The 144,179-nt window shown below is 43.3% G+C and overlaps 2 protein-coding genes across 3 annotated transcripts; both read left to right on the top strand.

Moving 5' to 3' along the window:
• The first annotated feature begins 32,979 nt into the window (after nucleotides 1-32,979).
• On the top strand, nucleotides 32,980-45,490 carry b3galt6 (UDP-Gal:betaGal beta 1,3-galactosyltransferase polypeptide 6). Its single transcript, XM_048561753.2, has 2 exons — nucleotides 32,980-33,165; nucleotides 40,361-45,490. The coding sequence occupies exon 2, from the start codon at nucleotides 40,395-40,397 to the stop codon at nucleotides 41,385-41,387; it is 993 nt and encodes a 330-aa protein (XP_048417710.1). The 5' UTR covers nucleotides 32,980-33,165; nucleotides 40,361-40,394; the 3' UTR covers nucleotides 41,388-45,490.
• A 6,820-nt stretch (nucleotides 45,491-52,310) lies between these two features.
• sdf4 (stromal cell derived factor 4) lies at nucleotides 52,311-114,128 on the top strand. 2 transcript variants are annotated; one of them, XR_007250483.2, is made up of 7 exons: nucleotides 52,311-52,906; nucleotides 86,220-86,356; nucleotides 93,872-93,985; nucleotides 101,916-102,074; nucleotides 105,464-105,639; nucleotides 110,571-110,901; nucleotides 112,197-114,128. XR_007250483.2 is itself a non-coding variant. In XM_048561345.2 (6 exons), the coding sequence occupies exons 1-6, from the start codon at nucleotides 52,596-52,598 to the stop codon at nucleotides 110,745-110,747; spliced, it is 1,074 nt and encodes a 357-aa protein (XP_048417302.1). In that variant the 5' UTR covers nucleotides 52,311-52,595; the 3' UTR covers nucleotides 110,748-114,128. The 2 variants fall into 2 exon arrangements, 1 of the variants encoding a protein (XP_048417302.1); XM_048561345.2 differs by having other exon boundaries at nucleotides 110,571-114,128.
• Nucleotides 114,129-144,179: the final 30,051 nt, after the last annotated feature.

The following is a 144,179-nucleotide window of genomic DNA, read 5'->3' as shown; positions in this document are numbered from 1 at the left end:
CACCCCATCCCCGCAATAACCGCCAAAAGAGAATCCCCCTCGTCCTCACGTACCACCCCACCAACCTCCGGATACAACGCATCATCCTGTGACACTTCTGCCATCTACAATCCGACCCCACCATCAGACATTTTTCCCTCCCCACCCTTGTCTGCTTTCTGGAGAGACCACTCTCTCCGTGACTCCCTTGTCCGCTCCACACTCCCCTCCAACCCCACCACACCCAGCACCTTCCCCTGCAACCGCAGGAAGCGCTACACTTGCCCTTGCACCTCCTACCTCACCCCTATCCCAGGCCCCAAGAAGACTTTCCACATCATGCAGATGTGGTATACTGCATCCACTGTACCCGTTGTGGCTTCCTCTACATCGGGGAAACCAAGCAGAGGCTTGGGGACCGCTTTGCAGAACACCTCCGCTCGTTTCGCAATAAACAACTGCACCTCCCAGCCACGAACCATTTCAACTCCCCCTCCCATTCCTTAGACGACATGTCCACCCTGGGCCTCCTGCAGTGCCACAATGATGCCACCCGAAGGTTGTAGGAATGGCAACTCATATTCCGCTTGGGAACCCTGCAGCCCAATGGTATCAATGTGCATTTCACAAGCTTTAAAATCTCCCCTCACCCCACTGCATCCCAAAACCAGCCTAGCTTGTCCCCGCCTCCCTAACCTGTTCTTCCTCTCACCTATCCCCTCCTCCCACCTCTAGCCACACCTCCATTTCCTACTTACTAACCTCATCCCACCCCCTTGACCTGTCCTTCCTCCCCGGATTGACCTATACCCTCCCTACCTCCCCAGCTATACTCACCTCTACAGGCTCCATCCCTGCCCCTTTAACTTGTCTGTCTCCTCTCCACCTATCTTCTCCTCTATCCATCTTCGGTCTGCCTCCCCCTCTCCCTCTATTTATTTCAGAACCCTGACCCATCCCCCTTTTCTGATGAAGGGTTTAGGCCCGAAACATCAGCTTTTGTACTCCTAAGATGCTGCTTGGCCTGCTGTGTTCATCCAGCTCCACACTTCGTTATCTCTTACACAACAATTTGTTTTTTTGCATCCGCAGTTCCTGGTTTCATTCCAACATTTCAAGGGCCACTTGCAGCTGTTGAAATTTACCGGATTTTGTGCTCCAGTATTTCCCGGACAGTTAAAACTGCATTCATTCTAGCAGTTGGCTTCTGCCTACAAATTACTAATGTTTTGTCATTGAATTGTCCATCAGAAAGGGTTACTTATCACCAATATCAATCTGTATCTGTATAGAATCATTACCATAATAAAGCATCCCAGAACATTTTGAAGAAATGTAATGTAACAAAATTAGAATCAAGCGACTTAAGGCGTTCTTACAGTAAATGGCTGTAAGATTAGTCAAAGGTTTTAAGCAGGAAAGAGAGCTTGGGAGGCAGAGAGCTTAATGGAGAGAAATTCACAATCAGTCTTGAGCAGCTGAATGGCAGAGTGATTAAAGTCAGGAATTAAAGTCAAGAGATGAGTATTGGAGGAGCAGAACTGTCGTGAAGAGGTTTGGGGCTGGAGGAGATCAGAGGTAGAAGGAGAAAGGGTAAGGCCATTGAGCAATTTAAAAATAAAAACAAGAACTGAAAACTGAGGTGTTGCTTAACTGGGAGCCAGTGTAGCAGGCTGATGCTTAATGGGTGAATAGAAATGTATGCAAGTTAAGACCTTAGCATGGAGGTTTGGAATAACATCAACTTTAGGGAAAGTCAGTTGTGGCAGGCTAACCTGGACTGTGCTGGAATGGTCAAGTCTGGAGGTCACAAAGGCACGAGAGAGGGTTTCTGCACAGACCCACTGAGGCAGGGATGGAGTGAGGCAATGGAGTGGTAGAAACAGGGGACCTTTGTGGCCATATAATTAGAAGCTGATATCAGGGTTTAATGCGACAATAAGGTGGTGAACAGTCTCATTCAGCCTGAGACATTACCAGGAGAGGGATGAGGGATGGAACAAATGATAAGGGAATAGTGTTTGTGACGGGGATTAAAGATGATTCGTTTTGGTCTTCCCATTGCACCTTGTACCGCTTCTTAAACAAACAGCTCCAAACCCGCTTTCAGAAACAGAGATGATCAGTGCTTCTGTCCAGATGTCTCCTCTTTAGTGCTCAGAACCAGGAAATGCCCCATCTATGTCAGCTGCAATCTTACACATTACCTCCTTTTCCCACCATTTGTGAACTACAGGAGAAGAGTCTGATTGATGGTTTGCTGGGAGCTGTTTAATCCAATAGAGCAACTTCCCCCTGAATAAGGAGGCTGGATTGTCCAACTTCTAACCCTTGTGTCATTACTCTTCGAACATGGGGAACTGTCTGTTTTTGCAAGGATTGAGAACATATCATCCAATTAATGAAGCACTATTTTTAGTTGGTCTACACGTGGTTAACATTTGTCTGAAAATGAATGCAAAGGGCAAACTAAATATCCATAACCAAACAAAAGCAAAACACTGCTGTTGCTGGAAATATACGTACAGCCCTTACTGAAATACCACCAGTCAGGACATAGACCCCTTATTGGAGTTTCCACTGACTTCACATTTCCATTAGTTTAGCTCCTGCAGTGTGTCGGTGAATAGAAAGGGATTCCTACCTCAGAAAGGGAAGTACAGTGGTCCGTAAAATACCCACTGCAGTTGAGTCAACAATGAGCTACAATTGTTACTTGTACCACTGAATGCAGACATAGAAACCTAGGAACGTGCATTATGTCTTCATAGTTTAGGCACTATTAACATGCCCTCCACCAACACCACCCTCTCGTTCATAACTTCCAACTCCCCTTCTGTAAATACCAATTTTTGAGCTGGAGAATTGTTGGATTTTAACATTCCAAATGTTATGATTGTCTTTGATCTTTCTACATGTTGAAATGAAATGCCTTGTGATGATTATAATTAAGCAAGTAAAATAATCTAACTGAAATAACTGCAGGACAAAAGCTGGTTTTCTCACGCCTAAACAAAATGTCAGAACTAATACTGCCAATGTCTGGAAATAATTGCACTGATGGGTCATTGACCTGTGTGTTAACATCACGAATTGCACACAAAACACAAAGACCATTTAAAACATACAGCAAGAAAACATTAGGTACAGATGGCATTGTACCTACATTTCCTTTCCAAAAGAAAGCAAATGTTAGCCAGACATTAAGGTGATGTAATAAAGAGGGCAAAAAGTTTAATCAACATTATTTAAGAAGCATTTAATCAACAAATTCCTTTCATTCAATGATTTAGCAAAATAGTCTAACACTGTTTATTTGACTTTACCGACAAAGCAGACATCTTGCCGATGATTTTCACTTATCAGGACAAATGCAAAAATGCCAAATTTCAGTCAATCACAACAATTCAAATTACAGAGGCAAAGGGCTGCGGATTTTTTTGGCAAGTTCACTTTGATCTCTAAGGCATAGCCAAGTCACAGGAAGGAGAGGCTCCACAAGCTCCTGAGTTGTTCAAAAATAGCTGAAGTCTTGGACATATACCTTCTGGCTGCTGAGAATGGGTCTCTTTGTGAGAATAAATTTTGGTTGGCGAAAGTGTAAATAAGGCATATTGTAATCTCTATTGTCTATATTAACTTGTTTGGCTGTATAGATATTAACATAGATAACAAGGTGCAGAACTGGATGAACACATCAGGCCAAGCAGCATCAGAGGAGCAGGAAGGCTGACGTTTCAGGCCTAGACCCTTCTTAACATACTCAGGTTTCAACACCCTTTTCTCCTAGGGTTCTAAATTCTTGTGATCATAGGAAAATTGGCATTCTGGAGTTTGTCCTGATGAGTTCAAGACCAAACATTTTAGTAACATGTCTCTCTTTTCAGCAATAATTGAGTTTTGTACGACCTAGTTTAATGAACTGTTTATTTTGCTTTCTTTTTACATTATGCAAAGCCAGTGCTTTTACAGTTTCAAATTTATACAGATAATGTAGTTTGCAAACCAGACGGCAGGCTAAGAATCTAGATTTGGATTCAATAGTTACTGAAATTTAAGTGTGACGAGTCCTGTAGATTGGAATTGAAGAGGTAATATAAATGTCAGAAAGTGCTGCACTATTTCCTCTGAAAATTCACATTCTGCAGCTGTAGTTTTTTTGAGGCTGACAGTAAAACAACAACTTGCCTTTATATAGAATTATATAGCTATAATGCAATGCTCAATATAACTGGAGTCTACCTTGAACTCAAAATTTTCTTATTGCAAATTTGATCACAGACCCACCCCCCCCTGAACACTGACCCACCCAAAATGTCAAAACAGCTACCCAATTTGTAAATGCAGCCATTTAATTATTTGGTTGATTTTAAGCAACAGCTGTTTTGTTCATCTATTTTGGAGCACAAAGACTGGAAACTGAATGGATGTACATGTGTTATTAGCCTTGGCAGTGGTGTGAACAAGTCTGAGTGCTAGGCACCAGCTATGAAGTAACATAGGGTGGAATTTTCCCAGCCTCTGAATGACATGGGCAATGGCAAGACAGTTGGGAAAATGTAGCGGGAATGAGAAAATTAGAGTCTCAAAATTGTGAAAAACAAGTCTGATTTTCCGCTTAAGGTTTCAAAATGGCTGCATGACAATTTCGCTGGCAAGTAGCAAGAGATCTATTTGCATATATTTATTACCTAACCTTGCTCCAATTATATGAAAGCTTCTGGTTTCCAAGTTGCTGGACAGTACCAATTTCTGATTTGAATGTCTGAGTGGATATCAAGGCAGCTGAAGCCCACTGGTATCCTCTCCAGGACTCCATCTTGACTAACATTTCACAGGGAACACCCTATGGGTAATTAGGACCAGTACCCTCCATCCATGGAGTTTGGCATCCTCACCACATCATTGTGGCACATCTTAAACCAACTTAGGATACAGATCAGCATTTCACTACAGCACCTTGAAGCTCACCAACCACTCGCATTGCAATACTGGTTGCTTTTGATGTGGGGATTGACAACCTTCTCCTGCTTTGGAACAGGACTAATGATTGCTTTCTTCACTTGTTTCCTTTAAGCTCACTCACTTTGCACTTACTTGGATGCTCACAGCATCTCTGAGTTGCCTTGCCTTTTATTGCAGGCAGAAAACCAGATGGCTTGCCAAGTTTGTCAGCAAAGAACAGTCAAGGAAGTGATCATGTTGGTGGATGGCATTGAGCTATGTAATGTCACAGCTATAGTATGTGGCAGCAACAAGTATGGCAAACACACAAGATGGGGTTCAAGAAAATAGCCATGTCTGAAAGTCTAAAGGGAGCAGTCCTTAGTCCAGTCAAGGCTGACTGTAGCCAGTCAGGGAGCTGGAGTGTCCTCCATTAGAAAAGATGATGAGGAGTCTCAAGTGAGTGAGGAGGTAGCCCGAGCAGCAAGAAGTGTTAGTATTTTGGGGGAATGAGGTGGGTGAGAGCCTTTGGGTGAAGACGCAGCATGTAATATCATTGGTGGGTACCTTGGAAGGGTTTGAATGAGTGTGAGATGAAGTCCGCACTCACCCTTGCAGAGTGGAGAGGGTCACTGACTACCTCTGTGTGCTCTTGCAGACTGTGCACACTGGACTGATCCAGGTGGCTACTTCAGCCCAGGCTGGTAGTGTCTGAAACAGTGTGCAACTGGGGCTTAAACATGAAATGCTCCAAAATTGACACTTAGCCAAATTTGGGGTACTTTGATCCCATTTAAGAGATATGTACCCCCACCACCCTGCCAAGATCAAATTATATCAGGTACCCAAAGTATTAAATTTAGCAATCTTTGACCTTTGCTGTCTTTCCAGTTTTCCTACCAGATTCTTCCATTCATATCCCAAGATGTGATAATTTTGTATGAAGCCCTGGTCTGGCCTTACTTGAAGCTTTGAGTCCAGTTCTGAACACCACAGTGGAAGGATGTGAAGATATCAGGGAGAACGCAGAAATGACTAACTAAAATGCTTCCAGTGATAAGGAATAACAGTTGAAAAAGCCAAGTGTATGGGAACATGACTGGAGAGATCTTGAAGTTGAAGAACTATTAAAAGCTCCATAAATATATCTGTTCTAGACTTAGAACTAGTATCACCTCTACCGTTGCTCTGAGGTAAGTCAGTATTATACAGTATAGTATAAGACAATGAATAAGAAACACTGGGGCTATTCTTGTAGAACAGATGGTTAAGTGGATATTTGACAGAGGTATTCATAATTAAGAATAGATCTGGAGGAAGTGTTGAAGAATTTGGAAAACCAGAGGACACTGATTCAAAGTAACTGGTATAAGAAGCTGTGATGACATAAGGGAAAACTATTTTACACAGCAAGAGGTTGGTATAAAATGAACTACCTTAGAATGGGGCAAAAGCAGAGTCAGTCAAAACCTTCAAAAGAGTATTGGGTAATCCATCCAAAGGTAAAAATGTTGCAGGGTTACTAACAGCAAGCAGGCGAATAGGGCTAGGTGAGGTGTTCTAACATTGGTTTGAGGACTCAATGGCTCCCTTCTGGGCTGTGATGATTCGATGAATTTAAGTGTACCTTTCCTTCTGGAGCTGTTCTATTTTTGAATGCATTTTCATAACCTGGCTGAGATTTTTTTGAAATGTCTTTCAGCGATTCCCAACTGAAAATAAAATCTGCCTGTTGGCTAATAAATCCATCAGCTGCTACTTTGTAATATTCCTGTCGTGGTTAGGTTTCAGACAGGCCTCTCAAAATCACCTTCCTCTATCAGTTCTGACAAAGTGTCATCACTCAGAACATTAACCAGTCTTCTGTTTTTTCAGACGTCGAGAGATTTGCAACGTGTTTCCTCATTTTATACACTTAGGGCTTTTTTTTTGGCTTAGTCCATGCTGAGTCGAGTTTTTGGGAACTTTTTGTCGCTGTGAAGCCTAGTGAGATTTCTTAGCCTAAGCTACAATGCCATATCATGTCTCTCACATCTGATTTCCACCCCATCTTACCACAGCTCACCAGGCAGCAGATATTTCAGAACTGATTGGTATTGCTTGTGCTCACGTCATTGTTAAAAGGCTGTTGTGCACCCAGACAAGCACTGCTCTTCTGGATCTGCCCTACAAGATTGTTGACGTACCCCAGGTGTGGCAGACACAGGAAAATTGGCACCCGCTGTGTGGGCAGTGTTCTGGAGGTCTTGCTGAATGGGGCAGTGCCAATGCAGAATTTTGACCTGTCCCAGGAACAGCAGTGGAGCTACAACATCAAACCATGCCAGCGTTTTCCAGTTTGCTATCTGAGTACAGCAGTCTCAGCCAGCTCGAGGAATACCTGGCAGCGTAGGTAGGTAGTCAATGTCCTCCTCCGTTCTGCCATCGTAAGTGCCACTATCTTCTCTTCGAGACCTCGCACTCACTCCATCTCAGTTACTGGATCTACCTCTAAAACTCTTATTACTCTCACTATTGCCTGCAACATCTTCCCCAACCCCTCCCATCCCCCCTCACTCTCACTCACTGAAAACACCACTTACACTGTATGCCCTCTGCACTGCCCACTCACTCACCTGACACTTCTCTCTAGCTGTACCAACTCTAGCAACTGGGCCACACACTTTCATTCCCCCATAATAACTGTCTCTCCCTCATTCCAAGAGGAAAACAGTCCCCCATCGGGCAGAAAAAGTCAAAACAGGTGCTGGGCTCCCCAACACTCAGCTCCTCACCCCTTATGCAGAGTTCATCCTGATTCTGACTGTGCCAGCCTGGACTGGTAGTGGACGCTGCTGCTGACCTACTGTGCCAGGAGCCCTGAGGGAAGGCTAGCCCACTAGACTTGACAGAGGCCTTCTGAAGCTAGTACCCTTACAATGTTTAAAAGGCATCTGGATGAGTACATGAATAGGAAGGTTTAGAGGGAAATGGACCAAATGCTGGCAAATGGGATTAGATTAATTTAGGATATCTTGTTGGCATGGACAATTTGGACAGGAGGGTCTATTTCCGTGCTGTACGGCTCTATGACAACTATTGCAAGCTTCCTGGCTTTGTGTTAATGCTAAATGACATGGCAAGACAGCAGTAATGTGAGCTTGCCATCACTAGGCTGAAGGGAAAAAAATGCTAGCTAAGGCATTGTGAAGCATCCAAAAAGGCCCAGAGTGAGACAGCTCTTTGACAGTGAGTGAAGAGCCTGGAGATGCAGCCTGGCTCGGATCAGGAGCTGGGTGTGTGTCTCTCGGCACACAGTGTACTTGCCCGCAGCATTACTGTGGTAGTTACTGGGGTAGGCTGAGGTGCAGCATTGAAGTGAAGTAGTTTCTTGGAAATGGATTGGAGATGTACCATGTGAGTGCTTGGAAGCTGACACTGATCAGATGCCAGTGTCCATGGGTATGTGTGTGCAGTGCCTGTGGAACATGCCCTGAGATGTCATTCAGAGCAAGCAATATAAGCTGAAGTCACCAGGTGTTCCCTCTGGTTTCCTTGTCAAGATTTGCTGACATTGAGTTTGGTGACTTCGGTGAGGTCAATTTCTGAATATTAAGGAGGGGAGTCATGATGTTAACAAGGCTTTTAATGAGCACCATCGGCATCTCACCACTGCCTAGAGTGAATGTTGCCATAACTATATAAAACAAAAACTGTGGATGTTGGAGATCTGAAACAAATACAGAGATTGCTGGCAAAACTCGGTAGGCCTGACAGCATCCATGGGGAGATAGAAGAGTTAATGTTTCAGGTCCAGTGACTCCTCATCAGAGAATCTTGCCATACGCTTGTGAAAAGCGTAAAAGATAATCTCCACGTTGAGATGGACTTTACCAGACTTGTCACCTGATTCTGCTACACAACTCACCACTGCCCATATCATCACAACCCCTATAGGATTCAGCCCTTAGCACAGAAACCCAACATTTGTTGAAGAATGGGAGAAGTTGATGGGCATTACAAGAATTAGAAAGTAGTCCATGTACCCCCAGAACAGGACGGTGTATGACACATCATTCAGTAGAATGCAGCAAAGTGAAGAAAGGTCGGCAGAGCTGAGAGGTGACGCTCAACTGAGGTTAGAATCAAGATTAGAAAAGGACAAGGCAAAATTCCAGGAATCACACTATCCTCTAGTAGAACTGGGAGCCTGATGGCCCAGAGTTAATGCCCTTTCATAAGCAACAAGAGTACCACCACAATACTGAAGTGGGAACAAAGAAAGCTGAAGAGAAATACTAGAAATCTACAGAAGCCTCTGAAAAGAATTAAGCAAAGGCATCAGCTAAGCTGATGAGCCAGAAGAATGAGCCAGAAAGGAGGATCGATTTAAAAATTAAATGCAACAGAGAGACACTGTTATTACATTACAACAGAAAGCCATGTTTCAAGCAAGAACTGCAATCCTTTAAGAGTTCAAACAGGGTTTAAACTGACAAGCTAAAAATAGTGAATAATAAATTACCACTTCCTACAAGAATTCACTACAGAAGACACTGACAGCACACCAACTATTAAAGAGAAGATCTTCACCGACCTTACTGAGTGATATAATTCACAAGGAGGCTCCAGATAGGTTCAGAGCAAAGATTTCCAGGGACAAATGGTATGTACCTAAGACAGTGATGGGAGATTAGAATAGAGATCTATAAAATGTTGAAAGTAATCAAAAGAGAGTCAACATATTCTCTAGCTGTCCAAATAAATTGGATATCAGCCAAAGAAAGGGAGAAAAAAAATCTAGGAAAACACTGACAACCCGACAAGGCTAAAGAGTGTTGAAAGTTGAATTTTAAACATCAAAATTGATGAAGGCCCAAGAATTAAAGACAGAGTCAGAACAAATTTGGATATTGTTGAGAAATTTAATTGTGGAGCCTAGGCCCAGCTAGAAGAGATCAACAAGGTTGAACAAAGTTCAAAAGGAAAATGAGTCAAACCAAGATGTGGTGTTTAGATGATTCCCTACCCTTGCAGGAGTTATGGAGCACAGTGAAACTTATGACTGATGAGCGGAACGAATAGCTTACTCATTCATCCCTTTCTGATATCTAGACTTAACCACTGCAATGCACACCAGGCTGATGTCACATGTTCTACACTCCAGAAACCTGTGATGAAATCTCTACCTCTCATCTTTTAGCTCTCACCAAGTCTCCTTCCCCTACCACCTTGCACTCACCAACTTACCTTGGCTTTTGGTCAGGCAACATCTTGATTTTAAACTTCTCATCCACATTTTCAAATTCCTCCATTGCCTTTCCCCTCCCAATCTCAGTAATTTCTTCTGAAGTATCCGTATTTTACTAAATATGGTCTCTGGTGCATTCTCAGTTTTATTTGCTGCACATTTGGCAGAGCAGCACCATCAGTTGCCCTGGCGCCAAGTTCGGGAACTCCCTCCCTATATCTCTCTGCCTCCCCATCTCACTTCCCTCCTTAGACACTCCTTCGAACCTACCTCTTCAACCAACCTTCCAGCCATCTGACCCATTGTCTCCACATGCATGGAATACTTTGCCAGTGGTAGTCGTGGAAGCGGAGTCATTAGTGGCATTTCAGCGATTGCTGGACATGCACATGGACAGCAGTGAGTTGAGGGGAATGTGGGTTAGGTTATTTTATTTTTGGATTAGGATTAATCCACGGCACAACATCGTGGGCCAAAGGGCCTGTACTGTGCTGTACTTTTCTATGTTCTATGTTCTATGTGGTTCAGTGTCATATTTTGTTTTATAATGCTCTTATAAAGCACCTGGGATCTACTACTGCCTTACAGGTGTTATATAAATATAAGGTGTTGTTGTGGTCAATGGAAATATATCATATTCTTGGCAGGGAATGCTGTTGAAAGCAAGAGTTTTTTTTACTTTTCACTACTGATTTACTTGTTAATCATTTGGGCAGGAACTGAAAGTGTCACATTCTATGAATCACCTTTTTGAAATGACTGCCCCAATTCTGCTGTTCAGCTCAGCCTCCCTGTTAGCCAGTGTTGTGCCAGTCTGGAGCCAGTAAATTACAAATAGTTACCAATTGCAACTTGCAAATCAGATCTAGTCCTGAATAGTTGCGCCTCCTACTGGCAACTTTAGGGAGTCTCCTGTTAGTTTGCACATAAAATCAACCTCTTAGGATATTCTGAGTTTTGTTAATTTGACTCTATCCCTCTGTCCACTCTCTGTTTTCTCCCTGTTTTATTCACTTGGAAGCCATTACATTTTTAAACTTTACTTGGTGCCTCCTGCCTCATTGTTCCTATCGTTGCCAGACCCCGTGATGTCCCAATGTCCTTCCCTCAGCAACAATAAAGACTTGACTCATTGCTTCTTACGAGGCTTGAGAGATTAATTGGGTGCACAACACTGGTTTCCTCCATACAATGAACCAAGTTCACATGCTTGCACTGATGTACCCCATAATGCACAGTCACAAAAAGAGCCTTGGTACAGTGCAACTGGCACAGTCAATGGGCTGTCGTCATGACAACTGCAGCAGTTAGGAAAATATATACTGAAGAGAAACAAGGGTTTATCAAGAAAGTGACATTAATATTGGCTGGGCAGTCTGTTGAACAGGGAGGCACAACACACTCTCACGTCTGGTCCTGAACTTCCAAATGATGGCCAGAATTCAAGAATGAAGATTCTAGAGGTAGACACAGTTTCAAACTAACTGTTACAAGACCAATGGGCATAAGGTAAAGATTGAAAAACATGATCAATTGAAGTATGTCTGTATCTAGTCCATTACTTAGAGGTAATTAGAACATTGCTATTTCTTTACAAGTATAAAGATAAAAGAAATGGAAATAATATAGACTAAAAATAGTTGTCAAATTCCCAGAAGAGATTACTTGTCTGCAATGACGTGTGTTGGTCCCACGTCAGCTGGGCCTAGTATCTAATGTATATCAGCTGACATCCCCTATCCTTTCTTTTTCAGAATAATCTCATTGTACTGCAGCTTGGGAAAATTGGAGATTATAAATCCTAGCAATTACATTTTCTAATGACCTACTGGTCAATTCTTCTTTCTTGCAGTTGGAAAAATAAACAAAGTCTGAGGATATCTATACTGTTTGTTCTTACTTTTGATCCCTTTCTTTTTATCTGTATTTTTGGGGTGAGGTCAAATTTCCAAACTCTAATTTATCCCCTTACAGTGACCAGCAGCCTATTGTAGCACAGGGCAGTGGCCCAGTGCAGATCGGGACGGCAGCCAGTGGTCAGACCACATGGAAGCTGCTGTGCTGGTCTCCTGCAGACAGCCCATGTAGACAGACTGTGATGTTGGTCTTTTTAATTTTGTTTCTCATTTTTCTGACCTATAGTTAACACGAACCTTTTTCTCTTCCTTTCTCTATTCTGTAACTAAGCATTGAACCTGGGTACTCTGTACCTAAGATAACAAAGTGTGGAGCTGGATGAACATGGCAGGCCAAGCAGCATCTTAGGGGCTCAAAAGCTGATGTTTTGGGACTAGAAATTTCAGCTTTTGTGCTCCTGAGATGCTGCTTGGCCTGCTGTGTTCTTCCAGCTCCACACTTTGTTATCTCGCATTCTCCAGCATCTGCAGTTCCTATTGTCTCTGATACAATTTTACTCAGTACCTAAGATGGCACCATACATTGGGGACGTTGTTACACTGTAATTAATCTGTAACTGCAGATTCTGTGCCTGGCGCTGTAAGTGCAACTTGTAAGCTTTTTGCTGTACTCATTTGAGTACGTGTGATAATAAAGCTTATTCAATCAATTCCCTTATGAATTTGTCCTTATAGACTAGTATCTGTCAGTTAATGCTGTATTGTGACTTCTGAGTGAAAAGATTTTAAACTAAATATTCAATGAATGCTTGAGTTTGGGCAGAGGGTGAAAATTCGGGGCTTAAACGACAAATTCTTCCCTTGTACTAGGACTTGGGCCTTGGTTCCATTGAGCGAGTGATTAGCGTTAAGGAGCCCTAATGCAGCAGCCCTCCGGTAAATGACAGAAGGTGAGCAGTTGAAAGATATTGGGCTGTAATTTTCTTCTGCTTTGTAACAGGAATAAAACAGTAAATCTCTGCTTTTTTTGTACAGCCCTCATTACTCCATGCATTCCCCTGAGGAGGTAATAATGGCTACTGTCAGTGGATAAAAATGAGAGCTAAGAACCAGGACGTAGTAAAGTTAATGATGAAAACAAATCTGGGGGGAATAAGGGAAAGTAGTGTGGGGATTTCTGTGTCCTTTTGAGGTTCTACACCATATTATTCATGGTTCACAATGCTTCCAAGTTTTAAATGTGTTAATATTTGTAGATTGGTGCATTCAAATTCCTCATAGACTAATTATCATGGTGTGTTGTCAACTGCATGATATTGTTACTTCCACAGGCTTCAGGTTTATTTCCAGAAAAAGTCAGTTTTCCTTAATTTTGTAGTTTTCTGTAAGCTTTTAATAAGAATCTGAATTGGCATTACGATGTCTCGTTTAGAGAGCCGAGATTGTATATTCTATATTGGAACAGCTTTAAATTTGAATTTCCCAGGAAAGAGTCCAAGTTCACAGCTGTTGTGCAAGTGGAACTGAGTTTTGTATTGTGAGCTAATGTCTCCTGGGAATTAGATGGAGACTGCTAGGAATCCATTTCATTAACATCGTGAACTGCCAGCGACAGGCAAACAGGCTTCCCTTTCTGAATTGGATTTAAATTCATATCCCAAAGACGAAGGCACATTATTCAGAGACAGTGGTGAAAGGTTTATAGAAAATAAATTTCTTTCTCCAAACAAGATATACTGAAAGATTATGACTGAAAAAATAGGACACGTCTCTCACACTCACCTAGCAAGTGAAGGTCTCACTTATTGTAACACTATGAGACACAAATCAGGGTTAGGTTCTCTGCTATAATCTTGCACAATCATTAAGATGACACAACACAGCACAGAGCAAGGAACATACAAACATGAGAAAATGATGAGACAGAAAAAACCCAGTCAGTTCATACCATCACAATACAACTTTTCATTTCATGACACCCCCTTATCTGCCTTTTTCGGAAAAGGTAAATAAAGCTTGACACTAGACCTAGGCCAATTCAGGGATTAAAGAAAAAAATGCTGGGCTATTTCCATCTGACCTTTGAAGGTGATTAAAAACATCTTCCAGGAAATAAAAATGACTGGCAGACACATTGCCCAATTCTCGTAACTTTCTTTTGCAAATCATCACGTCAGCCACAGTAAGGAAGTCACTTCACTTTTTTTCCCAGCAAACTCACACTCACTACATTGTCAACTTGACTCAATGGTTACTGACCCATTCTGAGAAGGGAGAACTTCCAGACATTTCACAGAGACCTGTGTTATGCACACGTCCCTTGGTCCTTGGAATACCTTCGGCCTGTCAATCGAATCCCCTTGAAATCTACGCTTGTCTGGAGTAAAAGTGCCAGTTCTCTTAGCCTTTCATAGTAAATAAAGCCTTTTAAGCTCAGTCTCATACTGGTGACCGTCTTCTAACTGAATTTTTTTAGGAGGACCTCCATGTATATGAGTAGTGCAATACTGATGACAACTTTCTCAAATGAAGCCTAAATAAGGTCTCGTATTTGGCCAGAACTTTACTCAGTTTTTTTATGTTGATTCTCATAGTGATACAACCCAATACTATTTTTGGACCACTGATCATGAACCTTACGATCTTAAGAAAAGGGTCGGTATTATGGTACCATAACACCCCACTTTTCCTCACTTAACACTTCTTGAATTTGGCAAGCACATATAGCTTAGACATGCCTGACACGAGTCCTGGTGTTACCAAGCACTTAACATCTTATTTATCTATAATAAATGATACCTGCCAGATGCAGGCTCCTTCTTCCATTATATCTCCATCTGCTTGGTACTCTATAATAAATGATACCTGCCAGATGCAGGCTCCTTCTTCCATTCTATCTCCATCTGCTTGGTAGTCTACTTATTTTATCCAAGGCCCTAACTTTCATCGGCAAAGTGCCATTTCCATTTGACTCACGGAGTTAGAAATATTTTGCCAAATTTCTCCCTCACCTTCTCCAGAATAGCACTGCGGTTAATTCTACATGGCTATCCCACTGTGAGTGTATATTAGAAATTCAATAAATTGTAGGCAGCTCACACCCAAGAGTGCAGTATGTGCTCTTAGTGGAGTGGGTGTTGTGGTTTATCACTCAGACAGCAGACTCGAGTAACAAGCGCCTCTATGCCCTACTCTCTGTGTACAGCCTGTGGGCTTATATTTAGCTGTAACCCACCAACCCAATGATGAGTCTGCCCGATAAAAGGCAAGATGTGATCACTGCATTTGTAAAGGGAAATTTAGTCTAGGTGAGGGTCTTGGCCACAGATGAAGAGCCAGTGAAAACCCCACATCACCTCTTTTTGAGAAAGGCAAGAAAATGAAATGCCCAGACAGTAGCAGACCTTCCCTGGCATCCAGGATGCTAAGGGACAGATGTCCCAGCCACTGAGAGAACTGTTGACTAATCAGAGACTGGTAGCTCTCCTTTGACTGATAGCGCTACTGGGGAGACAGTGGTTGCTGCTGGTGAAACGCCAAACCCAAGACCTTGGATCAGGGAATGTCCCAGCTACAACTGAGTGATGGTGGGAGGCAGATCACTGGATTAGGAGACAACGGTGTCACAGGAGAAAGGAAAAAGGCACTCAGCAGTAAGGGCAGGGAGGTTCCTCCCACAGTAACACCCACCCAGCCATCCACCCACAACTTCCTGATTTTATCTCCTTCAGTCAGGCACAATGTGCCTTTTGAAAAGGGATCCTGCTGGAATTTCATGTTCCAGGGACGGTTTGGAATGCTCCCTTACACTGGACATTAAACGACCACTTAAGGTCTTTTATTGCGCCACAGAGGGTACAAGGCTTCCTACCCTGGAGTTATTGAGGGTAGTGGCAGTAGGTTAACAGGGACCTAACCTGCCTCAATCCACCTGATTAAATGCCTCCATCAACAAACTGCCAGAGGGGAAGTCATTAAATTCCATCATTTATAAACCTGCCATAATATTGCTAGATTCTCTAACTGCACTGCTTTCTGCTTTTAACCTAATAATTGTGGCTGGTGAAGTAGACAGTAAGATTCACAGCTGAGAATTACAGAGCATGGATATGCTATTTATAGCATAGAAACCGCTCATTCAGCCCAATAGCTTTCTGATGACATTTATCCTTCATATAGGCTTCCTCCCCACTTGCTTCATCTCACTTTATTGGCATCTCTCCCTATCCCTTTTTTCCTCATCTAATTATCAAGATACTTCACCCAAAATAGAAGTTTAGAATTAGAATTAGGTGACAATAAAACCTAAACTCAGGAACAGGAATACAGGACTACAGTGAAAAGTGTACAAAGTTGCCAACTTAAAATACAAAAAACACAGAATTTTTAAAAAAGGTGAAATAAAGGAAACAGAGCCCAAGAGAAAGAAAAACATCCAGCTCTTAAAGCCCTTATCCAAACGATAGGCCAAAAGTCCAGATTTTAAAGTCTTATCACCCTGGCCTGGAGTTCTGGTCAACCTCCTCCTGCGTCATAGCCCACCAATCACCTTTGTCGCTGCCACTACTGTCACTGATCTTCGGGAGGGGAGCGCCTGAGCATGAGCATCACTGCTGCACATGCTCAGAAAGCCACGCCCACTCTCACCCTGTCAAAGATGCTGAAAAAGGCCCCATTGGCCTCCTTCAGTTCTGAGAATGGGTCACCAGACCTGAAACATTGGCTCTGATTATTTTCTTCACAGATTCTGCCAGACCTGCTGAGCTTTTTGAGCAAATTCTGTTCTTGTTCCCCTTTGGGAGCATATTCCTACCACATACCAGGAGTGACAAAGTTCCTCAAAAATTCTTAACTGGGTTTATTAGTGACTATCTTATATTTACACCCATTGGTTTTCGATTCACCTCTATCGAAACATCTTCTCTAGAGTAGCAATCTCAAATTACTCACTTTAAAAAGGATACTTCCATTAGTGGATGTTGAAAAATGTAGGTCCAGAAATTCAATTCTGGTCAGAAACACTTCAATTTCTGCTCTGTTGTGAGTCAGCTGCTGTCAGTCAGAGGTCTGTATTACAAACTGAGCAATGGATGTGGGAATGAAGAAAATGTGTGATTTTTTTTTGAGCCCAAACAGCTTTTACACTCCACCCTCTTCTTTTCTTTCTCACCTAAAGCTACCATCATAACCATCTATTCCTTTCTTCATCATCTGCTTGTCATGCCTCATCATCATTGCATCCATATTGTACTCACTTCACTCCCTGAGATAGCAACTTCTCCCCATAATTTGGATAGAGCTCCCTCTTCTTTCAGTTGATACCTTAAGCCAAGAGCATACCTGCCTCTATGCTTAAGAGACTCCAAATAAGAGTTCTTCCATGATGATATTCAATCTTGAACTAACAGCACTGAAAGCAGATTAAACTGGACACTAATATCATTTGCTGTCCAGGCGACCTTGACTGCTGGGGGTGGTGTTAATGTGCAGCAGTAAGTGCCCTTTGAAAGATGGGCATCCATGTGCTCCACAGTGTCCTAAAGAGGTGAAAGGAGGTTTTGAAATCCAATTTCTCTCCTTTTTAAAACTTGCAAGAAGAGTGCATCATTCGGGTTCCAACCATAATTAATGTTGGCCATAACAGAAATTGTAATGTTGTGAGGAATGTGACAATGAGAGCTTACCATAGCTCTAATGAACATTCCCATGGGCTTTTAAGCTGGAATGGGGACAGAGAAGTGATTAAAGCACAGGATTCGTCTTGTCGCGTGTCGTTGCCAGCACTGTTTTATTTTCAGCAGCTGCCCTGATTTTACTCAATTTTACTTGGTGCCTAATTCCATTACGTCACCTCTGCTGGACAGAGAAGAGACGACTGTGACTAGCTCTGATTGCAAGAAGTAAATTTGGAGCAGGGCCTAAGTGTCGCACAAATAACTTTAAATGAAGAGAAATGTGGTTTACTCTCATGTTTACCAGAACAGAGGACTGATTATGATAGTGTATATTTCAGCATCATCAGGGTGCAGTGAGACAGCGGGTTGATTTATTAATATGGCAACATGAAGCGCTTTACACACATGAAGAAACAATAACCATAATTTGTTATCATACTGGGTTAGTAATCACTGAATCGTGTCTTCAGCATAAATACCACTTTATTCCAACTGTTATCAGTTCTGCCGGAGAATTACCAGACTTGAAAAGTTAGCCGTGCTTTCTCCCCATGGGTGCTGGCAGACCTGCTGAGTTTCTCCAGTAATTTCTGATTTTGTTACAATAATCCCTGGACTTAGACTAATGATTCAGGGTGTTGGATGGAATCTTCTGCTCATACTCCTGGCATGCTTAATTAGGCAGGATCTCAACATACTGGAACCCACACTGTCTTCCCATGACGAGCATGGTACCTAAAGCCATATGGCCAGATTGACCCCTGCAGGTGGCGGTGGTGGGTGAGGTGGCTACCAGTACCTATTCAAGGGTCAGGAAGAGGCACTTGGCTACTGAGAGCCTGGGCTGTACCCTAGTTGCTCCCCATGACGGCATGTCCTCACGGCCTCCATCACACAAGAAAGCCCCACATAACTTATCTCTGCTCTGGGTCATTTCACTACTGCAGGTCTTCCCATATAAAGTAGTGTGGGTTACTTGTCCATGAGTTCAAATCCCACCACAACCTCTGGGGAATTTTGTAAATAAATCCACATTTAGTGCCAGTAACAGTGACCACGTAACCAATGGATTGTCATACAAATTCATCGGCTTCAACAACATCTTTAAGAAGAGGAATTCTGCTCCCCAGGGAACATCACTCACATTTGGTGCCTAAGGTTGTTAGGAGCTACTGAAAAGATACTTAAACAGCTCAATGACTCAATTGAAGGATTTTTTTAGAAATCTTATCCTTCATTCAGCTTTGCTTTTTTAACTGTTACTATCCCATCTGTCTTTGCGCCACCTACTGTGTAATTCCCATATCAGTGTAACTTTAAAGTTGGAGCAAGATCACAAAGGGTTAAAATCCACCTAGAGCTGTAACATACATTTGAACTCAAATATTGGTTTTTCTAACACTGCAAAAGCTATTTTTACTTTAAAATACGTACAACTAGAAGTATTTATTTTGGTGTATTGAACAGACAATAATTTATGAGCATGATCTGGTTGAATAGGAGGGTAACTACTGGATTCATAATGGGAATACTGCTAATTTTGAAACTTACTATCAACAATAGGAAAGGATTGAATGGCGCAACATTTTTTTGTCATACAATTTCTATGATTTCTACATCTACTTCCATGAGATGAGTGCCCTGTGAGATATTATTAGATCCATAAGAGTGGTTGATTCAATGGCTGGTATTAGCCAGGAGAGCTGAGTTCTGTTGTAATATGTGTTGGAGATTCACATAGCTCAAGTTCATGACCAATTTCCCACACTCTCGAGTCCTCACAGCCACAATGTTAGAAGAGGCGATGTGTGGAAAGTTAGACCTCACAGGAAGTGAGCATGAGTCATCCAGGTTCATTCACATACAACCCACAGTCTAGTCAAGAAAAGCACTGGCAGGACTCACACATCCATTTTCGGTCAATCAGGCAAATGTACAAGCAATAAAGGTGGAAAAGTCAATGGGGCAAAATAAATGGACAACCGCAGAAGACTGCATGCCAAAACACAAAGGGAGGTTTGGTGGAGAAAATATCATTTAAAATCTCCATTCCCTAAAATTTTGGGAAAGCTAACAGTTTTGCAGTGTCATCACTCTTTTGTGGGTAAAAGTGACAACCAATTTTCACATACTAATGTCCCACAAACAGCAAATGAATCAATGTTTTTGGTTAAGGAAAGAATGTTCATTAGAACACCAAAGAATTCTGGACTTTTTTCCAAATAGAGCCATTCACTCTTTTACAGGCAGTCAGGAGCTTTAAGTTAACATTAGTAGCATTGACAACGCATCACTCGTTTGTCAACTATGATGATCAGGGTCAAGTCCACACTAGAGCTCCAACTCACAGCTTTCTAACTCAGAAACATGGCGGCCATTGGCAATCCAAGCCAGACACTTAATTAATTACACTAAATTTTAATTTTTCTTCTTGATGACTGTAACTTGCCTTGAACCTATTCTGAAATATTATCTGCAATCAATTTGGCAGAGGAAATGTGAATCTGATTGTACCTTCAGCGCAGGGAATATCAACAACAGCAGCTGTTGCAGTGAAGGCAATAGGTTCAAAATCAGTGAACAATAAACTTGGGGCCACACTTGTTCGTAAGAATAAATGGGTGGGACATTCAATGAAGTTGATGATTTTGTTTGCTTTGCTTTGAACTAAATTTATAAAGTAGCAAGTTTACCTCATTATTACAGAGTCATTTCTACTATGAACCTTTGTCATACTCTTACAATCTGCAGAGTGAAAATTTGATTTACCTTGTTTTACATTTTTTTGTATACCTCTTTACTCAATTTCACAGCTTGCATGTTTAATCCTGTTTCATGTCTGTATTTAAAGACTTAATTAAGGTAGTCACTGTCTTGAATGCAGGCGGTATGGCTTTTGGAATGTTTCTGAATGAAACGTACTTGTTCAAAGGCACTAGCACCTTTCACAACCACAGAATATCTCAAAGTGCTTCCTATCCAATGAAGTTCTTTTGACATATAGCCAGTGTTGTGAGAAAGGTGGCAGCCAATTTGCATGCAACAAATTCCCACAAATTGCAATGTGATAATGAACAGGTAATCTGACGTTATGTCAGTAACTGAGAAACAAATATTTGTCAGGACGTTGGGAATTAAATCCACCATTCTACTCCAAGGCAGTTCCATGGGATCTCTTACATTCACCTGAAAGACAGCACCTGTAACACTGACATGTATCCACAGTACTGCACAGGAGAAACAGCCATAATTCTTGTGTTCACATCCTGGTGTGGGACTTGAACCCAACAACCTTTAAGATGTGAAGATGAGATTGAGCCTAAGTGTCTCCTGGCCTGGCCTTCTTGCTGTGAAACCCTCCAAGGATGTGGACCATTCTGTATCATCTGGACCTTATGCAAAAATGTACAAATGAAAACCCCTTTGACCTCAGGTTAACATTTATCATCCTCAAGGCCCTGTGGGAAAACGAGAGGCTGGATCTGTCACCGCATATAGCCCTCAAAGTGGCTGCACTGTCGAAGAGGCTGTTACGCATCTCCTTCTGGAATATTAATAAAAAAGCAAAAGAACTGCAGATGCTAGAAATCAGAAACAAAAACATAAATTACTGGAAAACCTCAGTAGGTCTGGCAGCATCTGTGGACAGAACCCAGAGTTAATGTTGCTGATCCAGTAACCCTCTACAGAACTGAAGAAAAGTTTGAAGTTCTGAAAAAGGTTGAGTGGGCCTGAAACATTAACCCTGATTTCTCTCCATAGATGCTGTCAGACTTGCTGAGCTTTTCTACAATTTCTGTTTTTGTTCCTTCTGGAAGGTACCTTTGCAAAACAGATCTGGAGAGGGATGCAGTGGCTTTTGTTGAGGTTTGTCCCAAGCATCTCTGTGACACAGGACTCTGTGCTCTACAGTCTGTTCCCCAGGTTGCACACTGAAACAAACATCAACTGCACCTAGAGGACCATCAACTCGGTGAAAGACACTTTGCCTGAAACTTGTTGGTCTTCCAGAGCCAGGAGTTCATACTGACCCAGTGTTGCAGACTGGCACATTCCAAGGTTCAGGATTATGTGCTGAGGGACGCACTAAAGCTTGGGCAGCTGCTGCTATGGCACAAGATAACAAAGTGTGGAGCTGGATGGACACAGCAGGCCAAGCAGCATCTCAGGAGCACAAAAGCTGATGTTTCGGGCCTAGACCCTTCATCAGAGAGGGGGATGGGGAGAGGGAACTGGAATAAATAGGGAGAGAGGGGGAGGCAGACCGAAGTTGGAGAAAAAAGATAGGTAGAGAGGAGAGTATAGGTGAGGAGGTAGGGAGGGGATAGGTCAGTCCAGGGAAGATGGACAGGTCAAGGAAATGGGATGAGGTGGTAGGTAGGAAATAGAGGTGCGGCTTGAGGTGGGAGGAAGGGATGGGTGAGAGGAAGAACAGGTTAGGGAAGTGAAGGCAGGCTGGGCTGGTTTTGGGATGCAGTAGCGGAAGGGGAAGAACCAGCCCAGTTCTTCCCCTCCCCCCACTGCATCCCAAAACCAGTCCAGCCTGTGTCCGCTTCCCTAACCTGTTCTTCCTCTCACCCATCCTTTCCTCCCAACCACCTCATCCCGCCTCCTTGACCTGTCTGTCTTCCCTGGGCTGACCTATCCCCTCCCTACCTCCTCACCTATACTCTCCTCTCCACCTATCTTCTTTTCTCTCCATCTTCGGTCCGCCTCCCCCTCTCTCCCTATTTATTCCAGTTCCCTCTCCCCATCCCCCTCTCTGATGAAGGGTCTAGGCCCAAAACGTCAGCTTTTGTGCTCCTGAGATGCTGCTTGGCCTGCTGTGTTCATCCAGCTCCACACTTTGTTATCTTGGATTCTCCAGCATCTGCAGTTCCCATTATCGCTGCAATGGCACAGTTGGGAAAGACCACTGTTTAAAGTCTTTTCATCGAAGTATAATGAGAGTTTGTTCAGTTGACAGACCCTCTTGTTGCCTCAATGTTTGTAAATAGGGTCATGCATGAGTAAGAAATGCCTTCGGTTTGTGCAACTCCAGGGAATGTCAAATCCAATGTTTGTTTTTCTTGATACACATAAATGGTTCAGAACTGCTTTAGTATCTGTGAATGTAAATAAAGACTTGTTATGAATAAATTTTAAAAAAGGATGAGACTGAGCCATAGCTCACCAAAGACAGTCAACAGCATGATTTGAGTTATATCAGGTGGGAAAAAGACTTCTCAAGAGTATTATGGGACAGCTCGTAAATGCAGACCTAGCTAGCAATACCAACATCCCCTAAAGAACAATTCTTAAAAATCAGCTTTTGTCTGCCAGTATTGTTACAAACTAGTTTGAATGTGATTTCATGAGATGGTGGAATGTAACATGTAACAAATCAGAATGCCAGTTAAATACTAAACAAAAACCAAAAGAACTGTGGATGCAGTTAATCAGGTAACCAAGGTCACCAGACCCGAAACAATACCTCTAATTTTTTTTCTTCACAGATGCCGCCAGAACTGCTGAGCTTTTCCAGCAACTTCTGTTTTTGTTAGAATGCCAGTTATTTGGATTGAGCTTCAAGGGTTATCCCAGTTGGAACTTTAATTCGCATGTTCAATTCAAGATTTTATGGTTCATTTAAATTTACAGGTGAAATTAAGAGTTGGCATTAACAGTGCTTAAGGAAGCTTTAATGTTTGAGCCTTCCATTTTCAACCTGATGGTGTAAAATCAATAATTTAATTGATGACCATTTAACATTGATCCAATTGTCAAAGTTACTTTCACCTTTTAACATTTACCAATTGGTAAAATACATTGGTGATACATTCATTTTGTTTATTCACTTATGGACGTGGGCATTGCTGGCTGGTCAGCATTTATTGCCCAAATATAGATGCCCTTGAACTGAGTGACTTACTAGGCCACTTCAGAGGGCTGCCGAGAGCCAAACACATCGCTGTGGGTGTGGAGTCCCGTGTAGGCCAGACCAGGTGAAGGACATTAATGAGCCAGATGGGTTGTTCCCGACAATCGGCAATGATTTCATGGTCAGTGATAGATTCCTAATTCCAGACTTTTTAAAATTGAATTCTAATTCTGGGTTTCTGGATTAGTAGTCTAGTCATAATACCACTAGGTCATTGCTTCCCTAAGTGTTTCTTATTTATAAAAGATTTATCAAAAACCTAAACAGTGACCATAGCTGGCAATTTTAAGTGTAGTCATTAGGACAGTAGTATCTATTTAAAGCCTTAATAAGATCACAATTAGACTAGTGTGTGCAATTTGGGGTTTGACTGTAGGTATCAGGTATTAAAGATATTGCAAACCTAGTTCATTAGTATGTTGCATCATATGAGGAAATATAAATAGGAAAAATTTTTTTTTAAGAACAGAGGGCACTGTGTAATGATTCAGTAGAAATGTTTAAAGTTATGAAGGAATTGGGCAGAATCATTAAAAACATGTAGGTTCCAGTGGCTTAGAACTGGTTGAGATTAAGTACAAGTGATTCAGCACAGGGAGCAGGAGGAACTTTTTTTTTTAAAAACACAAAAAGACAAGTTTGCAGAATGGAGTGAGAACTGAACCCTGGGTTCAGGGCGGCACAGTAACTCAGTGCTTAGCTGTGCGGTTCAATTCCGTGTGACTGTCCGTGTGGAGTTTACACATTCTCGCGTCTCTGCACGGATTTCCTCCAGGTGCTATGGTTTCCTCTCACAGTCCAAAGATGTGCAGGTTGGGTGGATTGGCCATGTTAAAATTCCCATTGTATCCTGGGATATGCTGGCCAGGTCAATTAGCCAGGGTTACAGGGATAGGGTAGGGTAGGATAGCAGGTGGGATGCTGTTTGGAGGGCTGGTGTGTAGGGACTGTAGCGATTCTATCATTCTATACATGGTGGTTCAAGGTAACACAGACAAGTGGCTATGGGAATACTGGATTAGCATTACTTCTAGTGTAGAAGAAAACATCGACATGGATTGGTCAGTCCTAATGATCCGTTTCCATGTTGTAACTACTGTATGATTCTTTGTTCTTTACATAACTGCCAATGGTTGCACAACATGTAGATATTTAAACCATGTATTTATTGTCAACAGTTGCATTTAAAGATTATTATGTGCAGATTACCAGCAGCTCATCTTTCAGGAATTTTTCTTTTATGACTAGCTTTTCTATTTCAGTCACGTAGCATTTTGAAATACGTATTACCAAGAGATGTTCAGTTTTGTTCGGACTTCTATTTGGATATGGAATTTGTCAGAAAAGTGAAACGAGAGATTGGACATCAACATTCAGAGGAGAAGTAGGCTGGAATGTAGTAAGATACTAATTGAATGCTAAGCACTGTATCTTAGTGACCTCCTGTGGTAGAGTGGTGGTAGAAACTTCATTTTCTATTGCAAAATACCTTGACGTACAATTGTCATATATATATATATAAACAAGGTAATAATTCAAATCTATAGTTGTTCAAACACTAATCTTAATAGTAAATTCAGATAAAACAGCTGAAACTGATGATTTTGGGTTTTACTGTCTGTTTTGTCAGTACTTAGGTCAAACTCTTTATTTCAGAGTTTGGATGCAGTTTATATCATTTTCCTCTGTGATGTAGTTTTCTATCCTGAACAGAAAGTGTACAATTTACTGATTTTTTTTCCTCTTCATTTTGCATCTTTCTTAAAACTGCTAAGCCAAAAAGAATAAGGATTTAATTATCAAAGGTCTGCAGTCCAGAAATAGGTCATTCAACTCATCAAGCCTGGGTTGGTTTACTACAAGTGCAATCCAGTTAGTCCCTGCTCTCCCCATCTTTGTCCATAAATGTGAAAAAAAAAGTCTGTAGAAAAGTGTGGGTCACTGTCTGAACTCCTTCACATGGTACTTCCAATTCTACATCTTGTGTTATCTTCCTCTACTTTGTGATCTCTCTCACTCTTCCATCTTGGCCCTCTTCACATCTCTCTCGCCCTCATTTCACATCCATGCATTTCTCTGTATTTCCCTACATTATAGCAAATCAATGTAAATGCAAACTGTTCCGACAGAGGCCGGACTCTTGGTGATATCAGATGGCAGCGGAGCCAGGGTCTCGTGGGCTAATGACATTGCTGTTTCTGTTCCTGGAGCAGGGACTCCCTGAGGATTGGAACATATTCGAAAGTCATTGTAGAAGCCCTGAAGCTGTGCTTAAGACCCAATTTGAACAGAAGATGAACTCTTAGTTATGTAATTTCTTTTTATAGCTCAAAATGGCACTGGATTGTGGTGACAAAACAATTTTCACCGCATTTTCAAGACATATGTGACAATAAGATCAAATAGTAATAACAATACTCTCTCTTCCTTTTATTTTGTTGCCCACTCTAGCTCTCAGCTTTCCTGTTCACTTCTGGGTTTTTTGGATCCTTCTTTGTTTCCTGACTTTGCGCCTGCCCTGCAGTTCTCACACTTCCTTCACTCACTTCCTACTCAGTCAATCTTTGCTGCTCCTTGCTATTAAGTTTGGGGGTGGGAGTAAAATTCTGCTTCAGCACGTTTCAGCGTAAACACATACTCTCTTGCACTACACACCTTGGCTGCAGTGTACTTTTCTACTGAATTCTCATATCAGCTATCTGTCTCAGTAGCACCTCCCAAACTGACAACCTCCACTGCTGAATCACATAACGACTGCATTCCTAAGATCACTATGTCCATCCTGTCTATTATCCAGCGCCAATCTCTTGCCTTTCCCTAGTTTGCTGCACACCATTCGCATTCAAAAGAAAAACCCGATGTCCTCTTGATTGAGTCAATTGGACCTGCCGCTACCAAATTTGCAAGCAGCATATTCTACATCCTAATTACTTGCTGTGCGATAAAGATTCTTCTCACTCCACCCACTCTTGCTTCGTTTGTACATCACTTCAAATCTACACTCTCTTGTTCTTGACTTTTTATAAGTGGAAGCAGCTTCACCCCATCTGCTCTGTCCAGCCTGCTGATGATTTTTAAAATCAGATGTCCTCTCAGTATTCTCTCCAGGAAGAGCAGTCCCAACTTCTTTGATCTATCCTCACAGCTAAAGCTCCCCGTACCCACTAGATCACTTCTGTAGTAAATCATTTTGGAAGGACAAGGGTGACAGGCAAATCGAAGCATCAGCACCTGTAAGTTCTCCTCCAGGCCCCACATCATCCTGACATGGGACTATTTCACTGTTCCTTCGGCCTCACTGGATCTGAATCCATGAACCGCCTTGTTAACAGCAAGTTCCTACACTGCATTGACTGCAGTGGTTCAACAAAGCAGGTCACCATTACCTTATCTAGGGAAGTTACCGATTGGCAATAAATGCGGCCCTTCCCGTGCACAGATAAAAATAAATGTTTAATTTAAAGTATGACCAATAGGGCAATAAGAAATGCTTGCTTGCTGGCAGCACTGGTTGTTCAGCCTGCCGTCTAGTGGACAAAGGAGAAAAAGCAGAGAAGAAGGATCAAAAGTTAGAAGATCAACGAGAGGCAACTGAAAGGCGTTCACATCAATTGCTTAAAGCTAGACTGTCTATCTGAAAATTCACACAAACTTCTGTACATCAATTTCTCAATTGTACTTCATTAAAGCTCAGTCCAAAGGTTGTCAGGTTAGGTGGATCGGCCATGCAAAATTGCCCGTAGTGTTCAGGGGTGTGTGGGCTATAGGGGGTCTGGGTGGGATGCTCCAAGGAGCGGTGTGGACTTGTTGGGCCGAAGGGCCTGTTTCCACACTGTAGGGAAACTAATCTAAAAAAAAACAGAAGGAAGAAATCAAACATAACCAAATTTGAAGACGACACTAAACGAGGTGGGAAAGTAAATTGCAATGAAGAAATAAGAAATTTACAAATGAAAATAGATAGGTTAAGTGACTGGACCAAAATTTGGCAGATGAAGTTTAATGTGGAGAGGTGTGACGTTATCCATTTTGGTCGAGGGAACAGAAAGGCAATTTCTTGCCTAAATGGAGAGAAACTTCAAAGTGCTTCGATGCACAGGGATGTGGGTGTCCTTGTACATGAATTGGAGAAAACTAGAATATAGGTGCAGCAGGTAATCGGGAAGGCAAATGGAATTTTGGCATTTATTGCTATAGGAATAGAGTATCAAAGTAGAGAAGTGTTGCTGCAAATGTACAAGACATTAGTGAGACTGCCCCTGGAGTACTGTGTATAATTTTGGTCTGTTTACTTGAGGAGGGCTATAGTTGTATTGGAGGCAGTTCAGAGGATATCAATGAGATTAATTTATTCCAGAGAGATTGAGAAGGGTAAGCCTATACTCTTTGGAGTCTGGAGGAATGAAAATAGATCTAACTGAAATACATAAGATGCTAAAGGAGATTTGACAAAACAGACATGGAAAGCGCATTTCCTCACATGGGGCAGTCTAGAATGAGAGGTTGTGATTTTAGCATAAGGGGTAGTAGATGTTAAACAGATGAAGAAAAATTACTTTTTTCAAAGTGTTGTAAATCTATGGAATTCATTATCCCAGAGTGTGGTGGATGCTGGGACATCGAGTAAATTTAAGGAGGACATAGACAGATTTTTAATTAGTTATAGGTTGAAGGGTTATGCAGAGTGGCAGGAAAGTGGAGTAGAGATCAAGATTAGATCAGCCATGATTATATCAAATAGCAGAGCACATTTGACAGGCCGAATTGCCTCCTCCTGCTCCTGACTCTTATGCTCTAAGCATGAAAAAAGTAGGGAGGAAGTATTTGGATGTAATGGGTGCAGATCGTTTGGCCACTGATGAAATCCTTGAACGTGAGAGAGAAACAATGTGGCAAGGAATTAGACCTGAAGGCTGAGTTTGAGAAATACCACTGAGGATGGGAATTAAATAAAGGCCAAGGTGTTCGCATGTGAAATTTCCCAATCAAAATTTGTAGCTCAGGTTGTATAGTAGGCAAATATAACGCCAATTTATTAGTGTTTACCTTTGACAATATGTGCAATCACTGGAAGCAAGTTCTAGAAATGTGATAGCAGATTGTGCCATCATTATGGTAACAGATATGAAGTATGCGTTGACGCACTATTTTCAACAACACTGGATTTCTTCAGTTTAAAGAATGACAGTACTGTGGTGAAAGCATCCTGATATTTGACCACAATGTACAGGGGGACATTCCCAATTCCAGGTCCTTGGAAGAACCAGCTTGGAAGCAAAAGACAAGTAAAGCCGAATACTGCTGGAAATCAAATATAAATATAAAATGTTGCATAAGGGTTAATGTTACAGACTTCATAAAGCTCCACACAATGTGACAACGTCATACAGCATGGGTGGGGATGACAGGAGATTCTGGATTCTATGGTTCTATGAGTTTTATGTTTAACAGTTCTGGATCTCAAGGTGAACACTTTTCCACTGTATTTTTCCAAATACATGTGACAATAAAGTCAATCGTTCTTGTGTCATCTGTGTCTCATAACAGTCTTTGTAACTACATCTAACTAGCTACGTAACTTGTATGTAATTGCTATCATGCAATAAACTGTATCTTAAGGTAATGGCCTCTTCTTGTTAAGACTCACTAGGGATTGTTCCTCCTCTATTACTGTAAGCAACACAGGCCGCTAAACCCAGCCAATGAAAGTGGAATGGTAGCAGAATCTTCCCAACCACTGATACCATTGACAGTAGTATCACAGAACTCAGAAAAATTAAAGATGTCAAAGGTTTTGAGCAAGAGATGGTCAGGACAAGGACCAAAAGGAGGTCTCTGATCAGATGGAAGATGGGAATGATCAAATAATAAGAGTCAGTCTCTCGGGTCCAAAGGGTGCCATGACAGGGCAGAAAATAAGTGAAAATAAAGGGCAGGTGAACTACTCTCTGAACTCAAAATAACAGAAAAGCCAAAATAATACACAAAGAAAAGGAAACATATAATTACAGTCTGAAATTGTTGAACCTTAATGTTGAGTCCAGAAGACTGTAAAGAGCCTTATTAACGAATGAGATGCTGTACCTTAAGTTTGCTTTAGGTTTCTCTGGAGAAACACTTTTGGACACCAAATGCAGATTTCAGTCCACAAGTAGGACCTCAAGCTTCTGTTGACCTGTCCTTTTACTTCTCCAGACTGCTTTCATACTAATGTCTCTGTCCTCAACCTGTTACATTATTCAATAACAGCAGGGGGAGGGATAGTAAGGCTTCAAAGGCAGTGGGAAGAAGGGAAATATTGATGCTTCTTGTGATGTAATGAGCACAATTCCATGACTAAGGTTGCCAAATGTCAAATATAAAATGGAAAATCATAGGTAGCTATCAGATCTTACAGGAAAATAACACAGGCAATGCAGAAGATTCGACTATGACTTCACCCAATATTGTGGCAGGAAACATTTTGTCAGAGGACGGGAGTACAATTCTTCCAGCAGAAGACAAAGAGAAGGGAAGAAAGTGAAGAGCTCTCTCAAATAACAGACTTGTACATTCAGCTTCACAGCTTCCTTTAACTTTATTCTTGGTCTGCTCTGCTCAGTTAGGCAGTGCACTATGTTCTTGTCAAATACCAGAACCATAGTTAGTCAGTTTGCCTGTGATCAGTTCTCCTCTGGATGGTCTCCTACAGTTTTTTTCATACTTTTAAGGTGAGCTATTTAGAGACGTTATTGCACTATTCTCCACATACATAGAACTTGAATCCTGCTTTGTGTATATGATAGGATTTCCGGATACTGTGTATGTCTCCACGTTATCTTCTCTAGCTCTGCGAACTACTGAAAAATCTGACTGTAGTGGAACGAAACAGCACTACCCCACTGGATAATTTATTTGAATGGGAAAGACATGACTGAAAAGCACTAAAGCTCAAACTGGGATCAAAGGCATTCTGCTAACCAGATTGTTCCTAGGTACTCTTTTACAAGTGCAACACATTATACCCTTATCTTTACAACTACTTAGGAAGGCAACTGGAATGTTGGCCTTTATTGCAGGGGCTGGAATATTAAAATAGGGAAGTTCTTCTACCACTGTAAAGGACACTGATGAGCGTGTACAGCTTTGGTCAACTTATTTGAGGATGAACATACTTCCAATGGAGGCTTTTCAGAGAAGATCAAATAAACTGTTACAGGGAATGAAGGAGTAGTCTTATCTGAAAAAGTTAAGCAAGTTGGGCCTATACACATTGAGGTTTAGAATGAGAGATGATCTTATTGAAACGTGAGATTTTGATGGGGCTTGACAGGGTTGATGCTGAATGAATGCTTCTTTTTATGTGGGATTTGAACATGGGGACACAGTTTCCCTTTTAAGGTGTAGGAAACAAACTTTGTCTCTCAGCAAGTCATTAGCGTTTGAAATATCAGAGAGCTTTCTGGCTATGCTGAGCTGGCACAAAAGAGGAGTTGACAGCTGGGGCAGATCAGCCATGATCTTGGTGAATGGCAGGGCAGGCTGGAGGGACCCCATGGCCAATCCTGCTCCTATTTCTCATGCTCTTATGAGTCATCAGGTAATAATGACAAGCTTTGAACTGTACACACAGTCATACTTCAGATGCTATTTTCTAGCCAGGATATTCTGAAAGATGCTTGTTTGCACTGTACTAATTTTCTCCTTCTGACCTAATTTTACTCTTTAGATATTGCAAATCATTTACAATGTTATCCTTCTACATAAGGGAATGTCATTCAGCATTTACGTAGAATTTGCAATGTAGAAATATACCATTCAGTCCAACAAGTTGATACTGGCATTTAGTCTCTACATGAGCCATTTGCCATTGCGATTTTGCCTTTAAATATATCCTTCTCTTCTTTCCTCTTTCGTTTTCCCATCCTTGACAAAAACAAGTGGACCTCAGCTTATTTTTTAAAAATACAATAAGAACAATTACAGACAAGTACTCACATTAGTCTATTCAGCAAGCTCGAACATAATTGTGATACTTTGTATATCACAGTGCATAGATTTCCACTGCACACAAAACCATGTCTTTACCTGATTGTTGCTAGGAGATCTCATTTCTTCTCTGTCCTATCTCATGGATGAATTTAGTAATCCAGCAGATTATTAAGACCTAAATTCCCTCAGTCTCTACCTTTAGTAAATCCCTCCAAAAGGAGACAGAAGTCCTGAATTTAAAATCCAGTGAAAAAAGCAGCATGGAGACCACTGGGCCCACAGCACCCCCATATAATAACAACAACAGACATTTATACAGCATTTTTAACATTAATCCCTTCGAGTGGAGTGATTATATCGAAGGAAATTGTAAACTAGAAACTCTCAAGAGGCTATGGTAGTACAATGATAGCATCTTTAACTCTGGGTAAGAAGGCCTTGGTTCCAGTTCCTACTCTACAAGTGTGTATAACACACCTGGATAGAGATAATGGGAACTGCAGATGCTGGAGAATCCAAGATAATAAAATGTGAGGCTGGATGAACACAGCAGGCCCAGCAGCATCTCAGGAGCACAAAAGCTGACGTTTCGGGCCTAGACCTTCATCAGAGAGGGGGATGGGGAGAGGGAACTGGAATAAATAGGGAGAGAGGGGGAGGCGGACTGAAGATGGAGAGTAAAAAAGATAGGTGGAGAGAGTATAGGTGGGGAGGTAGGGAGGGGATAGGTCAGTCCAGGGAAGACGGACAGGTCAAGGAGGTGGGATGAGGTTAGTAGGTGGATGGGGGTGCGGCTTGGGGTGGGAGGAAGGGATGGGTGAGAGGAAGAACCGGTTAGGGAGGCAGAGACAGGCTGGGCTGGTTTTGGGATGCAGTGGGTGGAGGGGAAGAGCTGGGCTGGTTGTGTGATGCAGTGGGGGGAGGGGACGAACTGGGCTGGTTTAGGGATGCGGTGGGGGAAGGGGAGATTTTGAAACTCGTTAAGTCCACATTGATACCATTAGGCTGCAGGGTTCCCAGGCGGAATATGAGTTGCTGATCCTGCAACCACACCTGGATAGGTTGTTTAAGAAAATGTGTGGAAAGCCCTCACGAAGGAGATTTTATAAAACCTCATAAAAGAGAATGAGCTGGAGTGATGTAGGGAGGAAATTCCAGAGTTTTTGACATAAACTGAAGTTAGTCGACCAATGATGGAGAAATTTAAAAATGAAATATAGTGCTGTTAAATTGCCGCAGGTACCGCCAACTACTGTTAAATCGCTGTTGTAATCTGAGTGGAAATTCCGTGCACAGGGAGGCGCTGTAGAGCCCATTGTCACCCCCTACGTGTCGCCACAGCAAATGAAGACTACGCATGCTCACCGTGCAAAATACGTCATCACGTCGCTGGTTCCACCCCCTGTTGCCGGTCGGGTCGTTCCCCGCCGGGAATGGCGCGGCTCCTGCGTATTTTCTCCTTTACTCCCCTGGCATCGTGGCCCGGGAAGAGGTCGCAGTAACGGCGCTGCCGGATGGGCCGAGCTCTGAATGGCCGACTGCCTCTGTCGGGCAAACATTGGCCTCATTCCGTCAGCAATTGATACAGCGGTAAGTGGGAGAATCTGCATCATTTCATCGAAGTTGGTCAATTCTGGATAATAGTATTGTACAGCCTTGGATGATAATACTGAGCTGATTACCAATGTCTTCTAATCACGCTGCTGCGCTGTCTTAAATAATAATTCTTAGCTCAATACTGCATTGCTCTAAATAATATTTGACTCCTGAGTCCCACTGAATGCTAATGTCTTTAGACTGCAGTGTCTGAAATAATGCTTCACTCACCTGAACAGTAATACTGCAGTGTCCTGAATAATATTGCACTGCCCTGAATGATGATACTGCTGTCCCCGAAAACCAATGCCTTGAATTATAATACCTAAATAACGTGCCTTGAATAATGTTGATTTAATTGTTCTGAATCATGTGTCATAATATTGCAGCGCAATGAACTGACATTGTTGTGAATAATTCTGAATCTTTATTTTGTTCCAATCTTCTTGCTGCCATTTAAAATTCTCATTATCGGCCACCTGAGTGTCTCACTGACATAAACTCACTTTTCTCCTGCATTGTTCTCTCTGATTTCAATCTCCATCTTGACTGGTGGCTTTTTTTTCTGATTTCACCCTCAGTTTTTTTTCCTTCTGCCTAACGATCATGGAACCACTCAATATTGTCTCTACTTTTAATTTTTCAATCACAAGAAAGGTATCAATAGTGATTTGTGTCCCCTGCCATCCACTTTCTTGATGTTCTTACCAACCTCCCTCCCTCCCTGTTATTTGCCCTGGAAATAATCACACTTTCCCCACCCCCACCAATCAAATTTTCAAACTTCTGGTGCCTTTGGTCCTTTATTTGTGACATTACTGCTTCAGCTGTTAATCTGTTCATCCACTCCCTCATGACCACCATCAATGATCTTATCTAGTACAAACCTTATTCCCTCCCATTTTATCCTCATGGTTGCCATCTTTCCTTCACATGTCCATGAAGGTAATCTTGAATGTAGTTGATACACCATTAGTTTAACTGCTCAACACCAGATTCTTCTCCTCCTTTGCTAAAGCCACTTACTATTCTAAGATCATCCTGGAGAGCAAATGTGACCTGACATCTTTAATCCACTAACAAATATGTCTGTAAATCCTTCCTCTCTACTCTGAAGAGCTGATATAAAATCAGAGTCCTGTAAGTACTCAGGTGTTGTAACATCTGTGGACAGAGAGAGATATAATTAATGTTTCAGATCAAAACCTTTCCTTGAGAGTAGTGCAAATTAATTTTTCAATGTATGGCAATATTATTGAAGATATAGCATACAGAATAACTCAGTATTTTCAGAGCAGTCCAATATCATTATCCAGGATAGTACAGTATTATTATTCATTTGTGAGGTTTCTTTCAAATTACAGCCCCTAGTTTCTATTTATTCTCAAAGCCCTTCAACACGCTGTCACTGCCCAAATTCACAACAAACCATATTTTGTGCAACACTATGTTTGAATCCCTCTAATTAGGTTTTTGTTCTATGAGAGGACTGAAATGGCCCTAATTAGGGAAACAATGTTTTTATCATCTTACTATGATTAGATTAGATTCCCTACAGTGTGGAAACAGGCCCTTAGGCCCAACAAGTACACACCAGCCTTCCAAGCATCCGACCCAGACCAATTCCCCTATAACCCACACACCCCTGAACACTGTGGGCAATTTAGCATGGCCGATCCACCTAACCTGCACATCTTTCAACTGTGGGAGGAAACCGGAACACTGAGGAAACCCACGCAGACATGGGGAGAATGTGCAAACTCCACACAGACAGTCGCCCGAGGCTGGAATCTCACCTGGGTAGCTGGTGCTGTGAGGCTGCAGTGCTAACCACTGAGCCACCGTGCCGCCCCTATGATTATTGAGCACCATTTTTTCTCATCTTTTCACAACTTTTGACATGGTTAGATGCACTATTTTCAAAGCCAATGCTCTGTCTGGTTAAATGAAACTGCCGTTGTTTGGTTCTTGTGTCAAATTTTCCAACTCCAATTAGAGTGTGTCATACAAGATTGCACTGTTAGCTCTCAAATCCTCATAGGTTTATCCTTGAGTGTCTTGCTTTCCTTATTGACGTGCTGCTCCTTTGTGGCAGCATCTCATGTTTTAGAATAGGGTCCCCCATACACTGCTGATATGCAGTTGTCCCTCTGTGTCTGCTCTGCACTGCCTCTGCTGTCAGACTGCTGAGTTGACATCCAAAGTTTGAATAAGCGGTTAAACGCTGGATAGATTGAAGCCATCATTTTAGGCCCCTGTTGTAAACTATATACCCTTGTCATCAATTCCATCATTGTCTCTGACAGTAATCTGTGGTTTAACCCATCTGTTTTTAACCTGGGTGTCCTATTTAACCCTGGACTGAGTAACAGGCACAAATTCCAAAGTGGTATTCTGTGCTCCACTGAATATTGCTGCTAAAGTGGCAAGTGAAAGTGCTGTGATGTAACAAATCCTACTAGCTTGCTGAACCAAATATGACTAAAATTTCATAATAGTGTACTGAATAATATTATTTTGCTGCGCAATGAGTAACAAACCTGTGTTTGTGAATACTTATGAAGCTGTAGTTCTCAGAATAATACTGTGCTTCTTCGATATTGGATCGCATCTTGTTTTGCAGTGTAACTGGGAAATTTAGCATCAGAATCACAGGCATGTCAGTACAGTTGCTTAGCACAGGCCATTCTTTGGACTGCTCTGTCTGTTACTATTGATAGTGAACTGACTGATCGCATTTAGGTGCTTGCTGAAAGCCAATGGGTAATCCTAATGCTGTAATTTATTTTGTGAGCCATTTGTTGTGGAAATTTTAATCTATCTTTATAGCCCTTGTAACCTATGGAAAATGTTACCACATGGAAAATCATAAGATCTGGAATAGAATTGATTAAAAACAATTATCTGGGAGAAAGGCTAAGATCTGCAGTTTTCTTCATAATTTTTAAGATATGAATAAACCCATATTTTTAATTTACCTTATTAAATTGCAGCTTGACTTTTCATAGAATAACTTCTGAGACAAAATGAAGTTAACCTTTGTGAATTTCGTGTAACCAAAGAAAACTTTAGTGTAACCAGAGAAGCCAGTTTACAATGAAGATAATTTCTAAATATTTTGTGTGTGTGGGAGGAGTCATTTTTCTTGAAATCACGACTGTTCTGTAGTGAAGTTTCTGATCACTGCTCTATTGAAGCACCTAAAGAAGAGAGAGAATAGATTATTATGATAGATTTAGATGAGGTAAAATGGGAGGAGGCTGAAGTGGAACGCGAATGCCAGCATGGTCTGGTAGAGTTGAATAACCTGCTTTATGTCATATATTCAAGGTAAATGTATCTTCGTTTCAAGAGGGCTAGAAACACGAGCAGATTTGTACTGCTGAGGCTGTATGACGCTCTGGTCAGACCACACTTTGAATATTTGTGAGCAATTTTGAGCCTCATATCTAAGGAAGAATGTGCTTGCATTTGAGGGGGCCCAGAGGAGGTTTACAGGAATGATCCTGGGATGAAGGACCTGTCATTTGAGGATTCTCGGGGTCTGAGCTTGGTGGAGTTCAGAATGATGAGTGGGTATCTCATTCAAACTTGCAGAATGCAGAGCATTGGGTGTAGGAGTTGGGAGGTCACATTGCATCTATACAGGGCATTGGTTAGGCCACTTTTGGAATATTGCATTAAATCCTGATGTCCTTGCTACAGGAAAGATTTTGTGGAACTTGAAGGGGTTCAGAAAAGATTTACAAGGATATTGTCAGGGTTGGAGGGTTTTAACTATAGGGAGAGTCTGAATAGACTGGGACTTTTTCCCCTGGAGCTTTGGGCCCTGAGGGGTGACCTTCTAGAAGTTCATAAAATCATGAGGGACGTAGAAAGGGAGAGCAGCCTAGGTCTTCTCCCTGTGCTGGGGGAGTGCAGAACTATAGGCTTAAAGTGAGAGGGGAAAGATTTAAAAGGGACGTAAGGAGCAATTTTTTCATGCAGAGGGTGGTGCATATATGGAGTGAGCTATCAGGGGAAGTGGTAGAGGCTGGTACAATTCCAAACTTTAAAAGGCATCTGAAGGGTGCATGAATAGAAAAGGTTTAGAGGGATACAGGCCACATGCTGGCAGATGGTACTAGATCAGTTTAGGATATTTGGTCAGCTTGGACGAGTTGCACCGAAGAATCTATTTCCATGGTGTACAGCTCTATGACTCTTCTAAGTGGTCTGGGTAGATTAGATGTGGAGAAGCTGTTTCCATTAGTTAGAGAGTCTAGGAGCTGAGGGGACAACCTCACTGAAGGGATGACCCTTCAGAACTGGGATGAGGAGGAATTTCTTCAGCTCAAGGCTGGTGAATCTGTAGAACATGTCGCACAAGGCTGTCGAGGCCAAGTCACTGACCGTACTTAAGGCATCGATAGATATGCTCTTTTATTCGTAAAGGTGTTATGTTATGAGGAGAAGGCAGGAGACTGGGGTTGAGAAACATATCAGCAATGTTACAATGGTGGAGCAGGCTCAATGGGCCAATTAGCCTAATTCTGCTCCTTAAAGCTCTAAGTATTCCCCAGTATACATTATCCTGTACAAAAACAGAGTTGTTGGAAAATCTCAGCAAGTCTAGCAGCATCTGTGGAGGAGAAAACAGCTGACGTTTTGCGTTTCTGAGGAAGGGTCACCGGACCCGAAACGTTAGCTCTGTTTTCTCCTCCACAGATCCTGCCAGACTTGCTGAGCTTTTCCACCAACTTTGTGTTTGTTCCTGATTTACAGCATTCACAGTTCTTTTGGGCTTTTATTCATTATCCTTGTTTTATGTAGCCTGTTCACCTGTCTCTTTAGTTAACACACACCATATTAACTGATGCTGCTCACTCAAGTTACAATTATGCTGTTGTTGCTTGTAGCTACTCCTAGGAGATCTGCAGCCATGACATGCTACCCTTCTGTCTCTGTGTCATGTTACTCTTTCACATCCATTTCCAACATAGCTTGTCCGCAACAGGGTCGATCCTGTTTCTGCTGCTTTCCAATTCGGCCTCTAGGAGAGATCTCTGCAGCATTTCAGCTCGGGTCAAATGGTTGAAATACTGACACTTTTTTTTCTGAATTTCACTTGAATCCTTTCTGCTCATGCAATTTTAAAGCACCTCTTCATTTGTCATATGCTTACGCATGTGATTTTTAGCATACACCTTAACGTTCACAATTCCTAAGACCCTGTTTCCTTTCATACTGCTTTCTTTATTATCCCAGTCTCTGAGGTAAACCAGAAAGTGGATTAATGTACCATTTGAGGTTTTAAGTTGTTGGTTGGCTCGCTGAGCTGACTGGTTTTAATGCAAAAGTTTTGTCCCCTTCTAGGTGACATCTTCAGTGCTGTCGTTTGATTCCGTTCTGAATTTATATGGTCTGGCCCGTCATGGGTAGTTCTGTTTTAGTTTTGCTCCTCAGCAGTAAGTTGTTGGGTCTATTTCACCATGTTTGTTTTTGGCACCAGTGGTTGAAAACCAGGCTTCCAGGAATTCTTGTACTTGTCTTTGTTTTGCTTGCCCTAGTATAGTTATGTTGTTCCGGTTAAACTGATTCTTTGTTGGAGTGAATGGAAATGGGAGTGAATTGGTCATGCTGTTTTGCTGAGAGCTGGTGTTAGTGTGTCTTGGCAGCGAGTTTCCTGCTTGTCTTTCCTATGTATTGCTTCTCAGAGTTGCTGCGAATGGGGTCTTTCGTCTGAGAGTGTGGCTGTTGGTTTATGTGCTATCATTATTCCAAGAGGTTGTAGGAGTCTTGTAATCAGTTCCAATATGTTTCTAATTTAGGGTAGGGTGTCCAGTGTGTTGGGGTACACAGTGTTGTCTTGGTGTTGTTTATTTGCCAGGCATTGGTGGGTGAAGCTGTTAGGATACCCATTATTTGCGTTGACATTGTATAGGTGTTCCTCTTCATTTTGTGCATAGTTCCAGGGTGTTGCAATGTGTTCCGAGATAATGGGAACTGCAGATGCTGGAGAATCCAAGATAACAGTGTGGCACTGGATGAACACAGCAGGCCAAGCAGCATCTCAGGAGCACAAAAGCTGACGTTTCGGGCCTAGATCCTTCATCGTGTTATTCATTTAAACAGAGTCTTGACACAGTTCTGTTTGTGGATGCTGGGGTGGTTCCTGTTGTAATTCAGGATTTGGTCTCTGTGTAGTCTTTCTATACACGCTGGTAAGGAACTCACTTGTTCATTTGTTGCATCATTACATCTAGAAACAGGAGTTGATTCTTGTTCTCCTCTTCTCTGGTGAATAAGCAGTTAATAAGGTGGTGTGTTTCTTCTAACTTTGCTTGTTTAATGATCACAAAAGTATCGTCCACGTAGCTGACCCATAGTTTAGGCTGGATCTGGGGGAGCGCTGTGCGTTCAAGTCTTTGCATAACTGCTTCTGCTATCAGACCTAAGATGGGTGAACCCATGTGAGTCCCATTAATTTGTTCATGTACTGGCTGTTGAAGACAAAGTGAATGGTAAAGCATAGGTCTAGTAATTTCAGCATATTGTCTTTGCTGATGGTCTGTGCTTTTGGATTGTCTAGTAATGCAGCCAGTTCCTCCTTTGCTAGTGTCTTGTCAATAGAGGAGAAGAGTGCCGTAATCTCAAAGGAGACAGTCATTCCATCCTTGTCAGATAAACTACAGATCTTCGCTAAAACATTAAATTTTGAGGTTTAAGTTGTTACAAACTTGAGTTTTCTTGTTAACACATTCTTCATCTTCACAAACTTCTGGTTATCTCTAATTTTCTTTGAACATTATCTCAATCTTCTTTTATAAAAGAGGTTAATCAAAGCAAACAGCCGTCACAAAATCAGGAAAGTTAAGTAATTTGTTTCAGAGAATCAAATAGGAGCTGTGTTATTATGTAAGTACCTTGATGTAAAAGTTTGTTGCAAGGAGTCAGACTGGTATGGGTATGGAACAGTCCTGCTTTTTGTTGTAAAGCAAAAACAGTGCTGGAGAAACTCAGCAGGTATGACAGCAACTGTAGAGAGTAAAAAAGTTAATGTTTTGAATCCAGTGATGCTTCGTCAAACCTTGCTGGTTTATCTAGCTTTTCCTGTTTTTATTTCAGGTTTCTAGAATCTGCAGTTTTCTGTTTTTGTTTCTTTGCATCTTGTTGTATTGTTAACTCGTGTCTTCCTCTTGTCTTCCAGCTGAAAGCACTCCAGAGATTCAAGCAATTACACAATGAATCTAGTTCGACTCGTCTGTCGCCACAAAACAGCCCTTGGGGTTGCAACCCTATCCTTGTTTGCACTAATGCTGCTTTACCTGGCGAAATGCACCTCAGAGACTTTGAAATCGCCCGGTTTACCTCGTGGGATTGAGAGACGGAGTGGCAGTCAGAACCACAGCAGAACAAAAGGCCGCTCTGCTTTTCTTGTTTTGTTGATCACCACTGGTCCCAAGTACACAGAGAGGCGAAGCATTATCAGGAGTACGTGGCTGGCTAACAGAGACCCGGAAATCCTCCCTTACTTTGCCATTGGCACCAGCGGGCTTCCGGCAGAAGAAGTTCAAAACTTGGAGCAGGAGAACGCTCGGCACCATGACCTTCTGCTACTCCCAGATTTGAAGGACTCCTATGAAAACCTTACCAATAAAATCCTTCATATGTATGCTTGGATAGACCAAAACATTGACTATAAGTTTGTGCTGAAAGCAGATGATGACACTTTTGCCAGGTTAGACATCATCAAAGAAGAACTGAAAGCAAAAGAGCCAAAGAAACTCTACTGGGGATTTTTTTCTGGACGTGGAAGGGTTAAGTCTGCAGGCAAATGGAAGGAGAGCACTTGGGTTCTATGTGATTATTATTTGCCCTATGCTCTAGGTGGTGGATATGTTCTGTCTGCTGATTTGGTGCACTATATTCGAATTAACATTGATTATTTGAAGGTGTGGCAGAGTGAGGATGTCTCTTTGGGGGCCTGGCTGGCACCTGTAGATGTCAAACGCCTGCATGACCCACGGTTTGATACAGAGTACAAGTCACGTGGGTGCAATAACAAGTATATTGTGACACACAAGCAGAGCATTGAGGATATGCTTGAAAAGCATCAGACTCTCCAAAGAGAAGGAAAACTGTGTAAGGAAGAAATTAAAGCAAGATTATCTTATATTTATGATTGGTATGTCCCACCATCCCAGTGCTGCCAGCGAAAGGATGGCATACCCTGACATTGCAATCTGGCACCAGATAGGAAGAGATGGCGAGATCTACATTGGGAATTGGAAAGCGGTAGTGTAGGTGTTAATGCAGGATGTTTCTCCAAAGCATTGACATGGCACTTATTTCCAGGATTTCTGACTCTGAGCAGGTCTTTACTGAGTAATGAATCTGCAAGTTCGAGATTATAACTTGTACCTTCAGCATTTTTCTCCAAAAAGCACAAGGTTGCTGTGGTTCCTGATCAGAGTACAGGTTAGCTCACTGTAGTGCCATAGGTTCAAGTCCTGTTTGTCTGTCTTTTGAGACATTTAAAGTTGTGGTCACTCTCATCATTGTTTCCCTGTGCAAAGCCAATGTCAAAGAACAAACACCTAGTATTGCAAATCTGAACTCGGTACTCCAAGCTGAGCAGTGTTCACAGGTAGTTGTGTAGATTTTACGGTGCATTGTGTCTAATTGCACAAAAGTCTGAAGATTTGGGATTGTGTAATCCCATTATAGTAAACGTAATTTAATTATATTTGTGTATATGCATATATAGCTGTGTATATGTGTCATGCATAAGTGTGTGTTTAAATTTACTTACTTAGATAAAAGCCTTTTAAAGTGGCTCTGAGCCACATTTTATCACCGCTTGCTCAAGTTGAATTGACTCTAGTTCAAATTCTCTCTCACATGACCAGGCAGCAGGAAGAAACATCTGCTGAGGTAAAGGTTGCAAATCAAAACCTTGAGAATGTCTACAAAGTGTTTCTCTCCCCAACACAATTGTTAATAATAGTTTTAAAATAATTAACTATGTTTTTGTATTCATTGTAATGCAGGATCTTTTGTAACTTGCCCAACTAAATTGCATGGAGGTTGTCCACTCATGCCTGCAGTCTTGATGTTGCTTGATTGACTTTTGGTATTTCCGTGTTTTAGTCTTTAACCAGTTGTAGAGTAATTTCATCTTTAAAGTACAGCACAGCTTTGGGGAAAAATATGGATTTGACAGTTCAGCTTTATATGAAAGTCAGATTACATTGAGCTTGCTCTGTTCTCCAGGAACATGAGAATCTACAGTGAGAGCCCATTAATGTAGAATTTTATTGTTCTAATTTTCACACCTAACATTGAAGTAGTTTGTTTGAATTGCATCATGTTAATAATTCAGGGAGCTTTAAAAATTGTCAATAATGTTGACAAACAGTGTTAGGAAAATACTTTAACCATCCTGTTGTGTCATATTTTTAGCCAGTGTGTTTCATCATCCTGAGCATATGTTTCCTCATAATCACTATTGTAAACGTAAAATATTGAGTAATTTCAAGTGTTCGTGTTTAACATTTTGCCATTCCACAAAAATGTATTTACAAGAAATTAAGAAACTTCCAAATTGAGGAAAGCTATAGATTTGTTAAAGTTCAGGGTGACATCAGGTGAGAAGTACCAATGAATTTTATAACAATGTGATTTTGTGTAGAAGTAAAATTGTTCCTTTTTGAAAATGTCATTGTTATTGCTCAAGGCTAAGATTTTTTAAAAAGAGAATTTTATCTTGGAGAGGCAATCTGAGCTCACCTTTTTTTTTTGTGTGTGTGTTTTTAATTGTTGCCAGAATTTGGTGCGCAAGTCCACTTCACTGTCAATGTGTTGTATTTGTCTGGTCCAAAAGCATTGCTCAAGATATTGCATTCACAGTAGAATTAGGCCCTCTACTGTTGTGGTTAGAGTTAAAGTCGTGTGCAGCAGATAATTACATCACACAACACCTTTTAAATCATGACAAGCAGGGTCTGGTAAGTTATATCATTTAGTGACTAAATATCAGGAAATGTATACCTTGTGTACTGTGAACCTGATCTGCATATTTATTGTTCTGAGCTGAGACTGGGAATGTGGTGTTGAAACAGGTGATGGCATTTTAAGGAGTATTTTTCTAATCCAAAACTGCTGAGTAAATTTCTGTGGAATTTCTCATGACCAACCATGTTGTTTCCTACTCATTGAAACTTGCAATTCAAATGGCCAGTCCAGGAAGAAAGCTTTATACTGGGATCAGAATGGACAAATAACATGGAAACAGATTAATTACTGTGTCTTCAAACCCTTCAAACATTTTGCTTGAACATGGATCTAGGAGTGTGTAGATTAGGAGGATTATTGTTTGTTCCAAATGTGCTACTGCATTTGCCCAGTTTGAAGAGATAATGTAAATCGCTGAATTCTTGTATGTCCTGCCTTGTGTTGAAGATGTTAAACTGTATATGTACTGAATGAGTCATACCTTTACCGAGTGTTGACCCAATTAATGGATTTGTACTTCGTAGTTCTCTAAAGTGTGTTGTGTAATTAACTGTGCTGCTATGTTGACATTTCCTGTTACTGGACAATGCTTTCAAGGAGTAATAACTGGTATTTGTTTGTGTTTAGTGAAACTAGCATATCATTCTGGTAATAAAGCCTAATTCTGGTAATGCTCAACAAGCCAGACACTTAGAATGACATTTAAAATTAGTAATTAAACAGTTTTCCTTCATTCAGTTCTGAGAAGTAACCATCTGTGAAATGTTAGCTCTGCCATGAAAAATGTACCTTCCTTATTCTGGGCATTACTATTCTGTCATGCATCTGGCTGACACTCAATGGGACATTCTATATCAAAACTATCCATCACCTCCACAGATGCATACCTCTACCACCAAGATAACTGAGGATTGCTGACTTCTCTGAGAGAGCCTTGTCATTGTCAAATAATTGTTGGACGGACTGTGCTGTTTCCCCTGCGTGCTCAGCTGTCATCAAATGTAGTTGGGCGTTGTGAACATAAATTTGTAAACTGACTTCTTACTGATCTTTTGTATGAAATTGATCCAATCAATAATACTATTCATTCTCATCTGTCTTTACATCCTGCTTGCCACCAAGCTGCTGAAACATTCACCAGTATTTCAAGCTTTATTTTCCCTTTATGATATTGTTGAAAGCTTTCAAAATAACTTGTTGTAGAGTTACAATATTGCATTTGAATTTAGGTCAATGTAAAAGAATTTTGAAGGCTGATACTCGATACACATATGTGGACCTCAGCATTTTAGAGAAGGAAATACTATGCATTTTTAAATGTCCTTTTGCATTATCAATTCAATGCATTTATTTAAATCACTGAAGCGTCTCTCATAAATTTAATTATTTGACTTTGCAAGGATCTAATACAGCTCCTAAACATGGGAAAATGCAAATTTAAATCTCCATATAGAACAAACTAAATTGGAAATGTGCAGATGTTAAAGATTAATTACCTTGGATTTGAATGTGACATTTCATATTCAGATGTTGCAAATGTAGCTCATGATCTGATTCAAAATATAATTTTGCCTTCCTTTTCTGCAATATCTTTCCAACTAACTATTAGTTCTCTCTCATCCCATTTTTAACTTATTTCCTTCTGGGTACCTCAACCCCAATCCAACCGGTGCTGGTTATTCTCCCCATGGCCCTATCATCCATTACTATTGTTGATGCACCTATAGTTCAGCGTTTGGTCAACACACTTCCCATGAGTAGGCAGAGCCCAGGTAACTTCTCCAATGCAGCAAACTGGAACGTGTACATTATCTGCTGTTTGAAGTCCTTCATTCGTCCTGGTCTAAACTTGCCCTTTTTAAGACAAATGAGAAAAGCAATTTTTCTGAGTTATGAAGCTTTGAAATTCTGTGCCCCAGAGACCAGTGAAGCATGAGTCATTGAACATTTTCAAAAATCTGTCTCTCAGTTTTGGAACCATTGGTGAGTCGAGTGTTATGAGGTATTGGCAAGGAGAATGGCGTTGAGGCCAAAGTCAGATCAGTCATGATCATGTTGAATGGTAGAGCAGGTTTAAACCTAAAATTTAATTCTGCTATTTAAGTTCTTATTGCTAGAGGCCAGATTTTAGTGGGACAATGGTAAAGGACCAATTACCTTTGAAACATATTCCTCAGAGGCTATTTATTTTATTTGAAATGTTATGCAGACTTTAATGATCCAATAAAACAAAATCATAGTGTATTTATTTTAAAGTGGTCTTTTAAAAATGTTAGAATCATGTAAAAGCTGTGACAAGATATTATTTAATTACTGTACAAGTTATGCTCAATAAATTAAAACTAAGTACATAAATCCATTTGTATTAATTGTGTTCCTTTTTTGGATGTGTTTTTAATGGAAAAATAGTAGAAAATCCAAACTCTTTTTCACTTCTGGTCCCCTCCTGAAGAATTGCATATGCTGGGCTAATTTGAGCCTTTAAGGATGAAAGGAGTAGATTTTTGTGATGCTTAAGAATTTGAAGGTATATGTTGTGAATGAGGAAAACGAGATCTAATTAAATGGGGGAAGCAGGCCAAAGACTTGCACGCAATTCTTGTATTCCTAGATGCTGTTTATAGATATTTCAGAGTAAGATATCTTGTAGGTGAGTTTAGATGAAACCTTCCTGAGGGGATTGTAGTTTACAACAATGATTTGTGATTTATGATAGGCCTCAATGGAAATGTGGGGAAATTGTATTGACTTAAACAGTTGTCACCATACTACTACATAGGACATTACCTTCAGGACCACTTTTTCCTTCCTCCTGCAATAGCAACTTCTAAGAGATTACCATCAAATTAAACAATTTCTGCCCAAATTTGTCATGGCAGCTATTTATTCACCACTTGGATTTCAAAAGGTGCATCCTCTTTAAGGCAGCACAGTGGTTAGCACTGCTCCCTGTCAGGGACCAGGTTCGAATCCACTTCTCGGGCAACAGTCTGCTTGGGAGCTTGCGCATTCTCCCTATTTCTGCATGGCTTTCTTCGGGTCTCTTTCTTCCATGGCTCCGGTTTCTTCGCACTGTCCAAAGATGTGCCGGTTAGGGAGATGCAGTTGCCCATGCTGTGGAGGCCAGGTGAGTCATTTGTGGTGAACATGGAGGTATGGGATACAGTGGGGCTGAGTCTGGGTGAGATACTCTTCGGAGAATTGGTGCAGACTTGGGGGTGCTATGATTCTATGAAGTCATGCACTAATTTTTAAATATAAAATGTGATCTGGCCAGATTTCCTATTTACAGCCAATTGCACTCACTCGATATTCCTTCCAACCTACATAGACTAATTAAGAAGACAGCAAGGGGAGGAGTCCTCCCTGAATATAGTAGGTCTACCAAAAGCACAAACAAATTCAACAAAAGCAAGAACTTGAATTACTGAACCAAAAATTCAGATGTTTGAATTGTTTGTATTGCAGCGTACATCATCAGGAATTAACCAAGAAGAGAGGCAGAGGCCAAGTGGATCAGCCAACTGTGGAAGACGCTCTTATCCAGCTTGATGTTGTCTTCCATAAGTGCTGCACACAGTCTTTTTTTAACTTCCAACAAAGCAATAGCACAAACCTGTCCTTCCCATATGTGCCTTTCTTGATTAACCTATCATCTCTAAAGCCCCAAATTAACAAGGCTGCACTCTTAATCTGAATCCTTGCAAGTGTGGGCAGGTCAGTGTGTTGGGTTTTTTTTCAATCACGTTTTGCTGTAAAATTGGTGTGGTTTTCAAGGCACTGCTGGTGACTCAAGCCTGACTAAATCCATCTAAAAATGTCTACATTAGTCTCATTCAATGTTTTCCTTCAATGAAGCTTCAGTTTATGTATATGGAATGAATACAGGCATGTGGGTGGTCAGACCTGCAAGAGTTAGCCTTATGAAGGAAAGTGTTTCTCATTTGTGAAAAGTTACAAATTTTTGTTTTAAACTTAATACTCCAATGAAAATAATTTTCTCAAAATATTCCTAATATGTTGAACCAAGAGACTATTTCCAACTCTTCAAACACTCTTGCTTCCACCTGTAGCAATCAAGATCTGGAGGATAAATTACTTTGGTGGTTCCGTTGACCCTCCACAGTTTTAAGGAGGAAATGCATACTGAAAAGTACAACAAAGGCAAATATGATTGCACTTGTCCATACCCAGGCCTGCTTTTACTGATATATAGTCTTGCTAAGAAGAATACACATTTTGGTATCTGCTTAGAACATAGAACAATACAGTGCAGAACAGGCCCTTTGGCCCTCAATGTTGCGCCGAACTGTGAACTAATCTAAGCCCCTCCCCCTACACTATCCCATCATTATCCATATGCTTATCTAAGGACTGTTTAAATGCCCCTAATGTGGCTGAGTTAACTACCTTGACAGGCAGGGCGTTCCACGCCCTTACCACTCTGAGTAAAGAACCTGCCTCTGACATCTGTCTTAAATCTATCACCCTTCAATTTGTAGCCATGCCCCCTTGTACAAGCTAAAGTCATCATCCTCGGAAAAAGACTCTCACTGTCCGCCCTATCTAATTCTCTGATCATCTTGTAAGGTCTCTATTAAATCCCCTCTTAGCCTCCTTCTCTAAAATGAGAACTGCTTTTTGTCTCACGCCAGAGATGACATGCAAGAATACCAGTTCAAAGGAAAAGCAATATTTATTTTGTATGTACGGAGAATGTTGATCGTTTGGAATGTAGACTCTGGGGCTAGAAGTGTTAACATAATGCATCCATTAATGCTGATTGCTTTATTTAAATTTTGAACCATACAGATTGACTTTAATTTCTCAGGGTAGCACCCCTGAACAATGAGTGAATGGCTGTTACATTTGAGATGAATCTGCAATTGGACAACATTTGTTGGATAATCCTGAATGGTTATCTGTGCAAGGAATTGCACAATCTAAATTGTCAATTGAACTTGCAGTGTGGCAGAGGTGGGTGTACCAGAAGCTGCTTATATTAAAGCACGGGAGGCTGGAGAGTTTGTGATCACTTTTCCCTTTAGCTGTCATACTGGTTTCAACCATGGATTCACTTGTGCAGAATCACCTAAATTTGCCACACTTTGCTGGATTGATTATGGGAAAATACCTACTAGGTAAGGAGTTTGCAAACTATGATGTGGTTGCAATCCTAATTCATTTGGCTTGCCTCCTTGATATTAAAACATCATTTTATTGCATGCAGTTATTAAAATGTATCCCATGGTGACCATGCAGGTGAGAAGCCCAAATAAATTCACTTCTGTTCCCCATCATTTTTATTTGGTTATCAATGACTTATCTTCCACAAATTTTTTCCTGTATTGGTTTGGAGAAATAGAACTTCTCCATCTATCCTGTATAATCAATGAGAGATTGATGCTACGATACCAGTTGATGTTACAAGTAAACAAGTCATATCTCTGACAGAACCCTGGCTTGGTGGATCATGCTGTGATTTGTTTTTGTTTTCATGAAGTGGTCCCTTGCTGAACATAGGCACACAATGCTGCAGATTTTTACTTTAACGATGAAAAGAAGTTTATTAGTCAAAGAAATGAGCATAAAACAGGATAAACTAAACCATCTGTTATAATACCAATTCAAAGATTTTTAAACATACAGTGCAAGTATAATCCAACTAGTAATGGCATTGATACAAATAATGGACATTTCCAAGGTTTGAATTACTGTCTACTTATCTGCATTACGCAGCAAATCATCAACCTGCTTGGGTGTGAAAACAACTTCCATAAAATTCTCTGCTTCCAGGAGATTAATATTGAAAATGACACAATTCTAATTTCAATGTTCAGTTTAATCTGCTCTGCTAGATGGCAGATTGAGGAGCACTGCTCCTGAGATTGCAGGCTTATTTCCAGATTTACTTCTAGATTTCTTCAGTTACTTTAAGTACATGAATAAGAAATCTTTGGAGGTATATGGCGTAGTCCTGCTCCTATTTCTTTATGTGCATATTTAAAAAATGGGAGGGAAGCATGTAGAGTCAGAATTTCTTATTAGATGTTTGATGTCACCTGACACTTCATATCACAGACTCCATCTTAGAACAGGCCACTTGAAGTGTGGCACACCAATGAAAGCATACAGCTTTTTGTTACCAAATAACTTGATGTTTGCCCAGATATGGATGTGCCCATGAATGCAATATCTGTATAGTCTGCTGTAACAAACATCTCAGTGATTGTTTCAATAACACATTAGCCCTATGTAGTCTTGTGTTATGAGGGATAACAAACATTGCCATCTCATGTAAAGAAGGCTGAAGGCAAAAAGCCCATCATTAGGATACCCTGTTGCAAATCACTACAATTCAGGACATTTAAGTGGTGAGGTAATTTAGGTAAAAGACAGGTAGTAAAAGGACAGAACAGTGCAATTAGAGTGCCTCCAATGATCAGGTTTGTGATCTGGAAGAAAAATACATTACAACAGCAAATCTAATGGGTTAGTATTAGTCATTTTGGTGTGTCATAGCTGCCTCAACAGGTTAGGTGGTGTGTCAACCCCTGAAATGATCTAAGTATCTACTGTTTTTACAGATGTTGACTCCAGTGCCTTATTTCTGCTAGTGGGGTCGAGGAGGGGACAATGAACCTCCCTTATGAGTTGGGAAAATTGTTATGCCCTTCAACATGTGCATCCCTTCAATCTCTATTTTTTAAAAAATGACTGAACTAATACAGTTACTTTTTGTTCAATATGACAGTGAAAAGTTTTCATTTGTCACCGTTATCTGGCATCATTTTGAATAAATTAGTAAGGATTAAAGTGCAAGCCCAAACAACATCGGAATCACCTGTCTTGGTGCTGGGCCTACCTCCAATGGCGCTGTGATGCCCATCTGCTGCTGCTTCATCACTGCCAGCATGAGACCCAAGCAGTGACAAGGTTGCTGATCCTCAGGTGCAATGTCTCACCCATAAGCCTGCCTCTGGTGATGTAACCACCACCGATTCTGATGCCAGGTCCTGTGCTCACCCTGGAAAGGTAAGGACTCATTCAGGGTCAACACTGGGCCCAATCAATGTCTGCCTGGTACCTATCAAGGTCTGCTTACCTGGCCTGTTCAGGGTCTGCGGTGGGCTCTCGCTGCTAACGCTGACCGAGCTCAGGACTAGAGGTAAGAAAAGATATACGGCGGGGGGGGGGGGGGAGAAAAAGAGAAGAAAAGAAAGAAAAGTGATCGGAGCAATGAGCTCCTGTTCAGGAGCTCTACTCCTGTGCCATCTTCTTCAATTCTGTCAATAACTCAGAATCTGACTCCCATTAAGAGTGATAGAGGTGTATATCACAAACAGACTCTGGTCCAATTCATCTATGCTGACCAGATCCTAAATAAATCTTGTACCATTTTCCAGTATTTTGCCAATATCGTTCTAAACCTTTCCTATTCATATAGCTATCCAGTTGCCTTTTAAATGTTGTAATTGTACCAGCCTCCTCCACTTCCTCTGGCAGCTCATTTTGTACATGCACCACGCTTTGTGTGAAAATGTTGCACCTTGGGTCCCTTTTGAATCTTTCCCCTCTCACCTTATTCCTATGCCCTGTGGAAAAGACCTTGGCTATTTACCTTATCTATACCCCTCATGATTTTACAAATTTCTATAGTATCACACCTCTGCTTCTGACACTCCAGGGAAAATAGTCCTAACCTATTCAGCTTCTCCATGTTGCTCAAACCATCCAATCCTAGCAATGTCCTTGCAAATCTTTATGAACCCTTTCTAGTTTTGCAACATCCTTGCTATTAGCAGGGAGACCAGAATTGCAAAGAGTATTCCCAAAAAAATGGCCGAGCCAATGTCCTGTATAGCTGCAACATGACCTCACAACTTCTATACGCAATGCACTGACCAAAAAAAAGCAAGCATACCAAACACCACCTTCACTATCCGATCTACCTGTGACTCCACTTTCAAGGAACTATGAAGTTGCACTCTTTGTTCAGCAACACTCCCCAGAACCTTACCATTAAGTGTATAAGTCCAGCCCTGATTTGCCTTTCCAAAATGATTCTTTTTAAACTTGCATCATTTTGGGATTATCCCTTATTTCTAATCTGTATGCATGTGTATTGCTTTACTAGTTGTTGGTAATTAATAAATTTGCTCTTTGACTCAAGAAAGCCTAGTTTAGTTTGCACCTTTTGAAGCATGAGTTCATTTGGGTCTGAGAGAAGGGTATTCACCAGGAAAGGGATCCATTTTTAAAGTGACCTTGTTATAACTAAACAATGGAAAAGTGGATGCAGGTGAATAAAGGGAGCCAGTTCATCTCATCTCACGTCACCCAGACGCTCAACAATTCGGGGCATGCTATCTGGAACCATAACAAATTAAGGAATCCCACGAGCAATGGGAGCATCAGCCACACACCAGTCAGACATGGGAACTATATTGCCGTTCTTACCCTGTGCTGTGTTAAAATTCCGCAAGTCACTAACAGCATTGAGTGTGATCTTAACAACCCTCGGAGTTTCTAAAGAACACTGCTGGCCACCACTTTGTCCAAGAGTGAAGGGATAGGCAATAAAATGTTCCTCTAAAATAATGCAAAAAAAAGGGGGAATCCGGAGATCTGAAACAAAAACAGAAATTGCTGGAAAAAACTCAACCAGTCTGGCAGTATCTGTAGAGAGAAAGCAAAGTTAACATTTTGAGTCTAGTCATTCTACCATACCCTAGCCAGCGACATTCCACATCCCACGAATAAGTGAGTTAAAATACTTGGAGGGTTTTAGCACTAAGGGCGATAAATGAAGCGAACTCTTGTTGGTGCAGTGATAATGGGAACTGCAGATGCTGGAGAATCCAAGATAACAAAGTGTGAAGCTGGATGAACACAGCAGGCCAAGCAGTATCTAGGGAGCACAAAAGCTGACGTTTCGGGCCTAGACCCTTCATCCTCCGTCTAGGCCCGAAACGTCAGCTTTTGCGCTCCCTAGATGCTGCTGGGCCTGCTGTGTTCATCCAGCTTCGCTGATATCTTGTTGGTGCATCCTCCTCCAACCGAAGTGTGGCATAGATGCAAGCGTGTAAAGTCAGTCCTCCAGGCTAGGGGGAGTCGGAGAGGGCATTGTCGATCGGGACCAGTGCTTCCTCCTTCTTGGGCTGGAGCCGGGTTTTTTTTGTGGCTTGCGGATTGCAGGTTCGATGCTCCGCTGCCGTGAGTGAGGTCCATTGTGGTTTCCGGCTGTAGAGAACGCCGTAACAGCCTCTCACGGTAGCCCCTTCTCCACCCCGGTGGGTGACAGGAAGATATCACCTCCCGGCTGTAGGGGAAGGTGAGGAGGGGGATGTGACAGGCACCCGAGGCTGACGCAGTCGGTGGATCAGCGCGGGGAGGGTTTTGGGTTTTCGGGCCCGGTGGCTCGGACCATGGCCTCGGGGAAGTCGGTGCTGTGCGGCGTCGCCAGCCTTTACCTGAGCGGCTTCTGTATCTTTCTGATGGTCGATGTCTACGCTCGGCCGACCAACAACTCAGCCGTCAAGCGGGAGAAGTCGGGCGCCAAGCTGGACGACAACGAGATCCAGCCCCCGAACCACCTGAGCGGGCTTAAACTGGAGAAGGGGGGTGTCCTGAACAAGGATTTCCACCAGGAGGTCTTCCTGGGCAAGGAGATGGATGAGTTTGAGGCGGACTCCGAGCCCGTCAGAAACCGAAAGAAGCTCATTGCCATTTTTGAAAAGTGAGTACTGTCGTCAGCATTTTCTCGGATGGGAGACAGGGCAGGATTTATACACTCAATAGTAAGGTCCTGGGGAGTTGTTAGTCAACAAAGAGACCTTGGAGTGCAGGTTCGTAGTTCCTTGAATGTGAAGTTGCAGGTAGACAGAATAGTGTTCGCAGTTTGGGGCTGGGCCCAGATCTTTTAAAATGACAGTCATTCAGAAAATCTAGTCTCAGTGCTTAATCCTACCCTAGTTGATAATGTTCTAAAACCAGGATAAGTTTTTGTTTAGTAATTGAGTGTGGCTGGTATTTATGCTTGGCACTGATTTCTTGAACCAAGATTAGGAAAGTCACTTGAGAATGTGACACTTATTATTCTTGAATGCACGATTCTAGTATTTGCTTTTTTAAAAAATTCCACCGTGGCTTTTGTTCACGTCTAACACCACACCCTTGGAAATGTGAGCACTTATGATTATGGTATCATCACTCTCAATTTTAAGTGCTCTGTGGTAGTTGCACCTTCAGTTGCCTAGGCCCAAAGTTTTTGTAAACCCTTTCATACACCTGTCTGTCTCTCTGTCTGTCTCTCTGTCTGTCTCTCTGTCTGTCTCTCTGTCTGTCTCTCTGTCTGTCTCTCTGTCTGTCTCTCTGTCTGTCTCTCTGTCTGTCTGTCTCTCTGTCTGTCTCTCTCTGTCCGATGTCCTCAAAACGTTCCTTTTTTGGGTCCTTTAACAAAATCTACTTTTTTGTGCTTTGGTGTAATACTTTTGTTTCAGAACATTCTAAGATGCTTTGCAGAAACATTATATCAGGTTAAAGGTGCTACATAAATATGTTGTTGCTCAATATGCTGAGAATTTCGAGTTAAGTGTCCTCTAGTTTTTTAAACTTGTTCCTAATCTCGATGTGGATCACATTCTGTCTGTACTGTTTACACTGTGTTAATAATTGTACGGTTATCACTACAGCATTTAGTGAGTATATGATGAGCATGAGGTTAGTACATAGAAACAATTTTGTTGTTTTATACATCGTGCAGTTAAGAGTTATACAGTGGCATTCCAAATGGCCTTTGAGTAGATGGTGATGATGTCCCTTTTTGTTGTTGTTGTGCAGTGCCTGTTCGCTTTATTTTGATAACCTTCAATCCTTTGTTTGCACAGCCATGCAAGTTAAACCTAAAGGAGTTGACTTGTGCACAATTTATTTGACTTCTGCATTGCTACACGGTTGTGCATCCCAGAGAGAGCATTGGTGGTGAGCTGTCACTTGAACTGCTACGATGTGTTGATATTCTCCAGTCCTCAAAGGAATTCTTGTATTTTAGTGACAGTAAAGTTCCAAAGCAGAATGATGGGTGACTTGGTGGGAAGCTTTGGAGCTGGTGGTGATTCCATGTATCTGCTGCCCTTGTTCTTGACATGATGCTAGGGACAGATTTGGTAGATACTGTCAAAGGAGCATTGGTAAGAAGTTGTAATTAATGCTGCATCATTATAGAAAATACTCCCTCAAGCCAGAGTGCTGCCGGAGGAATGAATTAAGTTGATGAATGAGGTGATGGGCTACTTCTTATTCTAGGAGTGTTAACCACCTTGATTGTTGTTGCTGCCCTCATTCAGGCAAGTGGGAGGGATTTAACACACTCTTGACTTGTGCCTTGCCGATGGTGGATAGACTCTGGGGAGTTGAGAGGTGAGTTACTCAGCAAATAATTCCCAGATCTGACATGTTCTTGTATCTACAGATTTAATACAATTGGGTGAGTTAGGTTTTAGTCACTGCTGACTCCCAATACATTGGTGGACGGTTCAACGATAGTAATGCCATTGAAGGTCAAGCAGGGCTAGACACATGCTTATCGTTGCTTGGCACTTGTGTGTCATGCATGTTACTCGCCACTTATCTACCACAGCATGAAGGTTATCCGTATCTTCCTGCATCCAGGCCCATTATCTGAGCTGTTCCAACTGGTGCTGAACATTGTGAAACATTGGTTGAAGCAGCTGGAAATGGACTGTACAATTAAATTACTTTTTAACGCTAAGATAGAGAAACAAAGACTTATTTGAAAACTGGACATTGAGCCAAGGAAGAAAATATTTTGAGGCTGTTACAAAATATTTCTTGGTAGAAGTGAACGTGAGTTTAAAAGAGGCAGGAAGATTTTAGAGAGGGCATGGCCACCACAGATGCATGGAACAAATGAAGGTGTGGAGTCTGGAATCACAGGAATAAGTAATTTGGTATAGGGTTGTTTGGCAGGTAAATGGCTTCACTCTTCTCCATAAAGAACTATGAAAGTGAAAATTTAAGGTGTTGAACAAGCAAGATTCGTATCCGTGAAGGAGTGGACCTTTTGTGTAGGATCTGAAACGCAGCAAGTAATTGATTAATTGAAGTTTATGGAGGTTGGAAGGTAGGAGGACACTGTCGCACTGAACATAGAACTAATTGAGCCTGCTTCAGAGTAATACTCTGCTTGACATTTGAGAACATGGGGTGATTGCAATGTTAAACTTAGAGAAACTTGTAATAAACCAACCTATTGGACTTCATTTTTGTGATTTAAGCAGTTTGATTAGTTTGAGTTTTTTTTTATTTTTGAGGCTCTTGCTGTCTGTTATTCTCTCCAGACTGTAAACTGATCAAATTATATAAAAACGAGTGGGTTGTCCATTCCCAATTTCTTTTTGCACAACTTGATATCAATTTTTATTTCCTTGCACTTTCTATGGAGCATCTTGGGATGCATTGTAACTTTAAAAATGCTATCTATTGTTGTTGGAACTGGTGCTACTAAATTTGATTTTTCTGTCAGCTTGGCAGCTGCAAAGAGCCAGCTCCTTGTACATTCAAGTAGACATATTCTGCAAGCCAATGCAAGGAAATAACTTCCTTCCAGACTGCTTCTCTTATCTTGAACACTTGTGCCTTTTTTTAAAATCTATGTTCATTCTGAAGGAATAGTCTTACCCCTGGCAGTGTTGTGGCACGTTGGGAAGCATTCCTGCGTCTGAACCAGAATCACTGACTTCAAATCCCACTCAGACTCGTTGTCGACATTGATTAACAGCCTGATAAACTTTCCAACACTTTCTACCATTCCCCAACAATTACAAACAAACTGTATCCTTTTACTGCCTTTTTATATCAGCGGTCTTAGTGTTTTGAATCTTCATTACAACTTGGCACAAATTAATCAAACTCTTTATCTACAGCTTTCTTCATTGTCTCCTTTCAAAAACACATGCCTTGTAGGAATGGCACTGTGCCAGTCTGGAGTTTGTGGACAAGCATTTCTGCAGGAATTGTCTTTGCTTTAAGTCACTTTTGCTTATTGAGATTAGAGTGCAAATTACACACTGATATGAAAAGATAGGAGCAAGTAAAAGGCTGGGTAGTTTTCTGCAGCATAGATCTGCACCTATAGGAGAAGAGATGGTGAATTTGTGGAAATGTCACTGGACCAGAAATTCAGGGGCCCAGGCTAAATAAGTTAAAATCTGAGTGTGGCAATTAATATATTTGGAAATTCAAAAAAAAAGAGGCAAGTCTCAGTAATGGTAACCATTGTATGTCTTTTTGCAACAATGTCCTTTAGAAAAGGAAATATGCGACCTTTACCTGGTCTAGCCTGCATGCAACTCAAGATCCGTGTCAATATTGTTCACTCGCACTTTCTGAAGTGGCCTAGCAACTAAAGGTGGGTAACAAATGTACCCCATGCAAACCTTGATTGCCAATTCAGAAGCCAATCTAGTCTGTGAAGAGAAAGCATCATAAAATTTCTTGTGTGGAGGTACCAGAAAGCCTCATCCCCAAGAGAACATCAGTGTGCAGGTAGCCTTGTATCAACAGCAAAGAACTAAAAGGAGTTGAAAAGAAGAGGTGGGGGCAGCAACTCATCAAGCCTTATGGTCTGGATTGGTCTTATTGAACTGCTTCCTTTAATAATTTTTCTGTTTCCACACTTATAATCTATGTTTTCTCATCTTTGTTTGTGATGGGGTTAAGTTCGAATTGTAGCTATTCCTATTTCCTAATTACCATTGGTTGAAGACTATTTATTCTGTGTAGAACAGTTATTTTCTTAAGTACAGAAACCTGATTTTGTTTTCTTAAACTTTGAGTTTATGTGGGTTAAATAAGTCTCTTGTGATGTCTTGGAAATAGTGGGGCTCGATTTCCAGTGCATCACTCCAGTGAGTTGTGACAGAGTTGGTGCCCATGTCAATTCAGGAGCACTGAGATGGGGAAGAACCCAAAAAAGGAAGTTATTTCAAAATTGAACAGACCGCAGGAAGGCAGTTTCGAGATCTGAGCCACGTACTAACTTGAAGGCGAAATGTTTAGCAGGGCTTTGGATGAAACAGCAAGAATGTGAGATTTGCTGTTTTGAAGGGTTAGTTCAGGCAGGACATGCCAAATGGTTTCCTTCTGTGCTGTATATTAAATGATTTTGTTTTGTCATAAAAAAAACACTTTAACACTTTCTTTCAATATTCATAAAACATCAGGTTGAAGATAGTGATTGAAAGAAATAGTACAAACTTTCTCTTGCTTAACACTGTCAAAACAGGAGATGACATTTTTAGTTTCTGCTTCTGTTTTAAGGCTGTAACTCATTCCACCTCTGAAGTTTTTTTTATTTTCACATTCTGACTTCTACCCCACACCCTTTCCACATCCTTCACAGCCATAAAATTATTTTAAAATTTGCAAGTCATGTCCTCACTTGCCTTGCCATCATTCAACTGCTCTAAATTCCAGTGGTTCATGTGTTGTAGGGAGTTGACTCAAATCTTCGTTGGATTTTCACATACTTGTCTGCTTTCTGCACCCTTCCGATGTAGTTTCTTGCTGAAGTTAGCCTTTTTTTGGACTCTTGAGTGGCACTTCATTCAGCCATATGCTCCCACCTTCTCCATCCTGTCTGCTTTTGGGAAAAATACCTAAAACACTTATTTCTTTTTGTTTTTTTTCTTTAATTGTCATTCAGTTCCCTCTGCACAGTTTTAAATTTTTATGCTTCACATTTAACATTCATTTCGTTCTTTTGAGAGGTATCCCTGTTTAAGAAATACCCTTCAATTGCAAATTGTTGTCTTTCTTTGATTAAAATACTTTTTTTTCTAAACCTGTTCAGATTTGCTATCTCCCACCTCTGGAATAGGTGGGACTTGAACCTGGGCTTCTAGTGCATGGGTAGGAGCACTGCCACTCTGCCACAAGAGGGCCCGATGAATACTGAAATGGAAGGAATATGCTTATTTTGCTACCCAGGATTGAAGCAGGAACCTTTAGATCTTCAGTTTAATGCTGTCCTATCTGAGCTATTTTGGCTGGAATAACAGGATTGCATCAGCTCCAGATCTCTCTCAACATTTATTGTCTATTGATACTGACAAATTGCAGAGCATGCTGTTTAAGTACTTATTCCTTGTGTTCGTTTGTCTGTTAAATGGTTTTGAAATATTGCAGATGAAAATAGTGATTAATATTGATAATTAAAAGGATAGTTGAAATCTCAGCTTTGTTTAAGTGAGCAGTACCTATTTAGTAGCATAACTGCCTATGGCAGTGTCAGAGAGAGTCGGAGTAATACAATATTGGCCAAACTGGTCCATGTTGACCATAGTGCCCATTCAGCTAGTTCCAATTGCCCACATTTAGTCCATATTTCGCTAAACCCTTTTTATCCATGTACCTATCCAAATGTTTTTTAAATGTTGCTGTTGTACTTACCTCAGCCACTTTCTCCGACAGCCCATTCCATATATGCACCACTGAAGGAGTTGCCCCTTGGGTCCTTCTTAAATACGTCACCTCTCACCTTAAATCTATGCCCACTAGTTTTCAGTTCCCCAGCCTTGGGAAAAGACAATATGCATTCATCCTATCTGTGTCCCTCATGATTTTATACACTCCAATAAGGTCACCCTACATTCTGTGTTTCAAGGAATAAAGTCCTATCCTGGCCAACCTCTCCCTCTAACTCAGGCATACTACTCCTGGCAACGTCCGCGTAAGTGTTTGTGCACTTAACAATGTCTTTCCTATAACGGTGACCAAAACTGTACACAGTACACTGAAGATAAATGTATTCATGCATTAAATCAAAACAAGAGTTAAATTTCATCTACTTAAGCATTTTTAACCAATATTAGTCAATGACTGTAGGTGAGTAGCTCCTTTTCTAAATATTCAGCAATGTTAGGATATAACGTAAAAGAATAGAACATAGAACATAGAACATAGAACAGTACAGCACAGAACAGGCCCTTCAGCCCACAATGTTGTGCCGACCATTGATCCTCATGGATGCACCCTCAAATTTCTGTGACCATATGCATGTCCAGCAGTCTCTTAAATGACCCCAATGACCTTGCTTCCACAACTGCTGCTGGCAACGCATTCCATGCTCTCACAACTCTCTGCGTAAAGAACCTGCCTCTGACATCCCCTCTATACTTTCCACCAACCAGCTTAAAACTATGACCCCTCGTGCTAGCCATTTCTGCCCTGGGAAATAGTCTCTGGCTATCGACTCTATCTATGCCTCTCATTATCTTGTATACCTCAATTAGGTCCCCTCTCCTCCTCCTTTTCTCCAATGAAAAGAGACCGAGCTCAGTCAACCTCTCTTCATAAGATAAGCCCTCCAGTCCAGGCAGCATCCTGGTAAACCTCCTCTGAACCCTCTCCAAAGCATCCACATCTTTCCTATAATAGGGCGCCCAGAACTGGACGCAGTATTCCAAGTGCGGTCTAACCAAAGTTTTATAGAGCTGCAACAAGATCTCACGACTCTTAAACTCAATCCCCCTGTTAATGAAAGCCAAAACACCATATGCTTTCTTAACAACCCTGTCCACTTGGGTGGCCATTTTAAGGGATCTATGTATCTGCACACCAAGATCCCTCTGTTCCTCCACGCTGCCAAGAATCCTATCCTTAATCCTGTACTCAGCTTTCAAATTCGACCTTCCAAAATGCATCACCTCGCATTTATCCAGGTTGAACTCCATCTGCCACCTCTCAGCCCATCTCTGCATCCTGTCAATGTCCCGCTGCAGCCTACAACAGCCCTCTACACTGTCAACGACACCTCCGACCTTTGTGTCGTCTGCAAACTTGCTGACCCATCCTTCAATTCCCTCGTCCAAGTCATTAATAAAAATTACAAACAGTAGAGGCCCAAGGACAGAGCCCTGTGGAACCCCACTCACCACTGACTTCCAGGCAGAATATTTTCCTTCTACTACCACTCGCTGTCTTCTGTTGGCCAGCCAATTCCGTATCCAAGCAGCTAAGTTCCCCTGTATCCCATTCCTCCTGACCTTCTGAATGAGCCTTCCATGGGGAACCTTATCAAATGCCTTACTGAAGTCCATATACACCACATCCACAGCTTGACCCTCATCAACCTTACTAGTCACATCCTCAAAAAACTCGATAAGGTTTGTAAGGCATGACCTACCCCTCACAAAGCCGTGTTGACTGTATTTGATCAAGCCATGCTCTTCCAGATGGTCATAAATCTTATCCCTCAGAATCCTTTCTAACACCTTGCAGACGACAGACGTGAGACTTACCGGTCTATAATTGCCGGGGATTTCCCTATTTCCTTTCTTGAAGAGAGGAATTACATTTGCCTCTCTCCAGTCCTCAGGTACGACTCCAGTGGAGAGCGAGGATGCAAAGATCTTCGCAAGTGGCGAAGCAATTGCATTTCTCGCTTCCCAAAGCAGCCGAGGACAAATCTGATCCGGGCCTGGCGACTTGTCAATCTTAATGTTTGACAAAATTTTCAGTACATCAGCTTCCTCTATCTCTATCCATTCCAGCATGCACACCTGCTCTTCAAAGGTTTCATTCACTACACAGGTCGTTTCTTTCGTAAAGACAGAAGCAAAAAACTCATTTAGGGCTTCCCCTACCTCCTCAGGCTCCACACACAAGTTCCCTATGCTATCCCTGATCGGCCCTACTCTTTCTTTGACCATTCTCTTATTCCTCACGTAAGTGTAAAATGCCTTTGTGTTTTCCCGGATTCCTTCTGCCAAGCCTTTCTCGTGCCCCCTCCTGGCTCTCCTCAGACCATTTTTGAGCTCCTTCCTTGCCTGCATGTAATCCTCTCTAGCTGAACTTGACCCTAGCTTCCTCCACCTTATGTAAGCTACCTTCTTCCTTTTCACTAGAAGCTCCACCGCTCTCGTCATCCAAGGTTCCTTTATCTTACCCCGTCTTGCCTGTCTCAGAGGGACATATTTACTCATCACTCCCAACAACTGTTCCTTAAACAATCTCCACATGTCTATACTTCCCTTACCATGGAACAACTGCTCCCAGTCCATGCTTCCTAACTCGTGTCTAATCGCATCATAGTTTCCTCTTCCCCAATTAAATATCCTCCCATTCTGCCTAATCCTCTCCTTCTCCATAGCTATGTAGAATGAGAGAGTGTTATGGTCACTATCACCAAAATGCTCTCCCACCACAAGATCTGATACCTGCCCTGGCTCGTTTCCGAGCACCAAGTCTAGAATGGCCTCTCCCCTCGTCGGCCTGTCAACGTACTGCGTTAGGAAACCCTCCTGAACACACCTTACAAAAACAGCTCCATTCAAATCTTCTGCTCGAAGGAGGTTCCAATCAATATTAGGAAAGTTAAAGTCACCCATTACAACAACCCTACTGCGTCCACACTTTTCCAAAATCTGTCGACCTATGCTTTCTACAATCTCCCTGCTGCTATTGGGGGGCCTGTAGTAAACCCCTAACGAGGTGACTACTCCCTTGCTGCTCCTAATTTCCACCCATACTGACTCAGTAGGCAGATCTTCCTCGACAATGGAAGCTTCTGCAGCTGTGATACCCTCTCTGATTAGTAGTGCTACACCCCCTCCTCTTTTTCCCCCCTCCCTATTCTTTTTAAATGTTCTAAACCCTGGAATATCCAGCAACCATTCCAGCCCATGAGAAACCCATGTCTCTGTTATGGCCACAACATCATAGCACCAGGTACTGATCCATGCTCTAAGTTCATCACTTTTATTCCTGATACTCCTTGCATTAAAGCAAACACACTTTAACCGATCCCTTGGTTCCTTCCCAGGAAAATCCTTCCCACTAGCTGGTCTACCTCTTGCTACTGCCTCACCTGCATCAACGCTCACCTCTGGTATACAGCTCAGGTTCCCACCCCCCTGCCATACTAGTTTAAACCCTCTCGAACTACTCGAGCAAACCTTCCACCCAGGACATTGGTCCCCTTCCAGTTCAGATGCAACCCGTCCTTCTTGTACAGGTCCCACCTTCCCCAGAAGGCATCCCAATTATCAACATATCTGAAACCCTCCCTCCTACACCAGCTGCGTAGCCACGTGTTCAGCTGCGCCCGCTCCCTGTTCCTCACCTCGCTATCTCGTGGCACCGGTAGTAAACCAGAGAACACTACTCTGTTCGTCCTGCTCTGCAGCTTCCATCCTAACTCCCTGAAATCACTTTTTATATCCTCAAACCTATTTCTGGCTATATCATTTGTGCCAATATGTAACACGATTTCTGGCTGTTCACCCTCCCCTTTCAGAACTTTATACACCCGATCGGATGTTGAGGAATTTTCAGCTGAAGCCATATTTTCTTTTCAAGAGCTGGGTCTTGTGAAAGATAAACAAGGTTATTGAAATTTTTAAATCAGATGTCAATCTAAATGGTTGTAGCAAAAAACGTACACAGTATCTTCATATTTAGCAGCTTCTCTCTGAATTTGGGATAGTTTACGTGTGTAGGTAGAATCCCATACAGTGCAAAAGAGGCCATTTGGTCCCTTTAAATCAGCACCACATGTCCGAAGAGCATCCCACCCAGACCGAGCCCCCATCCCGTTTCTGTAACCCTCATGGGATTTTTAACCATAGCTAACCCACACATCCCTGCATACGGGGTAATTTTTAAGAGTGGCCATTCCACCTAACCTGTGTGTCTTTGGACCATGGGAGGAAAACTGAGCACCCAGAGAAAACCCATGCAGACACTGAATGTGTAAACTGTGCACAGACAGTTGCCCATGGCTGGATTCATACCTGGTTTCCTGGCGCTGTGAAGCACCAGTACTAACCACTGTGCTGCCCTAATGTTTGCAACAGGATTGAACCTGCAACTTGCTGCTTGCATCATGATTAACACTGAAGTTAGATGTTTTATCTGTTCAGCCATGCTACATTTGGGCAACCAAAACAAAGTTGCTGGGAAAGCTCAGCAGATCTGGCAGCATCTGCAGGGGAAAAAAAAAGAGTTAATATTTTGGGTATGGTGACCCTTCCTCAGAACCGGTTTTGTCCCTGACTTGTAGCATCTGCAGTTCTTTTGGTTTTTATTACATACAGGCAAAATACTTTGCACTTGATGGTTTTGTTATGATAATATTGTTGCAAAAGTATTGTTTTAAAAGCACTTTATGAAGTAGAACAGTTTTGTAAAAGGCATAAATCTGGATAAATCTCTGGGAACCGATCAATGGTATTGTGGGATGTTTTGGGACGTCAGGGAGGAAATTGAGAGACCCCTAGCAGAGATACTTATCATCCGAAGCTGGAGGGTGACTAATATTGTGTCTTTATTTAAGAAAGTTCCAAGGCTTTGCTCTGCAGTCTATCGGCCAATGAGTCTGACATCAATGGTGGGTAACTTGGGGATTTTGAGAGACTGGATTAACTTGCGTTTGAAAAGGCAAGGGCTGTTTAGGGATAGTCAGCATGGCTTTGTGCGTGGGAACTTGTGTCTCAAACTTGAGTTTTTTGAAGAGGTAATAGATGAAGCCAGAGCGGTAAACATCATCTACGTGCATTTTCTTAAAGCCTTTGACAAGGTTCCGCATAGTAGACTAGTTAGTAACGTTAGATCATATGGGATTCATGGAGACCTTACCAATTGGATACAAAATTGGCTTAACAGTATAAGACAGGTGGTGGTGGTGGTGGGCTGTTTTTCAGACTGTTGGCCTGTGACCAGCAGTGTTCCACAGGGATCGGTGCTGGGTCCACTTTTTTTTGTTTTTTGAGATTTTGCATTTTGTTAAGACGAACAAGGGCGGGACTTATACGGCTAATGGTAGGGCCTGGGGAATGTTGTCAAATAGAGACTTCGGGGTTCAGGTACATAATTCATTGAAAGTTGTGTCACAGTTTAACAGAATGGTGAAGAAAGCGTGTGGTATGCTTCCCTTCATTGCTCAGGATTTGGAATGTCCTGTTGCAGTTGTACAGAAAGTGGCCTCCCCAACATTTGGAGTACTGTGTACAGTTCTGGTTGCCAGGACTAAAAGATTATTAAATTGGAGAGAGTGCAGAAAAGATTTATAAGGATGCTTCTGGGAATGGAGTGTTTGAGTTTTGAAGAGAGGCTGGATAACCTGGAACTTCTTTCCACTAGAGCACAAGTTGTGGAGTGACTTTTACATTTGCTATATAAAATCACGAGGGGCATAAATGATTGGCTAAGATCTTTCCCTAGGGGTTGCAGAATTGAAAACTAGACAGGTTTAAGATCAGGAGAAAGATTTAAAAGGAACCTGAAGGGCAAACTTTTCACACCGGTTAGTTCATATATGGAATCAAGTGCCAGAGGAAGAAGTAGATGCATTTGGACAGGTAGATGAATAGGAAAGGTTTAGAAGGATATGGGCCAAATGCAGGCGAGTGAGACAAGTTTAGTTTGGGAATCTTGGTCAGCATGGACAAGCTGGACCGAAGGGTCTGTTTCATTGTGAATGATTCTATGACCAGTCAGGAGAGGAAGTAGACTATTCAGCACCTTTTTAGCCTACTCTGCAATGACAGTGACTTGTTTTGTCTATCAAGTGTTTACTGCTCTAGTTCAGTTGTGGTTATGTATGTAAGAGATTTTAAACCTGATCACATGATTTCTCAATAGCGTGAGGACCAAGTATCTAGGTGTGGGCCTGAAGGTGTTGTAGCAGGTGATTAGTATCTGTTGTAGCAGGTGATTAGTATCAGCCACACTGCGGGACTTGGACACCATGCATGAAAATATGAAACATCAGGTATTTGTACACTTGACCTTGGAATATTATGGAAGGGTGAGGAGAAATCATTGAAGCTGTGGGCAACCAACTGTCTCTCCATTAATGAAAAATTTGGTGTTGGTAGGGACAAATTAGTATTTTATTTTTGATGTATGATAGTCTGCACTCAAACATTTCAAGGGTGATAATTCTTTAGAAATATCTTCTATCTGTGAAGCATCAGTTGTTGTTTGTTTTGCAATCAGTGCAACCTGTTTACCTCTGCCAGATAGGTTAGACAAATGAGTGAATTTTAATGATTTTTATACCAAATCCAATGTGCCAAGTAGAAATGAATTTGTTTTTGGCAATGATCTGGATACTGAACTCAACAGTCAGTTAACACTTGGGGATGATATGATTTTGAGGTTTTATTATTTTTTAAGAAAGTTTGGACTGTTTTAAGATGTTGCAGCTTCTGTGGTAGACGTTACTGAAGTTCTCAAACTGTGAACAGAGTTTTCAGTGCAGGTTAATTGGAAGAATCTTTGCCTGAAGATGAGACTCTGAAACTTGGATACAGGCTCATGATGGCTTCTCGGTGCAGGTTAGCACAACAAAAATGGCCTCTAGCCTGGGAACTGTAAATTCTGCTTGAGTTGCAGAAATAATGCAGTAATGATAAGATAATGCAGTACTAACTGTTGTAACTGACCTTCGGTTGCAAATGTTGTGGCGCTCTGTGGTGAGATAAAAAGTAACCCGTTGTGACATAAGTTGCTTACCAGTTAATATTATTGGATTAAGTAATTGTCAATGAAGCAATATCATGTATTGATTGGTAATTGTTTGAATGTATTATGCGATCATGCCATGTACCCTGCTTTAAGAAAAGTATAAAAATGTCGTTATTAAGTTGTGTGTGCAGCTCCTCCGAGGAATGCGGAAGTGCTCAACTCCTGTGTTTTCCGGATGATCTGTAACTGGCCATATGAAGAAGTAGAGTAAAGTTTTAAACAGCCAGACCGATTGAGAGTGCTCATTGACCGATCGCGGAATCGAGAGACCCCGCCAGGGGTCTGGATTTTCAAAGCCACTTCAGGAAGGTGGAACCTTTCAATAAAACCTTTTTTATTTTGAGCTTTGTTGTTATAGAGCAGGAACCAAGCAGGCAAAAGCCTCAAAGATATTTGTCATTGTAGTAGGGTAATGTTGAGATGTGGCTGTAATACCTGGTTTGTTTATGTGATCAAGGAGTTTCAGGGCCAAAGACATTACCAGACATTCACTGAGGTCTTTCCAGAGAGAGTGATTGTAATTGTAGTGTTAAGTTCACTAGCTTAGTAGAGCTCTGGATTTTGTTGAGTACTTTCCTGTTACAAATTATTATAAGGTTTACAATTGGACTGTCAAGATAATGCCAGCTTTTTATCTCTTTCCAACTTGTTGCCATTCATGTAGCTTTTGTAGGAGATTGTCTTTCTGTATTCTATTCTCTTGTAAACAAATTTAGGTGTTAAATGATGAAAACAACTGCAGCTTCCTTTCCCTAATGACAGTTGTCCTCTCATTGTGTTGCTGTTCTCTCAGCTCCTAGGAACTTGCATTTTAGGTGCAGGAGTAGGCCACTTGGGGTCCTCAAGTATCTTTGCATTCAACAGAATCATAGCTGATCTGATTTGTTATGGACCAGACCAGACCCCCTCAAAATATTTTTAAAAGGTAGCCTAGACCCCACTTTTTTCTCGTTTTAAAGGTGATGTCAAGAGCCATGTTCCAGATGTGATGTTACTAGTCAACCTAATTGACATTGAGTGAAACACTACACAATTTATTTAAACACTATCGCTAAAATACAAACAAAGAGGAATTTCCGATAACTTAGTTGAATTACAGGCACAGTACCCATTAATAATTGACTGTTCCAATAGTTACATCCCAAGACAAATTCAGACACACATTCTTGCATGCAGTTCTCCAAGCCAGGAAGGAAAATTATGAAATTTCAGAGATAATGGTGGCTAGGAATCATTCACTAAAACTTGCAACTCTTTTGAGACCACCCCCAACAAAAGGCTTCTGATGCCATTGAAAAATACAAAATCCAGAAATCTGAATCTGAGAGCTGGTCATGCCCATTCAGGATGCTTCCATTGTTCCAACTTTTAAATTAAAAAACCTCGGTCTCCACATATTGTTTACTTAAGTCATCTTCAGTAGCGAGTTCGACACACCTGCCTTACAACTTCTCCCACAAAAAAAGGCAGGGCGAAATAACCTTAAAAGTGACAGCACACTTGTAAATTAATATGCCACATACCTTTTTACCTCTGATAACCTTTCACCCTTTGACAAGAATCCATTCACTTTGGCCTTAAAAATATTCAAGGACTCGCTTCCTTAAAAAGCAGCAAGAGGCAGTGTCTCAAAGACTTGTCATCCTTAAGAGAAAAGAATTCTCCTCATCTGTCATAAATGGGCAAAACTATTTATTTTTCAGCAGTGACCTCTAGTGCTCAATTCTCATAAGAGCAAGCATTTTTTCCAAATCCACCTTCGAATGACCATTCAGGATCTAGTATGTTTTAAGTAGTCACGTCTTACTTTTCTCAACCTTTGTTAGTACAAACTTAGCCTGTGTAACCCTTCAAGCAACCCACCAATGCAGATCTTAGTCTAATAAACCTTCTCTGAGCACTTCCTGCACATTTTAACATTCTTCATTTAAGTGAGGCCAGTACTGTATAATACACTTCAGATGTGGTTTCTCCAGTATAATTGAAGTACAGATTCTACTTTTATTGCAAGAGAAATTGAATATAAACAATAACATTGCTACCTTAATTACTATCAGTACTTGCATCTTAACCTTTTGTGAATAATACTGTAGAACATTTTGGAACACTATCACAGCTCTTTAGGGAGTCAAAGCTCGCTCAGTTCCACATATGACTCTAGTTTGTATGAAACCATCTTCTTCTGTTGGTTTGGATTTAAATTGGCTGAAACTGAAACTGGTTTCACCTGCACAGTCGGAACTGAATTCTTGCCTAATGATCCCTAGGTTTAAACTTAAAGTGCTCACCAATTTGGAGATATGAGTTGTAACTGATAATTAGCAAGTGTTTAGCATATCTAACGAACATTCTTTGTCTGTTGCATAATCCGAATCTCTCACTCTTCCTCTCTTGGTTTTTCCACATGTTAGATGAGTTCACCATGGTCCTAGTTACCAATATTTTGTGGAGAAGAGAGATATCGAATCCACCCTTGTTGGTCTGCCCAGCATTAGTGAGGACAGGGATGTCAGGCTGGTAGCCCCACTGAGAGGGGTGGGCACTGTAGGCTCCCATTCTTTGTCTATTAGAGCCAGGCAACACACTTCCCCCAGTAAAACACAATAGAAGCCCTTCCAGGGTAGTAATGGACATGATTATGATCTTTCATCCCTGTGGTCCTGTCAGTGAGGTATGAAGCCCACTGCTAAGATGCTGCTTCGATTGAGCTGACAGGCCTTACTCAACTGGAGAGGAACCTTCCAATGTCTTCACAAAATGGCCCTTATTTGTGGCACACCTCAGGCTGATAGTACAACACAGTCATAGATTTAACTTTAATAACGTTTTATGAAGTCAATTTCTTACTGCTGACTACCTGTCCCCATTCAGATCTGGTAACCCCCTATGTAGTACAGTGCTCTGTTCAGTTTCTCACCCCATACGGTATCTAACATTCGACCTCGACTGCAATTTAACAATGACTGATACTTTCCTTTAGTTGTGTGAGAGGAGGCAGCTGACCAATTTTCCATCCTGCATTTGGGAAAATTTGTTGGAGGTGAGGATGCATTAGCACGTCATCCCAGTGCAGTGCACATTATCATCCTGACTTTGATCCTCTACTACGCCACAGTCTTCTTTAGTCATTACTTTCTCATTGCATCAAATGAAGACAAACCTCTGTTGCAACTTCTGATTATGATTGTGATCCAATATGTGCTGACAGCTTTGGTTAAGTTTATTGGGAGGGCTTGTTACAGGGAAAGGATGGCGAAACCTACTGAGAAATCAACCACCTACTAAACTGCATTAGGGAACGGCAAATTCCATCATCTGCCCTGTCATGAATTAAAGCATTAATGGCTGGATTTTGAAATCAGCATAGTGAGTTCAGTCACCACTGACCTTCAAAGATCTTTTGATCTCTCTGGTTTGATGTTTTCTCCCCCGTCACTAATTTAAATCTGGCACTAAATCAAATCAATCTCTTTTACACATGCAGAAACACTGGTGTCAAGAGGTAGGGTAAGTGGCTTTGTGTTCAGGTTGTATGAATGCTTCAACTGTTGGTTTTCTGTTTTTGTTTCATTCTCAGCCAACAAAACATTAATTTATTTAATTGCTGAACTGTGGGAACTGGCTGTATATAAATTGGTTGCTGTTTGTCTAGGTTACTGTAATAAAACCTCAGTTGACTGAGAAATCCTGGGGTGTCTGAGAGGTGAGTAATGCTATAACATTTGCAAAATTACTCTTTCTTTAGCATTCTCCTCTAGAGGGAACAGTTGAACTGTATATTTTGACGATTCAAGTTTTGATTAATCATTCGTTTCCATCATACTATTAACCTTGCACCTCAAAGGAATTGCAGACTTGTGTGGCACTGTTCTCAGTTTGAATTGACTTCCTGCGCCAAAGAGCCATGTTAACCTGAGGTGTAGTTTGCTCCTGGGTGAGGAGACTGACTGCAGGAAAGAAAATAAAAAATATCATTGGATCAATTTGATAGCTCGGTGATGTCATTTCATTCTGACATCCTGAACATCAGCAAATCCTTTTATGCCAGACTGTTTGGCACACAGTCCACAGGCAGCATATTGTCCCATTTGTTCCTGGCTTCTGTCATGGAGGCCTTAGACAGCCAGGAGAGGCTGGACCAGCCATTATGTCTGGATGAGCCGAACAAAGCCCTCGAGTTCTTAGAAAAGGATAAAACTCCCAGAAGTGACAGCTTACTGGCTGACATGTATTCAGTTCTGTGGTGGCCAGGACCTGCTGGAGGTGTGTGATGGTATGCTTCTGTCAGGTAGCATGTGCAAATCCACGAGGAAAGATGTCATCAGCCTCACCTGCAAGAGGGAGAGGGAGAGGGAGGAAATTTAGAAATTGGTGACCAGTTCCACTGCTGAAGACAGATTACAAAATCCTTTCTAAGGTCATCACTAAGTGAGTCAGGTCTGCTCTGGGTGATTCATCCTGATCAAACCTGTGCTGTTCTGGGCAGGATGATCTGAGAGACTCGCTGTCTTCGAGAATAGGATTACATGTGTGCAGGATAGTCGGGTGGATGTATGCCTCATCAGTCTTGACTGCGTGAAGGCCTTTGACAGGATATTCGCACACCTGCATGTGGGATATGCTCTCCAAAATTCTCAATTGGAACCAACTGCTGTCCAGCCACATTTGTTAGTGCAGTCTCAATCAATGGATGGGAAGCTTTCAGGTTCCCAGTTGGATCTGGAGACAGATGGGGTTCCTCACTGTTTCCTGTTTTGTGTTGTTTAGAGCCTTTTGCTGAGTCCGTGAGGTAGGATGCGAGCCTGAGAGGGGTGACTATTCCAGATAACAGAGCCCTGCAGGTTAAAGCTCCCTGTACATGGATGATGTCGCGGTTGTCTCCTCTGATCTGTCATTATGCAGACTCATGACTCAGTTTGAACTGAGTCAGGGTAAATCAAGAGGAGGGCAGTGTTCTTTGGGAATTGAGCCAATTGATCCTTTATTGCCTTCACCATCAGGAAGGATTATCTGAAGGTGTTGGGAATATAATTTAGAGGAGCACATCACCAAGGGGAGGCAGAAATTGGGCTTTTGGGAGCACTGCTCCCTTTCCATTGTGGCTAAAAGCCTGGTCATCAGGTGTGAGGCACACTCTCTGTAGTATGTGGTTGCAGGTCTGCCCCATTCCCTGAACCCACATTGTCGCAGTCACCTGAGCTACCTTCCATTTCATCTAGAGGTCAGAAATGAATTGGGTCTACAGGAACATGTACAAAACTCTGGATAAGGGGAGGGGGAAATGGATGTACGTAAAGCAACCCTCCAAATGGATGTACCTAAAGCTGTGGTTAGACCTTGGAATGCTAACACCCAAGTGACCCTAACTGCTGAGGTTCTATCTGTCTCTGGTGTTGTAAAGGATAGAACTGGCCTTGTTGCTGCGCAGCACTCCAAATAGGTGGACAGTTGTGTATCACCTGTCCTTGGAGAAATTTGCAAAGAAAAACACCTTTGACCACAAGTCCATCAGGAAGCAGTCAGCATGTAATTTCCTCGAGATCCTTTTGAGCTGATCCCTGAGCAGACTATTAAAAATCAGTTGGTAGAATGTCTCATTGCCAGAACTTTTTAACAAGCACCAAGACACAGCTTGGCTGGTAGTGAGAAGGGCATTACCTGTGAGATCCTTCATGAATGCCAGTTGATCTGCACAACTGCACGCTCGAAGCTGTTCTTGGGGTGTCAAGACTGTCACACATCTTCTGGAATGTGCCTTTGCCGAGGAAGTCCAGAGGAAGATGCGGTGGATTTGGATTTTAAGGTTCATCCCGAGCTACTCTGTGGCCTGTTCCCTGGACTGTGCGCAGAGACAGACATCAACTGCACCTGGAAGACCGTCAATTCTGAAAGATGCTTTTCGGTCTGCCTGAAACTTGTCGGCTTCCCGGAGTGAGGAATTGATCTCGACAGTTGCAGATTAACACGTTCCAAGGTCCAGGACTATGTGCTGAGGGACATACAAAAGCCTGGGGCAGCTGCAGCTAGGGCTTAGCGAGGAGCAACCACCATCTAATCTCTTTTTGCTAAAGTTAAACAGGAGTCGGTTCAGTAATCAGATCCTCTCGGTGTACAAGATTATATTTGCATTTATTTGAGGCAAGTAAAGTAGTACCTTTGGTTTGTTTGTTGGGTAAGGTCAAACTCTGTCTTTCTTTGTATGCTACGATACAGAACCAAACTGGTTTAGTGACTGTCTGTAAAGATTTTATAAGGTTTTTTTTGACAAAATTTCAACAGTGAATAAGGCTGGTGCTGTTTGGGTTTGAGATGTGACATTTAAAAGCCAAGCTTGTTCACATTGACAACTCATGTAAGTTTGTTAAGTTTCTTCCTGCACTGGGTCTGTGTCTTTGGCGCTATACTCTGACATTGACCTCCTGCACTATTTGATGTCCTGGACATCAAATCTTCTATCCACTTTTTGTACAAAGGTCTCCAGCACAGTGTGTGTGGGGAAAGAATATGTGTTACCGACCCCAGGATTGTCTTGGAAGTCAAGGTAATCTCCAGGACATTATTACAAACAATCCAGGAGGAAAATCTTAGTGTTAATTGTATGTTACAATTTTTTATCTTTTTGATTCTTTGATTTGTGGAAAAAGTTAACGTAAACTGGGGAATTGTGTTAATTACGTAATAGTGACAATGTCTGTTCCCAGTTGATATGGTGAGTTGGTGTTGCCATGGGTGATGAGTGGGGGATTAATTGTGGGTGTGCACTGGTGAGCTAATTGGAAGTGAGAGATTGTATGATGAGTTCTCTGGACACTTCTAAGCAGAATTGGCAACACCAAATGACTGTGCCCAGATGACATTTCCACCATTGGGATGGAAAGACCTTGAATCACTCATTGTCCAGTTATTCCCTGGGTTCTAACGCATTAATTGTTGTAGCTCTAACTCTATGGAAATATTTTGGCCTGTATGCTTGACATGAAGTGAATATTATATTTGTAGCTTCTAATAGCGAAATACTTCAGTTCTGAAACCAACCAATTTGTTTTAATCCTTGTATTTAACTTTTTGAGAATAAAGTCTTATTTTTAAAAAGTCGGGTGTGGGGAATTTTTCTTTTTATACCCACTTGCGGCAGCAGTGTTTATGTTGGTGGTATTCACTGTCAGATTCTTGCAGTCATTGAGAAAATTTAGAAATAAAGAATAGCCATTCGGAGCAACAGTCCCTTATTGTGTTTTTTGTGAGACAGTTCCTTCTCGACTGGAAGGTAAGCTGAGTCAACAAAATGAAAGTGAGTAATGCCACCACTATGTCAACCCAATGAGTTGGAGTCAGCCAGCTTTATCCTGTGGGGTTACTGAAGTTGGCTTTATTTCAAACCCAAGCAGAAACACGTGATGTTAAGGTTAAAAGAAATTCATTATGAAACTCATCTGTTCATCTGATCAGGAAATCTTTTGAATTCATTGGAAACTGTTGATATTGGCCTGGTCAAATGTTGCAGTTTGATGGTCAGTCACTGTGTTACAAATAACAAAGGCAGATTTCTCACTTGCTATCTCTCTCTAAATCTCTCTCTCTCTCTCTCTCTGTAATGAAACAGACAATTGGCTTCTCCCCAAAGTCAGTATCTTAGCAGGGAACCCAGCAGACATTCTGCTAAGACCAGTCAGACACTGGGCACCATGACTTATGTTTCTCCATCAGAATCTGTTTTATGATCTGTTTACCTGAGATACGAATGAGAGAAATATGAAAGGAGTTTAATATTTTGCTCTTGAGGAATTTTCTCTGGAAATTCTATGTATTGGTAGTTGCTAAGGATAGACAATTGGATGACAATTACCGATGTTGGTCTGTGTCACAGAATAGTACAGCACAGAAACAGACCCTTCGGTTCGACATGTCCATACCAAACAAATATCCTAAATTAATCTAGTCCTACTGGCCAGCATTCAGCCTCTAAACCCTTCCTATTCATCCAGTCATCCAGATGCCTTTTAAATGTTGTAATTATACCAACCTCCACTACCACCTCTAACAGAACATTCCTAACATGCACCACCCTCTGTGTGAAACCGTTGCCGCTTAGGTCCCTTCTAAATCTTTCCCCTCTCATCTTAAACTTATGCCTCCTTGTTTGGGAATCCCCCACCCCAGGAAAATTCATCCTATCCATGCCCAGAGCATGCATCAGAACGTGTATGACCTTGTGAAGACTGATTGACTGACTGTGTATTGGAAAGAGTGAGCAGAAGCAAGAAGCTCAAATTGCTGATGAGCTGGTCCAGAGAACTCCTTTCTCAGCCCAGTGTCTTTCTCCTCAGAGAGCCATGTAACATGGGGCCTCTGACCTGCAGTAGGTAATGCTCAACACAATTGACTGTCACAATACAAATCTTTTAATCTTGAGTCAGACTGTGTCTATTTTCCAAGAACTGCACCTCTTTCTTACAATTTATAAAAGTATGTGCAGACAATTTCAATTTTGGCAGTGTTCTTCATTGAGTGTGTCTCTATGTCCCCAATTGCAGGTTGTAATTATCATCATGTACAATTATTGGCAAACCTATCTGGCATATACTGCCTGATTTGTGTTTACACTAGTCCATTTCCCGTAGTGTAGCATGCTGGGCGGAGAGTATTAGTGGTGCCTCATGTTCACCTAACTCCTCTGTTGTGTTGTTGACCAGATCTTTTCAGGCAGGACGGGAAGGGAAATGGAGGGAGTGTCGTTGTAGTTACGTGTGAATGCCTCGTGGCTAGTAATAAGGGGGCATTGATTGACACTGGCGAGAAAGTCATCCCATCACTTTTAAGTGATGCAGAGTTAGGCGCAAGCTGTCTACTTAAAGGATTGTTGAGGAAATATGATTGAGAACCAATAGAAGTATGTATTCTGTTGGTAAGGAATACGCAGAACATGGGGGAAGCTAATACCAAATAAAAACAGCTGTAATCAACAAAAAAATTATGAAGTAGAAAGTGATATTACCATCTATTACTAATGCCAGACCTGGAGCCAGAAGAACCAGGTTCAGTTTTTAAATAATTGCTTGTTCTTTCAACAAGTGATTTTGTTGGCTTCCTCAAATAAGAAGTATGAGTTTGATCTTGTAATGGAGTCAGTCACTATATACTCCTTTTTTGTGTTGAGCAATAGATGGAATGTTAGGACGAATGTTTCTTTTGTGTGTATCTGCCTGTTTCTGCTGCACAAGCACTGGTTGCAGTAGCCATTAGAAAAATGATTGAGCCTATTGCACAGATTCCTGAATCTGAATAATGTTCCCTTTCTCGAATGGAAGAACTGCCCTTGGAAGTCCCACTCATTGGCAAAATTATACGTAGTGTAAACCAATGTAAACCTATTGCATAAAACTGTTCACTTTGGCAAGTCTCCCTCTCATTAAAGAGGACCCTGAATAGACATTTCTCTTGAATTGAGAGAGAAGGGACAAATATGGTAGGTGAATAATTTCTGCCAAATTGAGACCTACACTAACTTTTCTTGCAAAAGAAAAGGAACTCATTAGTTTGAGGAGTTAGGAGCCCATTTCCTCTGCAGCCCTCTCATCGCTTCCCTACTGTGTGGGAGAGAAGATTCTGAACCCAAACAGTCAGTCTGGTGTTTCAAGAGAACTGTAGCAGCTGGTGGGTGGTAAATGAGTGTAGTGGTAGCAGCTCCCATTTCAGGAAACTGTCCCCAAAGTGTAACCACTTGTTGAATGAGCAAACAAGTGATTAATTCAAAAACTGAACCTGGTTTTTCTGGCTCCAGGTTCCGGCATTAATGAGGCATTTGTAGTAGATGGTAACATCACTTTCTATTTCATAAATTTTTTTTGCTGATTAGACTTGTTTTTATTTAGTATCAGTTTCCCCCACATTCTGTGTATTCCTTGCCAATTGTCTGCTTCTTCTCCACCCACACAAAACATGCTCATTCACATTTTATTTTAACTTGTCCTGTAAGTGTCTAGTTGATTTATCCTTATTTGGCAGTATTCTGTTCTGTTGATGACAGGTGTGGAATATGAAGTGAATTTCTCAGCTTCCTCTTTTTGGGTTGAATTTTGAAACAAACTAGTTACAGTCCCATTTTAATTTTGCACACTTTGAAGAAAGGGCCTTTACTGGCTATCCATTGATTTGAGGAGAATGTTTGCTCAAGGTCACTGGTTCCTGACAGTGTTCTTCACGTAATTGAGCAGGCTGCTTCTCATCCTGCAGATCTTTTGGCACACGGATAGAACATTTCATGAAGTTTAGATCTGGAGTGTGGGATTTGCTGCTTTTTCTTTGATACCACTCTGCTGCTTCAAATAAGATGGTGGGACTCAAAGCGTAATGCAGTTTAATAAACAAGTTAGCACCACTCGAACAATTGATAACAAGTTCCTCCTTGCCACATTCATGTCAATGCTTCAAGAACTTCAGTGTGTCTTTTGAGGCATTTGTCTGTCTTAACTTGTTGGCTGTTCAAGAGTTGAGAAAACAGGACCTAGTGGGGAAGACGTTTTCAACAATCTGGGCACTAGGTAATTGAATGGTGAAGGCAGATACTCCTGTCTCTCTCCTTCCCCCATTCCCCCACAAACTCTAATTTGACCCCCTCTAGCTTAGTAATATTGAAGTTAACGTTAATTCCCTGATTTTTGGCCTCATTGTAATAATCAACAGGTGGCTGGTAAACTTGGGACAGTCTGACTGGGTTGTGTAATGTTGTTCTTTGATCACTGTCTTTTTAGTCAAAAATATAAATCGCCATTTTGTTACTGTCCTTTCCCCAGCCATCCAGATTCTGAAGTGGCTCTCCTGATCTGGATCTTTTCTTGATGAGCATCCTGTATGTTTCAGGTCTCTTCTATTCCAGATAATGACTATCCACCTCGACGTCATTGTCCCATGGTATTCCATACCCTTTGTTGTAAGATGAGAGAGATGGTGACGTGGCGGTAATGTCACTGGGCAAGTAAACCAGAGCCCTAGACTGGTGCATTGGGAGCGTGGGTTTAAATCCAATTGTGGAATCTGGTGGACCTTAAATTCAATTAGCTATTAAATCAGGAAGGCAAAAGTTAATCTGTATTTAAAAAGAAAAGTGACCATGATATCATTTGGCCAAAAAAAAATAGTTCTCTGTCCTTTAGCAAAAGAAATCTGCAATCCTGACCTGGTCTGGCCTACATGTGACTCCAATCCCATAGCAATGTCGTTGATTCTGAACTACCTTCTGAAACGGTCTAACAAGACACCTTTCACAGGCAATTAGGGATGAGTGACAAACGCTGGCCTTACTTGTGGTCACATCCCTTAAATAATTTAAATATGTCTTCAGTCTGTCTGCATTTGAGACAGACCAAGAAGGAACTGTTGACACATGGGAATTCCAGGTGGTTGTCTCCTCTCTACCAGAAATTTTGTTCACATCTAATTTTAACTAGACAGTTTGTCCTGGGATTGTGTTTCAATCTATGTGGCTCACGTGACAATACATATGTATGATGAAGGATACACATGAAAAGAACTGCACTGTATTTACCTTCCTGTTACTATTTTTAACTGCTCACTACTAACTCAGCAAGGGAGAGCTCAGCTCCAAGTTGAAAGAGCCTTGTGATGCTCCACCAGAGATTGCTTTGTTTGTTAGCGTAAATTTAGGAACCGGTTTGTCATTCATGCTGACTCCCCTACTTGGAACTAGTTTGCAGACACCCAACTGTTGACGTTCCCAGCACCCTGTGTGGTTTATCTATCATTTGAAGCAATGACGGTTGCTGTGTGGTTGGTGCTGTGTAGTGAGCTTTGGGGAAACTCCAAAGGTGTAGAGATATTCAGGGTGGTTAAAATTCCATGGTGAAATATTGGAAACAAGTTCAACTATAGAAGAAGGAAGTAAAGGAACATGGAACTTTGCAGTTAAGTTTGATAGCTTTTGGCGTATGCCCTAAATAACGTATAGACTTCAAAACATTGCATGTCTTGTATTTAAAATTTTTGCATGTGCAATACCATGGTACTTTCTAAACATTCAAAGTCTTTCCCCACCCTCGGATATCTGCCATTTGATCTATATTTGTGCACTTTAATTGCTCCTGTTTCGTGACTTTTTTACTAAACACCTACACTCAGTAGACAGCCGTTGTATATTCTGATCTGTTCTCTAACGTGTGCATTACCTTTCTCATAAGCATTTTGATTATAATGTTGTTGTATACCTCAGCTACAAGATAAATTTTTCAGCCTGCTTCTCAAAAGGACTGGAATGCGTAATGACACTAAACGTGTTTATGCAAACATAAGCTGACTTTTTTCTTAATTTAACCTAATTTCTTTTATCAGAGATGATATTACTCTGGATAAGGTAGGTCTTAAACCTGGGCCTCTTGATTCAGGGGTAGGGGCACTACAACTATGCCACAAGAGGGCCAAGCTGCCATTATTGGTCCTGAGACTTCATTTGCAGTGCTATTAGTTTCTCTTTATTTTTTGTTTGTTGTGCCAGAGTTTGCCGGGAACACATTTAACAGTACTTTCAAAGTCGTGTGTTAAAAGTAGCACCAAAGGAAGTGAAAAAGTGAAGCTGTTTTTCTTGAACCATACTTGGTGTACACAATACTCCTCCAATCTGTAGTTTACAAGTTAGCTTTCAAACAGTCTTTCATAAGTAATTAAGGACAAGCCCCTGCAAGGTGTAGATTCCTAGTATATCAGGAACGCAGTGGATTCCAATTGCCTGTTCTGGGAAGGGGAGGTCTGTGGGTTTAAAAAAAATGAACTCTTGTCATTCCCAGAACCCTCTTGATCAGGTAATAGAGGCTCACCTTTCTATTGATCTGGACATGAAGCAATCATTCCACTTAACAAAGTTGCAGTGAGTTCCGTGCTGGCTGAAATCTGTGGTTTTCCTGCACACTCCCCTTGCCCCATTTGGAATGGAATGAAATGATCAAGCATGGCTTCTAGGTCAAGTACCACTTCCCCTATCTTTTCATTAATTTATTAAGAAAATTTCTTGGTTTTCCCCTGCAGTTCACATGACAAGAATATGCAAAATACAAACCCTCAGTTTTCTGTCTTCTCAGAAACTACATGGGTGCAATTCCACAGCTCCCAGCTGCCCCCTGGAACCTTAACCGGTGTGCAAGAACTCATAGCATTGGATATCAAGCTGCACCTGACCCCACACCCTCAGCATTGAGGCAGATGTAATTTGTGGTTACTAGACAAAAACAATGATAATGGTGATGTCATCTATTATTTCCTTTCTTCCTCCACCCTAGGGATGTTTCAACTGTTTACGTTCATCTCAAAATGAGATTACATTTAATTCTTGGGAACTGGAACCTGCCTGAATTTTCTGATCCTCCTGCAGGAACACATAACAAAAAGACTATTTTTCATACTGGTCCATTCTAGAAGTGCAAAATATGCTGTTAAGTCGCTGAAAGACCTGCATGAGTCAGTGTTATGATTGACCCAGGGATGAACTTTGAGATGATCAGTTTTGACGGAATCTACCTTTTGCTCATGGTCACTGATATCTCTCAAAAAATTCTAACTCGCATTGGCTATGAAGGAATTCTTCTTTATTGGTTTAAAGGTGCTCCTACAACCAGGACCAGAGAGCTGTATTTTTAAAATTCATTCCTGGGAGTCATTGCCTGGACCAGCATTTATTGCCCATCCTAGCTGCCCATCAAGTGGCAGTAAGCTACTTGAATCATTACCATCTGTATGCTGTAAGTTGAGACTTTGTGGTGAATGATACAATCTGAGTGACTTGCTAGACCATTTGAGGGCAGCTGAGAATCAGCCACATTGCTCTGGATCTGAAGTCACACATAGGCTAGACCAGGTGATGGCTTATTTCCTTCCTGACAGGACATCAGGGAGCCATATTTACCAACAATCAAGAATGGTTTCATGGTCATTAATCGATACTTGGTTCCAGGTTTTTTTTTGTTCAAATGACACCATCTGCCATGACTGGATTCATGTCTCCGACCCCAGAATATTAGCTGAGTTTCTGGATTAACAGTCTAGTGATAATATCACTAGGCCAGTGCCACCTCATTTAATCCTTTCCAATTATATTGTCAAGTGAGATCTCTATATCTTTATCATTGCAAAGTAGTATTATGTAAAAGTTCATAGTCAGCATTCAGTGCGACCTGGGAACAGGTTTGTGCCCACACACACACCATTTACTAAGTGTGTGGGGAAAAGATATAAAGAGACTAATTCTAAAATTACGCTGAAACTACATCAGTAAAGAACAATGGTAGAAAACTGAGATTTTTGGAAAGAATGATGAAGCTATGAATTTTGTGGTTTTTCTTTGTTTTACACCCACAGCAGACCTAAATGAAGATGTATTTACAAAGTGCAGACAGTTTCCTTCTCTGGATGTACTTTACCTTTCATGGTTTTGAGCAAATTTTCCTTGTCCTCATTTCTTTTCAAAGTGGAAAGTGCTGGGAATACAAATTTTACTCTGAAATGTCATTATTAAAAATGCTAGCTGTTGTTTTGGGTCAACTGTGGCTCAGTTGAGAGCACTCTTGCTCTGAGTATCACAGGTTCTGTGGAGTCCTACTTGCTGGGCAAAAAATAATGCAGCATTAAGGGAGGGCAGTGCAATTAGTGGTGCTTTTCTTTCATGAAACTGAGGCTTTTTCTGTCTACTCGTGTGTTAAAGATTCTAGGGCACTCCTTTTCTTGAGTCTATCAGCATTTGAAGGAAGATATGTTCTCTTCAATCTTCCCAGCCTTCTCCTTAGTAGAACATTGTCATTCTGGCACTTTTTTGTTCAGGCTGCCATATATCTTTCTACATCCTTTTGTTTGGTTTAATTGAAGTAACTCTGAATGTTAAGCTCCCCACACATCACTTTGATCCAAATTGCAAAAGACAGAGAAGGAGTAACAAATAGAAAAAAAATTTGGGATTATTTAGCAGTTCTAATGACCACTAGATGTCTTAAAAGGCTTTTTAGCCAATGAGATTCTCCACATTTTAGTCACTTTTAGAATATAAGAAATGCAGCAGCCAACATGTGAACAATAAGTTCTCACAAACAACAATACAGTAATGACCCAGGTAATCAGCTTTTTGAGGTTGATTTGAAGGATTAGTATTGATCAGGCAATGATGTATGGATATTATCATTTGGGGGCTAGTAATCCAGAACCCCAGGCAAATGTTCTGGGGATACTGGATCAAATCTCACTGTTGTAGAAGACTAACCTTGAATTTTAAAATCTAGAATTAAAGAACTTGAAAGTTTGTTGTACAAACAATCATTTCGTAAAGGGAAATGATTGTGGATGCTGGACATCACTCACTGCAGGAGTTCATTCTCTTTAGTTGCCACACCAGTGACCTTTTTACTCCATTGCGAAATCAGAATTTGGGATGTAAGTGGACTGTGCCATGGTCGGCACTGTTCACTCCCTTTCAGACATGAAGCTTTCCATGTTCAAATACAACAAGATGTGGATATAAGACCATAAGACACAGGAGTGGAAGTAAGGCCATTCAGCCCATTGAGTCCACTCTGCCATTTAATAATGGCTGATGGGCATTTCACCTCCACTTCCCTGCACTCTCCCCGTAGCCCTTAATTCCTTGTGAGATCAAGAATTTATGAATCTCCACCTTGAAGACATTTAACGTTCCGGCCTCCACTGCACTCCGTGGCGATGAATTCCGCAGGCTCACCGCTGTCTGGCTGAAGAAATGTCTCCTTACTTAATTCTGTTTTAAATTGACCCCCTCTAATCTAAGGCTGTGCCCACGGTTCCTAGTCTCCCCCGCCTAATGGAAACAACTTCCCAGTGTCCACCCTTTCTAAGCCGTACATTATCTTGTAAGTTTCTATTAGATCTCCCCTCCACCTTTTAAACTCTTCTGAATACAATCCCAGGATCCTCAGCTGTTCGTTGTACATTAAAGCTACCATTTCAGGGATCATCTGTGTGAATCTCCGCTGGACATGCTCCAGCGCCAGTGTGTCCGTCCTGATGGGTCAAATAGCTTCTTCAATGATATCAACACTGGTTCAAGAGCGGGTCAGATTAGGATTTAAACAGGAAGTCATGTCTCCCCAGTGACTGTCTACTATCTACAAGGCACAAGTCAGGACCTATGTTTTCTGTAAGCTGCACAGTTTCACAGCCACTCTGTGCTCTCCAGTTGGTGTACCAGTGCTGTTCCCAGCATTGCTCCTAATTTTTGAAGTCACTGCCATTCATGGATTTTGGAGGATTGTACAGAAAAAACAGGAGATGAAGGGATGCAGGTCAGGGTGTGATGTAATATTCTCTGCTTGTTGCATAGATGGATGCACCTTCAAGAAAGTTGATGCCATCTAGAACAAAACAGGCTACTTGATTTGGCACCCAATCCCTACTTTTAACATTTATTTGCTTCACCACTGACACACGTTGGCAGTAGTATGTTCCATCTATAAAAGGCACTGCGGCAACTCACCAATGCTCCTCAGAAAGCACCTTCCAAATCAATGATCTCTACCACCAAGAAGGACAAGGGCAGCAGATGCATGGGAACGACATCACCTGCAAGTTCCCTTCCGAATTGCAAAACAGCCTGACTCGGAACTGTGTTACCATTCCTTCCCTGTTTCTCTAGGTCGAAATCCTGAAACTCCCTTCCTGACAGTGCTATTGGTGTCCTGATGCTCTTAACACTGCAGCAGTTCAGGAACACAGCTCACTACTGTTTGCAGGGTATTTGGAACAGGCAATAAATGTGGACCTAGTCAGCAATGCCCCCATCTCATGGACAGTTCATTTTTTTAAGAAAGGGCACCAAGGATAGCTACACTGCACCTCTTCAAAATAATGAATGGCACATCCATCTGAGCAGATATATGGACCCTCACTTAACGATTGTATGAAAACAGCACTGCTGACAATGCAGTGCTCTCTCAATACTACATTGACTATTAGCTTTGATTCTTCTGCTGTGTTCTGGACGGGAGTTTGAACCCAGACCCTAACACTTGGATGCAAGAGTTTTACAAATGAAAGCATAGTTGAGTCAGAACACTAGCTTCGTTTATGCAGTGACTTTTAGCATTAGAAGTTATCACTGCAGGTACAGCCCATAGGAAGGCAATGGAAACAAAATTTAACACAACCATATTGTGAGGTATCAGGACAGCTGACTGAGAATGCTGCCAGAGACTGATGTTGTAGTGATTACAGAGATGGAGAGTGGTAATAAAGATCCTGGCAGAATTTGAAAACCTAGAGAAGAATTTTAACAGCAAGACCTTACCAGACTAGTAGGCAGTGCTGGCCAAGGGGCATAGGATTGAATGGGACTTGGAGCAAATTATAGCATAGACAGTTTGGATTAACCCAAGTTTACAGAGAGCATATTGTAGGAGACTGATCAGAAAGGCTAAAAACCAAAATTGTGAACTGTAAATTTTATACTGGAGGAAGAAAATTCCTGCTGATTAATCAGTTTTAGGAATTAAGAAAGCAAAGAATACTGGAAATCTGCCCTTAACCACACCCCCCCCCCCCCCCCCCCCCAAAACCACCGCCCACTATTCTTCTCACTCCATTGCTGATAGACTGGCAATGTATTTCCAGTATTTTCTGTTTTTCCTGTAAATGGTTAAGGCTGTTTTTTTTTCTCAGAATAGTTGCAGATTACTCGCTGGGGCTCAATATTACCGCTGAGCGCAGTTCAATTACTGTGTACTACACAAGTCAGCAACAATTTAAAAAAAAAATACTCTTAAGTTAAGTAGACAGGATTGCTTCCAAGAGCATTACATTGTGGAAAAACACTTTTGTAGATGTGAGAGCAGTAGTTTTTCTCTAGGCACAGAGACTAGATATGATATTAGCTGTCCCTGATTCATCACTGAACAAATTGTGTATTTTTATTTTGGAAAGTAGGTACTTACCACAAATTTTATTCCAATTGCCACCTCTCCTCAACCTCCAAGGCATAAGGCGTAGGAGTAGAAGTAGACTATTTGGCCCATCGAGTCTCTTCTGCCATTCAGTTAGACCATGCCTGATCTGATAATCCTCAACTCCCTTCTGCCTACTCCCCATTACCCTTAATTCCTTTACTGACTGAAATTCTGTGTATCTTAACCTTGAGTGCACTTACAGAGCCAGCCTCTTTGGATCTGTGTGTTAAAGAATTCCACAGATTCACCACTCCCTGAGAGCACCATTTCCATCAAGCTGCGCACTGCCGCTATGATATTCTGTGTCTAGTGATTGGTATTGGCACGCAGATGGTGGTGTTGACTTCTTCTGGTTCTGGAAGTTACTGCTTCACACAGGCCTCTGATGTCCATGAAGCTGGTAAGAAAATTAGAGGAAATGTTGCCTGAGGGGAGAAATTCCTCCTTGTTTTGCCTTAATGGACAACCTCTTAGTTTGAGCTCATATTCTAGACTTTTCCATAAGGAGAAATCAACCTTTCAGCATTTTCCCCCAATAATCTTTTTCCTTAAGGTTACTTCTCATTGATCTAAACTCAAATGACTACAGGGCCAACCTAATCAACCTCTTAGAAAATGCCTCCGTACCCAGGATCAACCTAATATTTTTCTTTGGCCTGACTCTTCTGAGGGCTGTGAATCTGTGGAATTCTTTACACAGAGGGCTTTTCAGGCTGGGTTAAGAATAATCAAGGCTAAGAGCTTTAATCAGTAGGGGATTTGAGGGTTATGGAGAAGGATAGGAAAATGAAGTTGAAAATTATTCTGATTTGGTTGGAGAGACATCTCTTGGTCTTTCACGTTTCATGAACTACAGGGTCCACGCAGAGCAAAGCTGTGTCAGGAGAATGTTGTCTGAGTTCTGTCCTGGTAACTGCTGAAGTGAATCCCTCTTGAAATGTGGTCAACTTGCATCATGTGATCAGTAGCAGCTATATTTTAGCCTAGCAAAGTTAATGTTAAAATTTTAAGCAGAAGCAGCATTTAAAGCTGTTTAGGCTAATCTTGTCTTATAGGTGTGACACTTTAAAACGGTGTGATTCAGTTCAACAGACAAACTAAATTGCACAAGTCTAAAAGCATTACATCATTAACTGTTTTAGATTTTGTAACTCCAGTTTAACTTTGCATGTGTGATTTTTAGTGAGGTAATTTAATTTGTCTGAAAAGTCTTTGCGTATAACTATAGATGATTTGATATTACAAGTATAGGGTATGAATTGAGGTTTCACTCGAGCTGATATGAAGGGACACGAGTTGAGAGGCATGCTGTAATATTTCACTGAACAGAATTTGGCTTCCGTTTTGTCCTTCACTAGTTGGCTTTCTTCAATATGCATTTGCAGTCTTGTCAACTGTAAATCTCTGGCATTAATCTGTGTCAAATTTCTACTCAAGATCTAGATGCTCACCCAGATCACTGTCTCAAAAGGGCTGAAATCTTTACTTGAAAGTGAAGAAAATATGAGTTCTCATGGGCAATTAGAACATCTAACTGTTTGCCAACCAAACCATTAGAGTAGTGGTTGAAACAAACTATGGCAAGAATACTGACCGATGGCTTCAGTTGCAGATGAGAAATATATACAAGAAGAGATCTAAAGAAGCTTGTTTTAATGTGCAACAATGTAGCAAATGGAATATAGAGAAGGGACAATGTAAAATTTCTGTTGGAAGAATTTTTAAAAAGCATATTATTAAATGATGAGAAATTGCAGAACTCTGAGGTGCAGTGGGATCTGCATACCCTTGAGCATGAATCACAAAGTATTGAGGTACAGCAAGTAATTAGGAAAGTTAATGCGATTTTTGCAAAAAATTAAATGTATACGTAGGGTTATTATGTTTCAGTTTATACAGGGCGCTGGTAAGACCACCTCTGGAGTACTGTGCACCATTTTGAACACCTTTATTTAAGGAAGGGTATAAATGCAATGAAAGTAGTTCAGAGCAAGTTTGTTAGACTAACTTTTGGAATGGGCAGGCTGACTTATGACTGACTAAGGTTGGAGTGGCTCTTTTTGTATTCTATGCAGGTTAGGATAAGTGAAAACATGGTTGCACCTACAAAATGCTGAGGAGACTTGGAAAAAAGTGGAAAAGCTGTTTCCTCATGGGAGAATCAGGAACAAAGGATCATTATTTAAAAATGAGGGTCACCTATTTAAAAGATGAGATTTTTTTTCTCTGAAGGTCATGAACATCTTTGAGAAAGAGTCCTAGAATGTTTTCTTGACAGAGCAAGGTACTCGATGAGCAAGATGAACTATCAGTGTTAGTCAGGAATGTGGAATAATCAGAATAGCCATGATCTTTTGAATGATAGTGAGTTAGAGGAGCTGAATGGCCGCCTCCTGCTAATCCACATTCTTCGTATATCACAGGATTGTACCACTGTCAAGATCTAGTGATGGTATTGCTGTGTCAGCGTTGCAAAGAACTGAATTATTTTCTGCTTAACAGTAAGGTTCACCAGTTTACTGTATTCCTCTTCAGGGTTGATGTCAATGTTGACAAGAAAATTAGTGCAAGTGAGATGCAGCAATGGATCATGGAAAAAACGGAGGAGCATTTCCAGCAGGCCAATGAAGAGAACAAACTACACTTCAAAGCTGTAGACCCTGATGGCGATGGTAATATAATTTATTTGTGTCCACAAGACAACTTCCCTACCTAAATCCCCCTAACCCTCCCCCTTCCATCTTCCAAAGAATGTTACCTGCCTGAACAAATGCATTATGCAACTCAAACACCAAAATAAAACTTTTCAAAAACATTAAGGATTCCAAATGTTCCACTGCAAATACTTGTTACAATCCTCAAAGACAGAACTTTTAAAGTTTTCTCTCGGTCTCTGTCAGTGGGAAATTTACCATAGGACAAGATTCCGTATTTTGAGACTTATAATGTAACATGCAAAGTGAAACCAAAATAGATCAAACATTCTTTAATGGGCAACCAAAGCAGTAAGCATTTTTCAAAATAAGGTACTTTTCTGTTAACTAAATGCATTGCTTTTAGTAGATTTGAAGAATTACAAAAAATGTGGAAGAAATATATTTTGAATTTTGGGGTACTGGGAAAAGTGAGGACTGTTCTGTTTGGATATTATTATCTTGGAGGTTCTGCTTTTTAAATTAGCTCCTCACTGTTCAAAAAAATGTTTCAGCAGAATCTTTTCTAGTCCTATTGCTGTTGTTGGTTGCTACTGCCTTAACTATTTTCACATTCTTTTGTATTTTTTAAATTCATCTGATTAGTTTTTCTGAGATCTCTTGAATTGTCTCCTAATTTCCTGCTTTTGAGGTCATTAACTTCCTCCATGTGAGTATAATGCTTGTTGCTTTCCCCCACCCCTTTTTCCTGTCAGTTCAGTACCATTTGGTGATTAAGTGTGCACTTCATCAGAACTGAAAAATCTGATAAGTTCACCTGTCTTTCGTCATAACAGGTGCTTAGAGATGTCTGGCACTTTATTTTCAACATGAATGAGATTCTGTAATGAATTTGTTTCGTTTTGATCCACCTTCCTGCAGCCTTAACCTTTTGAAAGAAACTGGTGTTAAATAATCCTCTGAAAACGGTAATTCCAAACAGACAGCAGTTAAAAGACTCATTGGTCATAGATCAAATATCAGTGAATCTAATCAGTTCTATCTATTAGCCACCATTCCCACAGCAAGTACAGGTAGTTTTCTATAAAGATGTATCTAGCTGAAGAGACCTTTCCATTCTAATTGTCTAGAGTTATGGAATATAGAAATCTCCATCTAGCTTTCCTCTCAGGATGATGCGTGCTGTCTTACTTGGGGAAAATGTTTGCTAATCTTCTGTTGCAGCACTCCATGGGGTTGTGGAGACTTTCCTGCCATCAGTGTTTTCTCTGTACTGATATCCTTTGCTTGTCACAGACTGTGATATACTTGGCACTTAGATGTCACTCAGTCGGATTTGTTCAGCCCTCTGATAAAGTCCTTTACACAGCTGGTGATGGTGGCTGAGTGTTCACAACCTGTCCACGTGGTTTCTGACTCAGTTGCCCCATCAAGATTTTTGCTTGTGCAATACCAGTGGGTAAAGTGGATGAGGGGCAATTATCCAGTTTGGTAGGAGGAATGGTAGTGCCAAATAGTTCTTTAATGGTGAAAGATTGGGGATATTGAGATACAAAGAAACCTGGTTTCCTTGTTAACTTTTTTCCTTAACTAAAAATTAACATACAGGTGCAACAAGCAGTTAAAAAGGTGAACATTATGTTGGCCTTTTTCACAGGAAGATTTTGAATATAGAAGCAAAGATGTCTTCAATTGTGTGGCACCTTATTGTGACCATACTTGGAGCGTGTAGCTGTGGTCCACCAGCTGAAGGAAAGATGGACCTAATGTGGAGAAAATGTATTGGAGATTCACCATTCTGATTTCTGGGGTTGTGTGGTTGTCCTGCCTTGAGAGATCAAGAAGACTGGGCCTGTCTCTTCTGGAATTTAGAAGAAAAAGATGAGGTCTCCTAGAAGCGTATAATACTTGCTCTAATAATATAAACCGTCTTTTGTTTCATTTGTCTTTACAAGGAATCTTGAAGGTTGAATTTTTGTAACTTTGAAAACCCCTTTGTCCCTCATACTAGCCATTACATCTACTTGGCTACATTGATCTCTACTTAAGCAGATTTGAATTTGCTGATCTTGATGACACATTCTTTACTACTTCCTGACTTTTATTTTTGCTCTAATCTTGGCCTCCCAACTATAACACTGTTCTAAATAATCGTTTTAGAGCATGTATGCATTCTTCAAAATGCTGACTTGTTTGTGCTGTTCTCTTTTTTGCATGTCGTTGTGGTGATTTCTGTTTAAACCAATGTTTATCAGAGATAATGTTTCTCTTTATGCTCTTATCTATCTATCCCTCCCCCCCTCCCCCCCTCAATAATAAACCCACACTGTCTCTTTGATATTTATCTGATTATTTAGGATAGTGGTTTTGAGATTATTTATTAGTCCCAGCCCTAGCCTTTTATTTGCATCATCCTGCTGATTTGAGTAGCACTTTTCTGGCAGTGAATGCAAATCATTGCATCACTAGCTGAATACAAGGTCAGTCCCAACTAGAGAATTGATCCCTAATCAGCCTGCGAGATAAATCACAGACCTTGGCCGTTAAAAATGGGCAATATTTACTGTATGGTACAGGATTGAATACATAGTTAAGAAGTTATTTCTTACCATTCCTTCAAAACGTATTGCTATCTTAGACAGCATGTACTTACAAAGGAGAATCGTAAAAGTACTGTGGCAGTGGAGGATATAAGTTATTAAATCAATTCAGAAAAAGGCAGTACTGAGTCATTTCTCAATGTTCTTATTTGACAATCGACCTGAGAAAAGCTTCACTTCTATTCCAGTATAAAATAACTTGCCACTAAATTTTGTTTTTCATTCCCAACCTGCCATCCTCCAGAGACCAATTTCTTTGGTGGTGAGTGGCCACTGCTTGCAATACTGTTCTATCCACAATAAAAACAGGATACAAAGAAATACATGTTGGAAATAAAAAGTCTAGGCAAAGTGGAGCATAACCACTAAGATAATGGAATTAGGTGTGTCACACTTGTTTTTTGGAAGTGGTCTAATTGACAGTCAGCTGTCCACTCCCCAACTCCTTCCAGTCAGCCTTTTTTTTCAGATATTTGTGCAACTTCCTTTTCTGGAAGTTGTCAAATGAAATAGCTTCAGCCACCTTTGCAGGCAGTATATTCAAGACAACCAAAACTGTCTTTTTTTAAAAAAAACTCTCATCTTTGTCCTGATTCTTTTTTCTCTTGCCAGCAGAAATTGTTTCTCCCCAGTCCTTCTACTCACACCCTTCATGATTTTGAACCTCTGATAAATCTCTGATCTAAAATGAACTATCACATAATTCTAGTGATTGCATGACCTTTAATACAAAGTAAAGAGTTATCATGTGCTGGTTAATTCAGCACCACAAACTTGTGTCCTATGAAACTAGTGGTTTAGGTGGTGATGGTCACAGTGAAACAAATTTCCTGACCATTATTTACATTAGATGCATGCAATTGCAACAAAAAAAACTGCCTTAGATGTGGTTCATGATATTGTAGTATGATGAACCACCACAGCTGCAACTGTTCACAGCAGGAATTTGTAAAAAAGACAGACATGTATGCAGTTTGGTGAAGGGAACTACTAAAAAGGGAGAGAAGACGGTCTTCTCCCTGTTTCCTCAAAAACCTATTTCAAGAATTGTAAGTTTGTATGCCAACTTTAGACAGCAAGCTTATATGTTTTTGTACTTGGCTGTTGATAGTCGTACGTTCAACCCTTCTCAATTTTTCCTTATTAATGGGATGTGGGTGATGCTGGCTATGCCAGTATTTATTTCCCATCCCTAATTAGCCTGGTGAGGATGGTGGTGAAATGCCTTCTGATTCTCCTGAAGGCCATGCGATGTAGATATATAGTCCTACTGGACCATACGGTTGCTGCCTCATTAGAGGGGCAATCAGTGATTTGAACTGAGGATTGTCACGCTCTGTTGAAGGGAGAGCTTGAGAAGAAAAGCCCTTAGCCGATATGAGATTTGAACCCATGCTGTTGGCATTACTCTATTATAAACGATGCAGCTAACTGAGCTGACTTGCTACGTGTCCACCTAAGCTTGGATACTGTCCACATCTTGCTGTATTTGGTTATAGATTGCTTCAGCATTTGTGTAGCAAATAGTAGTGATCATTGTGGAATCATTGAACATCCCCAATTCTGACCTTACAAAATGGAATCTCCTACCAGTGAATTGCTTAATTGTCTACCACCATTTGCAACATAGGTCTGTTAGCTTAAATCTGATATATTGGCAGTTGAATTGTTTAGCTGTGTTTATGACTTGCTGTTTGGCTTACAAGTTGTCATGTTGGAGCTTCACCAGGTTGACCCCTCATTTTTGGGTATGTCTGATGTAGTTCCTGGCATGTTCCTCTGCAGTTTTCATTGAACCAGAGTTGATTGCTTGGCTTGATGCTAATAACAGAGCCATGGGGTCGTAGATTATGTTGAAGTGCTGTTCTGCTGCTGCTGCTGTTTGTGGCCCATAGCACAAGTGGATGTCCAGTCTCAAATTGTTGGAAATCCATCCCATTTAGCGCGGTGATATTGCTGCACAAAACTTTGCAACTCATATGCAAATTCCCTATTTGATCCTGTACTTACTGACTTAGATGTCTCCTGTTAGGTAACATCTTGGTTTTTTTAGTTTAAAAACAAATTCTAAGCTTTTTCAGTCCGTCCATGGCCTTGTCCTTTCTGACCTCAATTTTTTCCAAACACAAGAGCCTCCATAATTATGCTGCACCAATTCAGACCTCTTGAGCATTCTCAATTTTAATCACCTGCCATTGGTAGCCATTCCTTCAGCAGTCAAGGCCCTAAGCCCTGGAATTCCCCCAACAAACCATTCTAACTTTTTTTGGATGTTCCTTAAAACAAATTGCTTTATCCAAGTTATTGGTTATTCACTGTCATATTGTGTTATGTGGCTCACTGGATATTTGTTTTATGTTAAAGGTGCTGTATAAATGCAAGTTATTTTAATTGGTTATGCATTGTCGGCATCTTTCTTTCAGTTCCTTATCTAATGTAAATTTCAGATACGTATTTTCCAATTTTCTGAGTTAATCTGATTCTTTCAAGGGCCATAAGTGGGCAGTATTTTGCCACAAAAGAGGCACCATTTTCAAAATTATTTGCAAAGGTGTTGGGTAAAATTTTACAACTCAGACAACGTTTCCTATCTCTTTGAATGATTTGCCTATTTAGTTCTGTTCTTCTGATGCCCTTTACAAAATGATGCTCCAAATATTTATTAGTTTCCCTTTTTTATACCATTATGAACTCTGCTTCCATTATTTGTGGTAGTGTATGCCATGACCAATTAACCAGTGTTCGCTTTGTGAAACCTATTGGTCCAAACCTGTTCCTGCAATGATCTTGTGATTACTTTAGGATGCCTCCTTAAGTCAAAAGTTACATTCACTCTGTATTCCCTGTGTCAGCTAGGCCTTGCCTCTGAGCTGCAAGGTTCTTGCGTCAAGCCCCACTCCCTGGTTTGAGCCCACTTTAATACTGGATTATTGGAGATGCTGGCTTTTTGATATGACTTCAAACTATGGCCCTATCCAGACAGATGTTGAGATTCTGTGACTCTATTTCAGGAAACGGTGGTTCAGTGATTAGCACTGCTGCCTCGAGTGCCAAGTACCTGAGTGCGATTCCATCTTCTGGTGACTGTGTGGAGTTTTTACACTCTCCTTGTGTCTGCGTGGGTTTCCTGTGGGTACTGTAGCTTCCTCCTACAGTCCGAAGATGTGCAGGTTAAGTGCATTGCTATACTAAAATTGCCCATTGTGTACAGGCATGTGTAGGTTAGGTGGATTAGTCTTGGGAAATGCAAGGTTACTGGGATAGGGTAGGGGTCTGGGTCTGGGTCTGCGTGGGATACTCAAGGGTTGATGTGGGACCCATGGGTTGAATCGCCCGCTACCACACTAGTGATTCTGAGTAGGCAAGCTACTCGCTGTATTGGTCAAGTATTTATCCCTCATTCACATCATGTTAACAGCTGATCTGGTGTTTAGCACATTGCCATTACAGCAGCAAACACCTTCAAAAGTACCTAGTTGGCTGAAAGGCATTTTCATTGATTATTAAAAGCATTGTAGTAAATACAGGACTTGCTTTACTTGTTTGTTTTTAAAATAAAAGTCCCAACTCGGTTGTCATCTTAAAACTGTCCTGTTTACAATATGTCTAGCTGTTTGGCTGGTCTCCACTTTTCGACTGCTGTGTCATACCCAGCAAATATTTCTAGTTGCTAAATGTTTTTGTGACGGCTGTGACGAGTATTTCATCAACTATTGAGTGGGCTGAGCAGCACCATGAGCATCAGTAATTTCATGTCCTCTTCATTGCCTGTAAGGTGCTTTGGAATTTTCTGATGTCATTTAAAGGTACTATCGAATTAAAAGCCTTTCTATTTAAATGCCAATTGTCAGCCCATCTCCTGAGAACTATTCATTAACTCCAGTTGCTTGGTTGTGTTAACTAGCTCTGCTATTTTGGCTTTGTCTTCCAACTTTGGGGTGAAGCTACTCTTGTTCTTTTCCAAGTGTGGAAGAATACAAGCACCATAGTGAATCCTGTGGGTCACTTCTCTCTCACAGATTAAAAGTCCAGTTTTGCTGATTTTTGTATCTCTGATAAGACCAGTTTCAGGTTGGATGGAATAGATTAAAAGTGTGTGATGATGCTGTCATTTCTTACGAAGGATTTTTGTTCTTGGTTTTTCTTTTGAGGAGAGATCGTAAAGTCAGAGATACAGAAGAGTCTAGGGAGCAATGCTTTAACAATGTAAAGGGAGTGGCCAGTTCTCCTAGTTAAGGTTTTTTTCTAGTGCTTTTTAACCGTAACAGCAACAAAATGTTTTGAGTATTGGAGGGTTGCAAGCTTCAGTAAATGATTCCTAACTGCCGTTCTGAAATTTCTCTGCTCCCTCCTGTCTTTAAAAATCTCCGTTTGCGTGTGGGACATTACTATATTGGAACTGTTAAGTTACTATATAGAGTATTTGGTTAAGTTTTACAATAGTTAACTTGTTCTAAATTTTGCTTTTAGTCATGTTTTAACTGTAGTGTTTTGCTTAAAGCCAAGTGGTTTGACAAGCTACATCGCACCTGGAAGACCCACTTCACAGTTACCTTTAAAAATAAGTAACTGTTAGGGTCTAGGCTACTTTCTTAAAATATATGCATAACAAGTGTCCCTGTGTTTCTTGTCCCCTAGCCACAGCTGCATCCAGAACCAGTAACTACGGTGCTTGTCAGTTAATCTCTGCTGTTTCAAACGAGACAATGACTGACCACGTCGGGCAAACTAATGCAAGAGTATTGAGAAGTGAAAGAGACTAATTTTTCTTTGATTATAAAAATGAATGAGAGAATGGTGCAAGAATTAAATTACCATATCATACTCAAACTTTGGGATCAGTTTTGTATGAAAGAAAAAAAAACTACCAAGCATTTTGTGTCACATAATTTACTATAAGCACTCTTATTAAACTTGTACTGTGTTTATGTAGGCCAAGTGTCCTGGGATGAGTATCGAATCAAGTTTCTTGCAAGCAAAGGGTTTAATGAGGAAGAGGTTGCAGAGAAAATAAAGAACAATGAAGAACTGAAGATCGATGAAGAAAGTGAGTCAATGTTGACAATAAACTAACCAAGTGCACACCTTTCACTTCTGATTTGTGCATCCTATATGGGCTGCAATTGATTTAAAGCTCCAACCGCGGTAAATTAAGCAAACAGTATTCAAGAACATATTGATGCTAAAAGACCTGGTATTTGTTTCAGATGTGTTTGTAAATGATTGCACATCTTTATTAAAGAAACTGGGCCAATGCAGTGAACAACAAAGTTACTGTTACAGCTGTTCTGCTTCTGGGGTTGTGTTATCTAGTTCCAATAAAGAGACTCTTGGTCTTATTTGGTCTATCTAGGAGTATGGGGGTGAGTGAATAATCATTCAGCTTAAACCGTCATTGTGCACCTTGTGGTCTTTAAACTCAAGAAATAGAGGTGAGGGAAACCATTCAGCATGTTGAGCTTGCTGTGCCTCTCAACATGATCTTGGCTGATCTTGTACTTCAGTTCCACCTTCTTGCCTGCTCCTCGTATCTCTTTCCCTGCAAATCCAGGTATTTGTGAATCCAAGGAATAAATTAATTCAACACTGGATTATTCATACCTTTTTTGTTTGGGTCAAAGCACTGCATAAACAGAAGCTCTGGAGCAGGGAATTTGTCTTCTGTCTCTTGCCTGGCTGGAGGAAAGAGATTGTTTTGGGATCATGGATCCCTTTCAATATAAATTGGTATCACCTTTCTCTAAAATTAAAAATCCTAATATCAGTCAGGATTTCCATTCCTGAATCCCACCCAGTGAATCCTCTTTGAAAGTGTCTACTTTAAGACACAGGAAATGAATTAGGCCATTGGGCCCATTGAGTCAGCTCTATAATTCATAGCTGATGGTTTGTTTGGTTTTTTTATTCCCTCATCAGATGAGGGAATCAGTGGCTAGACCAGCATTTATTGCCCATCCCAAAGGGCAGTCAAGAGTCACCCACATTGCTAAGAGTCTGGAGTCATATGTAGGCCATAATGGGTAAGGATGGCAGCTCCCTTCTCTAAAGAGCATGAGTGAATCAGATGGGTTTTTCTGACAATTGGCAGTTGGTCATCACTAGATAATTAATGTCAGACTTATATTGCGTTCACATTCAGACCCAAGTCCCCAGAACATTAACTGCCTTCCTAAATTAACAGTCTAGTGATAATACATTTAGACCATTGCCTTCCCTTTTATTTTCTCAATCCCATTCTCCTGCCTGCTACTTTGAGGCTGCGGCCTCAGGTCCCAGTCCCTCCTACAAGTGAAACATCATCCTCGCATCCAGTTTATCTAGTCCCCTTATTCCATAAATTTCAATCAGATTCCTCCTCATCCTCTTAAACTCCAAGTACAGACCTAGAGACTTCAACTGCTCCTCACATGACAAACCTTTTGTCCCCTTCATTCTTGTAAACCTCCTCTAACACCAGCCTATCCTTTTTTAAATGTGGGACTCAAAACTGCTCACAATCCAAATATGATCTAACCAGAGCTTTATATAGCCTCAGCAGAACATTCCTGCTTGTGTATTCTAGCCTTCTTGAAATTAATATGAGCATTGTATTTGCCTCAACTGTCAACTGAACCTTGCACGTTAACTTTTAAAAGGGTCTTGAACTAGGATTTCCAAGACCCTTTGTGCTTCATATTGAAGCCTTTCCCCAGTGTGTATGAGACAAGTGGTTGGAACTGGATCAGTTGATGCCTCTGTGGTTCAATAACCTTTTTTGCTGTCTTTTGGATGGAGAATGGGTCATCAGAGAGGATGGTCAGCATTTGTGGAAATATATTTAGCATGGGTGGAAAGGTTCATTGTGGAGTAAAAGAATGATCTGCTCACCTTAACCTTTCAAAAGACCTTCTGAAACCTACAGAGCTTCCTGTTTTCTTTACCTCTCTTTGCAAACCTGCAAAGTTAAGCGTTGCACAAAACCCAAGCGCCCCCTCATGAAAGGGTAATTATGCTCACAGTGGAGATGTTATCAGTGTCTCCAAGCTTCACGTAGAAATCAGCAATTTTCAGCTATAACACAATGGAAACATTTTTGACTTGAAATACCAGGTAGATATTTGCTATTTACATCTGGGGAAATTTTTGTATTGCTTAATCCACCACTGAAGGGGTTAAATTTTTGATGTCAGAAAACTGAAAATATCTTCTGTTCCACTTAAGGACTGATTCTGAATACTTGGTTCACAAATATTTACTGAGCCACATTTAATGTTAGTTGTTCACTTCTCCCAAGACACTTGTTTTGTGCTGTTCTGTTTAATTAATTACTTTTTATATGCCTAAACATACAGCACAGTAATCAAACTGATTTATATACCTGTGATTCCTTGAACAATAGACTTTCTCATGCTGTTTTTGCCAGTACAGTGTCAATATCTGGATAATTACTGTTCTGGATTGATACTGGTGTATATATCACGTACCCTGTTTGATGCCAATATTGTATGTGCTACCTGAGGTTCGTTAGTGAAAACTAAACCTCATACTCCAAATAACTTTTGACTGAGTCAGTGACTATTCATTTGTGTTTCATCTCCCTTGAGATAGGGGCCAATGTTCCCAATGTTGGCTCTTGCATGTTGGATTTGTTTCTATAATATCTTTTTCTTTGACTCCCAATTTTTTTCCATTCATGAAGATTAAATGTAGAGTCAGGACAGCACTTTTGAATACAGTTCTTTTACAGAAAGCGGGTCTGGTCTAATCTGCAATAAATAATAAAATTTAGATTTGTGTTTTATAATTTAAACAGTGTAATTTTTGACAAGTCAAATTTCAGGCTCTTGGTTAATCCCTAAGAAACTGACATTGTCTCTCTGCAGCAACAAAGGCAAAGAGTGTTTAAGCTCCCTTAAAGGCCAATGCACCACTTTGAAATAATTTACATTTGTAATCTGGGGGAATGAATGTTGGTGGGTAGGGGGCAGTATGTGTGCCATATTTCAGCACCTCCAGTTGGTATTCACAAATGTTCTGTGCAGCACCACAAGTTTGTGCAACCTCAGCATGAGGTTACAGCTGAGACCTGCAATTATAAGGATGAAAGGCAACTTAGCTGGCCTAGCCTCTGACATTGAGAAGCAATTGGGGCATTGATCCTTTTGCCTCCTGTGACTGGCTTATGAAGAAATGAGAGCAACACTGATTACAGTTTAGAATGTTATCTGAGAGGTGAGCAGGGCCAAGATATTTTTAAGATGGGAGGAGTGAAAGACTTTAGCCAGCAAAATGAATATTGGGTTCACTAACCGGAGCAATATGGTATCTTTGGCTATTTCCTTTTATGATGAGGAATAATATGGAATTTGAGTTATATTGCAATGAGGTTTACTGCAAGTGTTCTATTCACTTCACAATTTTAAAATAAGTCAGTTTGGTGAGACAGGATGAGAGATATCAGTGGAAAAGATTTTTGCCACTAATTAATGAAGCGAAGTCTTGTACTACAATGGGTTGTAATCCTGCCTCTGAGCCAGAAGCACCAGTTTCAGTTCCCACCCCAGGATTTGTTATCCATATAAGCATTCCTGATGTGGCTCAACAGGTTGATTATTTTGCCTGTTCATACTCCTCTATTCCCTAAGCTGTGAAGATATAGCATAAGCAATAAACACACATGGCATTGGAACTCTTCCTTCTGGGAAAGATCAGTGACAATAAATCTTAGTGTCTAGTGCAGGCCTGGAACTTGTTGCATGGAGTTAAGGGGAAAAGGGTAGAATGTGGACCTGAGGGTATTAAGTCAGGGGAACAGTGACCTTTTGAAAATGGAAGGCAGTAATTCTGAATTTATTAACAGCATACTGTGGCCATTGAAATTTTGTAGTTGCACTTTGAGTTTTATTTGAACTTTAAGATTTCGTGTAGGCTCATGTTTAGGACTTCAAACCTATCTACCCTCCTCCTGGTTCTTTCCTCTGTCTGAACTGTCTCTCCTATTTGAGAATCATTGGAGAATTTGAGCAGATGTTGTTTGATTTATGAATTGATCACTTTTGTAGATTAGAAACAGTAAGGGCTCAAACATCATGTCGTGAGGCATTCCATTTAATATTTCCTCCTTCCTCCAACTCTGTCCCTGATGCCGTCATTCCTACAGTCAACTGTTCATTTCAAACAAAATTCTAGTCTTGATTTTATTGCTTTAGGTTTTGTACTAGGGAAGGGTTTTATTGAAGACCTTGTGGAAATGCACCAACACTTTGTTTTGAGGAAGTGAAAAGCAAAACAAAATGTGCCTAAATGATTGACAATCATCCCCATTTTGATGTCGTTTACTTATTCCTTTATACAGCTACCTTTCAGATTTAATACTCAACTGGTTCAATTTACCACCCAAGTCATTGACGTTAAACTGACTTCCCACATCCAGCTACCTTTCATTTAGAAAGGTAATGTGGTGGATGATGTCTTTATAGATGTTAAAGTGTTTCACTGAATGTCATATGAAAAGCTGTTAACAAAATTGAAGCCAGTATACACTAAATTGAAAAATAAGACAGAAAGCAACAAGTCATTGTAACTGGATGTTTTCGCAATTGAAGGATGGAAACAGTGGTGTTTCCTCAGGATCAGTGCCTGGACAACTGCAGTTCTTCCAAAATCACAGCCAATTATATTTTGTAACAGAGTAAAATGCAAAATCTACAAATATTGGATTGACAAACAGGATGATCTGAGTCACCTGAAACTGGCCTTTATAAGGTGAACTTTGGACAAATGTTTTCTCTTGTGAGCCCAGAACTAGGGTGTACTGTTTCAAAACTAGTGATCACCTTTTTTTGGGACAGATGAGAAGTTTTCTTTTCCTGAGGCTGTGCAACTTTGGAATTCTGTCTTAGAAGGTGGTCGAGGTGGAGCCATTGAATATTTTTTAAATTCAAGATAGATTCTTGTTGGGGCAATGGCATCAAATGTTATCAGGAATGATTGGAAATATGAAGTTTGAAGCACAAGTCAATCAGCCATGATCTTGCTAATTGACAGAGACAGCTCAATGGGCTAAATGGTCTTGTGCTTGTAAGTAACAGGACATGGCTAGTCTAGTCTAGCCGAACAGGATGGGTAGACATGTAGTAGATGGAATTCAATGTAGAGAAGTTTCAGGTGATGTATTTTGAGAGAAGGGATAGTCAGAGGCAATATGGACTACAGCACAATTTTAAAGGGTGTGCTGGAATTTAAGGGCTGCTGAAATGTAAATCACCCTTTTGAAGATGAATGGACATATCAAGAATGCAGTTAGTGAAGCCATATGTGAACCTGCACTTCATAAATAGAGGTATGGAGTACAAAACAAAATCTTCCTCAGCTTTATAATACTCTTGTTAGGCTACAACCAAAGTTCCAGCAACCGTGAAGGGAGCATTTTCCAAGTCAGGTTTATATGTGGCTTGGAGCAGAGCTTACAGGTGGAGATGCATCTGCTCTTGCCCTTCTAAGGTGGGGTAGATGTTGTGGGCTTGAAAGGTGCTATTCAGGGAGGCTTGGTGGGTTTCAGGGTAAGAATGCAAAGGGGGACGAATTGCACAGCTGTTTTTTTCCAAACTACTGGTAGAGAGATATGTGGTCTCCAAATATGCTGTACGATATGGCAATGAGGACAGATGTTTGAAATCAGCCACTAATACCAGGCAGAATAGGGGAGATTTAGGGAAATTGATTACCCAAACTACATTTTTGGATGCCGTAATGTGAAAATCTAGATGCAGGAGCTGAATGGTCCCCTCACTGTATTTGCTTTGTATTAGAAATATTACATTTAAATTTTATGCATATATATTACTTCACACCGGAACTGAAAATCTACAGTGACCTAATTTTTAGATGATTATATGTAGGAGCAAGGCTTCATACCAACAAATTTTCCTGAGTGACTCAAAACTTCTGCATTGAAGTAACGTTACCAGCAGGCTTTATTTGTCTTATTTTAATGGAGACAATTGTAGACTAAAAATCCTAATCTGCCCTTGACATAGCAAAAAAAATCCCATTAAATAAATAAATCAACGGATAAATGCAGCAAGATTTTCCATTTCCTTCCTCCCAACCCCACCTTGCTGCATCCTCTGTTTTATTGCATATTTACATATTCTCCAGTAATTGCTGACCATTCTACATAGATCAGAGCAATCAGTTGCCAGAACCCCACTGTCTGATGCTGCCTTCCTCTTGCAGGGACTTTATCATGTGGCTTTTATGCAAGTCAAGTTGCATAATGCACAGCAGTAACTATTGAAGCTCTTTGCAGAGAAGAACCTGCATTTTAAAAATTCCTTTCTCACTATCTGGGCATCTTATTTTATAGCTAGTGGATTACCTTGAAAGTATAGTCACTGTTGCAACATGGGGAAATGCAGAAGTCAATTTGCATTCAGGTTCCACATACAGCAAAAGTGGTGATTTAACTAGTCAATCTGTTTGTGGTGATGTTTAAAGGAGAAATATTGGGCCGGACACTGCGAGAACTCCCCCTTTTTATTTCAGATAATTCCATTTGATAATTAATGCTACTTGAATGGCTGAAGAGGTAAAGGATGCTGCTTGTGTTAGTACAGCACTCTCTTGTGATGCCACTTGGAATGACACAAAAACATGGACAACTTCAACATTCCAGTAGCTTGCTATGTAATCTCATGATAAGAAAATGGATTTTTAAAAAAATTTATAAGGATACACCACCACATTGTCCACCCCTCATTACCCTTGAGATGCTTTTAGTGGTGCTCATCTGTTATTCTTGGTAAATACTAAGACATCCACTGCTGCCATAGAGAGTAGCAAATCTGCAGTTGTGGGCAGCTAATTGATTATTGTCACTGTCTTCAGTGGTAAACCAAGGTGAAACAAATGTAGAATTTGCTGGAGAAACTCAGCAGGTCTCACAGCATCAGTGGAGAAGAAGCAGAGTTAACTTTGACCCCAGTGAGCCTTCTTTAGAATTGATAGTAGCTAGGAAAAGGTGATTGAAGACTGGGTGAGTGATGATATGCATGGTTTTGGCGTGTAGGAATATGTGAATAGGTAGAGAGGGAGCCCAGAAAGACAGGTTTGGCAGCCAGTGATATTAAACCAGAGAATAGAGTTGATAATCTTTAATCATTGTAATGAGGTGCAAATAATAGTGTCCCCCTTTCTAACGCTTGTGCTGTTAAAATGCACTGAAAATAGTAGCGGAGAAGTGGGCATAGCATTAAAATGGACTGCCATTTTTTTAATCCTTTCATTGATGTTGCTAGCAAAAGCAGCATCTGCTGTCCATCCCTAATTGCTGCGTGGCTGCTAGGTCAATTCAGAGGTGTAGTTAAGCATCAACCATATTACTGAGAGTCTGGAGCTGCATGTAGGCAAGGCCAGGTAAGGGTAGAAGATTTCCTTCCCCAGTGCACATAAGTGAACCAGATATTTGTCTTTTTGTAAAACTAATCATCAATTGTTACTTTAAAATCACCATAATTAGTTTCAATTTATCTATTAATTGAATTCGAATTCAATCAGTGTCTGTCCTGTGATTTGCATTCATTCCCCAGGTCATTAAACGGCCTCTGGGTTGATAGTCCAGATGACGTTAACAGTATACACTGCCTTCTGTTTTATTATTAATCGAGGCATTAGCATTTTTGCCACCCCATTTTGTCTAGCTGATTTCTGGGCTGCCAAGGATCTGGTGCCACTGATGGATAACCTTTAGTTGTACTGCCTAAAGTTATTGTTAGGAAAAACTCATTATTTAATGAGGGGAATGCTAATTCCGCAAGACGTCAACCAAGTTGAAACATCATGAAAATATCAAGCGTAATATGTGATAGTACGATAACTTTCTGGCCTCATAGTGAACCTGGAAATGCTGTGTTTTCTGACTTAATTATGTTCATCTCCAAAAAGAGTTCGCCTTAAAAAGTACATTTTTACTTAAGTGTTGTCTTGTTGATTTACAGCTCAGGAACTTCTGGATAACCTGAAAGATCGGTGGTTTCAGGCTGATGAGCCTCCAGCAAACCATCTCCTGAATGAAGAAGAATTTTTGGCTTTTCTTCACCCAGAACACAGCCGTGGAATGCTCAAATTCATGGTTAAGGAGATTATTCGTGATTTAGGTAAAATGATTTCACCATTTAAAAGGAATGAGTGTTTTGTTTTAATTATTGCCATCAGAATTAATTTTGCACTTTTGACAACACATTCAATGTGTTGGGGGGGGGCCAGAATCTGACATGTAAGGCTGGTAGTATTTTGCCAAATAATACACATTTGTTAAGTAAGTGAGGTATAAACTCCAACTAGAGTTTAGTTGCTTGATGCTGGAATTTACAAGAAATTCCAATCACAGTCTGGCTTTCTTTTTTATGTTTCTTTGCTCAATGGCTTTTGTAGAACGGATGCAAGATTTTCTTGAAAATAATGACGAGTATAAAATTTGTGATGAAGAAAGCAGTTCATAGGCTTATGGGATCTTGGGTTTTATAAGCGCAGGCATAGAGTCTAAAAGTAAGGAATTTATGATAAATGTTTATAAAGTGCTGGATTTGTCTCAACTAGAGTATTATTGACTTCTAGGGACTGCAATTTAGGAAGGATGTACAATTATTAAAGGGGGTGCAGAAAAGGTTTAGGAGAACAGACCCAAGGATGAGATACTTCAGTTATGTGGATAAATTGAAGATGGTGGATGTTCTCCCTTCTGAGAAGATTTGATGGAGGTATTCATAATCCTAAATCTGGGCAGAGCAAGTAGGGGAGAATAACTAGCCCCCACTAGTTGTAGGTTCAAGAACCAGAGGGCACTGATTTAAGTTAAATGGCAAAATAATCAGAAACATGAATAACTTTTTTTTCAATGCAGTGAGTGGTTAGGTTTAAGCACACACTACCCGATATTGTGATGAAGGCAGATTCAATGTTGCCCTCTAAAAGAAAATTGGATAACTATCTATCACTAGAAGGGGTAGGACTTAGTGGTTTGTTCCTGCAGAAAGCAGAAACTTGATGGGCAAAATAGCCGCCACCTATGTTGTAACCATTCTAATATCTTGCTCTCTTGTTCTCACTTCATCCATGCTGTCACCATCATGTCTGAGGGATGTGGAGAGAATGCACAAAACTGAAAGAAAAGGCAAGCCAAGGTGTTCACTTTCCAGATAAGCATTATTGTTAAGTCTATATCTGGAAGATTGCATAAACAGTGGACATTATGCATATATCAGGGGTTAGCACCTTTGGCAATAGCCCTTTTTAATAAATCTAGTCAAAAATGCAACATCTTTAAGAGCCTTCACACAAATGCCAGTAATATTTATGAAAACGGGGAAATGATTATAAACAATATCTTAAAGAATATTGCATGCAAGTTCATTGTACTTGTGGGAAAGTATTGTTCAGAGTTAGTAAAAGTTTTTTTTAAAAAGGCCATTTACTAGCCATCGAAATGAGTTTGATCAATCAAGCTCAGGAGCCAAATGTGCCCTGAGACGTGGCTCCAGAGCCACAGACTGCATACCCTGATATGTATGAAGGTAAACTACTCTCCTTTGAGGCTAGCCTGCACATGCTTACATCTATATTCACTTTATTATTGTACACTCTTTATACCTTGCAACTGCTAGACATCAGGCTTTTCTGTTCCCTGGAAGAATGGTAAATAGGGATAGAAATAAGTGGCCTGGAATGTTTAATTCATACTGATGTGGATTGGTATCAGAAGGTTTGTGAAATAGAGATGCTTATGGATGAGTTTGAAAGAGTCACAATTGCCTGAACACAGCCATAAATTAGAGGGGGCAGAGAGTGCAAATTGAGCTCCTCCATCTATAGGATGAGCTCTGATATAGCAGGACATCTCATTTCAGCTGGTGATATCTGACTGCTGTCTGGCAGTTAATAAACAAGCAGAGTGGGTTGTTACAGATCTCAAACTCATCATTGGTATGATGAGCCTTTGACTATGCATATTTTGACAAATCCATGACACCACTGTGTAGTGCTAAAGGTGTGCTGCATTGTTTTTCATGCCATCTTTCTTTTGGGACTTTATACAAAGTCTCTAGCTGCTTCGTTTAAATGGATGCTCAACTGGTTTCTTGTTCTAGCACTTATTGAACTTCCCAATGTCTGTAGGGAAAGCTTTCTCCTCAGAGGACCCTACTGGCTGACAGCTGATGAAGAAACACTGCTGCTGAAACAACCTCAAAAAGAAGGGTCCAGACCCGAAATGTCAGCTTTCCTACTCTGATGCTGCTTGGCCTGCTGTGTTCTTCCAGCTCCACACCTTGTTCTCTCAAAAAAAAAGTACTCTTCTGAAATCCTGTTGTCCTTTGTTGGAGCAGACTCCACATCCTACAAGCTAACGAGCTCCATGTTATTATGGCCCATCTAGTTGACATTACAACCACAACCTGGCAACTGACCCAAGTGGTGAAGTCCTAGATTTTAACCGCCACAGAAAAATTGGACAATCCTTAGCTGCTTGGGATAGAGTGAAGGAAGATGTGGCTGCTTCCTCCGCAAGTGGAAATGAGAAACAGTTCAAGTCAGGCTTGACTTTTGCCCTTGAGAAATCAGTTCCTTGTTCTATCATGACCACACACTACATCAATTGAAATCATTGAATGCTTGTTAGTCTGAACTTGGAGCTCCAACTGCTACCCAGTCATACAAAGAAACATGTGAATCTAAAAATCACATAGCAATGTATGAAGAGAAAGATACAAGTCCTTTTGACTTTGTCCGAGCGTTCCCCTCTCAGCCAATATAGAAATTGTTTGTAAAGTGTGTTGTGACATCCTGAAGGACAGTATGTTCTTTACGAATGCATATTCTCTATCGTTTCTTTGAGCCAATAATGTGATTCTGCAGGAGCATGAAGTGAATTTGTACAGTTCTAAAATTTATTTTAAGTAGTTGACATTATTTCCCAGCAACCATCTGGTGATAACCAGGTGGCAAGATTTCCTATTGTTTTCAACTTTTGTTAAATAACCCATTCTGTAAGTTTCTGTAAAGGTTTATCATAGTGAGATCAGTCTCACAGTCACATTGTCAGCAGATGAAATTTACATGAACCTACATGAATATGGAATCAGAGGACACAAGAAGTCCTTAACTCCAAAAAAAAATCCTACTATTGAAGAGGAAATGGTACCTGTAGGAAAAGGTGTAAGGAGATGATATTGTGGAAAAGCTTTTCAACAAAAGATTAAAAGCACACTGAACCCTTGGAATTGCTAGACTGCCACACCAGCATCATTGGCATTTCTGGTTGCCTCTTTTGGAAAACTGAGTGTCCCAAATACCAGGGCAGGGCCGGTCTTAATACTTGTGATGGTGGCCCAACTTGGTGAGGTACACAGTGCCACCTTTCTAAAAACGATGAGAAATCTGAATGTTGAAATTAAACACCATAATTTGAAAGATGTGTCTCGCTTGATTTATTTTTTCTTCCTCCTCCCAGACAACTGTAATGCTAATAGATTTGGATTCTTTTCTGCAGATCAAGATGGAGACAAAAGATTGACTGTATCGGAATTCATTTCATTGCCAGTTGGCACAGTGGAAAACCAGGAGGCTCAAGACATAGATGACGATTGGGTAAAGGAAAGAAGAAAGGAATTTGAGGAGGTTATTGATGCTGATCGAGATGGCATTGTCACAATGGAAGAGCTGGAGGTGGGTATTTTGTTCAAATGCCCTTTAGTATTGATGAGCGTCAAAACCACACTCTTTCGAACTTCCATTTGAAAACATGAACATTAGGCTCAGTTGATTTGTAATATACTTATAATTGGAAGGAGTATTTGGCAGCCACACAACAGCTACGTCATTCAAATATTTTATTTTTTGCTGTCAAAATTGAGGTATCGCTTTCCTGTTGCACGACCTCACAATCTACATTTAAGATCAGCAGTGATCTATGTTCAGTACTGGAAACCTTAACTCTGGGTACAGATCTGTAGTAACTAGCAACGATAATTTCTTAAAAATAGGTTATGTAAAATATGATTTGTGCTAATAATTACTAACTTCTAGAAACCCACTTTACCTCAATTTAGGCAAATATAGATCAAAATGTGAACAAATGAGGTAAAGATCAACCAAAAAAAGGTCCAGATCATATGATTAACTTCTATGTGAACTTTGTAAATCTGACGAATCAGCCCAACTATTGTGTGAAAATTTAAAATAATCCCTTGTGATATTGTGATTGCTTGGGCTGGTCTTTGGCATGCTCTCCTACTCAACTGCTATCCAAGGTGAATAAACACTTCTGAAAATAGATACCTGCTGAATGTTACTCTTTAGCCTTCCAGTTAAATACTTTAAAATCTACAATGCCAGCTGTCAGAATGAAAGTACTGTTTGGTGTAGCATTTAAACCAAATTGATTCAGAAGATCCAGGTTTGATCTTTTAGCTTTGTTAGTTGCCTGAGATCAGCCAAGCCAACAGTTCTTGTAAGAGATTTGGCCTTGTTGACTCTATAATGGGCACGCTATCCACCAGCCAGAAAGTGGATGGCAATACAGCTGTTTTTAGAAGCCCCTGCAGGATTTGATATCCATAAGTTAGGTGCCTGCTGGCCTTTGAGATTTTAAGGATGGCAGAAATATCGAGGGACTTCTGCACTGTCAGAACCGAGTTAAAATGAGTCCCTACTTTCCTCTCATGGATGTAAGGATTTTCAATGCACTATTTTGACCAAGCGTATAAAGGTTCTTCCCAGCCTCCTGCCCAATGTCAAAAAAAACCTGAGTATCATCACATTGCTATGTGCAAATTAGCTGTTGTTTCCTTTGTTACAACACTCACAGCACTTCAGAAAAATACTTTACTGCCTGAAAAGTACTTCTGGGGGAGGAGAAAGGATAAATTTTCCCATCAATCCAGTATTGATGTAAAGGGAGCTATAGAAATGCAAGTCTTTTCTTTCTTTCAGAGATATTTAAAATGTTGAGTATTGGAGGTTAAGTGGCCCAAATCACAATGGAACTTATTGGGTTTTCCTCCTTGTGCCGAGCTGTTGAATAAGCGGATACTTCCCCATCACCCACAAAAAGCAAATAGGCTTGTCTAAAGTGCAGTTTCTTTTAATCAAAAACAAAAGGAAGTGGAGAACTCTGCAAATGTATTTTTGCAGCTTCGTCAATGCGCCAGCAGATTTATTTTCATGCCCAGCCACATTTTGAGAGAGCCCTCTGTACTATGAAAATTGTAGGTGAAAATGAAAAAACTTAATCAAAAGACTTTTATGGTTAAAGTTCACAAGTGTAAAACCAGTGTAAAATGTTTCTGAGAACTGAACTTACTACTTTCCAGGAGTGGTTGAAGTTCTGTATACCTCACCCTGTGCAAAGGGAAGTGGGTAAGGCTTCTTGCTAATAGCTTGATTTTTTTTGCTGAGCGACAGGAGTTTAATTTCTCCTTATGGAGCCTATTCATGCTTTGTGTTTTCAACTTTGTATCCATTCCAAATAAACACTGCTTCTCCCTGTCTGCAGTGCAGGGTGTTGGATTCAGTGTTTCACAGTCACAATTCATGACAAAGAAAGTAAAGATTTGCATTTAAATGGCACCATTCGTGACTTCAGTGTATTCCTAACCATGTTACAATCAATTAAGTACCTGAAGAATTTACCCTTTTTTTTGGTTGGGGAGGGTGTGAAAAGTGGCTTATTAATCACATTTTCCTTACCTTGTTCATCTGTCCTTCTTGGCTCTGATCTTCTTTGGGTTGAATTCCAGCTCCTTTCCTTCAAGAATGTTCACACTAACCAGTTCTTAAAGCTATGCAACCAATTTAGTTCTTTCCACTGCTGGAATTGTACTTTCAACACCAGGCTGACTTTTGCATTCGTTCTACAATCATATTTCCTCTGAATTTTCTTTGACCTTTTAGTGTTTAGAATTTCTTCCTCCTCTTCAGTTTAGCACCTTTTATTCCAGCTGTGGGAAAGCACAAAGTGAGATTTGTACCATTGCCTGAAGGGAATTCTGTCAGTTTAGAACAATACAGTATTTTACTCATGTTTTTGGCTAGCCGTTTCTTTGCTACAGGTATCCCAGGTTTCCATGTACAATATTCAGAACTCCAGTAGACACTTCCAGCATCCAACTTCTGTTTATTACCAGCACCAGGCTCTGCTTGTGCGAATACAGCATTGGCCAGTCTTGCTATTCACAGGTGTACAAAGCCTCATACTTTCCTTTTTGTGATGTGATATGGCTTCGTTTTGTCCTTGGTCTCGCGATGCTTGCGCCAGTTGTTCTGCAAAATACGCATTACACGTTTCCCTGTTGACTATTCCCTTTCCTACATTACAAATTTTTATACAGCAAACTTCCATAAACAGCAAGTGATAATGTGCAGATGATCTCTTTTGGCCACGTTGACTTGGACACCCAGATAATATTCACCTGCTGCTGTTAAAATCAATGCCATGGGATCTTTTTGTATCCACTTGAGAGCAGACCTTGTCTCAATTTATTATTTCATCCAAAGGTTGTCACCTACAAGCATTTGTCAGATGGCACTACTGCTTAAACCTGTGTCGTTGCCAAGTTGGAGTTTTTAAAAGGGGTTGAAATAGTGAATGGCACCCCTTGGCCTAAATCTTGCCTATTCACCTTTTCCTCAACCAGCATAATGTCTGCACAATGCTGATTTGTTTGTTATTGGAAAGATTGAGAAGCCCAATGTCCAGCAAATGCAGTGGCATTCGGATGTTCCAGGAGCAGGACACGGTTGCTGGATTTTGAGGGTGATCATCTCTATCCTCAGTAAAACAACAGAAGGCTGGGTGATGCTTGGAGATCACTAGTCTCCTGGCAGATTGGGTCTTCAGGAGCTGTCATAAATGATCCAGAGAACCATATCACACTGAAGAGATTGCAACCATTTGGCGGCACGGTGCTCAGTGGTTAACACTTACATTCGATTCCAGCCTCCAGCAACTGTCTGTGCGGTGTGTGCACATTCTCCCTGTGTCGCCTCTAGGTGCTCCGGTTTCCTCCCACAGTCCAAAGATGTGCGGGTTAGGTGGATTGGCTATGCTAAATTCCCCATAATGTCTAGGGTGGGAAATGCAAGAAAAGGGTACGGGGTGGGTCTGGGTAGGATATTCTTTTGGAGCATCAGTATGGACTTGATAGGCTGAATGGCCTGTTTCCTGTCTAGGGATTTGATGAAATTGATACTTCAATCCTTTTTCTTTAAAAAGAGAGAATGATATACAACTTATCGGTGATTAGCACTGCTGCCTGACAGCTCCAGAGACCCAGGTTCATTTCTACTCTTGGGCAACTATTTGTGTGAAGTTTGCATATTCTCCATGTCTGCATGGGTTTCCTCCAATTAGTTCAGATTTTTCCCAGAGTCTAAAGATGTGCAGATTATGTGGATGGCTGTTCTGAATTTCCCCACACGGTCCAGGGATGTGTAGGCGAGGTAGAATAGCCATGAGAAATGTGGGGTTACAGGGTTAGGGTTGGAGACTAGGTCTAGGTGCAGTGCTCTCTGGAGAGTCGGTGCAGACACAATGGGTCAAATGGCTTCTTTCCACACTGTAAGGGATTCAATGAAGCGCCATTCATGTCCACAGGACATTTCAAAGCACTTTATAACAAATGAATTACTTCTGAAGTGTAGTCGCTGTTGTAATGTAGGAAATGTAGCACCCAATCAGTAAACAATAAGCTCTGTAAACTGTGTAATTTGATGATGACCGGATTCTCAGTTTTTGTGGTATTGAAAGAGGAATAAATATTGGCCAGGTACTGCAAATAATTCCACTGCTTCTTTTCAAATGAATGCAATGGGATGTTATACATTCATTTAACCAGACAGATGGAGCCTCCATTTAACATCTCATGCAAAAGATAGCATCTTTTTGCAAAGCAGCAGCATCTCTGTACTGACTTGTCAGCTTTGATTTTTTACACTCTCAAGCCTTGTTTTGAGGTGTGCATGCTACCAGTTGAGCCATGGCTGATATGTTGTGGCTTTTGTTGGAATCTAATTGGATGGACTCCTGGGAAGCTACAGCTACTGAGGAGACACAGCAAGGTAGGTGGTTAGAGTTGGACTATACTCTCATCATAAATGGCAGGCAAGTGTACAGACTTGTATTTGTTAAAGTGCATTCATCCCCATGTGGATAATGACTTGAAGAAGTGAGGGTATGTTTGGTTAAAAAAGAGTCACCAGAATATTTTTTCAGAGATTTCCGTCTGTAGACAAGAAAAACTGTGTATCAGTTGTAGAAGAGATTTCAGGTGAGAAGAATGATGCTCAACTGTTTTCACCAGCTCTTACCACAGTCTTTCCCATCTCCAGAAAGATGGAAGACAAACGAACTAGAATTAAATGTTATGTTCTAGCACTGCTTGTCATCAGATCCGCAAAATGTAAACTAATGTCACTAAATATGAACAAAAAGCTGAGGGTCGGTAGCCTTTTGAGTATTGCGATTTATATATTTAAAACTATATATTATGATTGTGTTTCCCTTTTTTCACAAAATAAAATCTGCCTTTTCATGTTCATGCCTCATTCTCCCATGTAGAAAGCAGCTGTAATTAAATAAACTGTTATTAAATTGACAGGAATACATGGATCCTATGAATGAATACAGTGCCCTGAATGAGGCCAAGCAGATGATAGCTGTCGCAGATGAGAATCAAGACCACTATCTTGAACTAGAAGAAATCCTGAAATACAGCGAGTACTTTACAGGAAGTAAACTAATGAATTACGCTCAGAGCGTTCACGAAGAATTCTGAAGAGCAAAGATCCTATATCAGAATCATCTACTTGGAATTTCCTAAGTTGTATCAACCAGAAATACGCTTACTGAAAAATTGCTTTTCATATTACTGCTGTTGTATCCTGTTAAATTTCCAGAACTATTCGAGACAGCTCCTTAACCTTAAAACAGTAAGACTGCTTATTGGTTTAGTTTTCTGAGAGATGAGATTTCAAACAAACAGCCCCTGCTATAATGTTATAATTTCTGAAGGACCACGTGTGAGATGGAGCAATGTTTAGGGATTAGTAAGTGTGACTAGTAATGTGCATCACTCAGACATGAGGGCTGACAGAGGACCCTTGTAACATTGTGCTAGGATGAGGTGAACTCTTTTTATGCTGAGTCGTCACAATAGTTGCACCTTTGTCTAGATTGCGTTTAGACACGTCACCACTGTCAACTATTGTGCAATGTGATATGAGTCTTCATTAGGCTATGGTGAAGAGCTTCTTACTCATCCTGCAATCAGCAATGGTACTGCTGTAACCAGGACTCTGGTTAAATTGATTGATCGTGACTGTCCTCTAGTATTGATCAAAATTCTTAGTTTCCTTCTAAAAACTTACCTACCTGCTCCAGTTGGTTTACACACAGTGGATCTGCTAAGTCATCACAAAGGCAGCAAGAAACAACAGCATGCACTGAGAGATAGCAAGAACTGCAGGAGTCGGAGATAAGTGTGGAGCTGGAGGAGCACAGCAAGCCAAGCGGCATGAGGAGCAGGAAAGTTGATGTTTTGGGTGGGGACCGGTCTTCAGAAGAATGGTCCCGACCCAAAACGGCAACGTTCCTGTTCCTCTAGCTGCCTGGTCTGCTGTGTTCCTCCAGCTCCACAGCATGTACTGAGATTGAGAGATTTCTGTCAATGAACCCAAACTAAAGTGTTGGTCCAATAGGCATGCCAGACGGGATTCTCTTCTCCTGTTCTTATCACAACTTTTATTACAATGGTTTGTTGTGCCTTTGGAAATACAAAAGTAGTGTAAGTGCAAAAGGCAAAGTTCATCCAGCTGTGGAAGCAGAATTCCTTAAGTTTGTGTGTGTGTGTGTGTGTGTGTGTGTGTACGCACCTGTGTCTGCAGTTTGTTTTTATCATAAACTCATCTGACCATCAAAGCAGCATTGTAAAATGCTGCTGTATTGTAATTAAGAAATAGTAGATACCAGAGACTCTGAACTGTGCTTGGAGGAAATAATTAATTATCTTTAGTATTAATCCACTGTTACTCTGCAAGATTAATGTTTGGCAATCAATACGTTAATTTGAGTTGGTTACATCTATGTCATCAGCAGAAATCTTTCAAAGGTTTTGTGGTGGAAGATTTTCAGGATAATGCGCGATGAGTGCTATTTCACAATTGCTGGGTTTTTTTTTTCTAGGAATTATCTTTGCAACTGCTAGCTAATGCATTTGTTTTCATAGTTTTGCAGGAAGCCGGTAATACAAGTCCAGACCACAGAAGACCAATTCCAGAATGAATGTCTCAAAAGTTTAGTAGTACCAGATTATGTTGTTGTGCTGGAAGTTTCATGAAACCACCATTTGGTGTAATCATTTTGAGTTACCAAGGCAAACCTGATAATTTATTGTGAATATTTGCTTCAATCTTTTGAACCAGCTTTCTTGCTACTCTTGGGGTTTGATGTTGATTACCGTTTATCATTTATTGATTGTTCAAGTGAATTTGTTTATCACACATGCACTTATCAAAATCCAATAAAATCATGGTTTAGAGAAATAAATCATCAGAATTGTTTCTAGTGACCAGATGATGAATAATATTTTGGCATGTGTTTAGATGAGTTCCATTGTTTCAGACTATCATGATACAATATGACTCTCTTTGGGATATCATGCATTGGATGCATTACTTCTGTATCCTCCTTTTTGTAATCTAAGCATATAAAAGTTCCTCCCTATCACACTGCTGAACTATGATTTCCAATGGCCTGCTAAATGCATTTTTATACAGTGCACCAATTTTGTTGTGAATTTTAGTTTTCTTCATTTGCTTGGTGAGGTACAACCAGAACCATTATTGCAAAAGCTTAGGGACTCAGACATTATGTGACCTGGCCGCCAAAATTTTAAACAGTAGACGCAGCTAAACGTTCATCAGAAGAATTCATTGTTATGCAGTTAGATTTAACACTTATTGTATAAGTATCAGGTTGATGTATTGAATGAAATTGGAAAAGTATTATAGTAGACTGTCATTTCCAAATTCTAGATTGTCACAAAACATCGTAAGTCAGTAGAATTGTTCACCCAGAACAGCAGAGTACAAATCAAGAGAATGTATGTCTGAACCAGATGGAGACCATTGCAACCCATCTGATTAGTCTTGTACTTAAAATCCTAAACAATACTTCATCTTTACTCTATCATCTTTACCACTTTATTGAGTTTTTGAACCTGTAGATACTGTTAATCTATTACTTTCTGGTTAGTCCACTTGTATAATGAATGTTTCTGGTGCAAAGTAATTTGTTCATTTTCTTATTCTTTGATACTTTATTAAAATTTTACAATAATGCCTTTGGAGCAACTGGGCTCAGTTAATGCCATCCGTAAAAGGTTGGATATACCCCCAGGAGAGACTTCACAAAGTTGAAAGGTAGGAGAAAGACTTATAGATTCTCAAGTGTTAACTTTTTTTTCTGCCTGTAATGAAAAAGGTCTCTCAAATACACGTTAAACAATGTGGAACAATGGATTAAACCCAGAATATAATTCAAAATAAAATGATGAATAGACCCAAAATTCACATTTAAATTGATGGAATGTAGGAGGAGCTGCTACCATAGTGTCATTGGATTGCTAATACAGAACCCCAGGCTCATGCGGTAGGAGATGTGAACTCAAATCCCATCATGGCAGCTGGTGAAGATTAAATCAATAAAATGATGTCTCCAAAATTAATGTGCAAATGTCAAAACAAATGAAATTTTGCACTATAAAGTGTAGAAATTATAGAATTATTCCCATGAAAATTCAGTTCATGATCACTTAGTGACATTATCTGTCTATATTACAGTCTCAATATTATGGTATTTCTTTTGTTTCTCTTAAACCATTTTGGAGGAGGTTTTTGAGTAATATGGTCTAAATAATGTGGAATATTAAAATAAGGGAGATGAACAGTCAGCTTTCATGCTCCTTTCATAAACCACAGGTGGGCTGGCATATTTTGTAAAAAAAAAGCCCACCCTTTTCTGTCACAAGGTATGTGCGTTGACAAATTTTAACAATTAAAATTTGGTATTGTGCACCTTTTGTAACTGTACATGAGTGAAAATGTTTTGAATGTTTATGCAGCAATAAAAGTGGAAACTATGGAAAAATGTTCAGCAACTGTATTCTACAGCTTTCTTGACTTTGACATTGTGTAGTTACTAAGCATAGTGAAGAATCCTCTAAATGTTGAACAAGAGGAATCTCCAGCTTTATGTGGCAACTTTGGCAGACATTCACAACAACTGTTTGTGAAGACAATGGGAACATTGCAGGGCTTTGGCTGAACCTCCAAATGACTGACAACTTGGAGAACAGACTCCATTTTAGAATCAAAAAAACAGAAATTGCTGGGACAGATGCCTCCAGACCTCCAGCATCTGCAATTCTTTTGGTTTCCATTTCAGAATGTTCCTTGCAATGACCAGGAAGTCTGGGTCAAAGACAGAGCAATCAACACGTATGCATCTTGCATCCAAGATTTGCGAGCTGTTTGTTTTTTTTTGTTTTGAAGCTGTTTGACAATCCTGATGCCCTCATGCAGAACTAAAATTGTAAAGGAACCCTCAACTGGGGTTAGTACTCTAATGTACTAAAATAAGCCTAACATCTACTTAAAGCATTCTTTACGAACATGTGTAAAAGGGGTCACAGGAATCAAACCCTGTGCAATTTGAGTGCAGGCCATGTAATTGGCATCAAACCTATTTTGGCTTCAAAACTAGTTCACATCGACTTTGACCAATTTATTCAATCTCTGGGATGTGCATTGACCAGGTCATTGATATTACTGCCAGGTAAGGTGAACTTAATCCACCTCCGACAATCTTCAAAGGAATTGGTTTGAAGTTGAGCATGTTAGGCTGCCACGTTCACTGTAGATTTTTAGTTTGTGTGTTTGACCCAAAACTCAACTGGACTTGCCACATGAACATAGTAGCGACACGAGCGGGTCAGATTCTTGGTTTACTGTGGCACATAATTAACCTCTTGACTCCCCAAAGCCTATTTATTGATCACCTACTAGGCACAAGTCAGTGTGATACAATACTCCCCACTTGACTGGATGGGTGCAGTTCCAACAGCACTGAAGAAGCTTGACACCAACCAGAATGTTTGCTTGATTGGCACCAGATCCACAAATGTCCACTCCCTAATCCACTGACATTCAGTTGTAGCAGCGTGTACTACCTGCAACATGCACTGCAGAAATTCGCTGAAGATAATCAGAGAGCACCTTGCAAACTCATGCCCATTTCTAAGTAGAAGGATAAGGGCAGCAGATACATGGGAATGCCACAACCTTCAAGTTCCTTTCCAAACCATTCACCACCCTGACTTGGAAATATATTGCTATTCCTTCATTGTTGCTGGGTCAAAATCCTGGCATTCCCTCTCTAACAACGTTGTGGTTCAAGAAGGCAGCTCACTGCCACCTCAAGGCCAATTAGGGGCAGGCAATAAAACCAGCCAGTGACATCCACATCCCACAATGAATATTTCAAAAAGTGCGGTTTTTGTTCAAATTACTGTAAGAGACACATTTTTCAGTCAACTACCACAAGTGCTGAGTTAATATAAGTAGGTTTCAGTACATCAGTCCTATAAGGAAGTGGTGATGTGTTGTCACCTTTCAGCAGGAAAATGAGTACAAATCTCCAAAAATAAGTATTGGTTAATGAGATAACATGGGTCGATTCAGTTGTCTCTTACACAGAATAACTAAATTGGGTCATTCTTTTGAAGTTTTCGTTTCTTATTTCTGCTGAGATGAGTATAAGCACTTAGTGTACTGGCCCAGAGACTCCATACAAAATGTCTCTCACCATTCTTCAGTACCACGCAACAATGGATAACAATATACCATATGGTATTTATAAAGAAATGCAGGCTATATGCTATATGGGCATTCACTACTGTACCACTGGTCTTTGCAAATTATTGTCTTATTCCTTTAGGAAAAAGATTTGGCAAATGATAAGAGCAATTACTTGATTTTTATTTTTTCACCAAGGAGATTCTTAAATTACAGAGCACTCTCTCTCAACTCTAGACTTAATGAAATGTTGTTGGTGCGCTTAGTAAAGAGTTTTAATTGAGCTCTGTGTTTTGCATCATTGAGATATGATTGGCTTTTGGTGTAAGGTGTATGCAGTGCCATATTTCCCGGTGGTGATTCTGTTGTGATGGGCTAAGGATCACGTCCGAAAAAATTTAAGGCATTACCATTCATGTGCCCCTGTGCCAATGACTTACAATCGGGTTATGTGAAAGTGCTGTTGATTCAAGATTTGACAGCTACAATGGTCGTGCAGCTGAGGCAGTATGTTTGTGTAGGTATAGACAAGCAGAGACCAGAAGTCCATCATTGTGTTGAAACTTAAGGCCAAGAAACAAATGAAATCTTTCCTCCCGTTGACCAGCTTTTTATGGTGGATCAGTTCCCAATGATCAAACTATTCCCAGGTAAGATCCAGCTGACCAAAGCGCAAAGTTATTTTGAGGCACTCTGTAAGCAGCCAGCGAGCATGTTTAAATAGAAATAAAATTATTGCAGATGCTTGAAACAAAGTGCTGGTGAAACATTCCACGTCTGAGAGCACATGTGGAAAGCGAAACAGAGTTTACGTTGAATCTAATATGACTACTTTGGAACAGTTCCAAATCAGTCTTTGAACAGAGTAGATCGTATAAAGCTATGAAAGAAATGAGAACAAGATAGCATAGATGTAAACTGTCACATTGAGTTGTTAGGTTCTGGAATGCATTTCCTGGAAATGTGATAGAGGCAAGTTCAATTGAGATATTCAAAAGTTTTGGATAGTAATGGTGTGCAGAGATATGGGCTATCTGGAAGCAAGGGATTGGCACTAGACTAATAGAGCAAGTACAGGTATAATGAGCAGAATGGCCGCCTTCTGCACTGTAATAATTCTGTGACTCAAAATGTTAACTCTTTCTCTCCCCATAGATGATGCTAGACCTGCTGAGTTTCTTCAGCATTTTCTGTTTTATTCCCACATTTTGAGGCTAGCTTGCCTTGATTATTCTCAAATCCTTCACCATTAATGGCAATAAAGTTCCTAGAGGTGTGCTGAAAGAATTGTGGCTGGGGTTAGAAAACATACATGTCACCTTAAAATCAGAAGTTCTGTCAGCCCCAGGGTGAACTCTACTCACAAACAGAGACACCTGGGGGGATACGTACACAGTTCCTTGAAAGTGGTGTCATAGGTAGAGGGGGTGGTGTTTGGCACACTTGTCTTCATTGGTCATTGCATTTGAGTATAGGAGTTGGGATGTCACACTGTGGCTGTTCAAGATATTAGGGAGGCCAGTTCTGGTTGCCCTTCTAGAGAAAGGATGTTATTAAATTGAAATGTGTGCAGAAAAGATTTACAAGGATGTTACTGGGGCTGGCAGGCTGAAGTTAATAAGGAGAGGCTGGGACACTTTTTTTCCCCCTGGAGCCTTGGAGGTTGAGGGGTAACCTTAGAGAGGTTTATAAAACCATGAGGGTCATAGATAAGTCAAATTGCAAAGGTCTTATCCCTAGGGTAGGGGATTCCAAAACTAGAGGGCATAGGTTTAAGGTGAGATGAGGAAGATTTAGAAGGAGCCTGAGGGCAACCTTTTCACAGTGTGGTGCATATATGGAATGAGTATGTTTAAAAGACATTAGGCAGCTACATGAATAGGAAAGTTTTAGCATGACATGGGCCAAACTCAAGCAAATAGGACTAATTTAGTTTGGGGAAATCTAGTTGACATGGATGAATTGGACCAAAGGGTCTGTTTCTATACTGTATATGAATACAATTTGTGGACTGACCTGTTACTGAAGATCCACTGCTGTGAATGTTGAAGGCCAAACTGATATTACTAAAAGTACAGTACATTAAAGCACACTACACAACTTTGGCTTGAAAATGGAGCTCCAGTGAGGAGAGACTGAAAATGAAAAACCCCAAAGATCAGTGATCAAACCTGCTGCTGGAACTCCTTACAAAAACCATTGAGGGATTTTTCGTCATCTCATCTCTTGTCACTGGTCAAGTCTTCTCCTAAAAACAATACATAGCATCCATATGAAAATGCAACATGCAAGTACCAGAAACATGCACAGCAACTAAAGATTACTCAGATACAATCTCCTCGTCCCTGTCTTGTTCTCTTTATGACCTTGTAAGATAATTGTCCAATTATTACAGCTTGGGAGGTGACCAGCAGCTGTGCTTCCCATAAGGAAACTTGCCTTGTTGGTAGTTCATCCTGAGAAGTTCTATTCCTGAAGATTCACTAGCTATAGACTTGCTCCTCATTGCTGCTGGGGTGGTCTGGGTTAGTTGGCACTGTGGCGCAAAGGACTGTCACTGGTGTTATAGGTGGAAGGATAACATTCAAAAAATCATTTGAAAATGGAAAGCATGTACCTCTCCTATGACATCACTGCCAATTAAAATGAATATATGAGTCAGGATATCATGTTGCAGCTTTATAAGACTTTAGGCCAAAGTTCAAGTACTGTTTTTAATTCTGGTCACCACCCTACAGAAAGGGTGTGGAGAGGGTGCTGAAGAGATTTATTAGGATGTTGCCTGGATTAGAGGGTAAGAGCTATAAGGAGAGGCTAGAAAAAAGCTTGTTGATTTCCCTGGAGGAGTGGAGGCTGAGGGCAGACTTGATATAAATCTATTAAATTATGAGATTCACAGATAGCATTGACAGTCAGAATGTTTTTTCCCCCAGAGTTGAAATGTCTAATACTAGGTGGCATGCACTTAAGGTCAGAGGCATAAAGTTTCTTTGAGTGTTAGGAGTCAGGAATGTGCTGCCAGGGATGGTGGTGGAGGCAGATATAATGGGTCATTTAAGGAACTTTTAGATAAGCAAGTGAACATGCAAGGAATGGAGGGAAATGGATCAAGGACAGGTGGAAGGAATTAGTTTAATTTGACATCATGTTTGGCACAACATTGTGGGCCGAAGGGCCCGTTCCTGTGCTGTATTGATCTATGTTCTATGATACTGCACACCAGCACTTGATTTATTCTGTCGGACCACACATTGTAAGTATGAGAAGAATTTTTGGACTGCTCCCTCTTCCCCAATCCATCCTTTCAAGCTCAGCATGTTGGAAGAAATAGCAAAGTTCAGACCCCCACATGGGATCTGTTTGTGAATCCTGAGAGCTATGGGTAACTGCTTGATTTACAGTGAGTTTCAATGCCTTATTGAGCTACATGCACATTGGAAATGGACTTGTCTACAATGTCCAATATATAGCGTGCCAAGCAGCTCTCCAGTGCACCCAAAAAAACTTGGTGTACAGCTATATATCTCCTCCTAGGCTGGGCTTTAGAAACTACTTCTGCGTTGGAATTTGCACCTGCCCTCTGGTGAGCTGTAGCATCAGTGCTGTCCTTGCTCTGACCTTAATGCTGTACCTTTGACACTGGTGCACTACCTGTTGTAAACGTTTTTTACTTCGCTCATGGAACATGGGCATCACTAACTGGCTAGTGTTTATTGCTTTCCCTAGTTGCACTTGAGAAGGTAGTTGTGAGCTGCGTTGTTGAACCACTGCCGTCCACGTGCTATAGGCAGACCCACAAAGCCACTGGGGAAGAAATTACAGGATTTTGACACAACAGTGAAGAAACAGTGATATATTTCCAAGTCAGGGTGGTGAGTGCCTTGGAGGGAAACTTTCAGCTGGTGATATTCCCAGGTATCTGCTGCCTTTGTACTTCTAGATGGTCCTGGGTTTGCAAGGTGCTATCGTGAATCTTTGGTGAATTTTTATGGTGCATCTTGTAGATAGTATGCACTGCTGCTACTGAGCTTTGGTGATAGAAGGAGTAGATTTTTGTGGATATGGAGCCAATCAATCAGGCTGCTTTGTCCTTGATGGTGTCAAGCTTCTTGAGAATTGTTGGTTGCACACACCCAGGGAAGTGGATTGTCTTCTATCACATCCCAGCCTTTGCTTTGTAGATGGTGAACAGGCTTTGGGGAATCAATAATAGTAGCACTATCGAATATCAAGAGTTGGACTGTCTGTTATTCATGATGGTCATAGCCTGGCATCTGTGTGGCGCAAATGTTACTTGCCACTTTCCAGCCCAAGCCTGAATATTGTCCAGATCTTGTTACATTTGGACATGGACTGCTTCAATATCTGACTCGTCACAAATGCTGCTGAACATTGTGCAATCATTGGTGAACATCCCCACTTCTGACTTTATGATGGAGGGAAGGTCATTGGTGAAGCAACTGAAGATGGTTGGGCCATTACCTGAGGAATTTCTGCAGAGATGTCCTGGATCTGAGATAACTGACCTCAAACAATCTCAACCATTTTCCTGTGAGCCGGGTATGACACCAACTAATAGGGAGTTTTCCCCTGATAATCACCGATTCCAGTTTTACAAAAGTTGCTTGATGCCACATTTGGTCGAATACAGCCTTGATGTCAAGTGCTGCCACTCTCATCTTACGTTTGGAATTCAGCTCGTTTGTCCATGTTTGAACCAAGGCTGTAATGAAGTCAGAAGCTAAGTGGCCCTGGCAGAACCCAAACCGGGTGTCGCTGAGCAGGTGTTGTTTGATAGCACTGATGTCACCTTCCATCACTTTACTGATGAATGAGAATAGACTGATGTGGCAGTGATTGGCAAAGTTGGATTTGTCCAGCTTTTTGCATACAGGACATAGCTGGGAAATTTTCCATATTGTCAGATGCCAGAGTTGTGGCTGTACTGGAACAGCTTGGCAAGGTGTACAGCTAATTCTGGAACATATGTCTTTGGTACCATTGCCAAATGTCAGGGCCCATATGTCCGTATCTACCAATTGTTGGATATCAGCTAGAGCTTGCTTAGGGGAGACTGAGCATTGTGATCTTCTAGCAGACTGTGTTCACACTCCTACTGCCAATGATCTCCAGGACTTGCAGAGGTTTCACAAAGACACTATGTTTAGTTGCTGGTAGGATTTGAGTGGCTGATCCACAAAGCCCCAGGCTTGTCATACAAATTTCCTGCAGTACAGAAGTCAGTGACAAGAGAAAGTCAGTTTCAGAGCAAAGTCCCTTCTAGGTCAAGAAATCTCAACCTTAAATTGAGTGTCAGGCCCTTCAGAGGTGAATCGGAAAGCACATTTTCAGTCATGGAAATCTGGAATACTCTCACCTCAAAATACAGCTGAGGCTGGGGATCAATTATAAATGTCAGTGCTGAGATTGACAGGAGTTATGTGACCAATGATGATGGAGCTAAGATACAGACCAGCAATGATCTAACTGATTGATGTTAGGAAGGGATATTCTGGGAGGGGCTGAATGGCCTCTTCATGTTCCTATGTTTACTTCTGCCTCATTATCCAGGTCTGTCTAGCTTATACCTTGTCTCTGCCAGCTACTGAACTGATTCCTATATGATTCTTTCCTTGATGTCCTGTGCTGCTATCTCCTGTATAGGGGATGTGTCTGTGACCGGCCTGCTGAAAGGTTGTGGGCCCTGCTGTACATGGGGGCTGTCTAAATTGGATGGTGCAGTGAAGAAACATCAAATGAAAACACGAGAGCACATCAGCTGTGACAGCAGCAGGATGTGGAGGTGACTGAAGTAGGAAGGACACAGACTTGTACTGATGTGATTGGATCATGGCCGGGTAAAGCAAGGGTGGTGATAAGCAATTTAGTGATGTTGGGCTGTGTCCACAACAAAGCAAACCTGCAACTGGGTACCTTGCCCGTGGCAAGTCATTAAACGTCCTACACCACTGATGCCAAGTCTGGGTGCCATGCTTCATGTCTTCAGACACGTGGCCATGTTGGAGCATTGCTTTCTAGCTGGCTGCCTTGGTAATATCTCCCACCTACATGAAGAGCTGGTTCTTCATCATGATGTGAACCAGAGAGTGGATTTTGGGGGTGGGGGTGAATGGGTTGGTGGTATTAGCCGTAATGACTCCTTGCCCATTTTGAAAATAACAATCTGTGGTTAATTTTTGGAATGAGCACTGCGCTTTGTCTTTGGGAGGAGTGGGCAGCTGTTAAATAATGTTGTTTCTGCCCCAAATTCTCCTTCTCCTTGCTTGAAAACAGCCTCCACCTCCCAGTGAGAGAAACAGTCGTAACATTCACTTCATTGAAAGTTCAGATTCATTCCCTTCCTTTCAAGTGTCTAAAGTGTCTCATTATAACTCAGAACTTTGTCTCCAGCAAGTTGAATACCTCCCATTTGTCTGAATGACCAGAGATAATGTCTTATTCAAGTGTGTACAGTTTGACTCCACACCCTCCGATTTTATCCAACTATTTGGCAGCAATTTTTAACAAATTGTTGCCTTCATTGCTACTGCACTATCTTGTGTGAGAATGTTTTTAGTGTCTTTTGAGCTCCCGAGCTTTCTCTTAGCCTTATCCATCAGTATTTCAAAACCATTCAGAGTTTGTGAAATGTAAGCTTGTGTTTATGCGTATGAGTCTGTTTGTAGCACTGTGTGGATGTGTGGGAGTCTGTGGTTGTGTTTATCGGAGAGTGTGGGTCATACAGTCATACGACACAGAAACAGACCCTTTGGCCCAGCTTATCTATGCCAACCAGGTTTCCTAAACCAAACTAGTCCCAGTTGCCTGCATTTTGCCCCATATCCGTCTAAACCTTGCCTATCCATGTACCTATTCAAATATATTTTAAATCTTGTAATCATACTGCCTCTACCACTTCCACTGCAGCTTGTTCCATTTAAGCATCACCCTCTGCATGAAACAATTGCCCTTTGAATCCTTTCTCTCTCACCTTAAACCTATACCCTCTCTAGCTTTTGACTACCCTACCTTGAAGAAAAGACCTTGGCTATTCACTGTATCTATGCCCTTCATTATTTTGTAAACCTCTACAATCACCCCTCAGCGCCTCATATTCTTAGGGGAGAAAGTCCTAGGCTATCCAGTCCCCCCTCATAACTCAAACCTTCCCGTCTCAGTAATATTGTGGATCATTTTGGATCATTTTTTCACCCTTTCCAGTTTCATAATATCCTTCCTACAGCAGGGCAACCAGAATTCTATGTAGTACTCCAAATATAGCCTTACGGCTGTAACATGATGTCCCAACTCCTGTACTCAACATTCCGACTGAAGCAAGAGTGCCAAATTCCTTCTTCACCATTCTGTCTACCTGTGACACCACTTTTAAGAAACTATGTACCTGCACCCCTAGGTTTCTCTGTTCAACAACACTCCCTAGGGCACTACCGTTAACTGTGTAAGTCCTGCCCTGGCTTGTCTTATCAAAATGCAAAACTTTGCATTTATCTGAATTAAACTCCATTTGCCATTTCTCGGCTGTTTGGCCCAGCTGCTTAAGGTCCTGTTGTATTCAAATATAATCTTCTTTACTGCCCACTGTACCACCAATTTTGATGATATCCACAAACTTACTAACCATTCACCCTATATTCTCATTCAAATCGTTTATATGAATGACAAACAACAGTGACCCCAGCACCAATCCCTGCAGCATACTGATGGAAACAGGCTTACATTCTGAATAACAACTCTCCACCATTACCCTCTGTCTCCTACCATCAAGCCAATTTTGTATCCAATTGGCTAGCTCTCCCTAGATCCCATGTGATCTAATTTTACTAACCAGTCTACCATCATTTATATTCATTGTCACCTCTTCAAAAAAACTCAATCAAGTTTTTGAGACATGATTTCCCATGCACAAAGACATGCTGACTAACCCTAATCAGTCCTTGCCTTTCCAAATGGATGTAGATCCTGTCTCTCAGAATCTACTCTAACATTTTACCCACTACTGATGTTAGGCTCACTGGTCTGTAGGTCCCTGACTTTTCCTTGCAGCCTTTCTTAAATAATGGCACATCATTAGCCACCCTCCTGTCTTTTGGCATATCACCTGTGGCTGTCAATGATACAAATATCTCCGTTAAGTGCCCTGCATTTTTTCCCCTAGTTTCCTACAATGACCTGGGATACATTTGATCAAGTCCCAGGGATTTATCCAACTTTATGCTTATGTTCTAATCTCTATTTGACCCAAAAAAAAATGGGTTGGGTAGCCAAAACCTTTGCTGCAGTAAATCAAAGGACCACTTGTCATTTACTCCTTACTGCTTGGAAACAAACCCTTCAGCCCACTGACCCTCCAAATAGCATCCCACTCAGGCCCATTCCCCCTACCCTATCCGCGTAACCCTATACATCCCATGGCACTAGGGACATTTTAGCATGCCCAATCCATCTAATCTACAGATCTTTGGACTGTGGGAGGAAACCCACCTGAGGCTGGAATTGAGCCCAGGTTGCTGTGCTGTGAGGCAGCAGTGCTAACCACAGAGCCACTGTGTAGCCGTGTATGGGCATGTAAGCACGCAGCAAGTTAGGTGGCCCATACTGACAGAAAACAGCGGGCGTGTGTATGTGAGTGCATATCTGGGAGGGTGTATGAGAGAGAGTGGGTGTGGATTTTGTGGTGCGGGTGAGTGTGTGTGGGTGTGGGTGTTACAGGTGAATGAGAGAGAGTGGGTGTGAGTGTTGCTGAAGCGGGTGAGTGAGGGAGTATGTGTTGTGGGTACAGATATGAGAGGGTGAGGGTGTGGAAACGTGGGCATGCGGGTGTGAGAGAGTGTAGATCCGGTTGTTGTGGGTGTGAGAGGGAAACGTGTGTGATTGTGTGAGAGTTGGTGATGGTGTTGTGGGTGTGGGTTTGAGAGAGCTAATGGGTGTAGGTAGTGTGGGTGTTGTGGGTGTGAGGAAGGAATTGGATGTTGGTGTGAGAGGGAGTGGGACTGGGTGTGGGTTTGAGAGAAGGAGTTGGTGTGTGTGTAAGAGAGGGAGTGTGTGTGATTGTGTGAGAGTTGGTGCGGGAGTGTGTGTGTGATTGCGTGCGCATTGGTGCGTGTGATTGCGTGCGGGGGGGTGCGTGTGATTGCGTGCGCGTTGGTGCGTGTGATTGCATGCGCGTTGGTGCGTGTGATTGCGTGCGTGATTGTGTGAGAGGGGGTGCGTGCGGTGTGTGGGAGAGGGTGTGTGCGTGATTGTGTGAGAGGTGGTGCGGGGGGTGTGTGCGTGATTGTGTGAGAGGTGGTGCGGGGGGTGTGTGCGTGATTGTGTGAGAGGTGGTGCGGGGGGTGTGTGCGTGATTGTGTGAGAGGTGGTGCGGGGGGTGTGTGCGTGATTGTGTGAGAGTTGGTGCGGGGGGTGTGTGCGTGATTGTGTGAGAGGTGGTGCGGGGGGTGTGTGCGTGATTGTGTGAGAGGTGGTGCGGGGGGTGTGTGCGTGATTGTGTGAGAGGTGGTGCGGGGGGTGTGTGCGTGATTGTGTGAGAGGTGGTGCGGGGGGTGTGTGCGTGATTGTGTGAGAGGTGGTGCGGGGGGTGTGTGCGTGATTGTGTGAGAGAGGGTGTGTGCGTGATTGTGTGAGAGAGGGTGTGTGCGTGATTGTGTGAGAGAGGGTGCGGGGGGTGTGTGGGAGAGGGTGTGCGCGTGATTGTGTGAGAGTTGGTGCGGGGGGTGTGTGGGAGAGGGTATGCGCGTGATTGTGTGAGAGTTGGTGCGGGGGGTGTGTGGGAGAGGGTGTGCGCGTGATTGTGTGAGAGAGGGTGCGGGGGGTGTGTGGGAGAGGGTGTGTGCGTGATTGTGTGAGAGAGGGTGTGTGCGTGATTGTGTGAGAGAGGGTGTGTGCGTGATTGTGTGAGAGAGGGTGTGTGCGTGATTGTGTGAGAGAGGGTGCGGGGGGTGTGTGGGAGAGGGTGTGCGCGTGATTGTGTGAGAGTTGGTGCGGGGGGTGTGTGGGAGAGGGTGTGCGCGTGATTGTGTGAGAGAGGGTGCAGGGGGTGTGTGGGAGAGGGTGTGTGCGTGATTGTGTGAGAGAGGGTGTGTGCGTGATTGTGTGAGAGAGGGTGTGTGCGTGATTGTGTGAGAGAGGGTGTGTGCGTGATTGTGTGAGAGAGGGTGTGTGCGTGATTGTGTGAGAGGTGGTGTGTGCGTGATTGTGAGAGAGGTGGTGCGGGGGGTGTGTGCGTGATTGTGAGAGAGGTGGTGCGGGGGGTGTGTGCGTGATTGTGTGAGAGTTGGTGCGGGGGGTGTGTGGGAGAGGGTGTGCGCGTGATTGTGTGAGAGAGGGTGTGCGCGTGATTGTGTGAGAGTGGGTGTGCGCGTGATTGTGTGAGAGTGGGTGTGCGCGTGATTGTGTGAGAGTGGGTGCGGGGGTGTGTGGGAGAGGGGGTGTGTGGGAGAGGGTGTGTGCGTGATTGTGAGGGAGAGGGTGTGTGCGTGATTGTGTGAGAGAGGGTGTGTGCGTGATTGTGTGAGAGTGGGTGTGTGCGTGATTGTGTGAGAGTGGGTGTGTGCGTGATTGTGTGAGAGTGGGTGTGTGCGTGATTGTGTGAGAGTGGGTGTGTGCGTGATTGTGTGAGAGTGGGTGTGTGCGTGATTGTGTGAGAGTTGGTGCGGGGGTGTGTGGGAGAGGGTGTGTGCGTGATTGTGAGGGAGAGGGTGTGTGCGTGATTGTGAGAGAGGTGGTGCGGGAGCTGTGTGCGTGATTGTGTGAGAGGTGGTGCGGGAGCTGTGTGCGTGATTGTGTGAGAGAGGGTGTGTGCGTGATTGTGTGAGAGTTGGTGCGGGGGGTGTGTGGTAGAGGGTGCGGTGGGTGTGTGGGAGAGGGTGTGTGCGTGATTGTGTGGGAGAGGGTGTGTGCGTGATTGTGTGAGAGAGGGTGTGTGCGTGATTGTGTGAGAGAGGGTGTGTGCGTGATTGTGTGAGAGGTGGTGTGTGCGTGATTGTGTGAGAGGTGGTGTGTGCGTGATTGTGTGAGAGGTGGTGTGTGCGTGATTGTGTGAGAGGTGGTGTGTGCGTGATTGTGTGAGAGGTGGTGCGTGCGTGATTGTGTGAGAGGTGGTGCGTGCGTGATTGTGTGAGAGGTGGTGCGTGCGTGATTGTGTGAGAGGTGGTGCGTGCGTGATTGTGTGAGAGGTGGTGCGTGCGTGATTGTGTGAGAGTTGGTGCGGGGGGTGTGTGGGAGAGGGTGTGTGCGTGATTGTGTGAGAGAGGGTGTGTGCGTGATTGTGTGAGAGAGGGTGTGTGCGTGATTGTGTGAGAGAGGGTGTGTGCGTGATTGTGTGAGAGAGGGTGTGTGCGTGATTGTGTGAGAGTGGGTGTGTGCGTGATTGTGTGAGAGTGGGTGTGTGCGTGATTGTGTGAGAGTGGGTGTGTGCGTGATTGTGTGAGAGTGGGTGTGTGCGTGATTGTGTGAGAGGTGGTGCGTGCGTGATTGTGTGAGAGTGGGTGTGTGCGTGATTGTGTGAGAGGTGGTGCGGGGGGTGTGCGCGTGATTGTGTGGGAGAGGGTGTGCGCGTGATTGTGTGGGAGAGGGTGTGCGCGTGATTGTGTGGGAGAGGGTGTGCGCGTGATTGTGTGGGAGAGGGTGTGTGCGTGATTGTGTGAGAGTTGGTGCGGGGGGTGTGTGGGAGAGGGTGTGTGCGTGATTGTGTGAGAGGTGGTGCGGGGGGTGGGTGCGTGATTGTGTCAGAGGGTGTGTGTGCGTGATTGTGTGAGAAGGGTGTGTGTGCGTGATTGTGTGAGAAGGGAGTGTGAGCGTGATTGTGTGAGAGGGAGTGTGTGCGTGATTGTGTGAGAGGGAGTGTGTGCGTGATTGTGTGAGAGGGAGTGTGTGCGTGATTGTGTGAGAGGGTGTGTGTGTGTGCGTGATTGTGTGAGAGGGTGTGTGTGCGTGATTGTGTGAGAGGGAGTGTGTGCGTGATTGTGTGAGAAGGGTGTGTGTGCGTGATTGTGTGAGAAGGGAGTGTGTGCGTGATTGTGTGAGAGGGAGTGTGTGCGTGATTGTGTGAGAGGGTGTGTGTGTGTGCGTGATTGTGTGAGAGGGTGTGTGTGTGTGCGTGATTGTGTGAGAGGGTGTGTGTGTGTGCGTGATTGTGTGAGAGGGTGTGTGTGCGTGATTGTGTGAGAGGGTGTGTGTGTGTGCGTGATTGTGTGAGAGGGTGTGTGTGTGTGTGCGTGATTGTGTGAGAGGGTGTGTGTGTGTGCGTGATTGTGTGAGAGGGTGTGTGTGTGTGCGTGATTGTGTGAGAGGGTGTGTGTGTGCGTGATTGTGTGAGCGGGGGGTGTGTGCGTGATTGTGTGAGACGGGTGTGTGTGCGTGATTTTGTGAGAGTTGGTGCAGGGGGTGTGTGCGTGATTGTGTGAGAGTTGGTGCGGGGGGTGTGTGCGTGATTGTGTGAGAGTTGGTGCGGGGGGTGTGTGCGTGATTGTGTGAGAGTTGGTGCGGGGGGTGTGTGCGTGATTGTGTGAGAGTTGGTGCGGGGGGTGTGTGCGTGATTGTGTGAGACGGGTGTGTGTGCGTGATTGTGTGAGAGTTGGTGCGGGGGGTGTGTGCGTGATTGTGTGAGAAGGGTGTGTGTGCGTGATTGTGGGAGAGGGTGTGTGCGTGTGATTGCGTGCGAGTTGGTGCGTTTGATTGCGTGCGTGTGATTGCGTGCGCGATTGTGTGAGAGGGTGTGTGTGTGCGATTGTGTGAGAGTTGGTGCGGGTTGTGTGTGCGATTGTGTGAGAGGGGGTGCGGGGGATGTGTGCGTGATTGTGTGAGAGAGGGTGTGTGCGTGATTGTGTGAGAGAGGGTGTGTGCGTGATTGTGTGAGAGAGGGTGTGTGCGTGATTGTGTGAGAGTTGGTGCAGGGGGTGTGTGCGTGATTGTGTGAGAAGGGTGTGTGTGCGTGATTGTGTGAGAGTTGGTGCGGGGGGTGTGTGGGAGAGGGTGTGTGCGTGATTGTGTGGGAGAGGGTGTGTGCGTGATTGTGTGGGAGAGGGTGTGTGCGTGATTGTGTGAGAGAGGGTGTGTGCGTGATTGTGAGAGAGGTGGTGCGGGGGGTGTGTGCGTGATTGTGAGAGAGGGTGTGCGTGCTTGATTGTGTGAGAGAGGGTGTGTGCCTGATTGTGTGAGAGTTGGTGCGGGGGGTGTGTGCGTGATTGTGTGAGAAGGGTGTGTGTGCGTGATTGTGTGAGAAGGGTGTGTGTGCGTGATTGTGTGAGAGAGGGTGTTTGCGTGATTGTGTGGGAGAGGGTGTGTGCGTGATTGTGTGAGAGAGGGTGTGTGCGTGATTGTGTGAGAGAGGGTGTGTGCGTGATTGTGTGAGAGGTGGTGCGGGGGGTGTGTGCGTGATTGTGAGAGAGGTAGTGCGGGGGGTGGGTGCGTGATTGTGTGAGGGGTGGTGCGGGGGGTGTGTGCGTGATTGTGTGAGAAGGGTGTGTGTGCGTGATTGTGTGAGAAGGGTGTGTGTGCGTGATTGTGTGAGAAGGGTGTGTGTGCGTGATTGTGTGAGAGAGGGTGTGTGCGTGATTGTGTGAGAGGTGGTGCGGAGGGTGTGTGCGTGATTGTGTGAGAGAGGGTGTGTGCGTGATTGTGTGAGAGTTGGTGCAGGGGGTGTGTGCGTGATTGTGTGAGAGAGGGTGTGTGCGTGATTGTGAGAGAGGTGGTGCGGGGGGTGTGTGCGTGATTGTGAGAGAGGTGGTGCGGGGGGTGTGTGCGTGATTGTGTGAGGGGTGGTGCGGGGGGTGTGTGCGTGATTGTGTGAGAAGGGTGTGTGTGCGTGATTGTGTGAGAAGGGTGTGTGTGCGTGATTGTGTGAGAAGGGTGTGTGTGCGTGATTGTGTGAGAAGGGTGTGTGTGCGTGATTGTGTGAGAGAGGGTGTGTGCGTGATTGTGTGAGAGTTGGTGTGTGGGAGAGGGTGTGTGCGTGATTGTGTGAGAGAGGGTGTGTGCGTGATTGTGTGAGAGAGGGTGTGTGCGTGATTGTGTGAGAGGTGGTGCGGGGGGTGTGTGCGTGATTGTGAGAGAGGTAGTGCGGGGGGTGGGTGCGTGATTGTGTGAGGGGTGGTGCGGGGGGTGTGTGCGTGATTGTGTGAGAAGGGTGTGTGTGCGTGATTGTGTGAGAAGGGTGTGTGTGCGTGATTGTGTGAGAGAGGGTGTGTGCGTGATTGTGTGAGAGGTGGTGCGGAGGGTGTGTGCGTGATTGTGTGAGAGAGGGTGTGTGCGTGATTGTGTGAGAGTTGGTGCAGGGGGTGTGTGCGTGATTGTGTGAGAGAGGGTGTGTGCGTGATTGTGAGAGAGGTGGTGCGGGGGGTGTGTGCGTGATTGTGAGAGAGGTGGTGCGGGGGGTGTGTGCGTGATTGTGTGAGGGGTGGTGCGGGGGGTGTGTGCGTGATTGTGTGAGAAGGGTGTGTGTGCGTGATTGTGTGAGAAGGGTGTGTGTGCGTGATTGTGTGAGAAGGGTGTGTGTGCGTGATTGTGTGAGAAGGGTGTGTGAGCGTGATTGTGTGAGAGGTGGTGCGGGGGGTGTGTGCGTGATTGTGTGAGAGGTGGTGCGGGGGGTGTGTGCGTGATTGTGTGAGAAGGGTGTGTGTGCGTGATTGTGAGAAGGGTGTGTGTGCGTGATTGTGTGAGAAGGGTGTGTGTGCGTGATTGTGTGAGAGAGGGTGTGTGCGTGATTGTGTGAGAGGTGGTGCGGGGGGTGTGTGCGTGATTGTGTGAGAGGTGGTGCGGGGGGTGTGTGCGTGATTGTGTGAGAGGTGGTGCGGGGGGTGTGTGCGTGATTGTGTGAGAGGTGGTGCGGGGGGTGTGTGCGTGATTGTGTGAGAGGTGGTGCGGGGGGTGTGTGCGTGATTGTGTGAGAGGTGGTGCGGGGGGTGTGTGCGTGATTGTGTGAGAGTTGGTGCGGGGGGTGTGTGCGTGATTGTGTGAGAGGTGGTGCGGGGGGTGTGTGCGTGATTGTGTGAGAGGTGGTGCGGGGGGTGTGTGCGTGATTGTGTGAGAGGTGGTGCGGGGGGTGTGTGCGTGATTGTTTGAGAGGTGGTGCGGGGGGTGTGTGCGTGATTGTGTGAGAGGTGGTGCGGGGGGTGTGTGCGTGATTGTGTGAGGGGTGGTGCGGGGGGTGTGTGCGTGATTGTGTGAGAAGGGTGTGTATGCGTGATTGTGTGAGAAGGGTGTGTGTGCGTGATTGTGTGAGAGGGTGTGTGTGCGTGATTGTGTGAGAGGTGGTGCGGGGGGTGTGTGCGTGATTGTGTGAGAGGGTGTGTGTGCGTGATTGTGTGAGAGGTGGTGCTGGGGGTGTGTGCGTGATTGTGTGAGAGGTGGTGCGGGGAGTGTGTGCGTGATTGTGTGAGAGGTGGTGCGGGGAGTGTGTGCGTGATTGTGTGAGAGGTGGTGCTGGGGGTGTGTGCGTGATTGTGTGAGAGGTGGTGCTGGGGGTGTGTGCGTGATTGTGTGAGAGGTGGTGCGGGGGGTGTGTGCGTGATTGTGTGAGAGGTGGTGCGGGGGATGTGTGCGTGATTGTGTGAGGGGGATGTGTGCGTGATTGTGTGAGGGGGTGTGCGCGTGATTGTGTGAGAGGGTGTGTGCGCGTCATTGTGTGAGAGGGTGTGTGCGCGTGATTGTGTGAGAGTTGGTGCGGGGGGTGTGTGCGTGATTGTGTGAGAGTTGGTGCGGGGGGTGTGTGCGTGATTGTGTGAGAGGGTGTGTGTGCGTGATTGTGTGAGAGGGTGTGTGTGCGTGATTGTGTGAGAGGGTGTGTGTGCGTGATTGTGTGAGAAGGGTGTGTGTGTGTGAGAAGGGTGTGTGTGTGTGAGAAGGGTGTGTGTGTGTGAGAAGGGTGTGTGAGAAGGGTGTGTGAGAAGGGTGTGTGAGAAGGGTGTGTGTGTGTGAGAAGGGTGTGTGTGCGTGATTGTGTGAGAGAGGGTGTGTGTGCGTGATTGTGTGAGAGAGGGTGTGTGCGTGATTGTGTGAGAGGTGGTGCGGGGGGTGTGTGCGTGATTGTGTGAGAGGTGGTGCGGGGGGTGTGTGCGTGATTGTGTGAGAGGTGGTGCGGGGGGTGTGTGCGTGATTGTGTGAGAGGTGGTGCGGGGGGTGTGTGCGTGATTGTGTGAGAGGTGGTGCGGGGGGTGGGTGCGTGATTGTGTGAGAGGTGGTGCGGGGGGTGTGTGCGTGATTGTGTGAGAGGTGGTGCGGGGGGTGTGTGCGTGATTGTGTGAGGGGTGGTGCGTGCGTGATTGTGTGAGAAGGGAGTGTGTGCGTGATTGTGTGAGAAGGGAGTGTGTGCGTGATTGTGTGAGAGGGAGTGTGTGCGTGATTGTGTGAGAGGTGGTGCGGGGGGTGTGTGCGTGATTGTGTGAGAGGTGGTGCGGGGGGTGTGTGCGTGATTGTGTGAGAGGTGGTGCTGGGGGTGTGTGCGTGATTGTGTGAGAGGTGGTGCGGGGGATGTGTGCGTGATTGTGTGAGGGGGTGTGTGCGTGATTGTGTGAGGGGGTGTGTGCGTGATTGTGTGAGAGGGTGTGTGCGCGTGATTGTGTGAGAGGGTGTGTGTGTGATTGCGTGAGAGTTGGTGCCGGGGCGTGAGTGAGATTGCGTGAGAGTTGGTGCCGTGGGTTTTTGCATGATTGTGTGAGAGGGTGTGTGTGCGTGATTGTGTGAGAGGGTGTGTGTGCGTGATTGTGTGAGAGGGTGTGAGTGAGATTGCGTGAGAGGGTGTGAGTGAGATTGCGTGAGAGTTGGTGCCGGGGTGTGAGTGAGATTGCGTGAGAGTTGGTGCCGGGGTGTGAGTGAGATTGCGTGAGAGTTGGTGCCGGGGTGTGAGTGAGATTGCGTGAGAGTTGGTGCCGGGGTGTGAGTGAGATTGTGAGAGAGTTGGTGCAGGGGGTTTTTGCGTGATTGTGTGAGAGGGTGTGTGTGCGTGATTGTGTGAGAGGGGGTGTGTGCGTGATTGTGTGAGAGGGGGTGTGTGCGTGATTGTGTGCGAGGGGGTGTGTGCGTGATTGTGAGAGAGGGGCTGTGTGCGTGATTGTGTGAGAGGGGCTGTGTGCGTGATTGTGTGAGAGGGGCTGTGTGCGTGATTGTGTGAGAGTTGGTGCGGGGGGTGTGTGCGTGATTGTGTGTGTGCGTGATTGTGTGAGAGGGTGTGTGTGTGATTGTGTGAGAGGGTGTGTGTGTGAGAGGGTGTGTGTGTGAGAGGGTGTGTGTGTGAGAGGGTGTGTGTGTGATTGCGTGAGAGGGTGTGTGTGTGATTGCGTGAGAGTTGGTGCCGGGGTGTGAGTGAGATTGCGTGAGAGTTGGTGCAGGGGGTTTTTGCGTGATTGTGTGAGAGGGTGTGTGTGTGTGTGATTGTGTGAGAGGGTGTGTGTGTGAGAGGGTGTGTGTGTGAGAGGGTGTGTGTGAGTGATTGTGTGAGAGGGTGTGTGTGTGAGTGATTGTGTGAGAGGGTGTGTGTGTGATTGCGTGAGAGTTGGTGCCGGGGTGTGAGTGAGATTGCGTGAGAGTTGGTGCAGGGGGTTTTTGCGTGATTGTGTGAGAGGGTGTGTGTGTGTGAGAGGGTGTGAGAGGGTGTGTGTGCGTGATTGTGTGAGAGGGGCTGTGTGCGTGATTGTGTGAGAGGGTGTGTGTGCGTGATTGAGTGAGAGGTTGTGTGTGTGTGAGAGGGTGTGAGAGGGTGTGTGTGTGATTGCGTGAGAGTTGGTGCCGGGGTGTGAGTGAGATTGCGTGAGAGTTGGTGCAGGGGGTTTTTGCGTGATTGTGTGAGAGGGGGTGCGGGGTGTGTGTGCGTGATTGTGTGAGAGGGGCTGTGTGCGTGATTGTGTGAGAGGGGCTGTGTGCGTGATTGTGTGAGAGGGGCTGTGTGCGTGATTGTGTGAGAGGGTGTGTGTGCGTGATTGAGTGAGAGGTTGTGTGTGTGTGAGAGGGTGTGAGAGGGTGTGTGTGTGATTGCGTGAGAGTTGGTGCCGGGGTGTGAGTGAGATTGCGTGAGAGTTGGTGCAGGGGGTTTTTGCGTGATTGTGTGAGAGGGGGTGCGGGGTGTGTGTGCGTGATTGTGTGAGAGGGGCTGTGTGCGTGATTGTGTGAGAGGGGCTGTGTGCGTGATTGTGTGAGAGGGGCTGTGTGCGTGATTGTGTGAGAGGGTGTGTGTGCGTGATTGAGTGAGAGGTTGTGTGTGTGTGAGAGGGTGTGAGAGGGTGTGTGTGTGATTGCGTGAGAGTTGGTGCTGGGGTGTGAGTGAGATTGCGTTAGAGTTGGTGCTGGGGTGTGAGTGAGATTGCGTGAGAGTTGGTGCCGGGGTGTGAGTGAGATTGCGTTAGAGTTGGTGCAGGGGGTTTTTGCGTGATTGTGTGAGAGGGGGTGCGGGGTGTGTGTGCGTGATTGTGTGAGAGGGGCTGTGTGCGTGATTGTGTGAGAGGGGGTGTGTGGGTGACTGTGTGAGAGGGGGTGTGTGGGTGACTGTGTGAGAGTTGGTGCGGGGGGTGTGTGCGTGATTGTGTGAGAGGGTGTGTGTGCGCGTGATTGTGTGAGAGGGTGTGTGCGTGATTGTGTGAGAGTTGGTTCGGGGGGTGTGTGGGAGAGGGTGTGTGTGCGTGATGGTGTGAGAGGGTGTGTGTGCGTGATTGTGTGAGAGGGTGTGTGTGCGTGATTGTGTGAGAGGGTGTGTGTGAGTGATTGTGTGAGAGGGTGTGTGTGTGAGAGGGTGTGTGTGTGAGAGGGTGTGTGTGTGAGAGGGTGTGTGTGTGAGAGGGTGTGTGTGTGTGTGAGAGGGTGTGTGTGTGAGTGAGAGGGTGTGTGTGTGAGTGATTGTGTGAGAGGGTGTGTGTGTGAGTGATTGTGTGAGAGGGTGTGTGTGTGATTGCGTGAGAGTTGGTGCCGGGGTGTGAGTGAGATTGCGTGAGAGTTGGTGCAGGGGGTTTTTGCGTGATTGTGTGAGAGGGTGTGTGTGCGTGATTGAGTGAGAGGTTGTGTGTGTGTGAGAGGGTGTGTGTGCGTGATTGTGTGTGAGAGGGTGTGTGTGCGTGATTGTGTGAGAGGGGGTGTGTGCATGATTGTGTGAGAGGGGGTGTGTGCATGATTGTGTGAGAGGGGGTGTGTGCATGATTGTGTGAGAGTTGGTGCGGGGGGTGTGTGCGTGATTGTGTGAGAGGGGGTGTGTGCATGATTGTGTGAGAGTTGGTGCGGGGGGTGTGTGCATGATTGTGTGAGTGTTGGTGCGGGGGGTGTGTGCATGATTGTGTGAGAGGGGCTGTGTGCGTGATTGTGTGAGAGGGGCTGTGTGCGTGATTGTGTGAGAGGGGCTGTGTGCGTGATTGTGTGAGAGGGGCTGTGTGCGTGATTGTGTGAGAGGGTGTGTGTGCGTGATTGTGTGAGTGGGGGTGTGTGGGTGATTGTGTGAGTGGGGGTGTGTGGGTGATTGTGTGAGAGTTGGTGCGGGGGGTGTGTGCGTGATTGTGTGAGAGGGTGTGTGTGTGCGTGATTGTGTGAGAGGGTGTGTGCGTGATTGTGTGAGAGTTGGTTCGGCGGGTGTGTGGGAGAGTGTGTGTGTGCGTGATGGTGTGAAAGGGTGTGTGTGCGTGATGGTGTGAAAGGGTGTGTGTGCGTGATTGTGTGAGAGGGTGTGTGTGCGTGATTGTGTGAGAGTTGGTTCGGGGGGTGTGTGGGAGAGGGTGTGTGTGCGTGATTGTGTGAGAGGGTGTGTGCGTGATGGTGTGAGAGGGTGTGTGCGTGCGTGATTGTGTGAGAAGGGTGTGTGTGTGCGTGATTGTGTGAGAAGGGTGTGTGTGTGCGTGATTGTGTGAGAAGGGTGTGTGTGCCTGATTGTGTGAGAGGGTGTGTGTGCGTGATTGTGTGAGAGGGTGTGTGTGCGTGATTGTGTGAGATGAGTGTGTGTGCGTGATTGTGTGCGTGTGATTGTGTGCGTGATTGTGTGAGAGGGTGTGTGCGTGCGTGATTGTGTGAGATGGGTGTGTGTGTGCGTGATTGTGTGAGGTGTGTGTGTGCGTGATTGTGTGAGTTAGGTGTGTGTGCGTGAGTTGGGTGTGTGTGCGTGATTGTGTGAGAGGGTGTGTGTGCGTGATTGTGTGAGAGGGTGTGTGTGTGTGATTGTGTGAGAGGGTGTGTGCGTGATTGTGTGAGAGGGTGTGTGCGTGATTATGTGAGAGGGTGTGTGCGTGATTGTGTGAGAGGGTGTGTGTGCGTGGTTGTGTGAGAGGGTGTGTGTGCGTGATTGTGTGAGAAGGGTGTGTGTGCGTGATTGTGTCAGATGAGTGTGTGTGCGTGATTGTGTGAGATGAGTGTGCGTGCGTGATTGTGTGAGAAGGGTGTGCGTGCGTGATTGTGTGAGAAGGGTGTGTGTGCGTGATTGTGTGAGAAGGGTGTGTGTGCGTGATTGTGTGAGAAGGGTGTGTGTGCGTGATTGTGTCAGATGAGTGTGTGTGCGTGATTGTGTGAGATGAGTGTGCGTGCGTGATTGTGTGAGAAGTGTGTGCCTGCGTGATTGTGTGAGAAGGGTGTGCGTGCGTGATTGTGTGAGAAGGGTGTGTGTGCATGATTGTGTGAGAAGGGTGTGTGTGCGTGATTGTGTGAGATGAGTGTGCGTGCGTGATTGTGTGAGATGAGTGTGCGTGCGTGATTGTGTGAGAAGTGTGTGCGTGCGTGATTGTGTGAGAAGGGTGTGCGTGCGTGATTGTGTGAGAAGGGTGTGTGTGCGTGATTGTGTGAGAAGGGTGTGTGTGCGTGATTGTGTGAGATGAGTGTGCGTGCGTGATTGTGTGAGATGAGTGTGCGTGCGTGATTGTGTGAGAAGGGTGTGTGTGCGTGATTGTGTGAGAAGGGTGTGTGTGCGTGATTGTGTGAGAAGGGTGTGTGTGCGTGGTTGTGTGAGAAGGGTGTGTGTGCGTGGTTGTGTGAGAGTTGGTGTGGGGGGTGTGTGGGAGAGGGTGCGGGGGTTGTGTGGGAGAGGGTGTGTGTGCGTGATTGTGTGAGAGGGTGTGTGTGCGTGTTTGTGTGAGATGGGTGTGTGTGCGTGATTGTGTGAGAGGGTGTGTGTGCGTGATTGTGTGAGAGGGTGTGTGTGCGTGATTGTGTGAGAGGGTGTGTGCGTGATTGTGTGAGAGGGTGTGTGCGTGATTGTGTGAGAGGGTGTGTGTGCGTGATTGTGTGAGAGGGTGTGTGTGCGTGATTGTGAGAGATGAGTGTGTGTGCATGATTGTGTGAGAAGGGTGTGTGTGCGTGATTGTGTGAGAGTGGTGTGTGTGCGTGATTGTGTGAGAAGGGTGTGTGTGCGTGATTGTGTGAGAAGGGTGTGTGTGCGTGATTGTGTGAGAAGGGTGTGTGTGCGTGATTGTGTGAGAGAGGGTGTGTGCGTGATTGTGTGAGAGTTGGTGCGGGGGGTGAGCGCGTGATTGTGTGAGAGGTGGTGCGGGGGGTGAGTGCGTGATTGTGTGAGAGGTGGTGCGGGGGGTGAGTGCGTGATTGTGTGAGAGGTGGTGCGGGGGGTGAGTGCGTGATTGTGTGAGAGGTGGTGCGGGGGGTGTGTGCGTGATTGTGTGAGAGGTGGTGCGGGGGGTGTGTGCGTGATTGTGTGAGAGGTGGTGCGGGGGGTGTGTGCGTGATTGTGTGAGAGGTGGTGCGGGGGGTGTGTGCGTGATTGTGTGAGAGGTGGTGCGGGGGGTGTGTGCGTGATTGTGTGAGAGGTGGTGCGGGGGGTGTGTGCGTGATTGTGTGAGAGGTGGTGCGGGGGGTGTGTGCGTGTTTGTGTGAGAGGTGGTGCGGGGGGTGTGTGCGTGATTGTGTGAGAGGTGGTGCGGGGGGTGTGTGCGTGTTTGTGTGAGAGGTGGTGCGGGGGGTGTGTGCGTGATTGTGTGTGAGGTGGTGCGGGGGGTGTGTGCGTGATTGTGTGAGAGTTGGTGCGGGGTTGAGTGCGTGATTGTGTGAGAGTTGGTGGGGGGGGTGTGTGCGTGATTGTGTGAGAGGTGGTGCGGGGGGTGTGTGCGTGTTTGTGTGAGAGGTGGTGCGGGGGGTGTGTGCGTGTTTGTGTGAGAGGTGGTGCGGGGGGTGTGTGCGTGATTGTGTGAGAGTTGGTGCGGGGTTGAGTGCGTGATTGTGTGAGAGTTGGTGGGGGGGGTGTGTGCGTGATTGTGTGAGAGGTGGTGCGGGGGGTGAGTGCGTGATTGTGTGAGAGGTGGTGCGGGGGGTGAGTGCGTGATTGTGTGAGAGGTGGTGCGGGGGGTGTGTGCGTGATTGTGTGAGCGGTGGTGCGGGGGGTGTGTGCGTGATTGTGTGAGAGGTGGTGCGGGGGGTGTGTGCGTGATTGTGTGAGAGGTGGTGCGGGGGGTGTGTGCGTGATTGTGTGAGAGGTGGTGCGGGGGGTGTGTGCGTGATTGTGTGAGAGGTGGTGCGGGGGGTGTGTGCGTGTTTGTGTGAGAGGTGGTGCGGGGGGTGTGTGCGTGATTGTGTGTGAGGTGGTGCGGGGGGTGTGTGCGTGATTGTGTGAGAGTTGGTGCGGGGTTGAGTGCGTGATTGTGTGAGAGTTGGTGGGGGGGGTGTGTGCGTGATTGTGTGAGAGGTGGTGCGGGGGGTGTGTGCGTGTTTGTGTGAGAGGTGGTGCGGGGGGTGTGTGCGTGTTTGTGTGAGAGGTGGTGCGGGGGGTGTGTGCGTGATTGTGTGAGAGTTGGTGCGGGGTTGAGTGCGTGATTGTGTGAGAGTTGGTGGGGGGGGTGTGTGCGTGATTGTGTGAGAGGTGGTGCGGGGGGTGTGTGCGTGATTGTGTGAGAGGTGGTGTGTGTGCGTGATTGTGGGAGAGCGTGTGTGTGCATAATTGTGTGGGAGTTGGTGCGCGGGGTGTGTGCGATTGTGGGAGAGGGAGTGTGTGCGTGATTGTGTGAGAGGGTGTGTGTGTGTGAGAGGGTGTGTGTGTGTGAGAGGGTGTGTGTGTGTGAGAGGGTGTGTGTGTGTGAGAGGGTGTGTGTGTGTGAGAGGGTGTGTGTGTGTGAGAGGGTGTGTGTGTGTGAGAAGGGTGTGTGCGCGTGATTGTGTGAGAAGGGTGTGTGCGCGTGATTGTGTGAGAAGGGTGTGTGCGCGTGATTGTGTGAGAAGGGTGTGTGCGCGTGATTGTGTGAGAAGGGTGTGTGCGCGTGATTGTGGGAGAGGGTGTGTGCGCGTGATTGTGTGAGAAGGGTGTGTGTGCGCGCGTGATTGTGTGAGAACGGTGTGTGTGTGTGAGAACGGTGTGTGTGTGCGAGAAGGGTGTGTGTGTGCGAGAAGGGTGTGTGTGTGCGAGAAGGGTGTGTGTGTGCGAGAAGGGTGTGTGTGTGCGTGATTGTGGGAGAGGGTGTGTGTGTGTGAGAGGGTGTGTGTGTGTGTGAGAGGGTGTGTGTGTGTGTGAGAGGGTGTGTGTGTGTGTGAGAGGGTGTGTGTGTGTGAGAGGGTGTGTGTGTGTGTGAGAGGGTGTGTGTGTGCGCGAGAGGGTGTGTGTGTGCGCGAGAGGGTGTGTGTGTGCGCGAGAGGGTGTGTGTGTGCGCGAGAGGGTGTGTGTGTGCGCGAGAGGGTGTGTGTGTGCGCGAGAGGGTGTGTGTGTGCGCGAGAGGGTGTGTGTGTGCGCGAGAGGGTGTGTGTGTGCGCGAGAGGGTGTGTGTGTGCGCGCGAGAGGGTGTGTGCGCGCGTGATTGTGTGAGAGGGTGTGTGCGCGCGTGATTGTGTGAGAGGGTGTGTGTGTGTGTGTGTGTGAGAGGGTGTGTGTGTGTGTGAGAGGGTGTGTGTGTGTGTGTGTGAGAGGGTGTGTGTGTGAGAGGGTGTGTGCGCGTGATTGTGTGAGGAGGGTGTGTGCGCGTGATTGCGCGAGAGGGTGTGTGCGCGCGAGAGGGTGTGTGCGCGCGAGAGGGTGTGTGTGCGCGCGAGAGGGTGTGTGTGCGCGCGAGAGGGTGTGTGTGCACGCGAGAGGGTGTGTGTGCGCGCGAGAGGGTGTGTGTGCGCGCGAGTGGGTGTGTGTGCGCGCGAGTGGGTGTGTGTGCGCGCGAGAGGGTGTGTGTGTGCGCGCGAGAGGGTGTGTGTGTGCGCGCGAGAGGGTGTGTGTGTGCGCGCGAGAGGGTGTGTGTGTGCGCGCGAGAGGGTGTGTGTGCGCGCGCGAGAGGGTGTGTGTGCGCGCGAGATTGTGTGCGCGGGTGTGTGCGCGCGGGTGTGTGCGCGCGTGATTGTGGGAGAGGGTGTGTGCGCGCGTGATTGTGGGAGAGGGAGTGTGCGCGCGTGATTGTGGGAGAGGGAGTGTGCGCGCGTGATTGTGTGAGAAGGGTGTGTGTGTGTGAGAAGGGTGTGTGTGTGTGAGAAGGGTGTGTGTGTGTGAGAAGGGTGTGTGTGCGTGATTGTGTGAGAGGGTGTGTGCGTGCGTGATTGTGTGAGAGGGTGTGTGCGCGCGAGATTGTGTGCGCGGGTGTGTGCGCGCGTGATTGTGTGCGCGGGTGTGTGCGCGCGTGATTGTGTGCGCGGGTGTGTGCGCGCGTGATTGTGTGAGAGGGTGTGTGCACGCGTGATTGTGGGAGAGGGAGTGTGCGCGCGTGATTGTGTGAGAAGGGTGTGTGTGTGTGAGAAGGGTGTGCGTGCGTGATTGTGTGAGAGGGTGTGTGCGTGCGTGATTGTGTGAGAGGGTGTGTGCGCGCGTGATTGTGTGAGAGGGTGTGTGCGCGCGTGATTGTGTGAGAGGGTGTGTGCGCGCGTGATTGTGTGAGAAGGGTGTGTGCGCGCGTGATTGTGGGAGAGGGTGTGTGTGCGCGTGATTGTGGGAATGGGTGTGTGCGCGTGATTGTCGGAGAGGGTGTGTGCGCGTGATTGTGTGAGAAGGGTGTGTGTGCGCGTGATTGTGTGAGAAGGGTGTGTGTGCGCATGATTGTGTGAGAAGGGTGTGTGTGCGCGTGATTGTGTGAGAGGGTGTGTGTGCGCGTGATTGTGTGAGAGGGTGTGTGTGTGAGAGGGTGTGAGGGGGTGTGTGTGAGGGGGTGTGTGTGAGGGGGTGTGTGTGTGTGAGGGGGTGTGTGATTGTGTGAGGGGGTGTGTGATTGTGTGAGGGGGTGTGTGATTGTGTGAGGGGGTGTGTGATTGTGTGAGGGGGTGTGTGAGGGGGTGTGTGTGCGCGCGAGGGGGTGTGTGTGCGCGAGAGGGGGTGTGTGTGCGCGAGAGGGGGTGTGTGTGCGCGCGAGGGGGTGTGTGTGCGCGCGAGGGGGTGTGTGTGCGCGCGAGGGGGTGTGTGTGCGCGCGAGGGGGTGTGTGTGCGCGCGAGGGGGTGTGTGTGCGCGCGAGGGGGTGTGTGTGCGCGCGAGGGGGTGTGTGTGCGCGCGAGGGGGTGTGTGTGCGCGCGAGGGGGTGTGTGTGCGCGCGAGGGGGTGTGTGTGCGCGCGAGGGGGTGTGTGTGCGCGCGAGGGGGTGTGTGTGCGCGCGAGGGGGTGTGTGTGCGCGCGAGAGGGTGTGTGTGCGCGCGAGATTGTGTGCGCGCGTGATTGTATGCGCGGGTGTGTGCGCGCGTGATTGTGTGAGAGGGTGTGTGCGCGCGTGATTGTGGGAGAAGGGTGTGTGCGCGCGTGATTGTGGGAGAAGGGTGTGTGTGTGTGAGAAGGGTGTGTGTGCGTGATTGTGGGAGAGGGTGTGTGCGCGCGTGATTGTGTGAGAGGGTGTGTGCGCGCGTGATTGTGTGAGAGGGTGTGTGCGCGCGTGATTGTGTGAGAGGGTGTGTGCGCGCGTGATTGTGTGAGAAGGGTGTGTGCGCGCGTGATTGTGGGAGAGGGTGTGTGCGCGCGTGATTGTGTGAGAGGGTGTGTGCGCGCGTGATTGTGGGAGAGGGAGTGTGCGCGCGTGATTGTGTGAGAAGGGTGTGTGTGTGAGAGGGTGTGTGTGTGCGTGATTGTGTGAGGGGGTGTGCGTGCGTGATTGTGTGAGGGGGTGTGTGTGAGGGTGTGTGTGTGTGTGATTGTGTGAGGGGGTGTGTGTGTGTGATTGTGTGAGGGGGTGTGTGTGTGTGAGGGGGTGTGTGTGTGTGAGGGGGTGTGTGTGTGTGAGGGGGTGTGTGTGTGTGAGGGGGTGTGTGTGTGTGAGGGGGTGTGTGATTGTGTGAGGGGGTGTGTGTGATTGTGTGAGGGGGTGTGTGTGTGTGAGAGGGGGTGTGTGTGTGTGAGAGGGGGTGTGTGTGTGTGAGAGGGGGTGTGTGTGTGTGAGAGGGGGTGTGTGTGTGTGTGAGAGGGGGTGTGTGTGTGTGTGAGAGGGTGTGTGTGCGTGATTGTGGGAGAGGGTGTGTGTGTGGGAGAGGGTGTGTGTGTGCGAGAGGGTGTGTGTGTGCGAGAGGGTGTGTGTGTGCGGGTGTGTGAGCGCGTGATTGTGTGAGAGGGTGTGTGTGCGCGTGATTGTGTGAGAGGGTGTGTGCGCGTGATTGTGTGAGAGGGTGTGTGCGCGTGATTGTGTGAGAGGGTGTGTGCGCGTGATTGTGTGAGAAGGGTGTGTGCGCGTGATTGTGTGAGAAGGGTGTGTGTGCGCGTGATTGTGTGAGAGGGTGTGTGCGCGTGATTGTGTGAGAGGGTGTGTGCGCGTGATTGTGTGAGAAGGGTGTGTGTGCGCGTGATTGTGTGAGAAGGGTGTGTGTGCGCGTGATTGTGTGAGAGGGTGTGTGTGCGCGTGATTGTGTGAGAGGGTGTGTGTGTGAGAGGGTGTGTGTGTGCGTGATTGTGTGAGGGGGTGTGCGTGCGTGATTGTGTTAGGGGGTGTGTGTGAGGGGGTGTGCGTGCGTGATTGTGTGAGGGGGTGTGTGTGAGGGGGTGTGCGTGCGTGATTGTGTGAGGGGGTGTGTGTGAGGGGGTGTGCGTGCGTGATTGTGTGAGGGGGTGTGTGTGAGGGGGTGTGTGTGTGTGATTGTGTGAGGGGGTGTGTGTGTGTGATTGTGTGAGGGGGTGTGTGTGTGTGAGGGGGTGTGTGTGTGTGAGGGGGTGTGTGTGTGTGAGAGGGGGTGTGTGTGTGTGAGGGGGTGTGTGTGTGTGAGAGGGGGTGTGTGTGTGTGAGAGGGGGTGTGTGTGTGTGAGAGGGGGTGTGTGTGTGTGAGAGAGGGTGTGTGTGCGTGATTGTGGGAGAGGGTGTGTGTGCGTGATTGTGGGAGAGGGTGTGTGTGTGCGAGAGGGTGTGTGTGTGCGGGTGTGTGAGCGCGTGATTGTGTGAGCGCGTGATTGTGTGAGAGGGTGTGTGTGCGCGTGATTGTGTGAGAGGGTGTGTGCGCGTGATTGTGTGAGAGGGTGTGTGCGCGTGATTGTGTGAGAGGGTGTGTGCGCGTGATTGTGTGAGAAGGGTGTGTGTGCGCGTGATTGTGTGAGAAGGGTGTGTGTGCGCGTGATTGTGTGAGAGGGTGTGTGTGCGCGTGATTGTGTGAGGGGGTGTGTGTGCGTGATTGTGTGAGGGGGTGTGTGTGAGGGGGTGTGTGTGAGGGGGTGTGTGTGAGGGGGTGTGTGTGAGGGGGTGTGTGTGTGAGGGGGTGTGTGTGTGAGGGGGTGTGTGTGTGTGATTGTGTGAGGGGGTGTGTGTGTGTGATTGTGTGAGGGGGTGTGTGTGTGTGTGAGGGGGTGTGTGTGTGTGTGAGGGGGTGTGTGTGTGTGTGAGGGGGTGTGTGTGTGTGAGGGGGTGTGTGTGTGTGAGGGGGTGTGTGTGTGTGAGGGGGTGTGTGTGTGTGAGAGGGGGTGTGTGTGTGAGAGGGGGTGTGTGTGTGTGGGAGAGGGTGTGTGTGCGTGATTGTGGGAGAGGGTGTGTGTGCGTGATTGTGGGAGAGGGTGTGTGTGTGCGAGAGGGTGTGTGTGTGCGGGTGTGTGAGCGCGTGATTGTTTGAGAGGGCGTGTGTGCGCGGGTGTGTGAGCGCGTGATTGTTTGAGAGGGTGTGTGTGCGCGTGATTGTGTGAGAGGGTGTGTGCGCGTGATTGTGGGAGAGGGTGTGTGCGCGTGATTGTGGGAGAGGGTGTGTGCGCGTGATTGTGGGAGAGGAAGTGTGTGTGCGTGATTGTGGGAGAGCGTGTGTGTGCATAATTGTGTGGGAGTTGGTGCGCGGGGTGTGTGAGAATGTGGGAGAGGGAGTGTGTGCGTGATTGTGTGAGAGTTGGTGCGGGGGGTGTGTGCGATTGTGTGAGAGGGTGTGTGTGCGCGTGATTGTGTGAGAGGGTGTGTGTGTGTGAGAGGGTGTGTGTGCGCGTGATTGTGTGAGAGGGTGTGTGTGTGTGAGAGGGTGTGTGTGCGCGTGATTGTGTGAGAGGGTGTGTGCGCGTGATTGTGTGAGAAGGGTGTGTGTGCGCGTGATTGTGGGAGAG

The sequence above is a fragment of the Stegostoma tigrinum genome, chromosome 28 (genome assembly GCF_030684315.1).
Source record: "Stegostoma tigrinum isolate sSteTig4 chromosome 28, sSteTig4.hap1, whole genome shotgun sequence".
Lineage (NCBI taxonomy): Eukaryota > Metazoa > Chordata > Chondrichthyes > Orectolobiformes > Stegostomatidae > Stegostoma > Stegostoma tigrinum.
The sequence above is the reverse complement of the archived record's forward strand: the minus strand, read 5'-3'. Positions and strand labels throughout refer to the sequence as shown.

Bases quoted from the DNA above. Each gene is read 5' to 3' on its own strand.
- sdf4 (XM_048561345.2), top strand. From the start codon at position 52,596: ATGGCCTCGGGGAAGTCGGTGCTGTGCGGCGTCGCCAGCCTTTACCTG. The intron at 52,907-86,219 runs GTGAGTACTGTC...ATTCCTCTTCAG, and splicing joins CTCATTGCCATTTTTGAAAA to GGTTGATGTCAATGTTGACA. The intron at 102,075-105,463 runs GTAAAATGATTT...TCTTTTCTGCAG, and splicing joins GGAGATTATTCGTGATTTAG to ATCAAGATGGAGACAAAAGA.
- b3galt6 (XM_048561753.2), top strand. From the start codon at position 40,395: ATGAATCTAGTTCGACTCGTCTGTCGCCACAAAACAGCCCTTGGGGTT.